The 144,179-nt window shown below is 45.6% G+C and overlaps 1 protein-coding gene across 1 annotated transcript; it reads right to left on the bottom strand.

Moving 5' to 3' along the window:
- Positions 1–91,038: 91,038 nt before the first annotated feature.
- LOC120849494 (beta-1,3-galactosyltransferase 2-like) lies at positions 91,039–92,088 on the bottom strand. Its single transcript, XM_040221727.1, has one exon. The coding sequence runs from the start codon at positions 92,086–92,088 to the stop codon at positions 91,039–91,041; it is 1,050 nt and encodes a 349-aa protein (XP_040077661.1).
- Between the last annotated feature and the right edge of the window lie 52,091 nt (positions 92,089–144,179).

Genomic DNA, 144,179 nt, shown 5'->3' with positions numbered 1-144,179 from the left:
GAGAGAAAGATGAGAAAAATAATTATAGCACTGTCAGCAAGTCAATGTCTTCGAGGAATTTAAAAAGGGCCTTTAAGGCTGCTCGATGTTTCTTAGCAGGCCAAGGTCCGAGAAGCTTTGGTAGATCAAAAGGTCTACAGTCCAGGTCATTCGTACAATTTTTGTAAACTTTGCGTTCATTTTCATATGCTTGACATGTGAGTAGAATGTGTCTGATGGTTTCCGGCGCACCGCATTTCTCACAGTCCGGAGTCGCGCGCTGTTTTATTTTAAAGCGATAGTTCTTCGTGTACGCACAGTTGAGGCGAAGTCTATGTATAAGAATTTCTAAATTTCGTGGTAGGTCGCTTGGTAGTCGTGTTGTTAATAAAGGGTCTAAGTCATAGAGAAATTTGTAGTTAGAATCCGGTGAGGACCAAAGCATCTCACGTGCACTTTTTGCAATTTGCCTTGACAGAGATTTACAATCGCCTTTCGTATAAGAAACCATTCGTATTGAGACGTGCTGGTGGGCTCTCTTGGCTGATTTGTCAGCGCATTCGTTACCCCCTATACCGGAATGTCCTGGTATCCATTGAAATGTAATTTGGTGACCGTATTCGAATGCTAGGTGGTGGTACTCAGCTATTTCTAGGGAAGAAATCGAATACATCGATTTCTTTCCAATAGGACTGAGCGACTGTAAAGCGCATTTTGAATCTGTAAATAAGGTCCATTGTTGTGGTGGTTGTTTACATATGTACTTGATTGCTTCCTTAATTTTGTGAAGCTCAGCGGCTGTTGATGATGTATGATGGTTTAGACGACAAGATCTTGCAAGAAATCTCGATGGAACGAAGAATGCTGACGATGAAGTCGTCGCCGTTGTTGAGCCATCGGTATATATGTGCGTTGTTCTAGTGTAAGTTTCATATATTTAACTCATTACAAGTATACTCTGTTGGTGTTTTGCAAAGATTCCGGGGATGTTTAGATTAATATCCAGTTTTCGAAGCGTCCATGGAGGTATTTTGGAGTATTCAGTAAAAGTTGCCTGCTTTGGAATATTGTCAATATTTCGACCTAAAGCATCCCCATAGCTGGAGTTTGGACGTTTTATGCCACACAATACTTGCGGACAACATTCTGGGGCTACGCAGTCAAAGCTATGGGACCACGCGCCCTTGGGCACCTTTAAGCACCCATTACAGCAATGCACGCGCACTCTTAAGATCTTCTGCAGTAGCTATCCGAGTGTATTGGCGACGTGCGCGATCGAAAGCGGCGCTGTGGTTGGCCTTCCACGATTGGCCGAATGCTGATTATGACGTCAGCAAAGGATTTCTCATCGACGGATATAAGAGGAATGTAAGAACAACAAGGTGCCGAAAAGCGAGTTCACCACTATAAAGGCAGGCTCAGCGCAGGCTCAGAACGAGCGTCCATTTATCTTCTGAGAAGAACTACAATTTTGGAGGTGTGCAATGCACGTTGAGGAGCGCTGTGGAAGCTAACCATAAGCTCGCGCTGAGCAGCAACGGACAAGACTATGGCTGCCAATGAATGCCACCTTCGGCATTACGGCGTGCTTGAGTGAGCAGGGAGTCTAATAATAGGGAGTTTTAGTAGATCGTATTCAAAGGCCCGCTACCGCTACGGGCGCGCGTTACAAATCATGCATCGAAGTGCCAGCGCGAGCTCCCGCTACAGATAGCGTGGCCTGAAAACACGATCTACTAAAACTCTCTATTAGAGAGTTTTCGTATATCGTACGTTTTCAAAGCCCCGGTACCTTATACGGGCGCGAGCTTCAGAGCACTCGTGGAAGTGGCAGCGCGCCCTCACGCTACAGATAGCGTGGCCTGAAAACACAATATACTAAAGCTCTCTATTCGCTCGCGATCGCTGAAGAGCACTTAAAAACTATCGGCTGCTAAAACAACATAACAACGTACGCTGGGACGGCTGAAAACCCAGCAGAAAAACACGGCGAAAGAAGTGACAGTATACGTACAAGGTAACCTCCTTGAGCATATGAACATGAAATCGGGGCTGGTGGAAGTATTTTTTAATATTGGTATTAGAGTGGATCGCGGTTCATTAGTGTAATATTTTGGCAGATCTTGTATTTAGTCTCTGTAAGTCGATATATGTTATATATATATTGTTGGACTTTTGACCCGATTTACACTTTAAAGATACTTCTCCGCTGCTAATTTTCTGTCTTTGGGAGTACTTCGTCGCACGCGTAGGCAAAGCCCGGCGAAAGGCAGCGAGCGTGCAGGAGGCGGAGCTTCTATATTTCATTCTCTTTAAGCCACGGTCACACTGCTAATACATGATTAAAAAAACAATCTGCAGACATGTTCATACATGCGTATGAAGCAAACATGCTTCAGGTATGTCTCCAGCGAACGGGTGGCGGAGAAAAGCTCACCGGACAAAAGCTCACCGCAAAACTGTTCGAAGCGGAGAAAACCTCACCGACCTTTTGATGGATGTGTAGAAAAGCGCACATACGAATTTTGGAATTGAGCGTTTACTAAACTGAAAACGTTCACTCATCTAAAGTATGTTTGGATTCCAGATGTGCATCGGTTATTCTGCACGTCGCTATTAGATATTTGCTTTAAGTCAAGTTCATACGCACCCTGCGCAATACGACGAAAGAAAAGTTTTTTTTTTTTTTTATAACGGTAATTAAAATATAGTAGTCGTAAAACATAACAGGTGTAATAGCTGTTGCATCTTGTGTAATTCCTGGATATATATCATACATGGGTAAATTACTTTCAAAATGTAATTTAATTACAATTACCTTGCTCCAAAAGTAGTTTAACTACAATTACAATTACTACTACGCGAAAGTAATTCATTGCAATTACAAATTACTTTTAAAAAGTAATGCAATTACTTCACAATTACTTATTTCTGACAGTAACCCACCTTGGGCCATATAACTTTAAACAAATTATATGGCCGCTGTATAAATGTCACGCATTGTACTTTTCTTTTATGAAATTTGTTAGATGAATTGTAGAAAGTAATAGTTTGGAGTGATGAACTCCTGCGTTCTATTCTCAATATATAAAAATAAATGGCGACAAAATTCGCAGGTGCGCGGTGATTCTGCTTAGTGCTTATGCAAATGGTATCCAAGTCAAATCAACAAAAAATACTAAACTTAAAAATAATACAAGGAAACAAATATGCGACAGTACTGGTATCATAAAACTCACGAAACAATGGCTGATAAGAGAAACTTGTAAGCGACGCCAATCATTTAAAGAATACGACAACTTAAGAAAACATTTCAGCCACGATGATTCGCTGCCTCTCTGTCTGTGGACTTGTAACATGCCAGATGTGGGCAACCGTAGTACGCGAACTGTGGTCGCTTCCATGAAACTAGTGTCACAATAGCAGCTACTCTTTTGCCAGGGATTCTGGGTTCATTCAGTGCACGGTAACACCCAAAAAGCTCCTGAAATAGATAATAAATTTAGGATCCTCATGTAGCTAATCGTTAGGATAGCAATGATTGTATCGATGTTATGCCTCTCATAAAGAAGACCGATTTGAATTTGGTATGGCAAGAACAACCTCGAAAAGTTCATGATTTACTGTAAACGACTTCATTTACGCGAATTGCCTACAATTCGCAAAAGAATAGGTCCCGCGAACTATTCTGGTAAAATATAAACACATTGGAACCTATATTGCGATACCACCGTGTCGCGAAAATGAGAACCCGCGAATTATTCCAAAACTCCGGCCTCTTGGACATCTCGATTTTAGGAATTACTTGAGCGTGTTTCAGCTGGAAGATATAGACGAGCCATTTTTTTATAACTCTAAGTATTATGGAAAGTGACATAAAAGTTGCCTACCTGAAAATGTTTCCGCAAATTGGAGGTTGCGTTTCTGTGTGTTGAATATATTTTCAGAGGCATTGCGGAGAGTTTGCACCTTACAATTATATTTTTTACATTGCTGCTAATCTGTTAAAAAAAAAAATTCCGTAACAAGGCCACGGCAGCCTTTCCTTTTCCATTGTAGATAAGACTGTTGCAGGTTCTCAATGCAAAGTGGCACTGCGCGCCTCGGGACGGTTCCACAGGCCATGACGAGAGGAAAACGTGTGGAGGGTCACGATAGAGGTGTAAAAACAAAGTGCAAGCCGAGCCCCCTATAAAAAAAAAAAGAAAAAAAAAAGCCTTCAACGAACACCAAATGTAAAAACAATCTCCCTACAGTCTAAAGCCGCGGTTTCTAAGTTTCGGAATCTCGTCCAATCAGTTTGACAAACGGTTGAAAGGGTTAGGGGTTAGAGCGAACACTAAATAATTAAAATTTATACAAAAAGGTAGACGAGGATTTGGAGAAGGAAGAGTGGTGCAGCAACAACGGTTGGAAGTAAGGCAGGGTGAGTCGTGTTAACGAGACCTACTGCTTCTTTGCTTCTACGCCTCGATGTTAAAGTAGCACGACTTACTGTTAGTGGTACCAAGATACGAAATAGTAGAGAAGGACGTGAAAAACTCTTCAAGAAAAGAGAATAATTTCATGGACAATAAAAATCCCCACCCTTGACTGAAATATGTAAGCGAATATGCTAGCGGCGAAGACGCGTAAGGAGAACCTCAAACCTCCCCGCATCGACCGGATGATGTGATCGGAGCCAACCAGCTCGACTTCGGCCCCCGATGCCCCCGTATGGGAATGAGAAATAAGAAAGACCCCTAGAAACAGGAGCAACAGGAAGCGAATGAGACGAAGAGTCAGATTCAACTACGACAGGAAGGAAAACGGACGCGAATGTAGCCCTCATTTATCAAATTATTTCTCAAATTCTTCATTAAATCGTTTTACAGTTTACAAAACCGTTCATTCCGATCTATCCCAACCTCTCTTTCCCATCCCTCCTTTCCCTCCTTTTGAGCAGGTTGGGAGACACTTTCTCCCCTGTCGCTTTGTCTGTACTGGCGTCTCCGTGGTCAGGGGGAAAAGCGCCGCCGTCGCAAAATATTGCAAAAGTAATTGTAATTGTGCCTGAAATTTAGCAATTACTGATGCTAGAAAGTAATTAAATTACAATTACAATTCCTTTTAGCCAAAAGTAATGAATTACAATTACAAATTACCAGGAAAAGTAATTAAATTACAGTAATTCAATTACTGTAATTGAATTACTACCCAAGTATGATATATATACATTGAATGAACTCTTATGTAGAAGCAGGCACTGCAGAAGCTATGCCCCAAACAGTAACATTTCCCCATTTCTCTAAGAGCTTATGCTCTCAGTCCTAAGTCATTGTAATTGACAAATACAGAAAGGTAATATTGTCTCCATTGCGGCAACGTCGGGATTAAATATCGCAACAGACGCTTGAAAACGGTTGTCATGAAAGCGGAACGTGGACTGCGGTAGAAAGCCCCACTGAACTTTGTACCGCCTGCGTGAGAGGTGCCTGTGAATTTGGTAGCACCAGTTATCTAAAATTATAACGACCAGATTGCATCAAAATTGAATTCAAAGTGAATTTTTTTTCCAGGTCTGTCAAAAGACGGGTAAACTTTTCTCTAGACCCGCCAAAGATTGGGCGCGCTTTTTTTCAATGAGCTTCTCTCCGAACTCGCATGGTGAGACCGAGTATTTTTGTATGATACACGAGGAGTGTGAACGCGGCATTAGTCGCCATGCAAATGATTCATGGACCGAAGATTCCGACGCGGCTCCATTTAAGACGCGTGGCATGTGCGTGAGTGTGACAGGTAACACATTACGGCTGTTGCGGCTTCGTTGCGTCACATCTCTTTTTCTCGCTTCCTTTCCGACACAAGCGGACATGACGCCACAAACGAAGACACGTCATCTCTTACTCGACAACCTATCTCGTGTGTCTTCCCTCCCTTCGCTGACGTCAGATTCTTTTTCCTCGTTTACGCGCTGTACACGTCACCACCATCCTTAATGACGTGCCCGGCCACGTGACCTACCCGCCCCCTTACGTTAATCTCATTACCTAAGATAGACAAAAGAGGAGGGGGGGGGGGGAGCTAATTGAGTCACGACGAAGTCAGGACCTCGCTAATGACTCGTTATGGTTCTGAAAGCTCGCGTGATCTTTTCCGACGGGTCTTGGGCAATCCGCAAGCTCACACTTGGAAGAAGGAGCGGTTCTAATTACTTCGCCGCGTGGGGTCCCCCCGCGTGAAGCGCCTGAATTCCCGTCGTCGCCCGTGGTTTTGTTTCTCTTAATGGACGCTTTTCAGAAGTGCGCGCCATCTAGTGACTGATGCGCCACTTATTCGAGCCCGCCATTGCTTGCGCACGTATTCTGAGCACGTATTGGACACGAGGGCTGCGTCAGCATTCGGAGTGAACTCGGAAACAGTCACACGCTTCGCGACCAAGGTATGGCAACCGCTAACGTTGCTCGATGATTTTCATTTTTTAAAATGGTCTACAGGAGAAAGAAAATCGTCAGTATTTTCTTTGACTGGCTTCTTAATTAGAAATGTTTTCGCGATGGACCAGTGGGTGATGTTCAATGGCGACTGTAGCTGAGTTCGCTGCTACCGAGCGCGTGCTGACGTGGGCTTCTATACAGCGCTTCCGCAAAGCGAGAGCTACCTGCGTACTCAGTGAGTGTCAATGCAGACGCTGATTTCTATGCTTCGTATAGTCTCCTCACACGTATCCGATACGCCGAGGAACGCTAACACCCCCCAAAAAAGAGTGGTTTTCTTTTTTTGCTAGATGATGTAATATGGTGTCAGAAGACTACCCAATCAATATTTTGCTACAGCGTAACGTGTATTTTAATAAAGTAAAAAAAGAAACGCAACTGCTCGCAACCGAAATTAAAACTGGACTGGGGAGGAAGAAGAGATGTAGGGAGAGATACCAAAAATCACGTAGCTGTGCAACTTTTTTTTTTTTTTTTTCAAACAACTTAAAGCTTTTTTTTGGAAGCCATAAAAAATTGGTATGCTTTTTCTATTTTCAATATTTAGTCTGTGCCTTGGATGACCCATGGCTTTGATTATCTTTGGTGGCTGTGTTTAAACCATAGAAAACGGCACGTGACCACGGAGAAGAGAGTGAGCGCGACTCAAACCGGCCAGTTCTCGATCGGCAGTTTTCGGGCGGAAAGAAAAGGAATTTCGAGCCGCCAATTGTTTTCTGGGTAGTTGGGCTCTCATATGTCATGTACAAATAAAAACGTTAGCGAGCATAAATACCCTGTCAGTGTCCCTTTAAAGGGGTACTCCGGCGATTGTTTTAGCTATCCCAGCTAACTGTATTTTCAGAATGAGTAGCCTTTACCCTTCCCGGCATGCTATTTAGCGTCGCGAAAATCAAAATAGTTCGTACGAAATTGGCGAGTGAGAATAATGCCAAACCCAACATTCAAATGTACCCGCGCTTTTCAGTGTCGTGACGTCAGGGGAAGTCAGGCCTGCAAGTCGAGCGGGCAATCTAAAAATGGACTATGCCGAGCACCTGCTTCGTGCTGCTGCACGGGTGCTGAAGAGAGCGTCCAAAGCACTCGTTCGACAGCATGAAGCTGCTTGTAATCAGTTGGGAACAAAGTCTACAGTCCAAAGAGTGAACCCCTGCCTTCCCCTGACGTCACTTTTCGATTGATGCCAGTAGAGACTTTCACTTTAAAAATTAGGGTGAAAACCAAAATCGTAAATTCAATAACTTCGCAAGAAAAACAAAATAATTTGACCCGCTAGTTGGGTTACTATTTCAGCGATGTTTGTTGGTCTGTTTAGCAAATTTTCAAGCAAATCGGGGACTGTGAATAAACATCAGAGTACCCTAAGGGACGTTCAGTGTGCATGGCGTTCTAGAGCGCTATTCGGGGCGTAAAGACATTTGCCGGGAATAAACAAACAGAAACAACCGACACCGACAAGCCTCAAGCGTGTGCAGCATGCGGGCGATGGTCCCCTTGGCAGGCTTGCAGGCCCTCGTGACTCGCAAAGTAAACACGAGTGATTGCGATACTGCCAAAGACCTTCACGTGCATGCTGAACGGGCTTGAGCCTTGTCGGTGCCGGTTGTTTCTTTTTGTCGTTCGAGTGGGACACGAGCATTAATGGAATGATGTTGTTTAATTAATGATTCTAAATGGCGATGCAAGGCCCAGTGTCAACAATGTTCCACGGAAACATGATTTATCGAAATTCTTCAACATTTCAACAAACCGAAAAAGAAAATAATTTAAGAAAATTGGCGAAAATATTTGGGCGTAGAATGAGCGTTCGTCATTACATACTTTTTTTTTATTTAAAAATTTTTTTGCCCCCCCCCCCCCCTAAACAAAAAGAAAACAGTTTTTATAACTAAAAAAAAGTATGTAATGACGAACGCTCATTCTACGCCTAATTATTTTCGCGAATTTTTAAAAATTATTTTCTTATTTGTACTTGAAAGGGTTGTAGTGTCCGATTTCTGACTCGATGTGATCAGACCGATCGGCTTCCCGGAACCACCGTCTGAGACGGCGTATACACTATACACGCAACGCGGAAACCTTTTCGCCCGGTGATATTAGATTGCCACAGCATCGCTGGCAGGATTGTTTCTTTCTTGGCGATATCGAAATCTGGATTCCTCAGAGTCAGGTTTTTCGTTCTCTTTTGGGTCCCGTCGGGTTTAGAAGGCACCGTCCTAACCCCCCCCCCCTCTCCCTCTCCCTCTCTCTCTCTTTCTCTCTTTCTTATCAAGCTTAGACCAACGTGTATTACTATTTCAGCGGTCTCGAGCCTCTTTGCGAATCCGCTGAAATAATTATATATATAAGAGCAGTAACTCGTTCTGGGACTCTTTGCACACAGCGCGCCTTTGATCTCGTCTTGGCGGTGTTCCTGAAATAGCTCGATCCATAACTTATCGAACGTCTTTAGAATCTCTACCCACACAGAAAAAGAAGTGGACGTCTCGCTCGTACAGTTTCGTTTGTCCTTCGCGTCTGTCTGTTGTTTATCGCCTCATCTCCGCCATGTTTTAAAGTCAAACCCAAATTGGGCGGTTCATATATTTTAGACTCCATGCATTTAATCGACCGTCGAATGAGGTGACCCGCTTCTCCGCTTTAGAGGGAAAATCTGGCCAGCTCAGTTTGAGCGCCGACCCGGGTTCTTTTAGAGCCGGGTTCACACTGCTCTGCAGAGTGGTTCACACTGCAGAGTTTTAGGGAACCGTTCTTGTTTATACGATACGGTACAATGGGTTCTCCGGTACGAACTGCGGATGTGCGAGTGTTCTGTGGTAGCTCATGCGCAGTTCATAACGGAGGGATTATCATACAAAACACATACAAAAACTGTTAGCGGGCATGTTCTAAGTATACACATGAATGAAGCAAAGCATATGCTTCGAACATGATTGAGACGAGTTCTCAAATAACTCCTCTGTCATCATGTTCGCAGCGAACACCGTATCTTTTGTATAATGTACGTATGACGGTGTCATACCAATCAAATATATGACTGGTGTACAAAAAAAAAGACAAAAGTCGCTAAACACGTGGAAAAAAAAACGTACGCGTGATTAAAACTTACAAGCATCAATCAACCATTGACGTTTTACTACACAGTGCAGGGGGTCACGTTATAACTAATGTTACTGAATACAAGTAGCTTGGTGTCACTATTACTTCAGATCTAAAATGGACAAAGCAAGTTGATAATACCATTGGCAAAGCCAACAAAAGATTGGGATGTATAGGACGAACATTCAGGCTTGCTTCGCAGGAAACCAAGCTGATTGCATACGAGACGTTAGTGCGGCCAAAACTGGAATACGCGCGCGAAGTCTGAAATCCGATATAAAAAAAAATAATAAAGAAAAAAAAACTGTAGTTGAAATTGGAAAGCATACAAAGACGCGTGCATTGCGTTTCGTATACTCTCGGTATCGAAGACAGGAATCGGTTTCACCCCTGTACAGAAGAGTCAATTTATCGATGCTCCGACTCCGCAGGAAACAGGAAAAGGTTCAATCTTTCTTTGCAGTCTTATTAACAACTTGGTTCTTGTTAACAAGCACCAACATATAAGCGAAGACATGTCGCGAATAACAAGGAATAAGCGCGGTAGTCATGTAAAAGAAAGAAGGCTTAGTAAGGAATGCTTCAGATATTCATTTTTCGTGCAGACAGCGAATGATTGGAACCAATTAGCAAGAAATGTTGTAAGTGTACTATCGGGGAAAAATGAAATGCGAACAGAGGAGCGCGTGGCTCACGGTACAGGCTGCGCCGCCTGGAAGTGAGCCTAGGGGCGAGGGTGCGTGGCCTACTTAGATATGGTCACGCCCCTCGATTGGCGCTCTCCCAGCTTCGGCAGTGCGCCTCTCAGTGCGCTGAAAGCTGTCACCGCTATCTTTGCCTGCTCGGCGAGTGCGGCGAGCTTCTTTGCACCGCACGCGCTGAGCCAGCAAAGATAGTGGTGATGGCTTTCAGCGCACGAAGAGGCGCACTGCTGAAGCTTGGAGAGCGCAGACGGAGAGGCGTGAACACGTCGGAGTAGGCCACGCACCCTCGCTCCTAGGCTCACTTCCAGGCGGCGCAGCCTGTACCGCGAGCCACGCGCTCCTCTGTTCGCATTTCATTTTTCCCCGGTAGTACGTAGGCGGGAGAAATTCGTATCTCACATTTCTTAACGTGTGATAGCGGCAAGGGCTGTGTATGTTGCGTTCGTTCATACTGTGGGCATTCACCTGCTTGATTTATGTATTGTGCTTGCTTCGCTGCAGGGCAGCGCGAACTATGATTGTTGGGCATGTTACACATTCCGTGTTAACCTTACTGATGTATCCTGCTCCTATATTGGTCTCGTAAGAGATCGATAGTATGTTCAAATAAAACAAAATACAATGTGACTGCGGCAACGAACATGCCACGGTTGTGATTACGTAAAACGAACAAGCGTTCGAAAAATTTCTGGCTTAAAATGGTGGCGTATTCGCAGCTCCAGAGAAGGCGACGCCACCCAGCGGACAAGACGTGAAGAAGCGGGGGAGCTACCACCTACCCAAGTCTGCAGCAGAAACTGGCTCGTCCTTGCGGCCGAAATGTGAAACCGGAGAAAGGGATCGATCTAGTGCTCGCCGTTGGAGTTGCTAATAGCAGAATGAATCATCAAATGAGACACCACGTTCTTCCCGCAAACTCGCGCTTCGTCATGCCAACAGGTTACTTGTAAGTTACAAAACACGCTGCAGACACTACCAAGGGACTGTATACACCTTTTCCGTCTAACCTCGACCCAGCGCGTAACGTGCGTAGCCTCGACTCGGCGACTCGGCGCACAGCGGGAATAGTTCTTCCGGTTCTAACACTTCCGGTATGCGGGAGCAGGCCTAGCCGGCTGGCAAGATGCTGAAGTGGTGCGCGTTAAATGGGTTTTGAAGCCCTTGACAGCAAAGTGAGTTGTAATAACGTGGGTTATACGTCGATGTATCATGTCCGCGCATATTTGGTCATCGGGCTGCCACTGCGCAGTCGTTGGCTGCAGCAGCAATTTCCGAAAACGGAAGATAGCGCGCGACGAATTGTGCACCGAACACAAGAAGCCGCAAAGCGAATGCGGCTGTAACGTATACATTTTGCATCGCTTCCCCGCTGATATCAGCGGGGAAGCTCTGCAATATCAGCACATAAACAAAAAGCAAATAGGCAGTATAGAAACGGACATCTACAAGTGCAGTAACAGGCCTCGATAAGACAAATGCAGAACGAATTTTGCAGCTTGTGGTGCAAATGTAAGACCCTGGGTGTAATGATTGTTATTGTCTACTCATGTTTTGCTTTTCATTCCGTTCATTCCTACGAGGATGTGCACTATAATTTTGTGTGTTGCTCGGTAGCGACGCCCGTTAAAGTACGTTAATGGAAACAATACAAAAAGAGGGCGCAAAATCGTCGTCGTCCTCCCCCCCCCCCCCCCCCCCCCTTTCACCCCCATCTCCTGAATAGTTCCGAAGCATCTGGGCGTCATACGAAGTAGAGATGTCCCGGTACTAGCGATCGTACCTCGACGGTGCACCATAACAATAAACCGTTCGGCCCGCGTCGCCAACTCCCATTGTGAGTATTTCTACGATTAAACGATGATACTTCTATGCCCAGGGTCGCCCTCGCTCGCGCATAGAAACCCTCCGTTAGTCATTCGCAGAAGGCAGTCATTCTTCACAAACAACAACACGCGAAGAGTAAACACTGGTAAACGTCCTCAGGAAAAGTGAACATGCCTCCGATTTCGATTACCGGCGACGCTGGCGACGAACCTCTCGGTGCTGCTGGCGCAACAACGGGCGCCATGAGGGCGAATAAACACGCCAGAACACAAGAGTAATTCACACTTTCAATAACAAACAAATTAAGAACTCACTAAAAGGAAAACAATGAAGATACGATGCACGGGGTCAATGGGGACAACGCGGGAGCTAGGAACAACGCTGCTCTCCGCATACAAAAATGGGCGCACAACAACCGTACGCCAGACGCCAGACGGCGCGGCTGTCGCTGCAACACGCAAGATGGCGACGACTACGCGGAAAAGGTGTATGGTATACATCTTTCCGCCGCTATCACCGGGGCGAAAAATGCTGAGTCACTCGGCCGTAGGCGCATGCGCGACGTCCAATAGTTCGCAGAAGAGGGCTACTGCTCACGCTCAAAACGGCTACCACGGTCCAGTAGACAAAGATGGCAGCCCGCAGAAGGCCATTTGTAAAATGGCTTATGTGAGCTCTTAAAAACAAAAAAAAACAAAACAAAAAAGCAACATGAAATGCTTTCTAAATTATAGCGGAAGCTTCTATACTTTCCGTCTGTTCGTCCATGCGCCCGCGCATACACCTCATGGCACGTGACAATGCGTCACGTGACGTGATCTGCCATCACGTAACGTGACCTGACGTCACGCGACTAAGTCGTGTGGTGCTAGGTCACGTGACACGTGACTTTTAATATCTTCTAAACAAAGTTAGGCTATCGCTGTTTTAAATATTGTATTCCATTCAATATAAGGATTTTGGAGACAAGCGATGTTGCCCTTTTTTTCCCCGCTCTTCACAGTGGGTGGTTGTTTGACATGCACGTTGCGTGCATCGCAACAGGTTTGTCATGCCCGCTGTCGGGCGAACAACCACAGTGGGTGGTTGTTTGCCCGACCGCCGTAATGATATATATGAGCTTAAAATCTACACGCGCTAACTATACCTTCGTTGTTGTTGTTGTTGTTGTTTTTAATTTATTTTTAAATAAATCATCGTTCGCTGATCAACAGCGACGGGCAGGTCCGGGTGCTGCTCGATTAAACGATCCGAGTCTCTTTAGACAGCCCCCGGAAGACAGCCAAGCCGAGACGAGCCGAGATCGGGGCCCACCCAGGAGCATCGCCGAAATGATATCTTGCCAGGAACCAATCTACGCGCAAGTCAGACTAATTATAGACCTCGATGAGCCCGCGTCTGATTGATCATGTTTTACTGCGGTTTTTAGCATGCGCCTGCGTCGTTCATTACGCAACGACGTCTGACACTTTTAATCGAAATAAATAAATAGATGAATAAATAAATAGATAAATAAATAAATAAATAATAAATACCAGTAGCTGCAGAGACGTCGGATTACGGCAAAACACGAGGGTTGTTCTTGTCGTACGACACTACACACGTACAAACGGCGAGCAACAAAAAAAAGCGCATCTGATAAAGAATATCTTTTATTGCGTTCTTATGTTCTTGTTAGCGACATAGGCCACTTCCTGCGTCTTTTACGCTCTCATAAGCTGACAGGGCGGAGGAAGCACCGTTTTCGCCGGACTAATCAAGTTTCCCGCCTTTCGTAGCTTGGCCTCACTCTGCGCGGTATGATGCGCACAAAGTGTGGTCAAGTGGTACGAGAGTCGCCGTTCAACTGATCCCTCTGCTTGGAGTATTAGACCAGAGATAAAGCTACGGGCCGCCAAGTCCAATCACCGGCGAATTTGAAATCGCGGGGGGGAGGGGGGGTACGTATAGCACGTTGTTTTTTAGAGCGTAGCTCTTAGGCGCCCGTTTCCGGCTTGAACGGCGCCGCCGTCACCGTCGGCGTAAACGCGCGTAACGTCATCGGCATTGTCACTGATGACGTCATCGGCATCGTCATCGTCCCTGATGACGCCATCAGTGACGTCACTGATGACGTCATCGGCATCCGCATCGTCATCGACACTGATGACGTCACTAGGGATAATAACATCATCAGTGACGTCACTGGTGACGTCACTAATGATGTCATCGACATCGACACGTGACCTTATATGGGTCACGTGACCCCCGTGAGGTCACGTGATCCTCGTGAGGCGACGGCGACGCCGCTCGGAGGGAGGAGTAGCAGACAGGATGAGGAGGTGAGGAGGAAGGATATACCTTTCCCTCAGTACCCTTCCCCTCCTCCTCCTCAAGAGCTGCGCTCTAATCCGGCGTTACAGGGAGTTGTAAACAGCTTTCATTTTCTTTTAACTTACTCGTGATTGGACCTTGCTGTCCGTCGTAGCATTGGCTGCAGTTATCGTATGGTGAGACGAAATGTTGTAGCCCCTACTCACGTGCTTCATACGATAAGAAGAAGGACTTACGCTTCTGCTTGTCCCGCAGAGAACGCGACTGTTTCGGCTGGAAAACGGAACTACTGGACAATGAGCGTGACGATGATGACTTGCCCGGTTGCCCCCATCTTATCCCTACGCAGATGACATCTTGGTGTGGGGCCGGTGTTCGCTTACGGAGGCCACTGTTGTGAAACCAACGTTGTCGGTTGCATTGCGTGGACTTCCTCCGACGTGGCTTCCACCCCCGTTTTTCTCCGCCTCCACCCCCCCCCCCCCTTTTTTTTTTTTTTCCCCCTGCGTGTTTTTATGGTTGCAACATAAACAAAGACGCGATGTCACGACGTAGTATTTGCTCTTGCTAAAATCAGTTAGCGGAAAGACACGCTTCAAAAGAAGCTTGACTGACGCCACTGGCCCGTTGACTGTGTGGATCTTCTCACATCCATTTCCGCGTAATGTGACTAATGATATGCACGTCTTGAGGTATCGGATCTTTACACAGATGGGTTGGAGGCCTCCAATCAACTAAAAACACAATTTGTGTTGTTGTTTTCAGATATAGGCACCGCTATACCTACTGATCTGTTTTTTTTTTTTAACGTTGTTTTATTTCTTATTTTGTCGCATATTCTCTGATGCGCTGCAAACTCCTTCGGTCCTAGACCTGACAAATGCTAGTTTAACTGCAAAATTGTGCAATTAGTTCATTGTAACTGCTTGTGGCAGAGGCAAGGCGATCGGAAATTTGGGCTACTGTGCCGCAGTGGGGTTCATTTGCACCGATAAAACGCCGCGCGTGAAGTCGTAAGCCGATCGAGAATAAAGGGCGGGGTAGCGGGACATCCATCGCTTCAATCGAGAAAAGAAAAGAAAGAAAGTCGTTAAACTTTAAGCTCGAGTCGTTTATTTTTTATGCGTATGTGCTAAATCGTTTAAAGGTAAAGCCGTACAAGTGTCTAGAAATTATGTTGCAATCGGTTTTCTTACAGTGGCATAAAAAATGAGTAGAAATGGCTCCGAGGAACATAGACATAAATAATTGAGTGGGTTACTTTTTTTTTTTTTAAATTTGTATCACAAATTATGGCTAACGACACTCACGGTCACTCTAAATATCACTACCTAAACTCCGCCAATATTTTTTTTTCTTTTTTTTACTTAGGGCTTTTAACGTTTTTATGTTGGTTGCGGTTTTCCGGACCTGTTTACGCGAGAAATGAGCACGTATTATTAATTATACTCGCGTAAAGCAAATTAAAAAAAAGGTTCAAGAACAACAAAAATTAAATTCTGATGCATGCACTTTTTTTTTTCTGCGCCACATGTTTTTTTTTTTCTTTTTTTTTTTGTGACTAAAATTGCAGCGGTTGCACTGTCGTGACTGGCTTTAAATCGAACCAAGAACTAGAAGGGAAAAAAAACACATTAAACACAAGGGGAAAAGAAATGCGTTTGAAGCAACTGCCACGCACTAACAAAAAAGTAATAAACAGAAGAAAAAAGACGGAATCTATAAACAAATAACAAACAAAACGCGAGCTAAAGGGAAAAAAGGGGAAGGCGACACTGTGAAGAAGAACAAGCGGAAACAACAACAACAACAAGAGGGGGAAAAAAAAGTCGCTTATAATTGGTTAATTTCGACCAAACACTCCGGCCAGCCGAAATCTCCGCAGCAGCAGCAGCAGTTTGAGCGTGACCCTTTTTCGGCGATCCGGGAGCCTCTTATCTTCCATTTTGTTCCATTTCTGCCAAGCTCTTCGGCACTGACCGCATTTATCTGTGTCAATACACTGCGGGCCGGTTGCTCGGACGAGGCCGAGCGCCCAGCATGCCAACTTCACAATACATATACAGATAGATTAAAGCTGCGTCGCCCACACAACACAAGCACATTGTGCAAACAAAGAAAAAAGTAGCCATTGTATAGTCCACATCGTTAAATCGGCCACTTTGTAGTACGAAATCAGTGTTACCATCATATACCCGCGCCATGCTGCGTGGACGAAGGAATGGATAGATCGACACGGTTCCAACTCTTCGAATCAGGCGGTGGCTTGCGCCACCTGGTCAGTGCTAAGAATTAACGTTGGTACGAACATAATAAGCACTAGCTAATATTCGTTACGATCGAGTTGGAATAAGCATTTCAAGCAGAAACAATAAAACAAAAAGAGGGTACGAGACGCAGAATGAGGCAATCTGCGTGTCGTCCTCTTTCTGGTTTATTCTTTCCGCTGAAAAAAAATAAAAAATAAAAAATAAAATAATAATAATGCCACGCCCTGTATTTCTTAAGCTGTCAGCTCATCCAGGGGTAGCTTCAACTCCACTATCAACGTATTCCCAAACGATATCGTAGCGCTTACACACAAAATAAACGAGATCGTAAAATTACCTCTTTATGGCTCTTTTGTACTCCATAATGAACACACAATGTTTTTACACTAAAAAAAAAACAAAAAAAAACACGCTTGTTAATTTTTTTTTTTTTTTTTTTTTGCAGAACACAAAGTAGGCGAATTATGGTGAAGAATTAAAGGATCCCGGCGAATGACAATGCTCAGAATACGGTTAGTTCTGAAAAATGTTTATGTCCAGGGACAATGGGCATGTGTGACATCATCATCTTTCTTCCTGTGCACATCTAAATTTTTTGGTCCAATTTTAGTTCAAACTTTCATCATTCAATGGAACCGTTGTATTCTTCATCGTGGTTGGCACCGTCTCAATGTTACGCAGTGAAGCGAACTCGCAGACGTCTTTTTCTAGAGGATAGTCACACGCCGTTGTACTAAACGCATACTTCGTAAACGGTTGTGCACAGAGCTTGCTGGTGTGTATGTGTGCGCTATACCTGCGCGTACAGGGGCGTGTGCAGAACGCGCGCGCGCGCATATCGCGCGTAAACGTCATGGAAATTACGTAACGCAACGAACGTACTTGGCAAAAGAGGCGTGTCCGAATTCCTGCTATACATGCGGGCGCACCCCAAAACGAATACGTACGCACACCGCGTAAACGCGTATTTCCTTTTTGGGACGGCAAACGTCTTTCAAACGTGCGCGCGTAAACATAAAACAAACAAAAAAAATCGCAGCGTCACATGGAAGCGAGTTTAAACTGAAACGCAGATGTAGAATACAAGCACGCAGGCGTAAACACAGCGCTAAAGCAAAGCGCGCTGCGTACGCCATTAACGAAAACGCGTAGCAAACACTACAAGCCCACGTCAGTGCGTGTACACGTCGGGCATGCACACACGACGACTTCACGAACGTTTCACGCGCAACACGAGCGTACACGCACGTACACACACGCGCCTAAGTTAACCAACCGTGACGGCCCTCAACACGAGCAAACAACAAGTTCTTGTATACACACGAAACAATCTACTAACTACACAAGAAACCGTAACGTATGTACACAAACAAAAAGCTTAAATGACGATGAAGAAGTCGGCAAGTAAGAACAGCTAAGAATTTTTTCCTCCTCTGCTATCTTCTTAGCGGGCGAGGCACCTACTGTGCACACTGGGGAAAAGGCCGACCATAAGAAGAAAACAAAAGAAGAATAAAATAGAGAAAAGCTAATTTATAGTGGCCTGGAGGACGGCACAGACTAAAGAGGTTGGAAGCCGGTGATGTATGGAGAATCAATTGGTTAAGGTTCTGCGCCGATGCCGGCACAGACCCCGTGGCATGCTTGTTTCGGTGAAACATTTTTCTTGCCTCTATCCCTGGGACGTTTAAAGCCGTTCGAATCGACACAGCGGGTGCCATTGAATATAAGCGTCTACTGTCGTGACCGCTTCTTAAGGGAGGGGAACCATACAAGAAGTGCCGTGTTAATGGTTAAAAGAAAAAAAAAGGGAAGTGATAAAATAAAAAGGAGGACGACCAGAAGCTGCCAACGTTCCACGCAAATGTAACTTCTTTTTTTTTCAATGTATTTTGAGTGTGTGTCATTCTTCAAAAAATAATATTAAAACGCCATTTTTTTATTATTTTTTTACAAGTATAACAGTGATGCAAGCGAGCTGGTGAACTTTCAAATGAAGACTTGAGACCGGGAGTAAATAAAATGGCACAAAAGGCGCAGTGCGGATGTCTTTATTTCAAAACGTTTCTGTCTTTTCTGTTTCCTTTTTTCTTTTAATGTTTATTTATGTGTTTACGGTGTTCCGCGGCCGTTTCTATCAGACCCCGAACTTTTATATGCACTTAAACAAAAGGATGCTCCTAATATTTCACATAAAGTATAGGTGTCAACTGTTTTAAAGGGGCGGTGCAACGATATTCAATTGTAATTTTTTTTTACTTTACACGAGCTTACTGGCACTAGTGGGACTCAAGGATACTCGCACGCAACACCACTGACCAAGAAATTCCTTTGTTGCGCTGTAATTTCGAGGACAAAACCGAGTGTTTTCATTCAATCTCTCCTTCGCAAAACCTGATGACGTAGCTGGGCGGTAACAGTACCGCCCTGTGACGATATTTGAATGCGGCTCATAGATTGGACCCGAGCATGGCGTAAACACTCGATTTGGGCTCGTGATAATCGACAACTCGAGAAGCATTCGGGTAGTGTCCTGGGTCTAATCGCTGCAACGACGACAACAGCCGAGCCATAACAATTTCTGGAACTCAGCGCGTGTCCTGCGCTTTGCCAACCCCAGCGCGTGGCTATGAACAACATTGGGCGGTATATAATCGGCTCCAGATCACGTGGCCGCTTGTTCTGGCTGCGAATTGAGGGGGTGAACTCGGCTCGTTTTTCTTTATTTTTTTCTGCGACTTCGATCGCGTGTGGTGAAGAACGAGCGGGTATTTTACAAGTCATTAATGTCAGGGATCCGTTCTAAGCAGTATTTGTGCAAAATACAAAAATCGTTACATCGCCCCTTTAAAGGAGCGATGCAACAATTTTTCTACTTTGCGCAAATACCGCTTAAAACGGATCCCTAACGTTATTGACCTATGAAACACGCGTTCGTTTTTCACCCCACGCAATAGAAGTCCCAGAAAAAAATTGAAGAAAAACGAGCAGCGTTCACCCCCTCAACTCGCAGCCAGAACAAGCGGCCACGTGATCTGGAGCCGATTATATGCCGCCAGTTTTGATCATAGTCACGCGCTGGGGTTGGCAAAGCGCAGGACGCGCGCTGAGTTCCAGAAATTGTTATGGCTCGGCTGTTGTCGTCGTTGCAGCGATTGGACACGGGTCACTACCCGAATGCTTCTCGAGCTAGCAATTATCACGAGCCCAAGTCGAGTGCCCACGCAATGCTCGAGTCCAATCTATGAACCGTATTCAAATATCGTCACTTGGGTGTACTGCGATCCCCTCGTTACGTCATCAAATTTTGCAAAGGAGAGATTGAATGAAAATGATCGCTTTTGTCCTTGAAATTACACCGCAACAAAGGAGTTTCTTGGCCAGTGGCGTTGCGTGTGAGTATCCGAGTCCCACTAGTGCCAGTAAGTTCGTGTCAAGTGAAAAACATTCAAATTGAATATCGTTGCACCGCTCCTTTAAGAATAACACTAAAGGCACATGGGTGGGTGAACCAAACCCGAGACTATAGTGTCATGTAGGCCACAACCCCTGCCCATTTCGATCTGGATGAGTGATCGTACCGGCGAGCGGTCATATATGGCCCCTGCGTGATGCACACAAGACAATTATACTTTGCTCGATCGTCATCATCGTAATCCCTAACGTTACAAGATTTTAATGACAACGATGTCACTCGCCTGGCACGTCACACACCGCCTACCCGTAGAAAGAAAAGAAAAAGAAAGATAGCACCGAGTTAGACGGCCTTTCCCGAATATTCGGCTAACCCGCAGTCAGTCCGATAGTGGATTACGTATTTACAAGTCATGTGGCGCCACAGGGGACAGGTTACCCCATAAGGCAGACAAGACGAGCCTGAAACAAGAAAAAAAAACGGTTACATCACTGCATAAAAAGGAACCCAACAGATCTGCACATACGTAAGCACGTACAGTACCAGGAAACGGAAAAAGCAAATCTGCTCGAATCATATAGCAGCAGTTTTCGAGGCCACGCCGCCACCGCTCAAGTCGTTCGCTTTGGGGGGAAAGGGGGGGGGGGGGGGGAGAGAGAGGAAGGGTAGACCAGGTAGACTCACAGCGAACTGTTTTGGTATGGAAATACGGGGAGAGAGGGAAGGGGGGGGGGGGGGGGGTTGCTCGTTTCTCGTAGTAGAAATGAGCCCCCAACTCATACCAACACGCACGCGAGCAGTCACGTCTAGCCGACTGCTACTCGACCAAGCTTTATTCGGAACGGCGTCAGTGACTCATTCGTAGGAGGCCGCGTCTAACCTACAATTTAGCCTTGGGAGGCGACCACGCTCCTGGCTGCTCTTCATTCGTGGCCTTTTTTTTCTGCTTCGTCTAGCTCGTTTCTTTTCGCTCATTTGTAACACCGCCGCGCTTTGTCCCCCTTTATTTTTTACGCTTTGTCCTTCTTCCCCTCACACATCTCTCTCTCTCTCTCCTTCTCTAGCCCCGATGTGTCACACCACAAGGCGGGCAAAGTTCCGCTCCCGAGCTGTACGAAGGATGACCGTGATAGACACCTTGGCTTGCCGTGGAGACAAAGACGGCCTCTGACGGGTTCTTGCAGCTGAAGACACCACCCGAGGAACTCTGTGACGTTCCTTCTCCTCTGCACCCGCTCTCTCAACCACCGCTTCCATCCCGCAGTGATTAAAGAAAATAAAACAACGCGAACGACTGAAAACATCACGCTTTGCCCTCCTGATCCACGGATAAATGACATTGACGGACCATTGAAAAGAGGGCCTTCGCCGACGTCCATAGGCTTTGTAGTACAGACTGCTTGCTACCTCTGCGGTGGGAGTATACCCTTTCGTGCCGGCGGCGGTCGTGCCACGAGATACTGCGCGTGGCTGCGTTTAGTAATATCGGGGACGCTTCTGTGCCTTGGGTACAGCGGCCGTTGATGTGGAATAACGCCTTCATCTAGTGTGCATAGCTGTGTACATATAAACATTCATAATCAGGCATGCAAACGTACATATATGAATTATGCATCTGTGCACATGTACGCGCATAAATTCGTGCGTACATACATGTATTCATGGATATAGACGCCTTGCGCGCAGCTGTGCATGGGCGCTGCCGTAACCGACCTTTAGTTTTTGTTTTCTTATTGCCTTCACTTCACTTCATCCTTGCCATATAGCAGGCCAGGTTATTGTCATTTTAGGTTCTACTCTGTCCTTCTCTCCAGCATTGGCCTTTGCGGGAGCTCGTCAACAACCGTTTCAGTGACTCGTGATCTCAGTAAGATAATGAGATAAGATACGGTCAGCAATGGCGGCTGTAATCTGGCACGTGTGCGAAGCGTTCATATAATTGTGTATAACTGTTATATAAAGTAAAATTTCGTACTTTATTAACAGGAAGTCCTTTTGGGATGTTATATTTGCGCAAAGATTAGTTCGTGGTTGAATAAACAGAACCATAGCCTCTAATATAATGTCAAAGCCTGGCAGATTGCCACGAGAAGCGGCCGCCGAAATGGAAAAGGTGGAGCGGCAGACAACGGATGAGAGGAGAGCCACGTGACTGGCGCCCCCCTGTGGCGAGCCGCCGAAACACACTTCTTCTTAGCGAACAAGTGTTTTAGGGGCGAAGCTCCCTAGGGTCTAGTCTTGTCCGACGTCCGTGTTCACATCAATTGCCATCCCATCTGTCTTCTTAAAAAAATAAAAAAAATGTTTGCGCAGTCGACAGGATTCGAACCTGTGCGGAGGGACCCCAATGGATTTCTAACCCATCGCCTTAATCACTCGGCCACGACTGCGGGACGAGTAGGGGGCTCTGAGATGTGGTAACTCAAGAGCTGGGGATGTCATGGATGAAACGTTGCATGTAGCCGCTCTACGTCTATACAGGAGAGGGCGCTGTGGTCAAATGCGTATATAATCGCAAAGTCAGTATCATCAGCACCCACCAGAGCTTCGCCCCAATCAACATCATTCACCACGTAGAGATTCGGTCATTTTTTTCGAGTCCACGCCGCTGCAAAAGCTGAGCACTGACGTCCAGGTTCCCCGAGAAATGGCTCTTTCATGCTCTGTGCTATCAGGTCCTCGCGTTCCAAATCTGCGACCGGGCACTCTATGGCTGCGTCGTCGAACAGCCGGGCTTTGTCAGTATAGAGGTGGCTATTACAGAACTTCCGTACATTTCTTGCGTCCCAGTTAACGCAAATAAAGAAAAAAAAAGTTAGATTATATTGGAAAACCTTTAACCTCAAATCTAAATACAAAACTTCCTGAAATCAAAGGGACCATGAAATTAATCTTGGGCAGGGATAAATTGCGATTTTACTAAACACATACTGTTTAGTGCGTCAAAATAAAACTAGTACACGAGGGTAGAAAGCCCTTACCTCCTTTCCTTCGAAAGCTCTTCGCCCTTTCACAGTGATTAGGGCTCAATCACGTCAGCCGAAGCCAGATCACGCACTCGAGCACTGCGTCACTCGCTATCAATCCGTCGACTAATATTTGGATTCGCGGTCGTGGCCGATGGGTGCCGTGACGGTACTTATCATCGCTTGTGAACAACGAGTTTCATGGTGTACATGTGGTTAAAAAGCACCGTGCAAGCTTGGAGTCATCGGATCCTGTGCCAAAGCACGTCACGACTAAGGCACCCTAGTCACGACCACGCGATTTCTTATTTCGCTTTTCAGTTGAGGGTTAAAGCGGAGAAGTTAAAAAATAAAATTTCATGGTCCCTTTAATTTCTTTTTTAACAGTGCCACTAAACATAAAGGAAAACGATAATTTTATTCACATTTGAATGCTTAGACCTTTCCGAAAAACGTCTCGTGGCCGGTTCCATATTTTGGTGTTCGTGTGTGTGGTGCGTGATTTGCTCGCTTTCCGGAGCAACGAACATGCGCGTGCTGGGCTGAGTTTCTGTTAATATTGAAAATATTAGAATAGTGTATTAGCGGCGAGATGTTCTTGTGGCGCCCTCCTATGGTTCCCTCTCGTGACGTCACTATCTCGCGAACAACAAGTTCAATGGTATTTCTAAAGTGCTTGGTGGAACGTTGAAATCATTGCGCTCTTAAACCAACATTGCCCACCCCGTCAAAATTGAAGCTCTTACATTACTTTTATTTCTGTCGACGAGAAAACCTTTGCTAACGTCATAGTCAGCATTCGGCAAACCGTGACAGGGCGACCACAGCGACGCTTTCGATCGCGCACGTCGCCAATAGGAAGTATTCACTGGCGGCCATAGCTGTGTGCGCGACTGCTGAGCGCGTGCTGATGGCTAGCTTCCAGGGTTCTTTTGCAACGTGCATTCCACGCCGTCAAAATGGCCGGTCTTAGCAGCCTATTAATGGGGGCTCGTTCAGAGCATGGGCTCTAGACAGCACCCACAAATATGGCGCCCAGTGAATACTCCTTATAGACGTTTGCAAACATTGCGTCCCGACTGGTGCCTCATGCGCGTGCATGCGGGTGCAGCATGCGCGTGAGGTCAGGCTCAGCAGGCTCGCAATTGCACGTGCTTGCTCAGACGAGGTATACGAGGAGTTGATGGTGGCCGCCAAATACCCTGTTTGCAATTGTCTGTATACACATGTTCATCTGTTTTTACCGAAATGGTACTCGGCCTATTCGTAGGCACGTAAAAAACAAAAATGCACGAAGGTCTAATATGAATTAAAAATACAGACCTCTTTTCAGCTAATAGCTCGATAATTACTCGATTCCGGACGAATCACCAGGAAGAGGTGTACTACCCTGGCGGCTCGAATCATCTCTACAAATGACGTCGCGATTGCCTAATTATGCGGGGACAGAACACCGGGTCTGCCGCACGTCCGTCGTGTTGGAATACACCAGGGAGGGTTGACATCGAGTAAATCATTGCATTTTATTCGGTAGGCGATGACACATCCATCGAGAAATTGAACGCGCCCCACTAACTTTTCTTTTTATTATTACCGTAATCCACTCCCACTACAGGTCATGGCTTCACATTGAGAAGGATCGAGGCCAGAGTTGGCGGAGCTGCAACTGCGCGGTACGTACGGGCAGGCGGGCTGACGGAGGGGCATAATGAAATGCAACCGGAATTCGCGCGCGCTGTTCCTCGCAACTTGGGAATTCAGGATGCAACATTCACGGCGGTGGACGAAGGGAGACCGAGAGGTGACCCGTCAAACGTTGAGCTCTCTAAACAAGTTTTTCTCGCGTTAAGGAAATGACTAAATGGCGACGAATGACCACCGAAAAACAAAAAAAGAAGAAAGAATGAATGAAATAAAATTAACGTGCGCTAGCTCGGTCAAGAGGTCAGCGGTGAGTGACCGTACAGACTGGAGTCTGACGATCTTTTTCTTTTATTTGTTTTCTTTTTAATCGTTTACTGCGTACTCTTACCGGAAATTTGTTCCCAGTTTAGCGTTTATCCCTTCGTGTGTAGGAGCGGTCGACGTCCTTGGCGGATAACTTTGCCGCGAGCGAAGTTTTGATATTACGATTCCGCTTGTTTGCGGTTCCTGAGCTCACATCCTGCCGGTTCCTTGAAAGATAACCGTTAAAGAGTTTTCTGGCACGGTCCGCTGATCCTAACGGTCAATACGGCGCACGCGCGATTTATAAGGCGCGCCTATATGGCGCCCCTGGCCTTGCGTTTTTTTATAGCGGGGGTCAACAACCTCTTTGAGCGACAGGCCGGTCGTGTGGTATGCACCTTTCCGGTGCTTATCGCCTAAGTAAAAAAGATGCCGAGACACCGGGTTATAAGCGCACGCGCGAGTAAATATTGATGGCGGTGGTCCTCTTTTCGCGAGGCACCGCGAACTCGCAATGACCTCGATGGTGTCGACATCCAGTAGATTGCTGATAGGGAGTAAACAATTTTATATACAGCAAGCTTTACGAATCAAGAAGAGAACTTTCTGGTCTCCCCGCCAACCCTGTCTGCGGCTATACTTGAGGTTAGGGCACCCATCTATAGCTCCAGACAAGAATACTGCCTCTGTAGAAAACATGACGCACAGGAAACCACTCTTGATGCTGACATCATTTTCCTCTAACGCTATTTTGTCAAATTTGAGATCACTTCGTCTTTGCCCATCTCATGGGTTGACTTTGACGTCAAGCCTGGAGTACTGCTTTCTTGCCACATAAATGTGCAGTGGTGCTGTGTGCAAACATACCCGCCCCGCCCCGCGCGCGCGCGCTCGTGCGACGGGCACACAAGGAAAAGCATCCTGACACACTTGAATCCAGCCGGTGCTGGCGTTTCGCACAGCGTTGCAAAGGTATTCCTGACATCCCAATGAAAGCAAACGAGAAGCGGTCGCCCCGAGCCTTACACGTAGCGTCTGAGTTTTCCGCGGAAGAGAGCTTTTGCGCATGCTCAGAAAGGACTCCACAAAGGAGTGGACAAACATGGCAGTGCACATAAGGCAAATATTGGAATACACAAGCTTAGGTTTATGACTGCACGCCAAAAAGGCGAAGGTTTTTTTTCTTTAATTTTATCTAAACACATTTTATGAATACCCAGGCTTTATGCCTCTCTCTGCATGCGATTTATTACCTCTAAATTTAAAATAACTATTGAGGAACCATAAAAAGTTTAGAAACCTGTGCTAGTTGGAGTAATCTAATCATAAATAAGAAAAAAAAAAAAAAAAACTAAGGCGACCTTTTTCAGCCCCAGAAATAGGAATATCATCCTAACAAGCGACATTTTCTTAGACTCCTGTCCAATCGAAATAGTAAACACATTTAAAATTTTGGGGGTAATTTTCTCAAAGCACATGTCCTGACCCAAAGCACATTTAATTTCTAAACTCGCCAGAATAACTGATATGTTACATAGACATCGTCATATTCTTCCTATTGGAGTTGAGCTAATTTTATATAAATCATTATTTTTATCTCACATGAACTACGGTCATTTAGTCTGGGGTACCACCACAAAAACTAATCTACGAAAACTATTTTTACTGCAGAAAAGAGTCCTAAGAATCATATGCAACGTGCCATATAATTTTCATACAAACAAAATTTTTGTTGGGCAGGGTGTTCTGAATGTATTTCAGTACTATGATTTTAGACTGTGTGTAAAATATAAACAGGAATATATAGATATAAACAGCTTTTTGAGAAGCTTAGCATCCCTCAGAAACAAAGCTATAACATATTGAACTCGTCATTCCGATTTCTGGGTAGTAGATGCATCTACTACTGACTATGGTTTACAGATGATTCCAAAAACACTGCCAACGTTTCTGAACAAAATGATCCGGTCTAATTTCGATATAGAATCCTGTTGCATGAGTGATATTAGGAGACATTTTCTATCAAAGTAATTATGTGATTGCACTGACTCCCGCTGTAGGTTTTTTTTGTTTGCTCTTTGCTTTTATTGTTTTTTGCTTTATATAATTTCTTGTGTATGCTTTTGCAACCGCTGTGTACCTGTGAGGGGGCTGAGGACCAGTCTAGCTGCTTAGACATCTTTTTTCCTCAGCTCCCACCATATTTATATGATAAATAAAGCTATTATTATTATTATTATTATTATTGTTATTATAGGATAGGGCAAATAGAAGTTACGCGAAAGCAAACATTGAAAGTTTCCCGCCAACTCCAGTGGGGTGACGTCACATGTTGCACAACTTGCAAACCAATCAAGCATACGAAGAAAAAAAAAATACTTCGCGCATTTTTTGTTTTGTTTTGTCTCAGTGGCGCGAGTGTAACCAGCATCCATTGCGCACCATCAAACCTTTTGTAGCCCATCGGAAAGAAGCTGTACTGCCCCAGATTACAACATCCCGAATTCACGTTTTCGGCGTTCCGAGCAGAACCTTTCACCATTCGGACCAAACTTAAAAGTTTAATAACTTCACGAAAAAAAAGAACAAAAAAAACATCATGACTTGTATCTTGGGTTACTAGCTGGGATGTGACTCTATTAGTTCCTTTAACCGATTTTGAGGCAAATTAGGGACCGTCAAAATTTTGAACGGGTTCCTGCGCGTGCGCAGTGATCACAGCTCTTGCGGGCAAACACGCTTGCCACAAACAATGCGTTGGTGTATGTATAACCTGACCGGAACGTCTATTGTTAAAAAAAGATGAAAAAACAAAACGAACTCTAAAGTTAAGAATGGTCCATTATCTTCCTTTACACCGGTTATTGTTGTTTTTGTTGTTGTTTTTGTAGTCGTTGTTGTTGTTGCTGTTGTTGTTGTTCTTCTTCTTCTTCTTCTTCTTTGTGTTTTGTGTCTATAGTGGGCTTTTACTCACAAATTGGGCGGACGTTTCACTGGCTTTGTCACTAAGTATTACGCGTAAAAGTAACGACACTTTAGCCAATTTTCCAGTTATCTCAAGTTTGAATTTAAATTACTGAAACGCTTTTCCGTCCCCTGGTAATGTTGAAAGAGCCCATGACTGGGAGAAAAACGATATTTCCCGAGCTTCCTGAGCCTAACACCGAACCTGCTCAGTGATAGACTACTTCCAAAAATCCCGGCATTCAACACTGGGCGCGTTGCATTATGGAACCTCTTTGGCCACGGAGCAGAGTGGCATGGTTTCGATTTCGATTGTCCCGTTTACGAAGCAGTGCGTCTGAGCACTGCATGAAAATAGGGTAAGCGCTCGCTTGCCATTCATCTTCGTGAGAGCCCCCCGTTCAAAACACGGTCCATCTGTGGGGCCGTAAGTGGCTGCTTAGGCTCAGCGAGGAGTAGGAGCACGGCCGGCCGCGTCCCGTACTTTCCATATGCGCACAAACTCTGGCACGTCAACCCCCCCCCCCCCTCCCCCACCCCCCGGTCCCCCGACACAAAAAATAATTTAGCAGTTTATTTGACGGTATTGCTAGGCAACACATACAGTAATAACCATTTTAGGGAAGTCACATATTTGAAAATTGAAGCACTGTTTTTAGTCTTGACTTCATTGACGGGATATTGTAAAGTGTGGTTGGCAAATCTAAACTAAAACAGTGGCCTAGGGGCTCCCAAGGTGCCTTGCACGGCACTACGCCGCTAGGATCGCTTCGTATTTTGCAAGAGATCTATTCACAATTTTGAATCGTTGCAATCGCCGATATTCTCTTGCTCTGCACTAAACACCAGAAAGGAGGTGCTAATAAAGCAATCATAGAGCGTGAGACTCATAGCGCGTCGTAGCAAAATTAAAGCGTAACTCTTTTAATAAATACTCTCATTACCGAGAAACGTTTTGAATTGGCCTCAGAATCGGAGAAACATAATATTCCCGATGATTATCAGAGTGTGAGCCCCATAAAACAAAAATGTCACTCTTTTCATGAATATTTTTGATTCCCCATGAACGCTCTATACTGTATTGGTCCCAGTGTTTGCTCCTATAAAGTTACCATTTCCGTGTGCATCGAAGCACCTGACAGCAAACAACCTTTACAAACGCTGGTTCCCATGGATCATGATCGTGTCACGTTTGTGGTCCTCCCTTTTCTCATCTCTTCGTTCCTCTTATATAACAGACATTTTTTTTTCTAATTTTCACTTTTAAGTGTAGAAGTAACTCCTGAAAACATATTATGAACTCTCTTTCTCTCTCTCCCTCACCCCTGGAACCTAAACGGTCTGGACGTCCCACGTGTCAATGGTTCATTTCTTAAGGCAATTAACACGACCGGGAATTGTATCGACCACTTATGAGGCCCTCAAATTTTCGATATTCATTGGAGCGTTAAAGACGTACTGTTATGCTCTGCAGATGTCCCGACTGCTCTTATGCGCATAGGCAGAAATCTGGATTTGATTTTTAAAGGATTATCTTTGTTGTAGCATATCTCGGATACGGTTTGAGCGTGACATGAATAGCCAGCTGTAATCTTTGAGGTGCTATATTAAACACTAGCAATACATAATTCAACGTTATAACTGAGCTATTATTTTAGCCGCTGACACCATATGCAACACCAACGAACCGGTGTTGCGAAATTAGCAGCCCCATTCCATTCCAACTCAATTCCGAGGAATCCGGTTTCCAATTCCCTTCAACCTTTCGGAATTAATACACTGAATCCATTTTCAATCCTCGAATAGCTGAACTTTTATAATGTGTTCCTCTACTTCCTAAACGTGAAGAATTGTTATTGACAGCTACATTGTGTTCGGCCAATAGCAGCATAAGCTGACGTTATTAAACGTGTTGACAACTGTAAAAATAAGCACGTCTTCAAAGCACTGATTCTACTAAGCCAAGCGGTGGCCGCATAAAGAGCTTGGTGGCACTCGGGGGCGCTGCAGACATCGATGTTTTAGGTGTGTATGAAGGCACCCTACGATGTAATAAAGCCCCTCTATCCTGGGAAAAGTGGCACCATTCATTGTTGTGGAAATGGTCGAGACACGTGCCGCGCGCCACTTGTGGGAAGTACATGGCGACTGAAATCTAGCTCAGTGCAGCACTGTTCCGCCATGATCTTCCCAAGGGCTGCGCGTTGCACGTGCCTCGTGCATCGACGCACTTTGCGCTACTTTTGAAACATGAAGGGGCTTTACGATGTATGTCATAGAAACGACTCCCTGCGCGCCTCTGGGTTGCGAAGGCCGGCGTCTGAAAAAAGCAGGCGGCATGGCTTTGTCCCTGCCTGATGGCCTTTAATTGGCCATCAGGCAGGGACAAATCTACAATCTTTATTCTACAACTTTTCAGTTTTAATTGCTTGACTGAGGGAGCCACTTTCATCCTCAAAGGAACGTGAGCCGGTCAGACTATGAAGCCATCATTCACCTCAATTGCAGGGATGCTGTTTCAGGAGCCAGCCTGACAGCGCACCAACACGCCGTGGACTCTAGCTGAACATGGACACAACAACCACTTTCGGGGCACACCACGGAGACACCAATATATTGTTCGAAAAGACATAGAACAATATTTAAAATAAACAAACCGAATCTCGTTGCGCCACAATGCACTTAAAAGCTGAAGCCAGCCCCCAAGCAGCTTGCCCGTGCTGGACCAAGCAACGTCACGCCTGTGACGTCAATTGGTCCAGCTCCCGTGATGCATCGCGCTTTTCGATAGCTGATCTTCGAGCGCTCGCTGGAATCGGTACTTTAGAACGAAAAACTGTAGCCGTCTGGTCGAAATACAAGCGTGGAACTGTCATTAGCAGGTTGAACTGATGATGTTTAACTTATTTCTGGACGTGAAAGGTATTTTTTAAGTTTCGATTCAGTATCCCTTTAATAACCGAGCCCATTGCATCCCCATTCCATTCAGGGCGAAAGGCATCTAATTCCATTCCCATTCTATTCCTCCCAGCCAGGGATGGGCAAAATACATGCAAATATGTATCGAAATACAAATACAAAATACTTCGTCAAGATAGTATTTAATTACAAATCTAATTACATTTCCAAAAAAGCATTTAAATACAAAATACAAATACAACCAAATGTATTTGGTCTCCTCCAAATACTTTTCCAAATACATTCCTCAAAATTTGCGTCAGCGACTTCAGGGCACCTGCAACGAGTTTCTGGGTATCTCATTTTAATTTTGCATTACACACTCGGGAGTTAGTGTGCGAGGCTCTAGTAACGTAATATAAATATAATCACAAAAAAATGTAATCAGCTTGGACATAATAGGCGAAAAAAGTACAGAGCTTTAAAGGGGCACTCAAGTGGTTTTTGAGTTCGTGTTTTGATGATGACAGCTAAATTTAGACGCCCTAAGTATCCCTAAAAACCAAAAAGTATAGTCATACTGTGATTCTTTCTTTAATAAAAATGTAATGGACCTTGTTCATTATTAGCGCCATCTCTCGGCGGCCACGGGTACTATCAGAGGTTCGGTGCCATCTTTGAGGCTTCGCCTCGCCGCCGCCCGCCGCAGTACGAACCCCTCTCCCCGCGTTGCGCTCGTGCATGGTGCTGCGTTTTATTTATTTATTTATTATTTTGTATATTGATGGTGTTAGTTGCTCGAGAATAACTTGCGAATATTAAGGTCAAGTTTGTTTTCAGAGGTTTCACTACGAATCTTTTATAAAAATGAGCTTCATTCCAGCACCAGAGCAGGCCGACTTACGCACTTGTTTTAGGATCGTGCGTTAAGTTGCCTGCTCAGGCGATTGTGCCTGTTCGCACAAAGACGATTTATATGATATATTTAGCAGAGCCGTCAGCTACTGAGTGACAGTTTGTTTTTATTTGGCATTTGCGGCTGCGTGTCTAAATAGTGCGAGAAGTTCTTCACCCAGTGCGCATTGACCCAGCGTGTGCAGACCCGAATTCCAGAGCTCTATGATTGCAACGTTGAACGTTAAATCTTCGTTCCCGTTGTCTTAACCTTAGGAATATTGAAGATATGATTCCACACACACACAAAAAAAGACATGAAAATAAATTTATTACATCGATTTTTATTTAGTTTCTTGGGGAGATCATCGAATTGTAGCTAAAAACATCAGTGCGTGTGATACAGCACGAATTTATGGTAGTGGTACTTTTTATTGAAGGTAAAAAAAATATACTACGCTAAAGATTTACACTAGCATGCTCACCCAAGCGTATGCGAGGCACAAAAGCCTAAAAGGAAATGACCGGCGTGTCGCCGCGGTGCAAATAACGTAACGTAACGGTGCAATAAAACGTATGAAAAAAAAAATATTCCAACAGAAAGTTGGAATATTTTCCCTCTATAATCATAATAATAATACTAACAAATAAATTCGGTACTTGCGCATATATACTCTTCGGCCCCTTTAGAGACAATGCATTAGCAAATGTTAGCGACCTTTTAATGTGCTCCTCCTGGTAGCGCGGTCACATTGAGTTAAATTTCATGCTTACTCGCATTAGAATATGATTAGTGCTCATAAAAGTGGCTGCTTGCAGAATTGGCTCCAAATAAATAAGCTTATCCCGCAGCGCGAGCCCGATCTGTTGGGAAGCGAGTAAGCGCAACTGTTAAACTCGCCAACAGGTCCAGGTTAGCAGTCACGAGTCCGCTTTTATGCTTTCAAATACATCTCGAAAATGTTTCTCGAAATGTGAGAGTCGCGTGATAATAATGATACAGTGTAAAGTAGGCGGGCGTTCACCTTTGCTTGTTAGCACCGTTGTCTTTATCATTCATGTGTTAAACGAAGCTGTTGCGTTGCCTAGCTCTTCTGCACTTTGCATCAGCCTTCAATCGAATGTAAAAGACTTACTTGAGCGAGAAAAAGAGAACAAAAGCAAAAAAAGAAATCTCAAACCAGTGTATCTGAGTGATGTTGACTGGACCTCGCCGTTCCTCTGCGCGAGAGAAGCTCCGATGCTAGCCAACATCGAGCTCCCAAAAAATCACATAAAATAATAGATGCTCGCTGTTATTACATGCAAATATCATGAGCCCTTCATGTCATTGTGGAAAGTGTCATATATTAAAAAAAGGTTTAGGAGCCTTGTAAAAGCTAGCACACAACATTAACGCGCGGGTGCTCTTTTTAGACGCATGAATTGTGCAGGAAAGCGCTACGGCTATTAAAACGTTGGCTATAATACCTTCAACTTGAAAATAAAACAATACGATTCGAATCTTTACATCGTTTGTTTTTCATTTTATTTCCTCGTTGATAGCGATAGCGGAACAGAGCAGTCGCGCGGTCGCTGCGCGTCGCTTTCACGCGCCGCAAACGGCCACAGCGCTTTGCCAGTCGCCTCAAAGATGGCGTCGGAAGGAAGGTTGGCGCCACGTCCGATAGATGGCGCGCTAATCTGAATAAGGTCTATTGAAGGCCGCCAAACCTCGGATCCATCCGAAAACGAAACCACTCTCATTGGTCCTCGCACGCTTATCAAAAAGATGTCGGGCCAATAGCGTTGGACGACGTTCCGTCGCGCAGTGATCCCGAGGTAGCCGCATCGGCCGAACCTCTTTGTCATTCGAACTTCGACCATGGCGGAGTTCTCTACGCTCAAGGACCTGACGCCGTTAGAGGTTGAAATTCTTCGGCAGACAGCCGACCTGGGGATGATTTCCTATGACGCCACTCCGACGTGCGATGTGGACGATAGCAGCGCTTCGGAGTCATGTTCGGGTTCCGAGGACGACGAAACGCAGACCTTCTCGGGCGTTCTTCGATTTGCGGTTAGGGCTAGTCGTAACCAAACCAACGTAAACGTCTGACACTGCAGCGCTACCTCTGGTACGTGATGTCAAACGATGGCGCCACGTTGACTTTCGCCTCGGGAGAACGGGGGAAGGCTGGTTCAGACATGTGCAACGAGCGCGTACCTACGACTGCGTCCGTTGCAACCGGAGCGACCAAAACGACCGTTCTGCGCCGCGCGTACACACACCCGCAAACACTACAAGCGCAGCGGGTCGTCAGCACGGCGACCGCTTCTATACGCCGCCGTCAGCTGTTTCAGCGGCCCCTCTAAAAAGGGGACGCACTGCTACTCAATTCCGTAGCAGAATATAGACAGACAGTTTTTTATAGCCTAAAGCTTTATTATTATTTTTTTTTCTTGATAGGCTTGCAGGGTACAGTGGACGAAAAAAAAGAAAATAAAAAGATGCAAAAGTACAAATACCGCCACACGCCTTTTCTACGATTATAAAAGACAATGTAATCTTAGCAGCGATATAGCAACGTAGAAATATGATTTCGTGATCAGATAGACGTTGCGAGCGTTCAGGATTGCTAACACTAATCACTTTTCTCCGGTGATGAAAACGCGTGAAAATTCGCATCCTTTATACGGTACGCGCCAGTAATACCTTGAACTTGAGCACACTCATGAAATGCGCCAAATAAGAAATCCGGGCGATGTTCGAGGACACAAATGCTTAGAAAACACCACTGTAGTCGAAGTAAACAAACACGACGGCACGGGCGTTTCTGCTGTCTTGAGAGTGCCGCCACGACATCGCCGCACGAGTAGGTGGATCTTCCCTTCTAGTACGTGCTGGGTTATCATAGCGACACACGACGAAAATTCACAGTCAAGGATAGCGCTTTTACGCGGAACGATGAGCTTTCACTACGCCGTCCACGCCGACGATCACCACCGACGCCAGGTTTGCGGACAGAAGTAGCCGGCCGGCCCGCGACCAGCACGACCGGCCTGCAACGCGCGGAGATACGTGCGCTTCCGCGCATCCCTGGGGAACGGGAAATTCACCTCCCGCGGAGGAAGGCAAGGAGAAAACGTAGTTCCTTGTTTGTGAAACGAAAATTGCAGTATCGCGTATTCTAAACTAGAAATATTTTACGGCTTCTGAAATTATCATGCTCAACATATTTAAATGAACTGAAAATTGTTTCTTTAGCGAAACTTTACAAGGACCTCCAAAATTTTCAAACATACGATAATTTCATTGGTCCTCGCAAGTACAGAAAAGAGTCCGCACGTATTTTTTCCTGCGTGATTAATAGACGGTTCTGCCTTCTCAAACTGAAGATACTCATTCACTGACACTTCCTTAAAGGGATACTGAACCGAAATTTAGAACTTACAAAACAAGGCTGGACAGATAGGCGGGACGATACAAAACCCAAAAACATCACTCACACAGCGATATCTCTAACGGATCGCCATATTTTTAGAAAAGAAGCGCCCGACTAAACCCGGCCGACGAGGCCGACATGGCAAGGCACGTCACGATTCTTATTCCCTCTCCTCCTCACTACGTCCCGTGTCGAGCTGGTGAACCGAAGCGAGGAGGAGAGAAGCGAAGCCGCTCCCCCTCATTCTCAAATTCTCCCGGAGGACAGTGATGTCAGAGGCCTCGGTTGATCGCGCCCTTCTTTTCGAAAAAGCGGCCATCCGTTTCAGATATCGATGTACGAGCAATGTTTCGGAGTTCGTAGAGTCCCGTTCAACGCTTCTAGAGCCTTATTTTGCGAAATTCAAATTTCGATTCAGTATCCCTTTAACGCCATCGCACCAAAAAGTAGCTTCTCCAAAAACCGCTTGAGTGCCCCTTTAAGCAACTTTTTTTGTCGATTACATTTTGGTATAGGCCAACAAAGAACCGAGACGACCAAGACGCGGAGCACTAGCAAGAGAATATTTTATTGTTGCAACTCGCACCAGTTACGAAAATCTGGACGACCCGCGCATTTAGTATGTTCCAGGCAAAAATATGGATGGAAATCAGGCTGGAAAGCATCACAAGTTGTCACAGGCACTTATTTAGCCAGTCTGCTTGTGAACGTCGATTTCGTCACTATTCTTGCCCTGGACTAGCACGGTCGTAATGACAAAGTCACTAAACGCTTGTGCTTGATTGAGAGACACTGCATTCGGTGCAAAACGTAGTTTTCTTGCTGCTCTGGATAGTGACAATAAATTTGATGGATGTATTTTAGCCCACAAAATTGTATTTAATTACAATTGTATTTGAAATACCCACGTTTTAGTATTTAAATACACACGTCAAATACATGACCCAATTTGTAATTAAATACACATGCAAAATACACAAAGTATTTGAAATACGTATTTCAAATACTTGTATTTGAAATACTGCCCATCAGTCCCAGCGCTGCCGCCATTCCACCCCCATTCCATTCCGGGGTCGCCGTAGTGGGGAATGATTCTGAAATCATTTCAACTCCAGAGTGGCAATTCCGCAACTCTGCAATAAACAGTTATCTACTTCGAAAGAAAACAAAAAAGATTTGTACCGTAAGTGTACCGCAAACAATGTTGTCGTGCTTCCCTTGCTTGCGATAAAACGGAAGGCCCTCCGTTTTATCCATTGCGAACTCCTCACTTGTTGCTTCTTTATTTCATGCCGTTGTTCTAGCCGTTCTAAGGCTTCCCTGTCCTACCGACACAACACACAATATTTACTCACAAAAAAAGAAAAAAAGAAAAAAGATATATTGTTCGCTTTTGTTGGTTCGTCAAACCAAAGCAGCACTGCCCTCATGAGTGTGCGCGCGGTCAACGAACCTGTGCAGCAGAAACACCAAAATCCATGAACCAAAAATAAAATAGAACGAAACAAAAATACGCCCACTGTACTTCGCAAGCAGTCACAGCAGCGAAAAAAAAACAAGATGGCGTCCGTCAGTCCGCCATCCTCAAGTGAGCGCGTGAAGCGTCGGCGCGTATTCTATCGTCTGCAAGTACGTCTGCTTCTTTTCATCGCTTCGCCTTCCTTCGCCGGGTGACGGTTGACCGAATTCTTCCGCCGTCGAAAAAAAAAAAAAAAAAAAAAATCAGCGTTCGCTCACTCACTGACTTCTCAAAAGTTGAGGCGCGGAAAAGTTCCCACTCTGCTTCGTTACCTTTTACTTCTTTTTTTTTTCTTCTTTCTTATCTCTTTGTTTTCCCAAGTATTCACTCTTTCCTCTTCCTCGCACTAAAAAACAGCAGCAAACGGCGATGGCCGAGGAAAAAAAAGAAAAATCTCCGCGTGGAAGGAAGAAGCGGTGAGGCGGTCGTCGCCATATTCGTGACCTTGACGCTTTAGCAGACGTACGATTACGGACCTCGACGGTCACTACGCGCGAAACGGCAAAAAGGCCCGACCGCCGCTGTTCCTTCCCCCCTTTGTCTCGCAAGCCACCGCGCGCGCGCCAGACGAAATAGATCCACACGCCTTTTGTTTTAACGCGGGCTTTTATTTCGAAACTTTTCTGCGCAAACCTGCGGCAGAGAGAACCACACTGGAAAGGGAAATACCGGATGTGTTGGCGGCGTCGCTACCTAGTACACGTCATGGGAGCGCTTGTTCGGTTGGTTGAGCTCGAGTCATTTCCTTTATTTCCTTTTATGTTGGCCATCTGCCTGCGCATTACTACGCCATAATGCGGGAATGTTTTCTGAGTGTACGTCTTCTCTGAATGCGTCACCTGCCTTCTCAACGGTCGCATGTCGCAACGGTCTGGCTGTGCGAGTGAAGGAGAGGAGGATAATCTGTCTATGTATCTCTCTGTTCGTGCTCGTGTCTGTTTGTTTCGGCGTTGTAGTTTTTGTTTCGACATATATGCGCACATAAAAGGGAAAGAGCATATCGTGTTTCTCAGTGGGAGAAAGAAAAAGTACCTTGTGTTTCTCGATAGAATTTTTTCTTTTTTTTGGCTCACAGGAAACCGTTAAATTCCTCCGGAACTTCCTGTCGTTAACCTTATCAAGAATGCAGACGTAACTGGAAAATGCTTGAGGGTATCCTTTTCTTTTTTTTTTTTTTTTTTTTGCTTGGGGAAAAACACCATAGCCAAAACCTGTTCGGAATTTTATTTTATTTTTAATTTTCTTTCTTTCTTTCTTTTTTATTATTTTATTTTATACATAGGTGCTGGCCCGTGGGCCGTGGCAGGGAGGAACAACATATAACAAAGGCGATAGAATTCATTCCTCCCATAAAAACTTTGAAAATTACCGTATTTACCCAATAGCACAAAAAAACAACAACAACAACAACGAAAACATATGTAGGTTAAAAAGAAAAAAAAGCGATAGTCATTTTAACAATAACAATATGCTTACCACAATAATCAACAATAATCGAAGGCACGTGCCGTGTACATTCGAACTGATAACAAAGAAGTCAATATAGAAAGACAACTTCAATCTTCAATACATTTAAAAAAATCACGCGATATATATATATATATATATATATATATATATATATATATATATATATATATATATATATAACTTCAAAGAAAGGGAAACAAGAGAACATAACACCGAGGCAATATGCTTACGTTTTAAGCACAGTAAAGAAGTCTAACAGCATCCTCAAACATTGAAATATCGTTGTGATCTACGATATGCTCGGGAAGTTTATTCTAATCGTTAATCGCATTTGCAAGAAATGAATACTTGAAAACATCAATTCTGGCCATACATGACTGCAATGTTTGGGAATGATTTAGTCTAGCTGATCTGTTGGTAATGTTCCTAAAATAAATGTCGCGGTTGATCTTTATTTGGCCATGATAAATCAGAAACAAAAGCTTAAACCCTGCAATTTTTCTCCTAACCACTAAGGGTTCCAAGTCCACAAACATTCAACATTTCTGTCACAGAGGAGGTTGATCTGTAATTTGAAGTTATAAAACGTGCTGCTTTCTTCTGTATTCTCTCGAGCCTGTTTATGTAGGTTTTAGTTGCGGGGTCCCAAACGACCGAAGCTTACTCCAGTAGACTTGGTAGTGAGCGCGTTGGTAATGTACTGTGTTGTGTTGTGTTGTCCCGTCCCCTGTCTTTACGTATATAACTTTTTCTAAACTTACGTACTCTAGAGTAGGTTTATGTCTTCATTGCTTTCCTTCAATCATTCTAGTATTTTGGATTTCGGTTGTTTTCTTCGCTACTGCGTAGCCACGGTGCAGTCGACGTGAATCCTGAAGACGCTGAAGGAACCAACAATGGATCATCTTGGCTTTCGAAAATTATTCGTCGCAATCAAAGCAACAACCACAAAATAAACACAGCCGTTTGGAGTAGGGTGCCTAAGATGAAGGGAAAACAAAGGCCAACTAATCACAAATGAGAAAATAAAAATTGCGGTACGTGGCACGAAATGCACGAAGCGTATACAGTTATCTCATCGGCGGTTGCAAAAGCGGCAGGAAATCGCAGCTACTCACGCAAACGGTGTAACGTGATATTTTTTTGTCCGCTATACGCGTTGAAGGGTTTACCTGTAGGATTGTCAATCTGGAGGGTGTTCAAAAAATTTCTTACAAAGGTGTGTGTGTGTGTGTGTGTGTGTGTGTGTGTGTGTGTGTGTGTGTGTGTGTGTGTGTGTGTGTGTGTGTGTGTGCCTGTATGTGTGTATTTGTTTGGGGGGGGGGCGGTGTACCATAGGCTTATGTATTTGATTTAGGAAATTTGGCGGGGGGAGGGGGGTCGAACTCAACCTGGGGATGGAATGTAAAAATCACTGTACCGTTGGGGAAAAAGAGAAATATCCAAACGTAAAAGCCGCAGAAAATAAACAGGACGATGTCTCCACAGTGGGGTAGACGTTCTTTCCAGTCTCGGATTGATTCGACATGGGTAAAACGCCCGTATCGTTTAGTGGTCTGGTGGCGCCATCCAGCGGCGAGCACGGAAAACATATAAACCGTACATGACTCACTCTAACGTCACATGAATGGTAATTGTGGCTTGCTGCTAAGTGTGCACGTACTATATCATTAATTTCGCAGCGCCGAATTTGTTCTCGGCGAGATCAAGTTGGAATGACCCCCAGCATGATGTGATGACGTCATGTGCAAGCCACGCATGTGTGGGACAGTTCCACGAGACACCTTTTTCCGTTCCGGTATGCCGCGTTCCGCCATGCTGATGAACAGCCTCCTCCACTTCTGTCATCTGTCTCTACACGCAGGCGCTTAGTTTGGGCATGGTTTTTGGTGTTGATGAAACGCGGAAGCCTGGCGAGTGGCTGCGTCCGTGGCACGACTCAGTGAGTATACGGTCGAGCAGGTATTTTGGGCCGTATAAGTCCAAGCTTATTCCGATTTGTTTCCTTTCGGAGTCTCCCGGGCGGCATCTGCTGGGTTGTTAATAACCGCCGACGAATCGACTTCTCGATCGCGGGCTCATCTCAAGTGCGAATAAATACCGGTATGTGTAAAAATTGAGTATCATATGATACCCCTTTGGTGTTGCCGGCTATCCCGCAAACGAAGCTGACCATTACACACACACACACACAGTGACACACGCACACACGCACACACACAAACACACACACACACAAAAGAAACCTGTACAAAGTTGGAAAACGCTGCCTCCGTGTATTGAAAGACATTTACGGGGAAACTTCAACATGGCGTCCGCCGAGATTTCGAGCAGGAAGTACGTTACGTGAAACCGCACTGTAGTCGATGACAGCAGGAGAACGGCAGGGAGGTATTTCACTTGTCCAGAGCGAGCTTTCTACTTTCCATGGCAAAAGTCCAGTGTGAGCTTCCATCTCTATACGTGAACGACATGTCACGCAATGACAAGTGTCGCCTGGTGCAGTTCGCGGACGACTCAGCGATTGCTACGGCGGTGTCACCCCGGTTCGATGCACTGCACCTGCAGAACTATCGGGAGAATATAGAGAAATGGGCATTGGAACAGCATCTTTGCCTGAACGCATCCAAGAGTAGCGTGATACGCTTCTCTAACGAAAAACAAACAAATACGATATCCCTATTTAGACCGTGGAAGGCACTCCGTTGATTGCCCAAGACCACCTATCCATACTGTGTGTCATATTTATGCATAACTTGGATGGCTCTTGCTCTGGCAGCAGTGGACCTAGTCTCACCCAAACTGTCGGCTGCGGCTCCAAAGGAGTTCGCAACAAACTCAGCGGCGGGTCGCGAAGCGCGAGCTATCTTCTTGCCTTATGATTAGTCCAAGTTAAGCTTAAACGTATAAGAATAGCACGTCAACACCGTCATTCAGCTGCAAACGGGATGTACTGAGCGGGCGGGCAGATGTCACCAAGAGAAGGTAACTAGGTACCATTACTCCTTAGTCACTAAAACTATCTTGCTCCTTACCGAGTTTCAAATAGTACGCGGCACCTTCTTTCAATAGCTCAGCGTTAGCATTCTCGTTTAAAATAAGAAGAGCCGGTGGCAGAAGCTAACAGCGACGAGCGTTCAAGAAGAAACTGTGGGCAGGTCAAAAGAACAAGCCTCGTCGATTTTGCTTTTCGAAGGTATCTGTACGGGCAATCATTATGGATGGTGGACGCGATCACAAAGAAGTGGCGCTGTACTATCCAACGTTGTGTACAACATTCGTTGGGAGGACAGGCTTCGTGTTGTCCACGTTCTTCGGAGTAAAGAACTCAATATCGTTTTAGGCAGCTCAAGTTTTGAGCAACAGAGAGATCTAAAGTTGTGAGCAAAAAGCATATATTTTAGGTCGCTTTTTTGTTGTGCGTCGAGTTGCGTCCTTTATGCTGGTCTGTTAGTGCTCGTGAACAGACGCTGAGGGACGCTGACAGGCGCTAGTTTACGCCATGGATCGTGCATGATGGGACGATATATGAATGCCGCTTCGTGTCAACATTAAATTATCGCAAAGCGCCTCTTTTGTGGTCCCATCTCGTGGACACTACAGCGCCCTCTGGCGGAGAGAAGAAGACACATTCAGTTCCTCGCTACAAATGAAACGAGGATCCCTCACTCGATCGTTTCCGCTCAAGGAGATGAAAAAAGTCTGTTTAATTAGCGAAAAGATGCATGTACCTTGGTCTCAAAATTAGCCTCGCAAAATCGTCGTACCTACAGTCACTGATACAGCTGCAAGTCTGATTCACTTGGTGCGATTCACAGTAACCACTTCGCTCCTGCGACAAAAAAAAAAAAACAAAAACTGATAAATGTTTTTGTGCCCGACGTCGCGGTTACGAATTCGCTAGCAAAATCGCACCATGTGACTCAATCCTAAGAATGACAAGACGTGGCAAGTTTCTAGCATCTTCTTATAGCTCCGTAGCTATGGAGATGACAATAACGCCGAAGAAATAATCACAAAGCAAAACGCTTGAACAGAATAAGTCACGCCTTGCGTTTCTTAAGCTTCCAGCGAATATACGACAAGAAACTGGGGGAGAGGGGGAGACGAGAGCGAGCGGGGGCGTCAGAGCGCCGAGCTCTCGCTGGATTGATTGGTGGGTAGACGCAAGGCTAGCTGGCTTTGTGTCTGCTCACCCTTCGCACGGTTTCGATTGCCAAGCGCCGGTGCCCAGCATTTCACGTTCGCGTTCGAATCCGTTCGAACACTCGGTAGAGGGGACAAAGGCAGCTATAGCTTTGCGTCTACCCTCTAATCATTCCAACCAGAGCTCGGTGTCCTGAAGTCCTCGCTCGCTCTCGTGTCCTTCTCGCCCTCGGTTTTCGTTGCATAGAATGCGTACGACGGCCAAGTGGTTTGCGCCACGATGGGTCGCGTAATCACGTGGTTTGTGCAGCTATGGGTTCCGTAGTCACGTGGTATGTGCCGCTATGGGTCACGTGGTCACATGGTTTGAGCTACTATGGGTCGCGTGGTTTGCACCGCGATGGGTTCCGTACATACAAAACTTGAAAGTATAAAACAGAGAGGACGAGGACAAGAACAGGACATCTTTCAAGTTTTGTATTTATTAACCAACACGCTCGTTTTCAATTGTGGGTTCCGTAGTCACGTAATTCGTGCCGCTATGGGTCACGTGGTCACGTGGTTTGCGCTAGTATGAGCCACGTGGTTTGCGCCACTATGGTTTTCGTAGTCACGTAATTTGTGCCGCTATGGGTCATGTGGTCGCGTAGTTTGTGCCGCTATGGCAGGGCTGTCAACCCGAGTGAAATTTCCCAGATTAAGGTAATATCCAGGTCTGTGTGGGAATAAGGGAAATCTTGCTAGTTTGAGGGGAATTTCGGGCACCGTACGTGTATACCTAGAATTTTATAGGTCAGTTATGATTTTTTTTTTTTCGGGATGACATCGAATTTTAGCGGCTTTGGCTACATTCAGGCTATTTCTTCCATCCGTTTGGCGGTTTGTGGTGCGACCATCTGGCAACACTGCGGACTTCTAGGCTAGGTGGCGCAAAAATAGCACCCGTTATAAAGGGTACAGCCGTTAGCAACCATCTAATCATGCAACTTTTTTTTTTTTTTTGGCAAAGTCAGTTTTTATTGCCCCCTGTATTTGGAGGAAAGTATACCAGCCAAGTCGAAGATCGCGAGTGCCGCTGTAATTTGTCAAACAAAAAAAAAAAAAAAAAATAGCTTGAGTACAAGAAGAAATTCTGCAACGTCTGGAGAGATATAGACTTACCACGACTAATAATATTTCGTGAAGTGCCGTCGTGTTCAGTGTGTTCGAGCTTGAGATTGAGAAGTCTTGCTCGCGTTAAACCTTTTGTTTTTGTCTTAATATTACAAAAAGCGCCCATGAAGTTATGAAAGCAGTATCATGTTCTGATGACATGCATAACATCTAAGCCGAAGATAGGGTTTCATTCGTCAGTTTGAATCTCCCGGTAACATTTTCCCCTCGCCCGATTCGCTTTGGCCACGGTTTCGGCCCGATAAACAAATTTATTGCGAAACGTGCGCGAGGCGTAAAGGCATAGAGCAAGTCGTCTGCGTCTTGCGCAGGGGTTGCGGTGACGTCAGAACGACGTCGAGTTTTGATTGGCTCTGGTCGAAAGGAAAGTGGGTAGACCTCAATGCTAGACGTCTTGAGGCCAACCCACCATTTTTTTTCAATCAGCCAATAAGAGCTCGGCGTTCTGACATCATTGCAACCCTTGTGCAACAAGCGGGCGAACTTGCGCTCCACATATTATATATTTCTCGTAGTAAAAATGGAAGTGATGCAGAAAACAACGAATATTTACTGTCGAGACCGGTTATAACGAAGTCGGTTATAACGAAATAGCGGCTACAGTGAAGCGATCACGATTTCTTATTACCTTTTGCACTTCGTTATAACCGAAGTCGGTTATAACGAAATAGCGAATATAGCGAAGTGATTTCCGATTCCCGTTGACTTCGTTATAACCGGTCTCAACGTAGTGGTATAGAATTATTGGAAAAGCAAGAACAATTTTGGCATAAATAGAGAAATTTCAGGCGTCCCCTAGGGAAATTTTGACGTTCCGTGTTGGCAGCTCTGCCGCCATGGCTTCCGTAGTCACGTAATTTGTACCGCTATGGGTCACGTGGTCACGTGGTTCGTGCCGCTATGGGTCACGCGGTCGCGTGGCTTGTACCACTGTGGGTCAGCCGTTCACGTGGTTTGTGCGGCTATGGGTTCTATAGCCACGTGGTTTGTGCCGCTTTGGATCAAGTCGTCACTTGGTTTGTGCCACAATGCGCCACGTAGTCACGTGGTTTATGCCAATATGGTTCTGCAGTCATGCGGTTTGTGTCGCTATGGGTCACATAGTCACGTGGTTCGTGCCGCTACGGCTCACGTGGTTTATGCCACTATGGGTCAAGTGGTCACGGGGTTTGTACCAGTATCGGTCACGCAGTCGCGTGATGTGTGCCGCTAAGTTTCCCTAGTCACGTGCTTGGTGCCACAGTGGGTCACAGTCACGGGGTTCGTGCCGCGATAGGTCATGTGGTCGCGTGGTTTGTCCAGCTACGGGTTTCAAAATCGCATGGTTCGTGGCGCTAAGGGTCAAGTGATCAAATGGTTTCTGCCACTATGGATCGTGGTTTATGGCAGTGTGGGTTCCGTAGTCACGTGGTGTGTGCCACTATGGGTCACATGGTCACGTGCCTCGTGCTGGTATAGGTCACGTGGTTTGTGTCACTAAGGGTCACGTATTCATGTGGTTTGTTCCGCTATGAGTCACGTAGGCACGCAGAACACTCTACGAGTTTTCGTAGAGTGTTTTCCACCTCCTTGGAACGAAGACGCCACTACTGCGCATGCGCGACCCTAGCCTTGCCTGCATAGTAGCGGATATCGTAGCGGGCTGCGGAGGTACGTTGCGGGACAGCCGAAACCATTTACGAAGACTCCCTATTATGGGTCAAGTAGTCACGTTGTTTGTGTAGCTATGGGTCAAGTGTTCACGTGGTTTGTGCTACTATGGGTGACCTAGTCACGTAGTTTGTGCCGCTAATGGTCATGTAGTCATGTGGTTCGTGCCACTATGGGTTAAGTGATCATGTGGTCTGTGCCGCTATGGGTAAGGGGTCGCGTGGTTTGTGTCGCAATGGGTCACGTGGTTAGTGCCGTTATGGGTCACCTGAAGTGACGTTGTGGTACGCCAGCTTTAGCAGGGGAAGGTACGTTTTGTCTTTATACTCTTGTGGGCAGCCCAAAATCGTATTCAACGTTAAACGTAACACGAGTAACGGCGTTACTTGTAACGCCTTATTTACATAAGCTAAGCTATTCTTCCCATCAGAAAAGCCAACACCCGTAAGGGGCAAGCAAGCCGCCGCTGCTCCACATAAGCGAGCCACCAGGTACGACCCCGCAGTCTCCAAACGAGATCGCATACAGTTCGGGTCGCTAACAATCATACAGCACGACCCTCCCCCACCTTCCCATCTTTAGAAGGAGGAAGACGACGAGAACGAAGAGGGGGTGAGGGGCGTCGAGGGAGTATTTCGGGCAGCAAGTCAGTGGTCCCCAGCGGTCGGCGGTCCGGCGAACTCTCCCACACACCTGTCTGCCTCTGCACCGGCCGCAGTTTGATGACACCGTTTCGGGGTGCAAGAGAGCCCTCCCCTCCTCTCCGCTAAATATAGTAATTCGCCGCTCCCGCCATTTGTCATCGAGGGGGGGAGTTGCACTGCCCGAAGCCGCCGTGTGACGACGCCTGTTCTCGCCTCTTCTCGAAGGCTGCAGCGCTAGTGCGCTGATCGACCTAGTTCTCTTTAGATGTGTGTACGAGTCGCACGCCCGCGTGAGCGCTCGGTGCGCTTTTTCCCGCCTTGTTGCGCTCAGAAAAAGAATAAAAATAAAGAACGCCTTAAGCGCCATATCTTCTGGACTGCGGCGAGCGTCTCCTTCTACAAGCGGTTCTCCGTTCATGGCGTGCCCTAACTCCGGTTTCCGTTGTTTTGTCTATTCGTTTGTATGTGTTTTTTGTTTGTTTTTGTTTGTATCCAGCGTCGTCATGCCCGTCACGTTCCACCCAAATTTGTCCGCCCGTGCGCGTCTTGTTTGTTTGTTTAAACGTTGCGGCGTTGTTAACTCTTGAGCTGTGGTTGGACCTACGCGGAGGACGGCCCTCCGAAATTCAATGCCGAGTCTAATGGTGCTCGCCTCGCGTAACGCAAACTTTGCCCTCCAGGCGTCGATGAAATGTCGAAGTCGGCCGGCCTTGTCGGATTTCCATAAAATTGCCAGCCAGCGATCGATGATACCAAGTTACAAAACGCGATGCACGCTGACTCTAAGCACCCTTTTTGTTTATTTTTGTTTTTTTCATAGGATCAAGGCTGCTGAACCCAGAGGGCTGACTGTTTGCTCATACCGGTCTTTGAAATGCGACCGACTCGGCAATTGACTCACAAGGAGAGCTCTGGTCGACGTCTGAAACGTGTTTTTGATGGCGGCCAGGAATAGTCTGTTGCGACATAAGATATGCTGGAGAAGCTCTGCCCCCAATTTATGGGAGAGAAATGCTCTACTCGATAAAAACACACAATTTTCCTGGAGTCACAAAAGGGGATATCGCGAAACAACCGCTTCCTAAATAACGCGTGTTTGCTTGGCAAATAGCATTACTTATTCAATGGAATTGCCAGACTGATGTTGTTCGACGTCTGACACTGTGTAATAGTTCACCAGAAGAGGGTCATAGACAGAGCAGCTCTAATTTGCGCGGGCCGAGTTTCGCGTTTTGTGAGTGGAGCACCACCTTTTGTGGGCGGAGATTCTGACGCACATATAATGTTTCAACCGATTATGGCCCCACGTAAAACATGCGTAAATGGCCCTTCTTCAAAAACATTTTTTTTTTGTACGATTTAGTTCATAACAAGCTTTGTGCCACGTCCACAACTGGGTTCTTTTCAGGGCGGAGAATAAAAACCTGGTTGATTTTAAATCGTGATTTTAAATGGGCCCGTTTTACTATGATGCTTTAGATCAAACCTTGCCCACAAAAATAATCGCGGAAATGTTCTTTTTTTTTATCGTTTGTCTATCATTTGATGCGTAATATGTCCATTTATTTCGTGATAAAACCAAAAAGAAATCATAGAAGAAAAACATCAGGCACCCGAGCAAAAAGCAGTGCCCTCCTGAGCAAATCCCATCGAGCTTCTTATTTTCCACTTCCTTCACCGAGTTACATCACATCCTATTTCAAGCAAATCAGAACGCGAAAGGAACGAAAAAAAAAGTAGTGTCTTTTGGCAAGCAAATAAAAAATGCGAAATAATTAAAGCAAATAAATCTTTTAAGCAAACTAAAAAAAAACCAAGCTGATTTTTGTCTTAGTGGAAGTTGCACCAATAAAAAAGTTCTTAATTAAACCATACTTTAAATTTACAGCCATTAGTTCTTCGGCATTGTTAGCAGTAATAAGACGAATGGATCAATCAATATCTGCCATGTTTCGGAATATATGTAGTGATAAAGAGTCACTGGTTTCTAGCTACCAGTGATTTAAATAAAATTAATCCGCTTTAAATCAAACACATCTGTATTACATATTAAATTTATTTTTGATTTTATTACTTATTTTTTTCTCGCTATGTATAGCACCGGCAGCCGTTTAAGTAGTATGTTCTCTACGTCACCGACAGTTTAGGTAAGGCAAGACCTGGTTTATTAAGTTCACGCATCTGGCTTCGTGATCTTCGGTGTTCTCTAATGCCGCATTCTCGTTGGTATCTTGGGCTGTCAGTAACGTATGGAAGGGGGGCCCTGACAGCCCGTAATGATTCCTCATTCGTCCTCACAATAACCTGACGTTCCACGGCGCTTAAAACATCTATGTTACCGAAGGAGTGTTTGAACCGAGTCCATGTTCCTCCGAGAGTATGTCAGTCGGTCCCAGGCGTGGAAAAGAAGCGGCCTCACTGTCGTCGATTTTTACGCGAGATTCGTGACGATCACTCGTTGTGACGGCGCGTTTTCGAGCGTCAAGCCTCCCGACAAGTATAGATACAAAAGGCACGGCTTCGACCGGTACGATAATCGGGCAAGTGCTCGTTGAGCGTAGAAAAGGCTGGATTGAAAGTAATTAATTAACTTATACTCTTACGAACCGCTCTACTCTGGTTTATGCGACGTCATCTAGCAAATGCGCACACTCTAAAAAAAAAAAAGGTTTGGAACGACCGCTTCTCTACAAAGGGAAGAGTCTCCTTAAATATACTTTTTTTTTTTTAATTTTCCCTGGCAAGACTGATTACTATCATCTTTTCATTGTACGGCATTTGTGCTAAGCTAATGCAGCCTTCTTGAGGCTGACGAAGAAAAGAATTTGAAGGCACCACCAAGCGGAATATGTATGCCGCCTGTACGTTCGAGACTTGAGTATAACACGACGCAAAAATGAGATACGGCGGTGCGTAATCGTTTATTTCGGAAAGTGGTTCAACCAATCCCTTGTTGGTGCAAATGGAAGGTCAACCAAACTTCATTTTTGGGCGGGCAGGGAAATTTGGTTTGACAGGTGGCGCCATCTTTAGGGGAATTTTTGCAACTCTGAGACGGCCCACGGCCGCAGACCCGATCTCGAGCTCGAATGTCCGAGCTCCTTTTCCAACTGTGACGCAGTGCTCGTGTCCAATCGCTCGGTGGCTAGGCCTTCCCGAAGTTGACCCTTTTGGACCACAAGCCACGCGGCTTGTGGTCCAAAAGTAGTATGTTCTCTACGTCACCGACAGTTTATGTGTAGTATGTTCTCTACGTCACCGACAGTTTTTTTTTTTCGAATATAAATTCGAAAAAAAAAAAAAAATCTCTGCTATTAAAATTACGAACACGAAGAGGTCAACCGGCATTCAGAGCTGATTCGCTACTTCGGCAAAAAGAAGGAAAACAAAGGAGCAATGTCGAGGACTAGAAGCAACAAGACAGAAAAGTTAATGTAAAACAAATAGTATAAAAAAGTACACACAATTTACACTACGGTTTAGCGTATTTTGAATAAACGAGATATAACAGTGAGATTATTAATCAGTGCTTTTGCGGCTTTATGCGCATCCTCGCAATCTGGCCAAGGCCAAAAAAGGTGCGCAGTCCAATCTCTTTATTCGTTTTCCGTTAACGGTCGTACCTAGCAAATAGTGCAGTTGCATAACACGTGGTTACTTTCTGGTGTGTAGAGCACAAAGAACACTTTGATGATTCTACTCAGCCATTTTGATAGAGGTATGTTTGTAGAGTACGTTACACTGCGGCGCAGTTAATAAATGGTTGCGTATTTAACTCTTAAAGGTCCTCGCGCGTTTGCAATTTAATCCAGTGCATATTGTGTGCTCGCGCGCATGAGCGAGTTGCCGCGTGGAGAGGAGGTGGAGGAGGACAGTGGACGGAGAGGCTGCTGATAAGTTGCAGAGACGTTTTCAGACGATCGACGATGTTTGTCGCTCCTCCTCACAGCTTGTATATTGCAAACGCGGCTCATAAACCACGTCATCCCGACCGATCTGTTGGAAACACTTTAAACTCTAGGCACACTAAAGCCTCGTTCACGCTGCTTATGCGGAGATCGGACTGCATTACGTGGGCTTCAATTTATTCTGATCGTACATGCACACGGAGTTACTGATCCAGTGTTACTGACGGTAGTTCTTGCCGTCTGTCTTAGTTTTCCAGACGTCCTTCGTTCGTTTGGCACCTACCCCCATGCTGAAAAGTTCAAATGTCGTCTTCGCGCTAACAGTGTCCTACACTCAACATAAATACATGTACGAAGCCGTTTTAGCACCGTTTATGATGCAATAAGTTGGAAAAAGAAACGCCGTAACTGACCGATTATTTCGTCTGCTTAACTGAGAAATGTCCCAAGCTACCTAGTACGTACGAATTAATCGGGTAACTTGATCTTATTATCGAGCCCAGAGAGAAAATGCACTCGCTTTTTCCCATAGAAATGCATAACCGGAAGTCAACTTTCGACTGGTTGCTCTCTGCTTCAATTTGCCACAGCACTCTAGCTCCATTTGAAACTCTAGCGCACATTATAATAACACTATGGCAACGTTACTAAAAGACTCAGTTGGGAAACTCGCCGTCGAAACCTGGGCCGCTGGCGTCCACTGAGACCGAGCTAAATGCGACAACAGCGCCACTCTTTATCGTTTGTCTGTACTGTGGTCACCTTGAGCTTTTTGAAAGCCTGTTTTTGCGTAAAAACAAACGGAAAAGGCTCTTTTTGTATGAAATTTATTGGAGTTTAGTGCAAAAAGAGGGGCGCGTTATGTTTTTAAAGTCTTTAGTTTGCAGGGTTTTGCGGCACAATCAATATTGTTTTTATACAACCATGCCTCAGCGGTCCTTTCAGGTAGCGCGTCCTGACCTAGGTGCATTTTAACTTGGGTAGTTAGACGCGGCGCGTCCGCCGGGGATATGGGGGTGGCACCCCTGTAACCTCTTCCGCTGTATCTGTTCTGAAAGCCGAAATAGCAGTAACGTGCAGTTCCTCGAGTGGCCGCTGCGGGAGAAATGGTGGTTTTAGTAACGTCGCACTATGGGTAGACCTCAAGGCATCCAGTATTGAGGTCTACCCACTATCCTTTCCTTCAAAGCCAATCAGAGCTCGGCGTCGTTCTGACGTCACCGGACGTCCTGCGCAAGAAGCAGACGACTTGCTCGCCGCATACATCGTACGAAAGGCGCGGCGATCGCAGCAGACATGATGACAGAATGGACCTTTTCCGAGAAGCGTTCTGCGCACGCGCGAGCGCCCGATGCCACGCGGCGGAAGTCGGAACGAAAGATCGAGGAAATTCGGAAGGAGGCTGTATATCAGCGAGTAGAACACGTAACTGCAGCATATATATAATTGTGTTACACAAAAAAAGAAAGTGGACGGAAAGAAAACCACGACGTTTGGGTGGACGCTACGGATTTCCCTCTTTAAAGTCGCGTTGGGCACGCGACGCAGCTCAGAGTGCGAAGCAACTGGTAGCGTAGCTCCCATTATTGATTGGTAGCGCAGGTAGGTCACTTCCTCGATTTTTAGTTCGTGCAGCCACCGCCTGATGCCGTCGGTATGTGAAAAAGGTCCATTATCCGCGGACACACCTCGGGCATACTCGAAGCATGTTTGCGAGTCGTCTGCTCCGAAACCAACCAACTTCGGATGAACCTCCACAGCAGCAGCATATCCGTCCGCTAGAATAGCGAGCACTTCGGGAACAGTCCATGAGAAAATCATACGCTCAATTTAGCTGCGAATCTGTGACGGGTGCAAAGGCCAGGGCACAGAGCAATGTTTTGAGCGGAAACGGCCGATTACACGACTGCGATCGCCGGCGATCACCAACTGCCACGGCGCCACAAGGAGAAAAAAAATCGGGAGCCCATACGAATGTTGCGTCAGTTTCTTTTTTTTTTTTTGCTTTATATGTAATTTAAACTACAAAATATGTGATCACTTATTCTTTGTTTTTCATATCTTATCGTTAGAGACGGGAACTACTTTTTGTCGCGGACGGCACTGTTGCTGTGGCGGTAGCGAGTCTTCCGTGGCCTCGACCATGGGGTGCTATCACTTGCCTTATTGCTCCGGCGCTCTTGTTGCGTTTTAGGGGGGGGGGGGGGGGGGGGGGGCGCAGCTTCCACAGTTCTGCAAGTTATCGTGAAACGGAGTATAGAAGCTTTCAGCGCCACCCTTCCCAGAACCGTATATACAGAGCGTTTGGTCATTAATTGGTATGAATAGGGCGAAAATAAGGGCATGCCATTGAGCGAAATTGTTTCAATGACCGTGGGCGCATTAATTGACAGCTCTTATCACCAACCTCTAGCCACGAATGTTCACCTAGCGGTGGAAACGAACTTAACCAATACCCTCCAAGCAAAATTTTTAGATAAGGATGCATTAAAGTATTTTATTTCTGCACGCTAGAGTTCAAGCTTACGACTTTTCGTAACTGAACGGGCAACGCACGTGACGTTGACGTCAAAGCGACATTCAGAATGCACTCTATCTTACTTTTGATTCCAGTCGCCACTGCGGCAACGACCGAGAGAACGGTTAAACCCATGTGCACGCGACTCCGTAGGGATTGTGACCCTGAGCCAGAACGCGAACCCGATGTTCGCAGTTTCGCCTCATGTTTCAGAAAACTTTTCTCGTCAATGTCACCTTCCCTGGCTCAGTAAACGCACTCAGCATCTTGAAACTCCCTATATCTACCAACCCATTCATGTAATCTCAGCCTCATGCAGGAACAAAGTGATATTCCGAGGACACCTAAGCACTTATTAGTTGTGAATGCGAAATCATGAATGTCGTTCTTCCGCTCAATTAGTTCGTTTGCGGCGTAGTGGCGTGGACGGCCACGTTTCGCTAATGCCGAGGTAGCGGCCGACGGCCGAGCGCGCTCTCGTGCTGAGCTCGGCCGTGTAGCCTCTCCAGAGTTTGCCCGTGCGAGGTTTGCGGCCAGGCCCGCACCTCTTACCAGCGGCCGGTCCGCTGCGAGCGCCGCGCCGCCATGGAGAGGGCTTCTCTGGTGGCGTTTCTTGGAACTGCGCCACGCGAGAGCCAATGGGAACCTCGCTCCTTGAAACTATGACGCGCGCCAGCCAATGGGAGCCTATCCATCAGATTTTTGCTCCAGACGACAAGCTTCGCTCCATTGGGACAGGAGAGGGTGCCATTTGGCGCGGCTTCGAAAGGTGACGACGTCTGTTCGCTCCATGGAACAGTTAATGCTTTCGTATTAAAATACCTGAGCTGCGGTGCACGGCTCCTTCAAGGTCATCTCGGCTTCATTTTACTTCGCAAGATCATCACGGGGGGGGGCAGATGCGGTGCGGGCTGTTGCGGCGCTTGCGCTGCTCCACTTCGGCTCTCGCCAGGCCCTCCCATTGACCAAACTCTTCCAATATACGGCTCTGCCCCTTCCCAGAGCTCTGCCGCTTCCTATCCCTTAATTTCCGAGTCAGTATGCCAACTGGCGTCGCCTGCTAAAGTTCTAGCGGCTTACGTTGTGAATTTGTTAGCCAGGCTTTTCAAAATCAATCCTCGTTCTTTTATTTTTGCCATGTCTCATTTAAAAAGAAAACGAGTGGTCGTAAAATCGAGATTTCTTATCTTTCTTTTTTTTTTCTTTAGTGTCAGGGGGGGGGGGGGAGGGGGGAGAAGGGGGGGGGGGGGGACGGCGGCGGAAATTTTTGTAATGCTTCAGACAGCTTACAGAGAAGATGCTCTGAAGAAATCGCAAATCTATGAGTGATTTTCTCGCTTCAATGCCGATGAATTATTGATCGACGAACAACTTCGTTCCGGGCGATCCTCACCGACCTCAAATGATGAAAACACAGAGCGAATTCGGGCAATCTTCACTCAGAGTTTGTTCCTTCTGGTAAAACAGTTAATCGGGTGTTCTACTTGGGAGTTTTTCGACGCTGGCGCAACTCGGTGAGGACGGAACGCCCCGATTTGTGGGAAAGTGGGGAGTAGCGGTTCCACCACGACAATTCCTCAGTACACACTGCCCCGTCAGTGTAATAATTTTTCACCAAAAATAGCATGACACCTCTTTTTAACCCTCCATCTCGCCAAACCTCTCTCCGTGTAACTTTTTTTTTTGGTCCTGCTCGTATATAAATAAGTTGGAAAGGGAAAAGAAATTGTGGATGTGGAAGGTCCTTCAAATCAGGCATTCCAAAAAACAAACAAACAAAAAACCGTAAGCCTTTTTTTGTTTTTTCGCCTGTATGAACGAACATTTTAGAATGAAAACGTTTTGTGAATAGGTACCCCAAATAAATAAACGAGGAATGATTTTAAAGGGCTCGGAGAAAAGATTTACAACATGCCGCTAGAATTTTCGCAGATGACGTCTGTCGGCAAACTGACTCGGAAGGGGCAGAGCTTGGACGTCTGTTGTCCTTGGTAACCTTTTGCTGCCTCTTGGCTCCTCCACAAAATTAACGTCGCGCCCAGAAACCCCCTAGCAACCGCTTAGCAACCATCTAGCAAGGAGAGACGCTGTGCGAACGACGCGCGCCTGTCCGCCATTACCGATCCCACACTCCACGCGCGCGCATGGAGGGCCACGTGTTGTTCCGTATACCGCGACCTCCGTTTTTCAGGTTATCCGGTCAGAAAATTATCGGATGTTATGCCGCTGAATCGACCAACCACAGCTATCAAGGTTTACGTTTTTGTGTGACCACGAAAGAAAGAAAGAAGTCAAAATATATAGTTGATGAAAGTCAAGTGGACGCCCACGGCAGACTCCCTACTTTGAGAGGTATGAGGCTTGTTTTGACTTGAAAATTTATTTATAGAAGAGAGCTGTCTGTGAAATTTTGAACATACGGCCAACAGGTTTCTAAATAATTGCCACTAGCTTCGATCTCGTGACACAAGCTTTTGAACTAGCTGCTTGCCCATGAAGTTATGATGCTGATTCTCTCATGGTCAAGACCATAATGCGACTATTTGTAGAGGAAGACAGAGACTCCCTATGCTGCACGCTCCACAATTTATTCTTCCTGCCTTCCTTCCCAAACCATGAAGTGAATCAACTAAAATTTAAATTGAGGACTTTCAACAAATGCAATTTTACGTATGAAAAAGCTAGTTTGTTGATTTTTGTGTCTCGTTAATTTTTATGTGATGACACGATGGGCGGATGCTGAGGTCTCAGCACTGTAGAAAGCGCCAATCAATTGAATTTAAGTCAATTATTGCAAAACGAACTAGCTTAGTATTCGCGGAGAGTTGTCTAACGCTGCGTTGCTCGAAGTTTATTTAGTAACCTTCCGGCGTCCTCGAGGGGTAGTGTAACGATTGTATTGTTAAAATAATTGACACTTTCTATTTTTTATATTGTTTATGCAAGAAAAAGTGACCAAAAACGCCTCACCTTGCCCCGAAAAACTGCTATTCCGCTACGTAATCACAAGGAAAAAAACTAATTATTTGCCGATCTGCAACCGCGTGTGGCGGTTGCGGGAACTACGATGGCAGCGTCTCTGGGGGATACGCGGAAGTCAACAAAACCTGTCCCCCTCCGTTTCTACACTCGTCGTCACCCTATGACGAACCGTCTTTTGTGTCGCTTGGCCTCCGCGCGACCTTCGATGATACTAATCCTTCAAAAGTCGACAATCACGGAGGAAGCGGCTAGAGTCTCTGAAGAAAGAAGCCAAGGGGAAACCACGTGATCCCCCAGAGTACGTCACTCTAAAGGCGACGTGGAGAGTTGAGAGGCACTTTGATTCTCGATTTGTTTCATAATTTTTTTAAATAAAAACTAGCGCTTGCAAGAAAATACGGTGTTCTGTTCTGCGTTCCGTAGGTGACACAGATTAATTTCCGCAGTTAATTGGCCAAAGTTCGAGAATCGTTGCACCGCCCCTTTAAGAAAACAAGATCGCTATCTTATTGATGAAAGATCTCGCTCGAGGCTCCCGGTAGTCATTCACGGCTTGATCCTCCCCTATCAGGATCCTCGCCTCGAGCAAGAAATCTCATTGAACACGTTGATGTATGATTGAGATGAAGTAACATTAAGAAGAAATAAAGTTCCGTAAAGTTAACATCTCGAGCGAATTGCTTTAGCTCATTTCAAGATTCTAACGGAGAATTTGTTTTTAGTAAACACGGCAGAAGATTTCTGGTGACGACGGCATCCTGCAATGCATTTTTACCACTGTCTACGCTCGCCGACCCGAAACTTCTACCGAAAGTTCGTCCGCTGCGAATTGAAGTTGTTGTCGTCGTGCCCCACTCAAGAACAAAAGAAAATAACCAAAAACGGAACAAATGTAGATTTGCGCGACGCTTCGAGTGCATGAACGGGCTGACGTTGACGCGTCCATAGAGGGAAAATTGATAAGGTAAGCGGGAACTAACTTACAATGGTTACTGGATAAGCACAAGACAGTATAAACCCTGCTAGCGTTTGAGTTAAAACGTAATGAAACAGTCGTAAGCTTGAGGAAACCGAAAGCCAAGCACGCAGTTATAGGTCCTTGACGTCGGCTGGACTCAAAGATGGCGAACTGGGGCTTGGCCATGGCGCTCGCGTGACGTGGCGGTGACGTTTTTGACGAGCTGTCAAGCAGGCCACGCCAGTTGGCCAAACTCTTCCCCTATCTATGGCTCATGGGAAGGAGGCGTCGCTAAGCGCTGCTAGCGGCTTAAGCTTCTACTACGAACGGTCCGGAATAAGCATGCCTGAGACAGCCGTCTGCTGACAGTCTTCAGTATAATGTATTACGTGCAGTGTGACCCCGGCTTAAAGCAGCACGGCGGCGATTGCGGCGGCATTCCACGTTCACGTGCCTGGTCGGCCGCGGCAGCGGGAGCGGGCCTTACGCGCAGCAACAACCTCGTTTCTCGAAGGCGGTTTGTCCGATGTGGGATCTCGGCTGACGTGTCTTGCGAGGCCGCCTTTGACGGCTCCGATCCGCGCTTGTTGTGTTTAGACACTCTTTGAAGCGAACAGCGGCACGCCACGTTTTCTTCTTTGTTTTCTTCTGTGTCGCTCGTTTTCAAACCGTTTTGTTTTCTTTATTCTTGCATCGGTACCTCGCCAAATTTGGTCCGTTTGGTGCGCTCGGTCAGAACGATCAACATTCTAGTCGGTCGCCGCTTTGCTCTTCTTTTTTTTTATATTCCGAGCCTCGCCTTTTGCGTGGTGTGCCCGCTTGTTTACACGGAAGAAATGTCTTTCCGTCGTCCGTCTTTTGTTTACTAACATACCTCGCGAAGTGCAGTCAACGCAGCTTTGGCATTTACCGAGTTTTACTTTGTCTGGACTGGAATTCCTCCGGGAGACCGCCCGTATTGGTCGGCCGTCCCACTCGAAGCCGTTTTCCCCAAGATCCCGCAATGGGTGCCGAGAGGTGTCGATGTGTCTTACCAATGCTCTGGCGATGGTACGGCCTCTTGACGGTTCACGGGATTTTCTGCGTGACGCTCTCGCTGGTTGGCGTCGAGCGAAGGAGACCCGCGGTATACCCGACAATTTAAAAATGGTTCCCCGCGTTGAACTGTTTGTTTTTGATGCTTTGCCCATTTCACTCCTTTCGAATGTGCTTGTGCACACTTTATTTGAGTTGGTGTTTGCAATGTACATTGCGCGACACTGTTAACACCAACGCGACATCGTTTTTGTTTTTACTCAGCTACACTATTTACGAGTATCGAGCTTTGTAGCTTAGGGTACTGTTCTAAATCAAAACTTTCCTCCACACAAGGAGCTTTCACGACAGCTCTCACGCATTAAGGTAAAAACAAAAAGAAAGGGCACCATGGGTTCGTGCTAAGAGTGTCAAGCTTTTTGTCTGTTTATACACTCTTGTGATCTTCATTTGAATTAGGGTTTTTTGTATAGAATACGATGTGATGTTCTTTTGACTTTCGTGTTTGCTGTAGACTGAGAGGCATCTCTTCAGTTTTAAATATGCCTTATCTGATTGGTTACCTGGACGGCGCCAGAATCCTGCCAGATGACCGCAGGGTGCCGCTGAGCCCGATGTATTAACCGATCTTTATTTGCAGAAAAGCTCGCTACTCCTTGCTACCGGCGGACCCTGCGCGCTTTCGGTTTTCCTCTTCTTTCCTTTGTTTTTCATCATCTTGTTATTTCTACCATTTTCTAAAAAGCGCGCAAGTTCTTGCAAACGTATCATTAATACTTCTGCGAGAGAAAAAAAAAATTCTTACCCGATCGCTGTGCGTTGGTCGAGAACAAATAAATACACTACCGGAAGTCTACTGGGGCAACGAATACTGTGGTGCCCTTGCGGTATTAAACTCCCGGCGAATGCGGTGAAAAAGCAACCCCTAAAACCGCGGTCACACTGATAATATAATACGTCGTACATAAGACAGCCTGAAGACATCTTCCTTGTCAAGCTAGTCACATAACAACTATCTTCAGACATGTTAGAACTTAGGCACGAATTAAGCGTGCTTCGGACGTGTTCCAGGCGCCCGGTCCGTAGATCAACCTGTCAATATGTCTGTGACGAACACGGCTTCTTTGGTACAATGTATGTACGAGCGGTGTGAATGCGGCTTTTTTAAAAGGTCCGCAATAGGACTTGGCCCTCGGCACCCGGACAGCAAGACCTGACCATCATCCCCGCCTCTGGAGGCAAAACCTGCACGTCCGAACCCCTTTCGGTTGTGGACGTCTTCCGCATGCAAGACTCCCGAATTTTCTTTGGACCTTGGCATTACGGCCGTTCACGGCATCCCTATAGAGTATATAGATAAAGGGATCGAATATTTACAAACACGAAGAGTTGAGCCTGCATTTTGAGCTGATTTGGTACATCGTGAGAAGAAGGGAAGGGAAGAGGAGGGTTAGAAAGTGCAATCACGTACAGCGTAAAAAAAAAAAAAAAAAAAAAATTTAAAGGATTTAAAGTGGACATATTTTTGTAATTATTTTTTCGTTTTTTTTTTTTTCTTTTTAACAATGTTTACGTTGTTGGACGCAATTCAGGTTGGGGGGGGGGGGGGGGGGGGGGGGGGAGTAGCCCTGCTCTAGGCCCCACCCGGTGCTCAAATCACTGAGCACCTTTTCTCGGCTCTCATTGGTTGGAGTGATGATTGACGTGTGAAATGTTCGTTGTGAAAATATTTTTCCGCGCCGGCAATATTACTTTTATCGACAATATTTGTTTTATACGTAAACATTTTCGACAGAGTAATACAACTTTGATTAGAGTCCGCAAAAACTAAGTCTATTTGTTTTATGTTTTAGAAACAAAATACCTGGACAGTCATTATCGTTTTCAAAAATATCCCGAGATTACCTTTCCGCTTTGGTTTCTAAAGATAACAAACATGGCGGCTGGCGTTTGCGGCGTGCTCAACGAGTGTTGGTCGAGCTCGTTTATTTTTGTCAGTGTGAGCCATTCTGCGTTCACCGAAGTGTTTAGAGGAAGCGCTCGTTAACTGACCTAGTTTGAAGCAAACAACTGTCGCGAGCCTTCGGGAGCGCTGTGCGGGTGCTTGGTTTCAAAGCGGGACTGGCCTAAGCCCAGCATCCCACGTCACCTGTGTTGCTTGGTCTGGCTTGATTTGCTTTTTGGCACGTGTTCATGCTGAATAAAGGTGTGTGTTATACCTACACAGGTAAGAATTTGCGAGCCATTTGGCTGGAAGCAATCGGGCGTCATTTCCTTGGAAGGGCAAGTAGCTCTCAAGTCTTGCAGTTCACCTAGCCTACCGAGGCGAATATTTTTACGTCGCGCTTTAATTGTGCGTCATTACGCTCACCCATCTTTTTCGTATCGGCTTGACCCTACAAATCCAAGAGATTATAAATAAAGTTGTGTCCTCCTACCCCTCCTCACGGGGGTTTGGTCATTTCAGCATGTCGGACAGGGTACCAGGCAGTCTACTCTTACCGCTCGGTATAGGCCACTACTTTTTCCATAATCTGCGACAGCTCTTCGGGCGTCATCATCTGTTTGTATAGTAGCAGCAAGGGCTGCTAGAGAGGTCACATGTAAGTCGTCGATGCGGTCTCGGCTCTGTGCGAAGGCAGGACAGAACTTCATGAGATGCCACAGATCTGCGCGACACTGTTGGAGACAATGGCTACATCTTGGTGATGCGGCTGATACAGGTGGCGGCTGCCACTTACTGACTATGTGCGGTGTAAAGGCCGCGTTTGCGATGACTTTGTTGATAAACACTTCTTGCGGCCTAAAAAGTCTTTTGATGAGAGGCGTCTGTCGTGTAGCCTCCAGGATACGCTGTTTGCTAGCGGTCTCGATGGAAGTACGAATAAAGTGCATGTAAGTTTTATGCCTGTTTTGGAGCGTTTCGTTCGGGTGCAGGTGGTGGGGGTCTGAAATGTTGGATCGTCGGGATGCGGGGTGTGTACGTGTGGTCCGTCCCGCTTGCCTGTGCGGCTGCTGCATGCGCCCCAGCATTACCCCCGTCGTGCACTTATGTCCTGGGGGCGGGTTCCAGAGTATGTTTACCTTGATTGCAAATTCTTGAAGCATCTGCAGTCTTTTTTCTAATTCGAATCGCAGTGGCGTCTTCCATGGTGGAGGAGGATAGGTCCTGCACTGTCGCGAAGGAGTGTGTTAAGAGCCGACATTGGTGTTGGAGGGTCGCGGCTTCGTCAGTGAAGGCTGTGTGCTGTACGTCCAGATCGAAGTGGCCAGGGGTGGTGGGGGTTGGTACCCAAGATCGCTGGGTTCTCCAATCGCGAGCTTTCGCTCCGCGTGCTCGAAGCTGCGCTAAATTAGCACACTCGGGCACCGATTTTTTTTTTCTTTCTTTAAATTCTCACATTTATTTTGACCAATTTTAAGACACAGAGTCGCTCATTTTCACACAATAGTTGGAGGTATTTCAATTTTATGCAAGACGCTGCACACAATTTGCAACTGCGGCAGAACATATGATGCCTTAAGGGCCACCCACACTAGCGAGAAAACGCGCCCGGCGCGCCGATAAATCGGTTAAGCGGCAAGATAAAGGGCGTGTCTCTGCACGCGCTCGTGGCGCTGACTGTGCTTCGGCGACATTTTGTTACTTGCCGCGATCGGCGTGCCACGCGCGTTTTCTCGCTAGTGTGGGCGGCCCTTAAGTCGATCGATTCTTGTATGGTTCGTCCGCTGCACTCAGTCCTTAGGAGAAAAGGGAGTTAAATGGGTGACGCCTCGCCGCAGCGCGGACCCAACTCCGCAGCCTCAGAAGCAACAAGCAGGCAAGCAAACGAGCAGACCAGCGGCCGGCGAAGAATTCCAGTTTCGCGTCAAACGGCACGCCGACTCGATTTTGCTCTTGGGCGCCGCTCAATCTCCACTCGGAGGGGCGCGCAGATTGATCGCCGAGTCGGCCGTGCACGCACTCACCCGCTCGCATGAGTCAGGTGGGCAGAGCGGGAGCGCCGTCTCCTTGCCGTCGGTCGACTAACTCCTGTCGGTCGGGACTACGCACTGACAGTGCGGTCGGAGCCAGGCGCTTGCCGGACAAATCAACCACTGCCCGTTCATCACCTGGCTCGCTGCAATCAACGTCTTGGCTGGGAGACCGCGTGAAAAAGAAAAAGCCGAAGCGAAGGCGCGAGCGAAGCGGCACGTGAAGTGCCCTGCAGGCTTGGCAGCTATTGCTTTCTTTCATACAGCCTAAGCCGAGGCGTCGATTCCAGCAAGCCGGCCCTCACTTTGCTCCGTGCGAGTGAGTATGGGAGCGAGCGTAATCACGTGGTAAAAGGTTGACGTGCGACTGGTCCGACGAGCACGCACACCTATCCACCGCACTGTCAGCTTAGGGGAGGTTGGAGCGTGCTGCCTGCCAGAGCGCTTGTTGTTGTGGCTTGGCGTTGTCAAACGAGTTGGAGCCGAGTGCACTGCGTGCGTGCGTATATCTCGGGATTGGTTCGCACGCACAGTACGGCAGATACACACCCGCCATTTGCTACCGGTGATATGAATGCGTGCCACGGCTTTGGACGACTCGATGAGAAAGAGAGAGAGCGAGAAAATAATAATGAAATAATAAGGATCGCGGGCTGCCCACCACACGTCAATGCTTGGTGGCTGATTCGCCCTCTTGTCAGAATGTGTTGGGAGGCTGGTGTAACACACTTAACGGTTGGGAGTCTGTTCGTTTTTGTTTTGTTTTTCTTCTTGCGATCGGAAATTTGTTGAACATGGTAGTGAGAATTGTGTTACAGTTTTCCATATATATATATATATTTCCATTCCATTTGTTGTCGAGACACATAGTTAATAGCGTATAGGTTTAACAATACGAAGTAAAACTATTACGGATGTCACCCTAAGGTATGGAGTCATATAGACTTTTTTCCCAACCTCCATTTCTCCAAATCTCCCCACTACCTTCATTTGTTTTTCTCTGTCTCTATTTTTCCAAGTTGAAAATGTGTTTTGGTTACGTCTTTTATAAAGTTAAGTGTTTAACGTTGATGTTCTCTGATTATACTGTGAACGTTTTGTCGTTTTTATGGTTTGAGTAGTGTTTCCATTTACCTTTTATTCCGGTTTGAAGTCACGACTTGCTACTTAGAAATATTCCAATGAGGACACAGCGCTCGCTACTGCCCTCTTAAAATACCAAATTCAAGTACGCAATATTTTACTTCCGTGTTCGAACCTTGAAAGAGAGGTAACAGCTGTTCCACAAGGTTACGTTTACCTTCTATTACTTAATCCCTCCTGCATCATAGTCTTCAAAGACGAGTGCGCGTGCGCACAAAATATTCACAGGGTGCTTTCTGACGACGCACATTTGGCGACGTTTGATTGGCTCACTCGGATCGTGGCGTCGGCTTGTTTTCGTACTTTTCATGTCGCCGACGTTTTCGCTGAATAACTTTGAAGGTAGACTGAACGATGAGACATATAAGGCCTTAATAAAACTGTTTAGAAAAACATTGAATAAAATAGTGTACTGCTAAATGAATGGAATAATCTACTTCTCGTGGCAGCTTTACGGCACTCTAACTTCACTCAGACAAAAATTATTTCTGCTTTGATTGAGCGCAGTTGTAGTAATGTTAACCGGGTGTGAACGCTTTTATTTTTGGCCCTATCCATAAACACAGACGTTTCTCACCTCTTCTGTCTTGTGGAACCTGTTGAACGTGCAGGGTGCGGTGCACGGGTTTGCATACAGATACTAAGAAGCAGGCGTAGTCATACTTCGTCTACCACATTGGCTAAGCAGGCGTATTGTACAAGATAATTCTCGTTTTTTTTTTTTTGGGGGGGGGGGGGTGTTGGGGGGGGGGGGGAGGGGGGGGAGCTCAGTGTGATTCCAGTACTGACGCGCCCTTTCTTTCTTTCTCTCTCTCTATTACCATATGTACTTTTGTATACACGTATATATAGCGCAGCCGGTGAAATGACCGTTGAATGCATTACACGAAGCGCGTTTTGTACGTGCGCGTGCGTTCTTTTAATCTCCGACTAGACGCTACCGCGTTTTCGGCAACGAATCGTCCGCTCGGCGAGGCTGTAGACGGAGATCGATCACGCGCGCTCGCTCGGAGATTTCGCGCTATGTTTTCCGGGTATACGCGGACGCGGGTAATAAATGGCGATTCGTTCTCTACGTGTACTCTCCGCCTATAGGACGTTGTTGTTGTCGCTTTTTTTTTTGTTTTCGTTTTGTTTGTGTTTGTGTTTTTTAGCCCGCAGAGAACCGTTCAACCGTTTCGGCCTTGTAAATGGTGTTATCAACCTCCGCGCGTGCTTCGCTCTGGATCCTTCGTTTACCGGTTTCGGGCTCTTCGCCGCGGGTCGTGATTAATGTCCCGTAACTATACTTTGTTTCGCCTTACGATGGAGCGCAGCCTAAGCTACGAGCCGTTCCCAGCCAGTCCGGTGCTGTGAGCGTACCAGGCGACGCCCGTACGTCACGTGACACTTACTTGGCATCGGATTGGCTGGGAATGGCTAGTAGCGTCCTCTGCGCATCGTGGTAGGGTGAAAGGCAGCGTAACTATTTGCGAAGACGGGGGAAACATGCGGCCCCGGTTCGACGATGCGCTCACGCTCCCGAGGCTGCGCTGCTTCTTCTTGAGAGGCGCCTTGCCTGGATGAGGCGACGTCTTCGCCGGCCCACGGGATTCTTCGCGTTGTCCCCCCAAAATGAGCGATGACGGGTAGTTTCTGAACGGACCGCCCAAGAATGAATTATACACCATTCCGAAGCTTTCCGTGTTAACAAAAAAAGGCTCCTTTATTTTTATTTTTACTTTTTGTTTTTCATCGCTCTTCTTTTTTTAATGAAGCGATTGTAAACGCATATACGCGTTTTAATGTTATACTTTGCGGTTAAAGGGAAGCTGTAGATGTTTTAGAATTCCGGTAGCTGCGGGAGTTTGGAAGGAAGCAGCTTATCATTCGTGGGTGTCCATTTTTTCTTCTGTTTCATTTGGAGGAGCGAGGCCATCGCCGATTAAAATGGCGCCATTGCTCCCGTCCCCGTGACTCGCCGGGGGAGGAGGAAGAGAACAAGAGGAGGTAAGTTACGTCATTGAAGGTATGAGATGAAACCTTCGCGCATATCTTGAAGCTACGCGCGACAAAAGCGACTGAAAAAGCGCGCGAAATTCGGACGATGAGGAAACAGAGTTCCGAACCATTTTCTCAGAAACTAACCTCTGGCGGCCTACAGAGCTTGCAACATATGCTATCAAGAAGCCGGAGTGATTTACGACATTATTAGGCTCGTTTCTCGAAAATAAAAAAAATAAAATGTTTGGATTTCACAAATTTCGTGACTTTATTTGTTTTATTTTTTTGTTTTTTTAACATGTGTTTTAGGCAGACTTGTACGTAACGAGTTGCAAGACACTGATTGCTCGTAATCAATTAAATCTTATTGCAACTTTCTAAAGCTTCAGTTCCTTTTTTTCTGCGGTAAAGTTCGCTGTAATTCAACAATTAATGACAAGTAATCAATGTTATATTTCCAAAAGAGCTAAAATTATTGAGTTGAGACTTTTTATGTAAAAAATCTATATGTCTGCCCTTGCGTCACTCGTCTCTGTTGCACCAACCTTGGCTACTTTTTTAATCTCTAAAGAACGAAACAAAGATACCAAGACACCAGAAGGATTCGAGCGTCAACGCGCTCAGCGACGTTTTGACTGTCGAGCTGTCGAGAGTCTCTCGTTTCCTGTGCACGGGTTGCTACGATCCGAGTTTGCAGCGACATAAACGACTGTGTTCTGCACTGACCTCGTCTAGCCACGACAAGAACAGAAGATTATCTTATCTACGGGAGGTTCTCCAGCGTCGCGGCGGATATCTTCACCAGGAAACGTGAGGAGATGACTGACGAGAACTTCGAACGACAACTGCTGCTTAACAGGGCTTGAATGACAAAAAGAAACAAAATGTAACCACTTTGACCATATGTATGCGTTTTTAATTTCGAATTACAAAGTTAAAAAAAGTAACGTGAAAAGTAATGAATAGATCGGTTTCACTAAGAGCTCGGCGCATGCGCGACGCCGCCGTAACTTTAGTTCACGGGAGGCAGACGGCCATGCATGCGAGGGCTCGGGCCGTCTCGTGCTCCGCAAGCGCAGAGCTCGAGCAAGATTAAGTTATTGCACGTGCAGTAAGACTAAAGTTCCCTCGATGCATTGCGGCAGCAGTGGCGTAATCAAACTGGCTGGTGAGATCAGTCTATTACTTTCTGGTAATGTTTCTATGACATTTTTTATGCAGTAACTCATTACGGTAATTATTAACATTTTTTTCAATAAAGGAATTGTGATTGTAATGGTGACTTTTTTCTTTCAGTAACGCGTACATGACAGGTTTCAGGCCTAACTTTCAAATATCCCCGTGCGGATACTTTCCCGCAGAGTACCCGGAGTGCCTGCCAATCACTGCGATCAACATAGGAACGTCCAATGACGAGGACGAACATATGCTTAGAATGCACGACGCCTCACACTCTAAAAAAAGTATGTGCGTCTACTTTCACGCACAACACTCGGAGAGCCAATCAGCGTAACTTACAGAGGCAGCTCAGCGAATGACGATGCCGAAACGTATGTTTAGACGAAAAAACGCAGCCTGAGTTGTGACATTAAGCAATGCAAAACGTCACGCTTGCATTGCTTAATGTCACAACTCAGACTGCGTTTTTTGGTCTAAACAGATGTTTCGGCATCGTCATTCGCTGAGATGCCTCCGTAAGTTGCGGTTATTGGCTCTCCGAGTGTTGTGCGTGAAACTAGACGCACAGAAATTTTTTAGAGTGCATATGCTCAGGTTATGCACAGCATCCCATCCAAGGCTTCTAAACTCGTCAAACGCAAAGTTGGAACCGAAGTTTATGGAGCGCACCGATTGGCCTATCACGACGATGACTTCGCGCTTTTTTCGACTATGTCCAATCGGCGCGTTCCGCGAACTTTCGGCTCCAACTTTCTGTTCGACGAGCTTAGGGCCCCAAGACTTCATTTTAAGTCTGTACATATTCTCTGACCCGTCGTTCAACAAATTCCATTAAAACAAAAAAATCTTGGTGATTATAGTTTTTTTAGTGTTCTGCGTGAAAGTAAACGCAGAAACCGCGTTTCAGCGGCAGCCAACGCCACGATCCTACGCAGCCAATCAAGCAGCGCCAAAAGTGGGTGGTCATGGAGCTCGTCGTCTTTGTGCGTTTTCTATCACCGGTTAAACTGATCACGAGAAGTAAATGTAGCGTGCCCCTGCTTTTTTTTTTCCTTTTGTGATTGTAGCGCTGGCTGTGGTCGGACTTAATGTGAAAAGTGTGTAATTTATCTTCGTCGGGGTAACATACCACATGGCGAGGGTCCCACGCAGCCTTGTACCGTGTGCGCGGTGGCCCGTTCAGGGCAATACACAGCGTCGGACGTGCAACATACAAAACATCTCATCCCTTTTCCTCTTTTTCATTAACTACACTAGGTTCATTTTGCGCAGTTCGGATGTATCTTCTGCATCGCTTCCGTCAGACGCATTTCCTTTGATCGACCCGACCGGCACAACTCAGCGACTCGTTCTTCTGACTAATGAACCTAAAAGAAAGGCACCGACAGAACGTATCGCTGCGTCGTGGATAGCCGGCTCCCAATGGCGACTTGGTGCGGGTAAGCTGCGGATGAAAGCGACGACTTTCGTTGGTCTGCAGTTCGTCGGTAGCTCGACGTGCGACGAACCTGACAGGATGCCTCCGCGATTCGTAACTGTGTTCGCCAAAGCTCGTGGCTTCGGCGTCGGTTCCTCTCGGCTATGGTGGCTATATCTCGGCGTGAAGTCACGGGTGTATAACGCGCTGTTTCTTCGTGATGAATGTGTGGTCTTCTCCGCCCATGCGGAGATACCTCGCTCGGCCTCTACTCTCACTCGTGACATCCCCGCCCCCCCCCCCCCCCCCCCCCTCTTAACATCGCGGTAGTATTGCGGATGAGACGTTTGTTTTTAGAGCGGACTTTGAGTTTCCTCAAGCGCAAAGAGTGGGCCGGCCGTCGAGTTCACAGACACGATGCAAGTCCTAAGCCGACAGTGCGTTGCAGACTGAATGACGGATCGATCAATCAGCTCTCTGCCCCTTAGACCGCGTGCCTAAGAGCGCGCTTTCTTCGTTTGCGCGTAGATTGTATGAGAAAGAGAGACAATAGCAGTTCTTCTGCTCAAGGCGCGGGCAACTGATTGGTCGAAAGAGCACATAGGTCCGCTGTATTGTCATCTTAGTTGTAAACTGCGCATGTAAAACAGTTCACCCCTAAGCTGATAGTGAAACGGAAGCTTCGCAGCCGGCCAAACAAACGAGACATTATGTTCCGCACCACGTGACTGACTTATCGTACGCCACGTTCTCGGGGAAAGCACTGTCACGTGGCGACACAAGGCCGATTGCTGATTGGTTCCGGACAACACGTGGCTTCCACCGCGCTGTCAGCTTTAGCGAGCGAGCGTAGGGAGGCGATTGTTCTCATCGCGGCCGGCGGCGCGCGATCTCTACCCGTCCAAAGAAGAGGAAGAAAGAAGACAAAGAGGCGGCGGACGAAGGAGGTGAGGGGTTGGCGGGCCAGACGGCAGAAATACCGCGGCGGTTGTTGGCTTCGGGAGTCCGGTTCTCGGGTTCGGCCGGCCGACGAAGCGAGGGCACGCTGACGGAGGGAAAAGGCCAGCACAGCCGGCGACCGACCGACCGACCGACCGATGGACAGGACCCGACGAGCAACGGGGGGACGGAAGCCGGCAATCCGTTCGCGTCAGTTTCGTTCGTGCAGAACATGTCATATATGCGAACGCCATTGGAACAACGCCAGACTGGCTTTGCGTCCCTGTGTAGCGCGCGGAAAAACAAAATCGCGAACATTGCGTGTACACAACGTTTCGATGACTATGGTCACCGAAAGAATGAGAACGGCAGGAACGAGTTTCATCTGTAAAGCCTGCAGTGACCACTCGTTACCTACGATAACGCCTCGGCGTCTCGAAAGCCTCGATCGTGCTTGTCGAGCGCGTTCGAACGCGAACGCCGGACGCCGGCCTCCCGCGTTCTAACGCGTTCGAACAATGAGCTGCCTTTGTTTCCACTGCACTCGTCGAACGTGTTAGAACGCAGAACGCTGACTTCTGGATTTTGGCGTTCGCGTTCGGACGCGTTCTACGAGTTATAATAATAATAATAATAATAATAATAATAATAATAATAATAATAATAATAATCTGTATTTGTTCGGTAGAGTCGCCGCACCGCAGAAAGGCAACAGCCCGTACCATGGAGGACCGCGGTGCTACGTCTAGTGCTGGTCATTATGTGATGATGTAATATACAATATGAAAGTGATGGTGATTATGATTGATTATGATATGATGTGTGGTCTTCGCAGTGGTGGTCTTCGTGTTGCTGCTGAATGGGATGCTGACTTCTTGCAGGCATGTCTCGAGGGCCTGAGAGGGCTCCCCGCGTGCCCGACTAGCAGACGAGCCGGCCGAATTACCGGTGATGCAGGGAGTCCAACACCCTCGTATTGGGGCTTCGGGGGTTGGCGCCGGTGTTGGCCGGGCGGAGGTCGTTACGAAGGTGGGCCTTGAAGTCTCCCAGCTTGCTGTGGAGGTTGTTACCGAGCAGCGCGAGCACCCTGTCGATTGAAGTCATGGTCTGTGCCACTAGTCCCCCTGGCTCTCTGATGAAGGAAAAATACACGATTTACGCCCAGTTGGCTCCTTCTTGCTGTGGAGACAAAGCTAGCTTTGCGTCCCACCCACTAATCGTTCCAACCGGGTCCCTAAACGTCGTTCGATGAACTGATTGCCACCGTTCTAACCAGAGCTTGATCCGACGTCTCAGCCCGCTCTCACCTACTCCTCTCGCTCAGTTTCTGCCCGCATAGGAGTTCGCATAAAAAAAGAAAATGCCTTTGCGTCAGCTTGCCTGCAGAAAACCGCTGTGGGTTAATTCTAATATTCGACTTCCTACGCTCTGCCATCTTTCTTTACTGGACTGTGGAACGCCTCCTGAGCATGCGCAGCGGCCTTCTTCTGCGAAGCATCAGACGCCACGCATGCGTCAACGGCTCAGTGACTCGGCATTTTTTGCTAAAGTGATAGGCGCTGGAAGGTCGGTGAGAGAATAAAAACCCAGTCGCATAGCCACCTCTATACTCACAAAGCCTGGCAGTTCGACGACGGAGCCATAGAGTGCCCGGTCGCAGATTTGGAGCGCGAGGATCTGGTAGCACGGAGCAACAAAGAGCCATTTCTCGGGTAACCTGGGCGTCAGCGCAGAGCTTTTGCAGTGCCGTGGACCCGAAGCACACTTGTTCGCTCGGGGGAAGTGTGTTTCGGCGTCTCGCCGCAGCGGGGCGCCAGTCACTTGGCTCTCCTCTCATATCCGTTGTCTGCCGCTCCACCTTTTCCATTTGGACGGCCGCTTTTCATGGCGTTCTGCAAGGCTTTGTCAGTACATAGGAGGCTATGATACTGCTATTCTTTCTGCTCATAAACACAGACGGGTGTTCTGCATTCAAAACAACACCCGCACGCTCGAAACTTTTGAAAATAGGGAGTCGCCAGAGAACAAGTGCCCCATAAAAGCTGCCCGACATAGGAAATAATAAAAAGACACACCTTTTATTACCAACGCAGTTTATGCTTTACGTTTTGAATGTTTTAATCGCTCGTAAAGGTTCATGACGGGATCATTTTCATATAGTGACAGGACGAGCGTATTAGCAACATATAGGCGCCACCGGAATGCCGATGAACCTTGAACACGCTTTACATTCCTTTCGGATGTTATTTTGCTTAGAATCGTCGCTCGGTTTTACACACCTGCTATGACACAGAGGTTTGTGCCTTAAATGTAGCGAAGTTTAACATCGGTCACTGCTGAAGAGAAAATACTGTAACTAAGTCAATTACACTCTGGGGATTGGCGACCATTTATTTGATGTGATGACAGTCCCTGTTGCACTTCGTTATAGCACAACACTCCCATCCTGGTCGTTATCGTCGCGCGCCATCATCTGCTGGATTGGAAGTTCGGCCGCTTGGCGACTGAGCAAGCTGCATCTGTTACACCCCTGGAACAAGAACGACACGTCTACGGGCAGCGACTGAGGCGACGCTACACCAGTATAAAGGGAGAAACGCCTTCAACCACGGCGGGATTTGCGACCGTCTATCTTAAGGTGCCTACATGTTTCCGCTCCGCGGAGCGGAAACATGTAGGCACCCTAGTCTATCCTAAGTGCTGACAGTCCCTGTTGCATTTGGTGGTAAGCTGTCAAATCCCTTAGAACTACGCGACTTTTGATTTTCTTGTATCTACGGTTGCAAATCCCAGTAGCGTTTTTCCTGTGCTGTAACTTGAAATGGGGTGTGACCTATCAACTTACCGGATTCGAATCGGCCGATTATTTTCTCATAAAAGAACTGACCACGGATAGTCCTCGTTTTCGCCGTTTAGGGCACTACGTTCAAACATGGTGCCCGAACGCCAAATTTCCGCTGATATGCATCTGTGTAGCACAGCCGTTGATATGTGCTGGTGAAATAGAAACAAGCCCCGGCCCTGATAAGCTCGATGAAATACTAGCAGCTGTGAAGGAATCCGTGGAATCAAACAAACAGTAACAAAAAGAAACAACGGACATACTAAGTGAAATAAATTCAGGCATCAGGAATATCAACAGCTGTGTGGCGGCAAAACTTGAAGAATCTATCAATGAGAAAAGATAAAAGAAGAGGTTGTTGGAGTGAATGAATGCAGCGATTCGCGAAGTGAAAACTGAAGTAACATCATATCTCGCAGACAACATGAGAGTGAGTTCTTGTCGGTTGAACCGAATAACTGAATGCGACGAAATAACATTTTAATTAGAAGAATCCCAGAAAATAAGCGTGACAAGTTGCCGGACTCTGAAAGCATCGTAAGAGCGTTTCTCTCTGTCCAACCTACAGGTGAATGTTGGAGAAATTGAGCGTGCGCAGCTACTTGGCATTCGGAAGACAGGTTCACAGACCAATTATTGTTAAATTCTTAACTTTTAAAAGTGAGGATGAAGTAATTAAAAATGCACATGAACTAAAGAGCTCTGCATATCCCGGTGTGTGAATTGAGGAGGACTTTCCGCCCAAGATGGAACTAACCAGGAAAAAAAAAAAACTATGCGGCTTCGCAAAACTAAGATTTGGCACCGGTAAGTTCAGGCTTTTCTACGACAAGCTGCTCATAAATATTACCTTACATCGGTACGATCCAGAATATGATAGAGCGGTAGAAAGCCCAAGGGCCGCGCTTTCCGAGAGCGTAAGGATTTGACCCACCGAAACTTGCGCCTAACTTGGTGATAGTAAGAGAGCTAGAGACGCAAGAAAAGGCCACTGGAACTGCTTTTCTTGATTTTGGCTAATTTTTGTAGTATACTTCCCGAACAGAATGATTTGCTTTGCAGTATAGATGCTTGCTCAGCCGATGTCGTGCTGGGTACTGAAACATGGGTTTCCCAGGATGTTTCAGACCGAGTATATCAAATTCATTTCCTGTTTATAGGAAAGACCGGAGCGAGTCACGAGGCGGAGGCGTTATTATTGCAGTCAAGAAGGAACTAGTGTGTTCCTTTGTGGATATTCATAGTTCACTAGAGATATTGTGGGTGACTGTGCGGTTAGACGTCCGGCCCTCTCTGATCGGCGTGTGTTATCGTCTGCCCGGCTCAACATCTCATTTTGTAGAAACTTTAAATGCTAACCTCGAACAACTACAGGCAAAATTTCCGAACTGCCCTGTCATTTTAGCCGGTGATTTTAATATTCCTGGAATTAACTAGTCTACACACGACCTCGGTTAATTTTAAGGGGAAAAACAAACACGAATGCACGAAGTTTGCTCGATACTACTGAGCGTCCCAGCTTGACCAGGTTGTGAAAGAGTCAACGCGTATTAATTCTGTTCTTGATCTGGTTTTAACAGCCTACCCAGACGCTATTGATGTCAATGTATTAGAATATACTAGAGACAAGAAGGTGGTGCTTTGCGTTTTCACTGCTCCGGATAAAAAATCTAAAGTTCTTTAAAAAAATATTTTTTTTTACTACGGAAATGTCGATTTTTTTACAATATCTGATTTGTTATCTGTATTTTTTTGCTATTTTCTACAAACTCTGAACAGCCGGTCTGTGAACGAAAACTGGGTGGCTTTTCGCAACAAAATGAAGGAGGTGACTGAACTTTGTATTCTAAACAATTACTATCTTGCCATGTTTCGATAATCTTCGGTTCACGACAAGTGTGAGACGTATTAATAAAAAGAAACAACTTTTCTCAAAACCCCAACGCACGGATACTCAGTGTGATTGGGAGGCTTATCGAGAGCACTCGATATAGTGTAAAAAAAATCAAGATAGTAAAAATAAATTCGTAATCAACACCTGTATAACATTTTTCAATGTAATCCTCAAAACAAAATTTGGAGCGTCGTGAACCCAAAACCAAGAAATATAGTACATTCTATTCAATCGGAAGATGGAACCGTTTTAAACACTTTGGAAGCGGGCAAGGCGTTCGATTAATTTTTTGGAAGCGTATTCACATATGAGATGCCTTTAGTTAATGTTAAGGAGGACACTACATGGGAATGTCAACTTTAGAACCGCTCACTCAATCGGCGTGATATTTGCCGGAGGTGTTTGTAGCCATATAGAAGAAGTGCATGCAAAGTTTCAACCCTGTGAACCAATTTCTATACCCCCATAACGAAGTAAAGCATAGCGTTGCATGGAATCTGCTCAATCAATTTATGGTTGAGAAATGATGTTGATAACCACATATTTTTCTGGTGGAATACTACATACTGGAATACCGGATGCCGGTTGCTATGAAAAGTAAATTCAGAAAAGATGCGTTTTCCAGGTACAAAATTTATTATTGTTTTTTCTTCACATTTACTCATTTTTGCAAATTACAATTTTTCATAATAAAAGAACATGAAAATGCAAAATCTAAGTTCATAGTAACCAGCTTCACAAAAGTTTGGCATATAAGCAGCATATATTAGGTCTCTTGATAGTTTCATACTGAAACGATCGTTTTATTAAGGTGGGATTTGCTGCCAAAAAGCTGAACTGAAAAGAAAAACGCTTTCAAAGCGCTTGAACCGCCACCTTTTCTTTAGCATCGCTGGACCGGAGACAATTTATAAAAAATAATTATGCTGTGTAAACAAGTGAAACTCTCTGTGAATACTCTCTCGATGTTTGTGGTTGTAAAAATGGCATTTTTGAAAATCAACCTTTTTTTTTTTGCAGATCTTGTTTTTTTTTTGGGGGTATGGACCACCCTTAACATGCTTATGATTATAGTGACCACTCATATGAATTCTTTCACCATTACCAGTGAGGTTGTTTCCAGTGCAATTGATCGTCTTTGAACAAATTCAAGCCCCGGTCCAGAGGGAATAAATCCGAAACTGCTAAATCTAACCAAAGATGTATCTAACATTTTCCTGGTAGCGCTTTACCAGGAATCACTTTCCAATGGTACGTTACCTGACGACTGGAAACTGGCCCATGTCGTTCCTATTTTTAAATCTGGCAATCGCAAATCCCTCATATATTGCAGGCCTATTTCCTTAACTTATGTGTCTTGTAAAGTCCTCAAACACATTATTTACTCACATACCATTAATCACCTGATGACTAACAGTATGCATTTTTCCTAACCAGCATGGTTTTCAACGAGGACGCTCCTGTGAACTTCAACTTTTTGAATCAGTTACTAACCTTCATCAAAGTATTCAGGCATTTGGACACTTTGATTTATTTTATCTCACAGAAACCTTAAGTCACCGTCTCGATTTATATTTCGTATTTTGCTGTGACAACTTTGGATCCAATAAACGTATTTGTGTACTGTCGTTTTCATTTTTCATTAGTGTGCTGTGGACAGTGTTGGATAAAGCACATCTAAAAGGTACTTCAAGTAAAGTACAGAGTAAATGAGATGTGATGTACTTCAAGTAAAGTAGTAAGTACACTGGGTGCAATGTACTTGAAGTAAAGTACTATAAATACAGTGTACTTTCAAAGTAAAGTACAAGTATTTTATCACAATCTTTCGTGATGCCCTTTCATTCCACTATACAGAGATTTTTTAACTGGTATGCATTGCCCAGGGGTAATCAGGGGTGCATGACCTATTTTCAAAAAAAGCGGCGAATATTTGACAAAGTCAGGTGGCCACAGAGAAATTATTTTTAGGAATGAAGCCGAATTCAGAAGTCCGTCTTCTGAATTTGGCGCCGCTTGCACTGGATTGTTGCACCCAGGAGGGTTAAATGTACTAAAAGGGAGCATGATATCCGCACCGTAGCTTCCCCAAGCAATCCCCTGATAGAGTAGTGTCCTCTCCTTAATGAAGAAACTGGTGAGTGTGTAAACGAGCTGGTGATAGTGAATCATAATGTGACACCTGAGATTGGGGTGCGACAAAATTAAGGAACTTTCAAGTGGAAAGAAAAGACTAAAGGGAATGTCTCGAAACATTGTGACGTTTTCCTCTGTTGTCTTTTTTTTTTTTTTTCGACTTGAAAGTTTAATTTTTCCGCACCACAGTCTCAGCTACACTATGATTAATTTCGCTCTCCTAATATTTGAAAACTCCTCGCTTACGCTGACTGACCGAGAAGTAGCGAGAGTTAAAAAAGCTGGGAAAGCCGCGCCCAGAACAAACGGAGCGATGCGATGTCTGCTCACGTTTCTGGTAAGGGTAGAATATCCCTCCTAGTATTTCTTCGGAGTTGACAAAGGATAATTTCGTGATACAAATTTAACAGAACCAAATTGGGGGAATGTACTTTGAAGTCGGGAATTGTACCTTCCTCGGAAAGTACCAGGAAAACATACTTTAAGTAAAGTACAAGTACGTACTCAAAGAATGTACTTCAAGTAAAGTGCAAGTTTTCTAAGTCTGCTTGAAGTAGTACTTTAAGTACAATGTACTTAAAGTACTTCCCAACACTGCCTGTGGCCACCCGCCTTTCTTTACCTGTTGTGTGTCGATGTGAATAAATTCCCCTCTATGTAATGCCCGAAACGGCCCTTAGGGTAAATAAATAAATAGATAAATAAATAAATAAATAAATAAATAAACAAATGTTAATAAATGTACTTTCTATTCCGTTCGACCAAAATCACCAAAGTGATTCTCGTTATTTTCCGGCGAAGAGACAAAATGCACGCTTGTTTTTAATAGGAATGCGCAGGAGCACACCAAAAGTAGACTGGTTTGCACCCCGGAAGTCGTATAGACACTAGCGCTAGCTGAGCCTCTAGCGTGCATTATATCAACTCTATGAATGGCTTGTGCATGATCGAACGCTGCAATGCCGCTTTATGCTGGATGCAAGCATTACATGGTCGCGTCTTGCGGACGCGCTCGTGCCCCTTGTGGAGAGACACGAACACATCCTCCAGCCAACTAAGAAGCTTGCCGCGTGCTAAGTTAAGGGCTCTCCACAGTGAAGTTTGAACACAAAATAGCTTTTTCGTGGACGACCAGAAAACGTGTTCAGTGTGCTGGACACCCTTTTACGTACCCTACACTTGCTGGCATTTGGAACAGCAATTTGGACGGCGTTTTGCATGAGCATTCATCATCGCCTTTAAGCTATTTACTTCGCACGTTTCACGCCAAAAAAAAAAAAAAAAAGGCCAGTGCGTTTAGGCAGCACTTGCAACTACATTTCCTGCTCTCTGGAGTAGGGGTAATTTTTCAAACTGGTTTATTCGCAGTAGGAAAATTAGCATGACGTTTCACTCGTTTCATTCGTTCGTGAAACGCTGTAGAGGAGAAGGAGGAGTAAACTTTTATTGATTGCCAAAGAGATTTGTGGTTTAGGTGGGGCCCGAAACATTCACCGGACGAGCTTCGACGCGCTCCGTATATCTCCGTGGTATGTTCTTTGCGTTTTGTGCGGGGAATTTGATGAATGGGCAATCTTTTTCTAGTACAGCTATAATTCCTACAGCGGTGCTATTAGAATTAGAAATTGCCGCAGAACGTTTACACAAAGGTACTAACGTAATGCGCTGAGACACTTGCATGGTTTCAGAACAAAAGCCTTATTTTGATCGAAACGATTTCTCGGTCGATCTCCCACACGTGCTCTCCAGAGAAACAAACAAAGCAGGTGTTTCTTAGTGCTAATTTTCAGAGTAAGGGTTGAATTTAAGGACGGTGTTTTTTAGAGCAAACTGACGACTTCTAGCTTGCAGAAAAAAAAAAAGAATCAATTTTATAGAAGTGTGACATAAATTCGAAGGCGAAATCAATATGCAATTTGACGTTTTCTCTGTGGCTATTTAGCTAATATAGATGCTGACGTTTTGTCCAGAAATACGATAACCTTTGTGTGCCTTGAAGAGACAAAAGAAAAAAAAAATTGTTATTCCACTAAATGCTACTACACGCCATGATATCCACAAAAGGCCAAGTGCGCACTGCTTTATATATATTTTCCCCAAACCAGCTTTTGCTGAAACAATCTTTTTTTTCTTTTTTTTTGCAGCTAGTTTTTCTATTTAATGCCGCCTATATTATGTTCGTCTAATTTGCTAAAACGCTAATATGTTTCACGGTATTTTTCCGACTCGTAAAATTATTCGTTGGCTTTCTAATGCTCGCTCTTTCTTTTTTGAGCCGAGTTCACTTTCAAAAACTTACTTCGTGTCTACTGTCGGTGACAGGTTAAAGGGACCATGGAATCATTTTCTAGCTTTTTCCAAACGAAGACCCCAATTCATCTTCAATGTCCAAAGAACCCGGAGCAGAAATCCGTTTTTGTTCTAACGATTCCAATTTTGCACAAAAAAAAAAAAATAAAGATGAAAAATTACATCTGATCTTTTCCTCGACTCGACCGGACTCGGCCACCAACATGTGAAACCACGTGGCCGTGACGTGAAGTATGCCTTTCTACCGGAAACGGAAGTTCGCCTATCCGAGCGAGGGTGCCGCGTTGGACACGAGCACTGCGTCACTCGGACGTATACGCTGGCCAACAATCGGTCCGTCGACGAATATTTGAATTCGCGTCCGTGGGCAATGAGTGCCGTGACGTCACGTATCATCACTTGCGAATGACAAGTTCCATGGTGTGCCTAAGAAGGACAGTAGAAGCTCGCAGTCATCGTAACGGTTTACAAGCACTTCAGGACCGCTCGATTTTTCGTTTCACTTTTGAGTTGAGGAGGAAAGCTAAGGAGGAAGAAGTTGAAAAATCGTTTCATGGTCCCTTGTGGCTTCGATGACACTTCGTCGCACGTGCATTCAAATCCCAGTGTAAGGCAACAAGCAGCTGCTGGAGTTGAGGAGTAGCATATCCTGAGTTCTCAAAGGGGCCATGAAGCGATTTTTCTACTTTCGCTAAATACTACTCAGGGTAACTCCTTACAGTGAAAACCGAATAAACTTGCCTTAGTTTTTTCTTTCTAAGCAATAGCAGTCGGTAAATAAGTTAGAGAAATATGAACATCGTTCATCACCTCACCTCGGGACCAGAAGAAGCGGCCTCGTGTCCTGGTGCCTATCCTATGCCCCCAACGTTAATCATAGCCACGCGCTGGAGTTGGCAAAGTAGAAAACCCATGTTGAGCCCATGGCATTGTTAGAGTTCGGCTATTCTCATCACCGCAGTGGCTGGACATTAGCCACTACCCGAGTGTCCGTCGAGGAATTGATTTTTACGAGGCGAAGTCGAGTGCTCACGCAGTTCTCGCATCCAATCTATAAGCCGCGCTCGACTGTCGTCAGGCGGTGGGTTACGATTGCACAATTATGTCATCGAGCTTTGCGACGGCAAGACTGTTAGAAATAGTCCCCTTTTATCTTCGCAATTTCACCACGACCAAGAAGCTTCTGAATCAGTGGCGGTCCGTACGAGTACACTTGTGCCAGACTAGGAGCAAGACTAGGACAAGTACGCCTCTGCGAAGTCATGAACATTCACACCGGATATCGTTTCATGACCATCATGCAAGAAGTTGAACATGTAGTTGTATCGAGAATTGCGGCAGTTTAATTCTCTATCAATTCCAGGACGGTTTCGCCTCTCTAAAATAGAGCGTCGGCACGTGGTCCGTGGCCGCGACTTTTGTGAAGGCAATTAATTACACATGTGCAAAAACGTATCTGAAAAACGCAAAAAAGAAATCTACACTTAAAAGAAAAAGTTCCATATCGTCTATAATGAAAACCTGAGAGTGGAGGTGGGAAAATATAAAATAACGGAAAAGTACACACATCTCACTTTAATGAAGATATTCACCAGCTGTAGTTTGTTTCACCTTAAGATGCACCGCAAAGATGGCTACAAGCCACCGCAGCCAGTCCATAGCGCGGAGGGTGTCACGTGTCCTTGCGGTTGGGCGGAGCGACGCGGGAAGTGCGAAGTCACGGGACAAGCTACGAGCTGTGAATTGGCTCGTGTAGCTCGTAGCGTGCATCGAGGTGCAGCGTATTTTCACTTTCTTCTATATAGTTTTTTTTTCTAGAACCGAGCTACAGGAGATTATTTGCGGTAAGGAGATAGCGATAATGAATTTGTCTAGACCCAATTTGTGGTTTGCGCGCAGTAAATACATTCAGTTATGTAAAATAGCGTGAAATGATTTTCGCATGTCCCGAATTTTGGGTCTCAAATCACGTTTCGGGAAAGCACGTTTCGTGGACAACTATTCAATGACATACGTCTCGTGGACAAGTTTTCAACGACACCCGTTTCATGAACACACGTTTCGTCGAAACTGTGATGCTACGTGGAAACACGTTTCGTGGGCGCACGCTCCTGCGACGTTTCGTCAACATCTTTATTGCTTTTTTTACTAAGTGAACTGGATTACTGGCTTCACTTCCTTCGCTGGAAGTATACCGGAACTATAATGCTAGGCTTCCAAACAGACTTCGCAAAGCGTGATGACCCAACGCTTCGCTCTGCTGGCAGAAAATGGTATATAATACAGAGTTTTAGTAGATCGTGTTTGCAGGCCATGCTATTTGTAGCGCGAGCACGCGCTGCACTTCAATGCATGTTCTGAAGTGCGCGCCCGTAGCGGTAGCGGGCCTTTTGAAAACGATCTACTCTCGCACATCAGCTTGCCCCAAGCCTCACCAAATCCTCCAAGAGTTCGACAAGCTTTTGATGCGAAATCATTAACTGTTCCACAGAGCAAGGCGACGTCATCAGCCGCGCCAAACGGCAGATAAATTCGTGAAGCGACGATCTGAGGCATCCCAGCTTTGAAGCCGTGGAAAAAGCCACGCAAAACGGCAAGTAAATGAAGCCGAAAGAGGACGCCTCGCGTCAGTTTCAATTAGCGCCACCCCATGGCGCTGCGTGCCCGCGCCGCCAGCGCGCCGGCAAAAAGAATCGATGAAAATTATCGTCATTCTTGTCCAGCTCGATTGCATCTTTGCATTTAATTGCATTATAATCAAAAAGAATCGGCTGGCACGCACGGGCGGTGGCACGGACGCCGGATCGCGCCAGCCTATTCGTGCAGCCGATTCCGATGCGAGCCCGTGCGCTAGCGGTCAAACTGGGAGAGCGCGCGAGGACCCGTAGCTATAATGACTAATTATATTGCCTCTTATACGCCGAAGGTCCCAAAGGTAGTGAACTTGGAAGGATAGTGAGATAGCCATATGGCCTAACTGGCCCACCACAGCATGCACGGCAGCGCGGGCCCTGCTCAACTGTGTTTACCAAGATCCTAGACAGGTGGTGCCATCTGTGGGGAATGCACGAGACCGCAACTCTCGTTGGTTTGGAGGCGGGACTTCCAAATGTGGTACGCTTCAAGATATGATCGATCTTTGATCTGAACGCCCTTTTCGACGAATAAAAGTTTTACAATCATTAAAATCATGATGTACGTGTTCAATCGCTCTTTGAGGAAAAAAAAGAAAAGAAACAGAAACACAATTCGCTTTTGGGGCTTTTAATATTAGGAACTTAAACCGTTACCGTACTACCGTTACCATGGGCTTGACTGCGCATGCGTGACTTGTACCGGCGTCACGTGCCATAACCGCTGTACCGTGGTCGCCTTACCGTGATGCCGCGGCCCTGTGTTCAACATGGCGGCATCCCCGTTCCGCTACTGCAAGCGTTGATGACACACTTACTGTTTCAGAATGTTGGAGGAACCATCTTGAAATAATCGTAATAGCAAACATTGCTGCAGGAGCCATATTTAGTGGTGTTAGCTGCCTGCTTTTATCAGCGGAACAGGGTTGCTTTCTTTTCTTTCATCAATATGAAGAAAGAAAAAAAAAGAATGTTTCCGATGGCATTGCGGATTCATCGGTGGCTCTGTTATGTTTATGTACTCCGTTTCACCTTATGTTGCAACGCAGCGAAGGCTAGAAGCGCCAGCTCATAGCGTTGGCAGCTGCCCTTGGTGTGCGAGAGCTCGTGCCGCCGGGATGTGCCCTAGAGCAAGGAGCTTATTGGCCTCGAGATCGACCTAGAGGTGGCACTACGGTCGCGCTATCATCATCATCAAAGCGGGGATAGGAAAACGGCCGCCCCATAGACTCTCCACGTTCGCGCGCGAGACGGCGTAGATTCTTGCGTTGAATTTGTCGCATACTATCGGTGGGAATACAATTCTAGCGGAAAAGGATGCGGTACTGTTCGGTGCTTCAGTGAAGATCAAATCGTGTTGCCAGCGTGCGGCCTAAATTTATATAATCGCTTCTGTGGGTGCGTCGTCTGCTCTAAACAGACGTTGGAAAGCATGGATCACCACGACTGATGCCTGTCTCCGGCTGAACTGGAATATTTATGTTAAATATTTCTTTCTTTTAAAATGGACGTATCGGTTCATCAACGAGGGAATTAAAAAAAAAATTCCAACCCAGATAACATAATACTGGTACTGTAGGCTGTAAAATCGCAGCTTCTATGCTTTTTTATTAACTTCTAGCTTTTGCAGTAATATAAATATTTAGAATGAAGATAAGTTAGCGCTGTATTGGAAATTACCGTGCTATTGAGTTCCTCTGCCCGTTTCCTGTGCCATAGTGTGGGTAAGTTTCTTGGAGTCTGAACAAATCCACTGCGTTGCGATGAGGAGAGTCTGTCTCTTCTAGTTAAAATCTGCAAACTGCACAGTTGGCAGGACAACTGAAACGAGTGAAACAGACTGTTCTAATATATCTGCCGTGACTGTAATAAACGAGTGTAACCGAGCAACGCAGCAATGTTCCTGTTATTAAATGCTTTTCTCTGTAGTGTGGGTTCACCCCAAGACACAACGCGCACCACGACAGACAGCATCGGCCGCAGTGACATTCTTTTACTGATAAGGGCCCGGCTAGCGACCTTCACGAGACTCCGATCACCCTCCGCCCTCGCCTAACGTATATCGGGACTGGGCAGTTCATCAATTCTTTCAGATTATTCAAGTAATGCTTTAATTGCAATTCTTTTTGCCGGTTAATCGGAGTCTTGTGCTGGAGAAAGTCAACAAGGAGTAAAAAAGGCCTGCTTTGATATTTTTGACGTCTTTATTTCTTTTGTGACACTGGCTTGCACGGTAAACTACTTCAGCGCGTCATCTCACCGAGGGTGATTATACTGTTTAAATCATAACTTAAAAAATACTTCATTTTAAAAGGCTTCCCGTGTTCATGTTTATGTGGGACTCACAACGTGAAGTTAAAAATGGGAATGCAATATGCCATTTATGACATAGTAAAACCAGTAAAAGAATGTGCAGTTTTAACGTCTTTCACGCAATATGACCGGCGAAAAATCAACATATGGATTTATTGATTGATTAGTCTATTAAAGGGCTAGCGATTACTCGGGTTAATTTTCTAATCAAACCACAGACCCACTCAACATTCAATGCTTTATGAAAGCCACGGTTTGTGCGAGATAACAAAAATACGTGGAGCCAGCGACTGTATACAAACCAACGCACTAATATTATGGAAGCTACCGACTTAATAATAATCACTTCGCTGAATTTCTACGCATGGGAAACGATGCAACAGAACCTTTAGTAAGAAGAAACGGCAACAAAAACATAAAACATTCAATAAGGAATGTCAAGCCCAGCCTTAAACGGGCTTGCGTCGTCGAGATCCATGCTTCTGAGCGTGCGCCCGTAGCAGACGACGCACGGCGGCATCCCCGCTTTCGCGCGTTTCCAATTTCGGCCGCACGGTGGCGACACGGTTCGATCTCGAGGCGAATAGCCTTTCCTGTGGTACAACACAAGGTGAAACAGAGTAAAACATTTTACAGTCAGTGCCTTCATTTCGCGCTTGTTGACATTTGCCGCGTTTTGGCTGCGTGTAGCTGCGTGGGCACTCATCTGCTTTCAAGACGAGCGTGGAGCGAAGGCCCGCGCTGCGGAGCCCAGGGATCCTGGGTTCTGCAGCGGGAGCTTTCCCGCCCCTGCCCGTTTCGATCTGGATGAGCATCGTACCGGCGTGCGGTCGTGCATCGCTACTGCGTGGCGCACGTCAAAAACCCCAGGCTACCAGTCGTATTGCACTGGCTACATTCCTCTAAATTTAGCGTGAATTTTCTTGCTAAATTTAGCGGGGAAATTTTCCACTAAATATAGCGGTAAAATTCTTCCGCAAAATTTGGCGGGGAAGTTTTTCCGCGGGAAATTTCTTCCGCTGAAGTTTGCGGGGAATTTGTCTGCTAAATTTCGCGGGGAAATTTACCCATAATGCAACGCGCTGTGACGTCATTCGGGCGTCATTATGGAAAACCTCCCATAACGCAACGCGCGGTTTCGCCGACGGCAACTCCGACACCGACGCCGCGCAAGCCGGAAACGGGCGCTTAAGGCCACGGTCCCACTGAATGTGACAGTTTAGGTACTTTTTGGCAGGTCATTACTCATCTCCTTTTAAATACTGTTTTGTGGGATTGATGTCATTCGAAAGGCAATGCAATCCTCTTTCATTTGATATTATGTATGTGTTGGTTTTTACTGTTCATGCGCATTTGTATCGCTGCGAATATGATGGCGCGGACCCTCACTTGCTCCGCTAGTTTATGTTTTATGAACGATCCATTAAAGATAACACGGTTCTAATATAGTAGTTTTGTTAAGATGATGTCGGAGCAGAATCTAACGATATACTTTTTTGGTATTTGCACTATGTTTTTTTCATCCCTCCAAATATTGCCGGAAAATTGACATTTTTCAGCACAAATATGTTTTTAATGACACGCGCTAGAGCAATGAAATTAGCTACAGATGTAGTGCTTATAATTGGTAATATGCAAAAAAAATTTAATGTTGTGTAACATTTTTTTTGTTTAGATATGTTATATCAAACGTAGCACTTTTTTGTGCTTCGAGTCATCGTACTTCAAATGCCGCTGAGGAAATAATTAAACTATGATAAAATCTTTTATAACATTTAGAGCTACAATGCTTGCCCAAGAGATGGACGATGGCTTTTTTTCATTTTCAAAGTCATAACGCTCCAGAGCCCTTCAAACTTACCTGTTTTTGACGCATATCTTTTTTGGACATCAAACAGATTTATTGGCATCTAATAGCATTTAATGGTTGGGATAGATATACATTGCGATGTATTACATTTTCACAATGATCTTGCTTTGGTTTCTTAATAGGTGTAGAGCTTAGCTAATTTTAAAAACAGTTAAAAACTTTTTGGGTGTTTTGTTGCGCTGCCTGGCGGATGGCAGACAAACTACTGATTTCTAATGTTCAAAAAATTTCCGAGGGCGGCGTTGGCGTCTGTATCATCATTAATCTCCGTGTCTTTTTACCTTCACATTTAAAAAAAATATATATATATTGAAAGATTTACTATCGATAAATGAATGGTTTAAATACTGAGTCAGCTTAATAAATCTAAGACAAATAATTACACAAGCGTAGCGTGATATAATGTGTTCATTATTCGATATGGTTGAAATCAATAAACAATAAAGACGAAGAGGAAAAGAATACACCCGAGTTCACTTCATGCCCAGAGTCAATAAATGAGCTTTAAAATATCCGCACTCCGTTCCCCAAAAATGTTTTGGGCGCCGCCATTTTGGGTCTTGTTAGAGCAAACGCAGCTGCCGATCGTCATGATCCAAAAGTACGACTTCCTCAGCGTTAGATGCGGTGCTAGGAAGCTGATGCACTATTGCAATGCTTTGTCGCGGGTTGTTTAAACATTTGTGGGGGACGGAAAAGCGTTTCCTGTGATTTTAGATAAAGCTTCAGATAACTGGCAACCATGATTTTAAGTCGCAACGTGGCCAAGTGTCGTTACTCTGAACTGTAGCTAATTTACTGGCACAAGCGGGAAAAATGAGGAAGAGGCAGGGTGTCAAAAGGTAGTCGCTAGTGGAATCCACGGGGCTTACCTCATGGCCCCCACAGGTATTACAAGCCTCTTGAACAAGAGCATGAATAGAGTCATTAAATAAGCTACGCTCCAGAGTAGCGACACTTGGCCATATTGTGGCTTAAAATCATGGTTGCCAGTTATTTGAAGCTTTATCTGAAATTACAAGAAACGCTTTTCCGTCCTCCACTTTAAACGGTTTGCGACAAAGCAAAGCAACATTACATGAGCTTCCTAACACCGAATCTAACGCTGAGGATGTTGCACTTTTGAATCATGACGATCGGCAGTTGCGCCCGCTCTGCACAAGCACCAGAATGGCGGCGTTCAGAACACTGTCGGGGAAGAGAGTGCCGATACTCTAAGCGCAGCTCATTTATTGGCTCTAGTTCCCGCGAAACTCCTTTTCCCTGACTGAAACTGAAAGTAAATATGAATAATATACCATTATTATAGCCTTATTTAGTTATAACCAACTACCCATAATGAGAGGAGGAAGCTACCAAATAGGAGAAACGCGGGTTTTATGTGCGACCGTTCTAACCGTCTCAAAAGAGAGAACGCGCGAGCTTGCGCTGGTTAAAAAAAAAGGCATCCAAAGAAAAGAGGCGGCACGCGGTGTTCATTGTTATTATGCGTCTAATTGCAAATTGTTGTGTGTATGTTTATACAGCCGGAAGTTAGTCTGCCTTAGTGGGCGTCTGGTGTCTCAGCTGTAGATGAGCAATTTAGCCAGTGCGGTACAACCGCAAACCTGGGGTATTTAACATGCACCACGCAGTAGTGATGCACGACCGCACGCCGGTACGATGCTCTTCCAGATCGAAACGGGCAGGGGCGGGGTGGGTTCTGCAGCGCGAGCTTTCGCTCCACGTGCTCCAATCTGGTGTGCGCTAGACGGCTAGACCATGCACTCGGCCACCGACCCCCCCCCCCCCCCCCCCCCTTGTGCGTCTAATTTATATACAGGTATAAGTATTTGAAGATCGACGATGGACGTCGATCTTCTCGAGGTAATATAACGTAATAACATTATATAAATAATAAACTTGTTGAAGGACTGAACGACTCAGTTTTTCAATTCTCGGATTGTATTATGGTGGTAGCCTACTTACTGTTGATGAAGAGCAATATGAGGTGACGAGGTAATGATTAAATGATGAGGCTCTATAAGGACGACGACATTAGTGGGTATCGAACCACAATGTACAGGGCCAGACTTGTTTCAAGTATCGTGTACCCAAAGACTTTCTTCACCCGCAATAGTATATGGTAGAATCAATGAGGATGCTGCCTTACAACTGTACGTGGAACAGGAAAACTGCACTGTGCAGAAGTGCGGCTTATTCGTTAATATGATTGACGGGTTTCTAGCAGCATTCCCTGATTGACTACTTGGAACAAATGGCCTCGTTGACGTAAAGTGTCCCCGTTCCAAAAGATTCTTGAAGCATACTTGAACCGCAAAGGAGTATGAGGCGAAAAATAAGAGCCTGGTGGGCCTGGTGTGAAAAAGGAGCCTGGTGTGAAAGGTCCAAATCACCACCATAGCTTCTACTATCGAATACAAGGGCAGTTACACAAAACACAAAGAGAGTTTTGTGATTTAGTTATATTTACACTCAAGGGCCTTGATATCTAATGTATTCAGAAGGATGACACCTTTTGGTCAACCAACATAGAGCCTTTTCTACTCAAGTTTTACATGGAAGGCCCGACTTCCGCTTAAATTCCTCACGTAGACGAGTTGTCCGACCGAATAAACTGCCATTACTCCCGATCTGGGAATCTCTCGATCTTCGTTCGCAGGCTATAGTATCATGAGATCGAGTGGTGTGGCTCTTCGTCCGCCGAATATTGCTTCGGCGGGTATTTTCACCGTGTAAGATGAGACCGTCGCGTGCTGCTGGAACAAGAACCTGGCGATTCTTCACTGAACTGCTCCTTCCGTAAGCTTCAAAAGGGCTTTTGTCGTTTCGTACACCATCTTTTCTGCTTGCCCGTTAGTTGCAGGATGCTATGGTACACTGATGTGATGCCTGATGCCGGTTTTTTTTCTTCAAAAACTTGCTTATTTTATTTGAAGCAAGATTTGGCGCGTTTTCAGAAGAATTATTTTTGGTAGGGCAAAAGTAGGTAAAAGAGACCGTAGAACGTCAATGACGTGCTTGGACGTCGTGGCAGGCATCGTGTAAACTTCCAGCCACTTAGAGTACGCATCGACCATGACCCCGCAGATGTGGATACGTTTCGCCACCCGCCGACTGAATAGTGGATCGTTTTCAGTTACTGTTCATGATGGCGTTGGACTCAAGGAAGACTTCGAGTCTTTCCAGAAGGTTGGCTTAGGTGCCAGGACTTTTGTCGAAAGCGGTAAGTGTTCGAAACGTTGACAACGTCGGTAGCCACGTGTTGTGCTTGACAGTGGACACTTACCATTCGCTGAGAAGAAACTTGCTTGTTCGTCTGCCACGAGTCGTCCGATATAAGGTCATCACCGCAACACCATCTCCCGACAAAACTGGTCTTCATTGTCCGCATGTCCTTAGTTAGAAATCACGTGAACTTATAAATTCCCGAACGCTCATAACTTGCCGTCGCTAAATGCCGTTAATTCATAACGTCTTCACTGCAAACAAACGTTTTCCCACTTCTTCTGATGGTTTTCCTAATATTCCTCCTAAGCTGTCCTTACAACATTATGTGTGTCGGTACTTCCGAAAATATTGCAACGGCGTTTGTTTTCTGGGTACCTAAAATGTAACAACCTTTACAACATCTTCCGGACCCCGTGAAACACATATTTCGTGACGTTATTTTAGTCGTCAATAAAATGGTGAGGTAAGTACCGTAAATCGCGAAGCAGTTTACTTGACGTCCGCTTCCACTGGTGTCTTAGAAGATTGAGTCTACTGAGCGTGCATTCCTGCAGAATAAATTTTCATTGATAGAATATTGAGACGTCAATCAACATTTGATTCCTTCTTGGTAATATTTATTGCGAAAGCCCGTTACAACCGCGGAACCGCATCTCCCTATACCAGAGAACAATTTATACCCAGCCTGACATTCTCGCATACCTGCGTTTGCTGGGCCACGCTACTTGAGCCAGCTGGGCACAGCTTGCAGCGGCGCGAGCAAGGCCACGAGGGGAACGTGATGGTGCTCGAGCCATCCCACTGTGAACCAATGCTTCGGCCACCCCACTAAAGCCCCTCGATATGTTTCTGTTTGTCTTGCAAGTACCGTCAAACGCGCGAGGGCACGTGGCCCGTGTCTCGAGCGGCCTTTGGAAGCAAATGGCGGCGCAGCACTGAAATGAGCGGCCCTGAAGCGAATGGCGGCGGAGCACCCGCTCGTGGCACGTGCCTCGCGCATTTCCACAACAATGGTTGGCGGTACTTGTAAAAAACGCCTTTATCAAGGGGCTTTACACCCCACTAAAGCCCCTTGATAAAAGCGTTTTTTTACAAGTACCGCCAACCATTGTTGTGGAAGCGCTCGAGACACGTGGCATGAGCGGGTGCTCCGCCGCCATTCGCTTCCAAGGCCCGCTCATTTCAGTGCTGCGCCGCCATTTGCTTCCAAGGGCCGCTCGAGACATGGGCCTCGTGCACTCGCGCATTTGACGCTACTTGCAAGACGAGCGCAAACACATCGAGGGGCTTTACACCCCACGGGTGCGTGTCGCCATCTATTGGTTGAACTAACGCCTTGTTCAAAATGGCGGCCGTGGGACCGCAGCAAATGACGCGGCTATTGTGTTGGTCTCCGTGAGCATGATACCGGTGCTCGCCACCTGAGGGTAGCTTTTTATGGCATATCGTAAGAAATAAATAGGGCACGCGCGTGGTAGTATTTGTCACGGTTCTACCGGAGACGTCGCGAGTGCGATAGAGACGAGGCCGAAAACGAATAATTTACAACCCATTATATTTACAAAAGGAATACGAAGATATAACGGGAAAGCAAAGCAGCATGCACACAGTAAAATGGGAAATAATCCAAGCACATCTACAGTTCCAAGAAGATAGGCTGTTCGGAGCTGGCCTTAAGCCTAGTTCACATGCAGCGGTTTTGGCCCTAGAGCGGCGCGATTTCTGCCGTCGCGGCGCTCTGGCCAGCACCAGCGGTTGAGCGGCACGAGCGCCGCGACGGCAGAAATCGCGCCGCGCCAAAATCGCTGCATGTGAAACCCGCCTTACAGTTTGAGTTAGTAGCGTTGACGAACCGAAGTGACTTGCCAAAGGCAGCGAAGGCCCTTGTCTCCTAGGCGTCTGAAGGGGAGTGTGGAACTCTCGTCGCGACAGCTTGAGCACAGCAAGGGTCGAGCGCGTCCTGGAGCGTAGCCATGGACCCCATCCGCCGCTTCGCCCCAGTCTAGTTTTCGATTATCCCTGCGCCACCATCCTGTATTTTTTTCCCTTCTTCTAACGTCGTTGTCTCACGTGGCATCATCGTCTTCCTACTTACCCCTTCAACTTCATTTTATGTCATTTCTTAGAATCATGACAGTGTTATACGATATGATTTATTTGACTCAGAACACTTTCCTCTATTTTGACAACAGGGGCCAAGATACTCCTTTGGGTAGAGTTGGGTCTAACAGCGGTTAGTGGCCTCAAACTACGGGGAGCTTAACAGAGGTTAAGGCTGCCCGTGTGACTAGGCCATTGCAATTGTGCAGAAAGCCAAGCTGATTTCATTTTTTATTTCATTTCAGTGACGAGCACGACACCGGTGCTCCCCACTGGGCGGCAGCTTTCCATGGCATATCAGAAGAAATAAAGAGGGCTCGCGCATAGATTTCATCGGTTCCCAGGGTGCGCGAGCTCAACTACTCACATAACTTTGACTGCATTGCCAAGAAACGCTGACCCTAGTGCACCGTGTCCTAGTGACTCTAAATAAGCTACACTTCAGAGTAGCGAAACTTTTCCGTCTTGTGGCTTAAGATCACGGTGGCCAGTTATCTGAAGCTTTATCTGAAATCACAAGAAACACACTTCTTCTTTCGTCCCCCACAAATGTTTCCACAGTTGGCGACAGAGCAAATCAAGATTATATGAGCTTCCTAACACCGAAATTTATGCTGAGGAAGTCGCACTTTTGAATTATGGCGATCGGCAGTTGCGTCTGCTCTGCACGAAGCACCAATATGGCGGCGCCTACAGCGATAGCGGGGTACAGAGTGCCGATACTCTACGCGCAGCTCATTTAGTGACTGTAGCTGTCCCCGAGTGTCAGGAACCGGTTTGTGCCTGTCTTTAGTTTTATTATGATTCCACTTTATTGCGCAGCAATTTTTATAAAGTAAGTATTGCCGTCAACTTTTGTCACCAGGGTATGCTCCATCCGGTGCCACGGCACGAGTCCCCGTTATGCTAAAACCAAATCTTGCAGGATTTGTATGGTACGCGGTCGCGCATGCGCAGTCGGGCTCATGGTAGTGGAAGTGCGGTAGCGGTTTTGCGAAAAGTCCCCATTATCTCCAATTCCGCCGAAACGTGGTCGTTGTGAGCTTGTGCTATTGCGATTTCCGTTTTTGCTACAAGGAACTCCAGAGTGTGCTTCTTGCAAAATGGAAAGGACAACGATGACCTTCGTTGTTCAAATGAAAGTGGAGTTGCGAAAATTCGATACCTCTAACAATAAGGTAGGCTTTTACTTTCCCGCTTTCTTCCTTTTTCGTTTTCCCTTTCTAAGAGTCATTTGCGATTACTCGTTTCTGATGTAGAAATTAATTTCCCGGCACAAAGGCGCTATTAGAGGGATTTTATTTTATTAATTCAATCGTTTTTATGTAATCACAACTTACTGCAAATGAATGAGTTCATTAAGAAAAAAAAATATGGCGACCTACTGTATGTATACTTCGAAACTACTCAAAGTCTTGAAGTGGTGAATTGTTTTAACAGGGATCATTTTATTTTGATAGCATATTAATTCAGTACCATGAATGGACCCTTCAGAATCAGTAAACACAAAAAAGGCGTATTTTAGGTTTCAGAACGAACAAAAATTAACCGCCCATCCAAGCGGGCACTAAATATATCCTGTGTAACTGGAGAGTCAAAGTAAAAGACAATGGCACGATATCTTATAACACAACAAGGCCGATATTGGTACGACAACTAAGGTAACATAAATAAAAAAATAAATAAAACAAAACTGTACAACGTTAACGCCGGTCTTCAGGGCACACACAAACCTGATTGGCTGGCTTGGCGCGACAAGTTGGATGTCCATGCATCGAGCTATAAATACTAAGCGCCACTCCAAGTATAAAAGTTCACTCGTACTTTCTTGAGGCCAAGAACCGTGGTTGGGTCGAAAGAACCCAACCATGAATCCGCATCTAGTTATGCACGCTGACGTCACGAGCGTTTCAGCGTCTGTATCATAGCCTCATCTACGCTCGGACGCTTCTTGATGGCCACCAGTGTCTTCCAGAGCTCTTCCCTAACGCGCATCTTGGACCGCCCCGTGAAGACCATGCCCAGAAACTCTCCCCGCAGCAGCGCCATCGTTTGGTCTTCCGTGGCGTTCAGGATGACCGTGAGGTCTTGGAACTTGACGTTCGCCAACTTGGCCAGGTCTCCGGTGACGTACGCATCGTCAATGGCGTGCATGGGCAAGCGGAAGGCGGCGGCGTACAGTTCCCACATGACCACGACCGGAAGGACGATGAACCATCCGTGGCAGTGCCGAGGGAACACCTTGGCCGGATAGACCGCAGGGCTCAGGTAGTGCCGGCTGTGCGGGTTCCGGATGACGGTGTTGCGTTGGTACACGGAACAGTGGATGTTCCGGTCTAGGGGACGCACCCTGAGGCGCAGGTAATCGTGGAGGAATTCTGGATGCACGAAGACGTCGTCGTCCAGTTTGACGACCCGCTGGACGGACGGGCAGCGCAGGAGCACCCATCGGATGCCGAGCACAAACTTGTACGTCAGGTTGCGGTAGCTGTCCAGGTACGGGAGTCGGACCATGTCTCCGTGGACGCGCGCTTCTGCGGACACGTTGACACCCGGTCGGAACCCCACGAAGAAGACCAGTGTCCATCGGAAGAGAGAGGAGAGTGCCGGATGACCGAGGGTCGAGCGGTAAAAGTTGCGCTCGCGCTCGTGCGTCGGATCCGTGTGCACGAAGATGAGGGTGTCGAACTTGCCCGTGCTGCAGAGACGGCGGACCCGACGGTCCTCGACGTTCCGGTCTCTCGGGGGCGAACGCTCAGTTGGGAATGGCGTTCTCTGCAGGAGCCAGTCGAGGTGATCCGCGATTGACATAGAGTATTTCCGGTAGCCTGCGTCTTGATTTTTGAGTTGTTGGTGCTGTTGTTGTCGCCGTCGTTGTTGTTGTGACGACTCGAACAGTAGTCCCGAATCCTTCGTTGTGGTGACGAGTCCAAGCGGACCACGACCCATGCCAGGAACGTTACGCGGAAGGGGCCTGTGCTTCATCGTCGTGGACAGTTCGGAGGTTCCCAGCAGGTACATGAGAGAGCTGAAAGCCGTCAGGATGACCAGGACAAAGAAATATTTCGATATGTGCTGCCGGGAGTTTAAGGACCGGTATCTGCGGAACATCGGTCGGCCCAAAGCTCCAGCAACGTCTGAGTTGTACTGAAACAAGCGAGTGAAAACAAGTGTCGGAAAACAGAACAAACAGCAACAACATGGTTCGAGATGTTAATTTAATCCCATCAGGGGCGAGTTGGACACTCGGCGAGAAAGTCGGCAAGATCGCCGACCAGCGTTGTTTGCCAGCGCCAAGGTCAAGCGCGGTGCTAGCCAATCGCGGCGGTCGACGATCTCGCCGACCTCCGCGAGAATCCAGAGAATCCACCGCGGACACCAGGCACGTTGCCAGCCAGGGAAGGGGAGGAAGGCCATGGGACCCGGCCCCCCCCCCCCCCCCGAAATCTTCCATTCTGCTGGGACCTCCTCTCCCCCCTCCCCCTCATACAGCATTTTGTCATGGGTGGGCCCCTCCCGAAACAAAATCCTGGTTACGTGCCTGGTGGACACCACACCCACACGTGCACCCTTCCCTCATGAGTGGGCATGCGGCTTTGAACCAATCCGTCGTCTTTCTAAACTTCCGGTTTTTTCTTTTTGCAACGCCGTTCGAAAACAGTTTTTGCTGGTCACGCGCTTGGACAAAAGTATAGTTTGGAGAAGTATCAAACTCTCGCCATGCCCGCACTTGCATCTGATCACCATTGTTTTCCACCTGTGAAGAATATTTTTCAATGAAGCTAGGACTCGTCAAACGCCGCTCGACCCATTACTTACAAAGCATGGAGATCCGCAGGGCGCGGCACGTATACGAGTACTAAAATATATAGAGGGTATCCACCAGGCACCATATTTAAGTGCGTGATTCACAACGCATCATCAGACCGAGATCCCACTTGTAGGTGATCGTAAAGGGAGAATGAACGCTGTAAAAGCACCGTGGAAGCTCGCCGTCAGCTCCACTCAGACCCCACCGGCACAGCTATGGCCACCAGTGTATGCCCCCTATTGTCACTGATAGCATAAGAAACGCCGTGAGTTACTCATTATGTTCACGCCTTTTGCCTCGTGATTTGTTCTCCGAAGTTCTTATCATACAGCGCTGCTGTATCACTGGCTGTAGAGCAATCAAAATATGCTCGGGACTTGTCACGCCCCGCGTTTCTTCAGCGGTCAGCGACTGCAGAAAAGAAATCTCCCCTCACCATTTTTCAGAACTGCGGACACACCTTTCCATTCTTCAGCGCCTGGCGGCGAGTTCCGGTGTGGCCCTGGAACGCCCTCGTCGCGGGAGCACTTTTCGAGGATCGAGTCGTCGGAGAGCTTGACGAGGTGTCGGAGTTTCTGGAGTCATGGACGCCGTCCACGGACAATCCGAGACGTTTGGGGCGGTCGTTCGTGGAGGCGAGAGACATGTACGGCCATCCGCGTGGTTCCAGCGGTTCTACGTAGACTTCGTTTTCTTCTTGTGTCATTTCGTTCCATTGAAAATTATGCTTCATCGACGAGTGTGTCAGGGGGGATCGGTGGCAGCGGCTCGGAGTGGCACGTGGAGTGAATGCTCGCGTTGCAGAACCCAGGGATTTTTAGTGCCATGAGTTCTATCCACCCCTGCCCGTTTCGATCTGGGGCTCTAATCTGAACACTCCGCGAAAAAGCCAGCGACGAATTCGAAGGCCTGATTGCCGGCGCCAAAGTCAAAAGCGGCGCTGGCCAACAACGGCCGCTGGAATCCCTGAGTCAATAGAGAGTTTTAGTAGACCGTTTTCATCTTCCGCTCCGCTCTGAGGGTGCCAAACTGCGCATGCGCGGCCCGCTTCGCCGGAATGGAAAGCGGAGGTCAAAAAACGCGTTTTAGTAGAGCGTTTTTCTTTAGCGTGTACGAGCGTTTTGAGCGGGTTCAAAAAATTTGCTTGCGTAGCCCCCCAAGTGGATGTTCATAGTACTAGTAAGACAAAAAAACCTAAGCGTTAACACCAAGAGAGTAAAAGGGAGCGTGATTGTAGAGGTAGTAAAAACGAAGGCGACAATAATAAACACAAAAGAGTAGGCACACACCCGAAAATATATTAAGCTATAAATTATAAATGCAATCGTTCCACCTTGTGTGCAAGTGAAGCCGAAGGTATAAGCATGAGCATGTTGCTCTAAACGGTACCTGCACTGCACGAGCGCGCGTGCTGGTCAAGGACGCTGAAAGGCCGGCAGTCGCTCATGTAGCTTCTGCTCCACTCGAATTAAAAATGAAACAGAGTTACTTATTCGAAGTAGAAAATGAAAGAAAAGGACGAAGTTTGCGCATTGCGAGTACATTCTTTTGCGAAGTACGAGTACAGCGTTGCTCAAGGCTAGCAAGGCATCAGAACGATGAATCCCCGCTGTTCTCAAGGAAGGAGACTTCTACTAACTAGATTAAGCTGGCGAGACATCGAATCTATGATTCCTATCCCTCGTGCCATCAAGCGCCGAAGCTTCCTTTCCGAACGCGGTTTGCTGGATCTTTCCAACATAGAAGAGAAACGCTTTAGGAGGCTATCCCGCTTAAAGAATGACCTGGCTGCTCTGCAAGCGGGCCTCCAAATACCAGCACCCGACAGCGACACGCTTTCCATGGTTCTTCCTCGACTGGCCTATCCCAACCGTCTGTTCGTACTTGGATGAGCGTTTGGACGGAACTTGTCGGCGTTCTGCATATTTGTGAACCTCATCGTCGGTCACATCAACGAGAGGTTCGGCCACCTGCTCGCTGACATAAACAAACATAGGTGGTTGACCTTGGCAAAACTGGAGCTGTGCTCACAGGTAAGACCCTGCATGGTTTGTGTAAATTTCGCATTTCCATTGTTTCTAGCACGGCTGCTCTGTCTGGTGAAAAGTTACTTTTTTCTATACACCAAAGGTGTACATGGGCAGTGTCAGGACAAGTCACGACGGGCGCGTTCGTAATCTGTGAGTATTAGTAGGCCACCTTTATGAGCCCTCTTTGCTCTACTTTACGCTCTGCGAGAAGCATCGTCCCCACCGCGCATGCGTGGCCCGCTCTGAGTTGGAGCGTATAGTTAGCGGAGTGAGCGTGCGCTCCGCTTCACAAGTTGTAGAGCGGACTGCGCTCAGCGTCCTTAGCGTGATCGCTTAGATCTCAAGATGGCTGCACTTTCTCAATACGCGTCGATGTTTTTCACCGTGACCCCAGCTTGAAATAGGTCGAATCAAGAAGTAAAGCGTACGCCCCGCGCGCGAAAAGTAAACCATTCGATTTGAGTTCTATGTAACACAAAACAGCATAATCTAACGAAGTGAACGAGTATCACTTTGCAACCAGCACGGCGTCGGTAAAGTCGTCGCGTTTTTGTGGACGTTCTATGGCTATGCAGTCAGATGTACGGGTGCGCGTGCTTGAACGCCTATTATACCTGTGCACGCGCCCTCCTGTCGAAAATGCCGCTGAAAGCTGACCACGAGTACAGCGCTCGCAAGCTGCACCAAAGAAACCATTCCCTCTCAGCTTTATTTATTCACACTCGCTCGCAACTTTTGAATTGTTTAACTTTCCTAAGGAAATGTTCGCCTTGGATTTTCTTGGTAGATTTAGAAAATAATAGAAACTTGAATGCAACCTTTTTAAAAGTGCAACCCATGGTGCCGCCTTATTTTGGCCAAGTGTCTAGGGAGCAAGAGAGTTATGTCATTGTTTCTCGCGGATGCGAGTCTAAATGTATTAGACACGAATGCTGCGTCAATACTGAATATGAAATCGGTTCTAGTCACAAGTCTCGCACTAAAAGCGATGCCCAAAATATGGCGGCCGAATGCTACCCGGTGGTGTATTGAAAAGAGTTACCAATAACGGTCGAAAGAATATTCCACGTCAATTTTTTGTCTGGTAAAAACCAGACAGGCATAAACAATGCAAAATTTAGCAAACACAACCCTGGACTTCTAAGCAATAGTGGTAAATTAGAACAGTTTTCAGAAGTTTCGTTTTGAATTCCGGCGTAGCGGGCCTCGCATGCACAGTTTGACGGCCTCAAAGCTTAGCAGAATTTAGGAACAACGATATATATATATATATTAATTTACGATACCAAGCTTTTTACAACCCTACAATGGAAATACGCTTTATCCTACAGGAGTAACAAGTCCCATATCACATGTTTTGGTAGTGTTTAAATACTGCCGTGTTGTAAAAGTGTTTTTCTTTGTCTTTTTTATTAGGCCGTCAAGGACAAGGGAACACCCCTGAACAACTGTTGGGGTTTTGTTGACCGCACAGCATGCCCATATGCCGTCCATCAAAAAAATCGGAAGAAGACCACAAGAGGGCGCTCGTCGTGAAGCACCAGGCAGTGATGTGCGCAGACGGCATAATTTGACGGCTGGACGAAACCTACAAAGACCATGGGCATTTTTTTGTTTGTTTAATATTAAAATGCATAAAATTATCACAGAAAATCATATTCAACCTTTTGTACTGAGCGAAATACCTGTCCAACTGGGCTGAAAGGCATCTAGAAATATTTTAATAAAAAACGTTTACTAGCGACTCCCATTTTACTTCTCAGATGTGCATGTGAATATTGCATCTAACCAAATTACAGTGTTACTGTTGAATTCAGCATTGTAAGAGTAGACTATGTTGCGTGGCCTTCTATTGCAAGAAAAGACCGTAGCACAAGTGAGGCAGAAACTAGGCAGGAGCTCAAGCTGAAAAACGCACTTTCATAAACACACAAAAGAAATAAAAAGAAGTGTATAGTCAAGCAAAATGGTTTCATGTTCCCCCAAGGCAGATACATACACTGCGCTCCACTGTTAATACGAACACGAAAAAAATCGCTTTTATTTGCAGTTTATTTCTTTGACAGCTATTGAAAAAGCTGGAAATTTGTCGCTCAGATTAGTGCCCCAAACGAGCGCTTTATTCCACACCAATAGGCAAATGTCAGCCCCTCGAATTTAAGGTAAAAAATGAAAACAGGATATTGAATGCTCCCGCTAACAGTGTCGCGCAGTGTACATAAACACCAAGGCACCATATCACAGACCGAAGCATACGAAGAAGAAAAGACTCATTTCATTGGGAAAAAAAAGTAGAGGTATAAATGGAGCACTCGCTTTCGCTAATTTTCACTGTCTGCTGCCTAAAGTAACCAAACAAAATATCTGTCCGTTTGCCGACTGCTTTAGTCTTTGGTCTTTAATCTTTAATTTTTGGCTCTGGAGAGCCGCGGCACCGCGGAAAGCAGCAGCCCGTACCACCGAGGCCCGCGGTGCCGCGTCTAGGGAACATGGTAATGTGATGAGTATATACGTGCAAGATGACGACGACATGGGTTGTTGGTATTGGGGAGGGTGGCAGTCCGATTCGCAGAAGTCCAGACTTCGTGGAGGCGGGTTGGGCGGGTGAGCAGCGAGCTATGAGGATCTTGCACGCCGTTCGATCAGTGCACGAAGGAGCACCAGGAACATAATGGCGCTATTGCTCACTGGGGTCCACTGGGGTCAAAGAATCATGCTCCAAGGAGGTAGTCCAGCCGAAGTAGAAGCTGCCGCCTCCGAGGAACCGAGGCCTAGGGCTCAGATTGAGACACCGCCGTCGCCCGGTGTGTCATCCTCTCAACGTCGTCGTCGTCATCTCGCATAGAAAAATCGAGCCCGCCGGCTTAGACAAGGCAGCACCTGTTCCCACCGTTCAGGGGCCGTGAAAGGATTGCGGCCAGCGATTTCTCGAAGCAGCCAGAGGTTCTTGACCACCGTGAAACGTTTTCTGGGGGACGCCTTTTCAAACAAAGTCTCCGCAGCTTCTTAGTGCAGCGAGGTTCATAACGATCAAGCGCGCTCCCAAGCATGATTCCAAATAGCGAGCACCCACCTTTCCAGAAAAGCAACATCTACTGAACCTTTACTGAGAGTGGAACGTGATTCTCAAAATGGCGACGATAGCGGAGCTGACGCTACACGCTCAAATCCCAGAGCGGGTCGCGCATGCGCGATGGCGACTCCGCTTTCCATAGAGCGGAGCGGGAAACCGAAAACGGTCTACTAAAACTCTCTAATGACAAACACGCTCAGAGCGCGAACAAGATTAACTCTCTCTCTCCCCCCCCCCCCCCCCCTGCTTCCTAACAACGCTAGCAATATTAAAAAAAACCTTGTGTTGGGCATAACACAGGGGAGGGGAAGAGAGAGGGTGTCGGTGTCTACGCTGTCTGGATGCTGGCACGAAAGAAGAGGGGAGATTTTATATGACGATCTCTAACTTGGTCACAGGGATGAAATCTAGGAGGCCGGTTAGGGGTCTCTTTGTTCGTCCTTGGATCCAGGAGGAAGAGTCCACCCATCCAGAGAGCCGATATCTGGGCGTCGGTGCTTGGCCCTGGCTTGTCTTGATTTAGATTACTCCCGCAAAATGCGGGGAATGTCGGCCCTTTGGCTCCTGTGCAGCACCTTGAGCGCATTCCAGACTTGATTCGTTTGCTCCGTGATCCGGTGCGGGCGATCGGAATTTCCGCTAAATTTAGAGGAGAAACAATTCCGCTAAGTTTAGCGGGGAGTTTTTCTCGCTAAATTTATTGGGAATCTTTTTCCGTTAAATTTAGCGGGAAAGTTTTTCCGCTAAACTTTGCAGGGATATTTTTTTCGATAAATTTAGCGGGGATTTTTTCCGCTAAATTTAGCGGCGAAAATTTTCCGCTAGATCTAGCGAGAAGTTTTTTCCACTAAATTTAGCGGAAAAAATTCCCTCCACCTCCTCTCTCGTGACCCTCGTGACGTCCCTCGTGACCCTCGTGACATCACGTGTGACGTCATTATGGGAAACGTCTCATAATGCAACGCGCAGTTACGCCAATGCTGACGGCGACGGCGACGCCGCTCAGGCCAGAAACGGGCGCCTAAGAGCTGCGCTCTAAAATGAACAAAGAACCGGTTACCATATGTCACACACTCTGCACTCAAGACGTTGCGGCATCTTATTGTGCAAAGCAGTTATTTTCCAGTTCGTCTCAACTAACACTTAAATTTTCTTCGTAAAAGAAAAAAAAGTGTTTAGTTATTATTTAAGCTAGATGTTTTGAATACAGCCTAAATGATTTCAGGCGAGCGACTCATGCTTTGTACAACTTTCCATTCATCATATCGTTCATAATTTTCGAGCATGCTTTGACCAACAAATATGACTATTTTTTTTTTAAAGTGTATTTAAGAAGGTTCGGCCGCACCACCATCCGTATGTACTTTTCGAGTTTTGCATAGGCTATATAAACCTAGCACGACGAGTGTGTCAAGAACTAAATCAACCTGGCTTCCAAAATGCAAGTAACCAAACATGCTATTTTCAACTTCAAAGGCTTTTTTCAGTTTCCTCTTGAAACCGTCCCAGAAAACTACAGCATCAACGCATAGCACAAAAGCATGAGTGAATGTCTCAGCGGTCTTGCATAGTCCACAGTCCGAGCTCCAAAAGACTTCAAAACCACGGTATTCACGCCATTCCTTCTCAGGTACCGTTCGAGAATGGAAGCGGAAAAAGAACGTCTTGCCCTTAGGGGGTATTGGCATTCGTTTAACTCGTTTTAGAGCATCTCGCTTGTATTTTTAAGGAGCCGCAAACGCATTTAAGCGATACAATGGTTCGGGAAACAAAAAGTTGATTAAAAATTTAACTAAGATTTTTTTAGCACGATTTTAAGTAGGTACTGGAGAACAGTGCATACAATAAATCAATGGTGTTAGCAACTTCTCTATAATGAGTATTCACTGGACGGCCATATTTGTGGGCACGGTCTAGAGCGCATGCTCAGAACGAGCCGAGATTAATAGGTTGCTAAGATCGGCAATCTTGATGGTGTGGAATGCACGTTGCAAAAGAACCGTGGAAGCTCGCCATGTGCACGCGCTCAGCAGTTGCGCACACGGCTATGGCCGCCAGTGAGTACTTCTTCATAGAAAGCACGTAAAGTGATTGTATCACCTGAGAACATTTGGTGTATTGTGGATTCGGTAAGCCCCGCCAAGAGAAACTCTTTCCAAGTTTCTATGAACGGATGCAGTAAGGTCCGAACAATTCTCCATCTCGTGATTAGTTGTCTCACAATGATATGGCCACGGCCGAGGCCGCCATCCTCAGTTTGTCGAAAGAGGTTAGATCTCCTAATTAGCTCATTCGACGAATTGAAAATAAATGTCACAAAAATTCTGTTGAATTCGTTATCTGTAACTCTGGGACAATGCAGTGGTCAGAGATGACCACTGACGATTTGACAAATGGGCAACCTGGGCCAACGTTCCCGCTGTTCCTGTTTGTTGGTAAGTGATAGAATCGTGGTGCGCTCGATTGCGTTGTTTTTGGCCTCTTGCTTTTAAATGTCATGTTTAGCAAATATGCACATCTTGGGGTCTTTGAGTAGATTTGACAGAACTGTGGGAATCTTTCTAAGAAAGGCTCGTCGCTTAGAAGTTTCAAATTTAACTTACATAAATCCCACTGTTGATAAGCACTACGTGGTGGTTCCGCGCGTGGCCTCGTTAGTTTAGTAATTTATTAATTTTTTTTTATCTAGCTTAGAGTTGCTATTGGTGTCATTTGAGATGCTAACAAATAGCGCCCGAGGCGCATCACATGCCCATGAAGCACTAGTTCCATGTGTTTTGACCAAAGGATATTGTAAAAAAAAAAAAAAAAGTTATGTTTAGCTGGATTGAGAAGTGAAAACCTAAGTGTGAAAAATATATAGAGACCACAAGAGCAGCACAGGTAAGTTCGACTTCTATCTCATTCATATGACACTTGGAGAATATAAGCGCTGCCGCTTGCCACAGTTGCGAGTAGGCGTCGGCACCCATACTCGGTGGCCGGAGGAACACTCTTATAGCTTCGTGTCTTGACGGCTAAGTGACCTCAGTGCCCCTCCACAGTCTCGATAAAACTCACTTCGATAAAACTAACTTCGCACATCAAGGGGCAAACAGTTTTGTGGTGCGTTTTTTATTATTAGTTTTTTTGACCGCGTGACATGTATAGACGCTTTGCACACGCGCCAGATTACAGCCGCGATTGCTGACCCTCTCTTGTCTTATCGATATACCAAGCCACTGAAGCGGGCGTTGCCGAGCCTCTCAAAGGTCAATGCTGAGGAGAAGGGCACAGTAGAGTTTAAAATGGCAATGACCTCTCCTGCTTTGGTAACGATGGAGCCAAGTGATCAAAATAAGAGGAAGCACAAACTGAAGGTCGTTTATGACGGCGCCCATACACAGCTGCTGCAAAGCGTCTCTATAGGTTCAGCTTTTAGGACTTCTGTTAACGAGCCTGGAATGTAGATTGAGCGTGTAGTTGCCGACCGCACGCTCGGCGTGCAATAGGCGGCTGCAGCTGGAGCGGCGGGGACTGAACGTAGTATGGCTCGTGGTTGCGGCCTTAGCGTACCACCAAGGCGGCACAACAGCGACAATTGTGGGTGCATCAAAGTGGAGAAGGAGAGTCGATGGACGCGGACGCAATACGACAGCGTCGGGTCCAGCATTGAGAGGAAGCCAGTTGTCATTACGCAGCAGCCGACCGGCAGTTCGAGCGGCATGTTATACAGACGATCTATTCGGTGCTGCGTTTAATGTCGTGCGACCATCCCTGGAAACCTCACTCAACCTCACGGTCGACAACGTCACTGCAGGAACGATGTCGCCACAACTGAGAACCTTCGCGAGAAAAACTATGCTTAGTTTCCCCGTAATTTTGGCAAATAGCAAAACGCAACGGCCCCTGGAGCCAATCACAGCGACGGAGGCAAAGCACGTGACATCCCTTAAAACGAAGGTAAAGGGGCGGGAGCGTGGCCCAAGCACCTGGAGAAGAGGGGAAAGAAGGAACTTCCCCTTAAATCCGGACCCTGCTTTGTGTGTCCCCAGATGTCGCTTTTCTCCCCATCATATTCCCAACTTTCTGGGACACCATCGCCTCGGCGCATGCACTAAAATGAGAATTCCAACGGAACAACAACAAACATATAAATGTTCTTTAGGAATATATTTTTGATGACAGTTATAAAATATTAATGAGCACTAAATCAAATTTTGGTCGCGTATATAATGAAAAAAAAACCAAAAAAAACAGTGAGGCGCAGGCGAGCTGGTGGAAGTTGATCATGATGTAGATTACCCGAGACTGCTGTAAAAGCTGGGAAACTTGGTCGAAGAAAAAATATAGGGAAAAGAGACGTTGAGACGTTCTTTTCTCTGTCTTTTTCTTCGACCAAGTTTCCAAGCTTTTACAGCAGTCTCGGGTAATCTACATCATGATCAACGCGTCTATAGTTTTTTTATTTCACCACTCTACACATGTTTTTGTATTGAATCCTATATAGGTCACATTCACAAAACTTTCAATTTTCGCTTTTCTGGACAAAAGATAGTAATGTTTCCTAGGCCTGCAATTGCCAGGATATCATAAAACGCGAATAAATTCGAATTCGCTTACATTTCCTTTAAAACTTTATATCCCACGGCATGTCCCAGAAAATTGGACATCGGAGGATTAGCACGCCGCTCAAAATTCGTACCAAAGCGGTTTTCCTCTCTTTCCCGCCTGTGGCTTCTACAGCACTGCATGTAATATAGTGAGATCAAACCGAGCATTGTCACGTGTCTATTTCCAACGCGCTGATTCGCTCACTGGGACCATAGCCTACGCCGCTTGCTAAGCGTCCACGCTCCAACTGTCATTGACGTCACCCCTCACGTGCCCGTCAGGCCAAGCGCAGGTACCCCCGGGGGGTCCGGGAAGGGAAAGCGCGTCTCCCCTTTTTCTAGGGATCGAGACCGTCCCTACCTTCCCTACCTTTCCTTCTCCTCGGATCGGTGCGGCGCACCTGTTCCTGTCAGCTTTATAATCGACTCTAACAACTGCCCGTCCTTTCAGCGTTTCTTCTTCTTTTTCGAAGACTCGGACGGCCCGAGGCGAGGTTTCTCTTTAAATGACCTCACCGCTGAACCCCCGTGCCGCAACGCGAACGCTTTGCTCGCAGTTGGGTTGCGTGAGTAGGAGCCTCTCGCTTGGCTCTGTGAGCAGCAGCGCGTCTGGCTCTCCGCGGGTTACAATTCTTTTTTTCTTTCTTACGGCATCCCGGTTTGAATATTAACTTTTTGTTTGTTTAAGAATGCTTACGCAAGCTAACAACTCTGCTATTGACTGGTATTTTCTCCCCGGGCAGAACGTCGCTAAAGCATTGTTCGTTGCTTTTTTTTTAAATTTTTTTATAGAATATCTTGCGTAGTTGGGTCCTTATGAAGTCGGATTAACTGCGGCTCAAAGCAGTTGAGTCTCGAAAAGATATACAATAGTCGTTATTACATAAAAAAGAAAAAGAAGAAGAAATGTTGCACATTCTTCATGGGCTGTGCAAAGCACTTTTTGCAAGGTCTGGTTTTCGAAGAGAGGAAGGAGGCATTTGGAATTTGAAACGTGTGTACGTCTTGATAAATTAACATAAAGCCAATTTAAAAAGAACCTACATATATATCTTAATTGGGCACGCGAAAGTGGAAATTCGTAATGCTCGGTAAAAAACCAGACCTTTTTATTTTTACTCTTCTTGAAGCGGAATAGGAGTATATATATCTATATCTATATATATATATATATATATATATATATATATATATATATATATATATATATATATATATATATATATATATATATATATATATATATATATATTGTACGTGCAGTGCGCTGAGAGTTGCTTATATAAAAAGCCGACATTATGTGGCCGACTGTATAGCTATCGCTTACCAAAGAGGACGTCAACATTCCCAAATTCGTTTCTTTTTTTTTTTGTCGTTGAGAGCGACGTGATGCTTACATAATCACTGGCAACCTAAGAAACGCGGGGGCCGTGGCGAGTCCCGAGAATCTAATTACCGTTCCGCAGCCAATGAGATTGCGGCGTTAGCCCATAACAACGCCGGAGAGCCAATCACAGAGCAATACGTGTGAACCTAATAGGGTATACGCCCTCCATTTCTTAAACTGTTCGTGGCCAAATTTTTTTGTTACGAATGTTTTAAGAAAAATGTCAAATACACGCGCGGTTTTCATTTGGCCTTGTTACGCCCAACTGTCAATTCGCGCGGTCAGATTAATTTCGTTCAGATGGTTTCTCCGTGACTGCAGTCTCCAAAGCCTTTCTCAATGTTGAATCTTTTAAATCTAATAAAAAATCTACTTCACGAAGAGCAAAATGTACTTAAGATTTCATCACAAGACCGATCTCACTAAGCGTTGGGTGCATGCGTGAAGCCGCCGTAACTTTAGTTCGCGGGAGGCGGGCGCCAGTGCCTGAGACGGCTCGTGCCGCCGCGGGCTCTGCACGCCGCGGGTTTTCGCTCATGCAGAACGAATTAAAGACCGACGACCAGTTCGCGCTTTCCACTTTTTCCGACGCTTCCTCCTCTCCCCCTTCTACCCTGTCCACCGTTGAATGTTTCCTCCTTCCCCATGGTGAAGAGGATCTTCTGCCTTGCAGAATCTTGAGTCTGGTCGTCGGCCTTCCTCGATGCATTGCGGCAGCGCTGGCGTAAACAAGCTGGCTGGTGCAATCGGTCTATTGGAAAGGCGAAATTGCAATGAAGATAAACTTTTTTTTATCAAAAAAGTCTTGAATTTCCCAGAAGTTGGGCTCTTTGATGAATGGTTGATAGTATACAATTAAAGATAAATAAATAAGTATACCGTTTCTTTTTTTTTTTTCACACTATGTTCTTCTTTTGGGGGGCTGATTCCAGAGGTGCTTTAAGGTTGGTCACAAAAGCTTTGTTTCATAAAAAAATTAAAAATCAGGCCAGAGAAGAATATATAAACGTGTTCCTTTTAATGGCAATGTAAGTGCGTTTCATTAACTGACACGATTGAGTGAAACTGTTAACATAAAGTAAGGGGCTGACACGAAAAGATTTAGCCGATAAACACGTAAACAATGTTATTTTTTTAAATGAAACGAAGGCTGCCGCGCATTGAGAAAGGTAACAAAAAAAAAAAAAAACATAGCCAGGAACTTTGATTTAGCTTCTTGCTGCTTGATAACTGTTTCCGCCTGCCCATGTTTGTTTGTTTTTGACCTTTTTTAATGCTGAAGATTTTTTTTCCTCTTTTTCAGAATTTTTGTTCAGCATTGGCGTTTTGTGACACGCTTTCGTCGAAGAGACTGCGGGTGTTTGAAAGAATCTGGAACTCCCTTCCGTCACGAGGTGTCACCATCACACCGTGTGACGCCTCTTCTGGCGTGCTATCTGCATGTACCCTTTTTTGTGCTTATGTCCTTACTACAAAGGTTACCAGTTGTCCGCTCTCTAAAGAACACGCAAGATATAGAAAAGAAAATGTATTACAATATTTGCCGAATGACTGGTGACAAAAAACGAAATGGACAAAATTCTACCGAGACAATTTCAGTCGGGCACAATATAAACTCGAGTCCGCGAGGCCCGCGGAGAAAAAAAAAAGCAGACTTCCACTCGCAGGCTACGAAAGCATACGGATGGAAGAGACGCAATCCTCTAAACAAAATAGAAAGTAAATAAGCGAAAGGCAGGCGTACGAACAAACTTAAAGTAGTAAATAAATGAAACAAACCGGCGAACGAGAAGGGTCTCCTTGGGACAGAACAAGAAGAACCGAGAGAAACGCTTCCCGCATACGAAACTGGTCTGAATGTAAATCACCGGAGCCCCCACCCCCCAAAAATTACCTCTGCGTCGGACCAAGTCCCAGTCTGCCCATATCTTTCTCTGCCCCCCTCCCCCTTCTTTCTTTCCTCCTATATCTTCATCCCTCTATCTTCTGTTCTTTCCATTCGTCGCTTCTTTCTCTCTCGGCTCATCGCTGCATCTCGCTTTTGTCCGTGTATACTGATATCCCCGTAGGAGATTTCTGCTTTTCGTTTATCTCCAGTTGCCTAACTTCTTTTTGTTTCTCTCGCTCGCAATATTTCTTTTGTATTTGCTTCGTATATGTTTACGCGCCTTTAAGCCTCGCCTTGTATGTTTCGCGACTGGTTCCTCTCTCTTTTTTTTATCTCTTCAGATAGTAGCCTATAAGTACCATCATGATAGGAACCAGAACTCTCGGGCCTTGTCTTTTGTTTCAGTTTTTTTTATGCGCACCTTTTCGGCGTTCGCCGCCTATGACAGAAAATGCAGAGTTACAAAGCTGTACACGCATGCGCAGAAGTGTTGTAAGTTGGGCGAGTTGGTATGATGACATGTTGAACAGAACAGCGCTTATGTGTCCTGCAAGTTCCTTTTCTCTGTCCTTGTCTTTGTGTGCGCTGTTCTGTTCATCACGCATGCGCGTCGTCTGATAGTCAATGCGCATGCCCAGAACGCGTTCGACAGCCCAATAAACCAAGATGGCGGCACGCACAAGTTGATGATTAGAACGATCTACAAAGCCTCTTTTTTACTCTGACAGCTTTATATTAAAAAAAAAAAATAGTTGTGAAAGCTACACTAATGCGGTCTGACACGCGATGAGAAAGTTGGCAAGATTTCTGACCGAGTGTCCGACTTAAAGCGCAGGTGAGTTATACGGCCAGGTGGACATACTATAGGAGACTAATTGTCACGGTAAGCCGAATAAGCGACTAAAAATTGTGAGTAAACTTTTCAATGAGCCAAAACTGCCATATCGATCCAGTTAAAAACCTGCTGAACGTTATCAAAAACCAATTAATGAGTTAATTTTAGAAGGGTTTGGAGAGTGTGGGAAGCGCAGTGGCGCGCTTAACTTACCACATGTGCTACGCAGGCGCATGACCAGCGGTGAGAAAACACGCATGATAAGAGACAGAAAAACCGCGGGGGCGCGTCGACGTTAGATGCATTTTGTGGGGACTTGGAGAGGTCATCCCGAGGTTATCCCGAAGGAACCCGAGGTCTTCCCGAGGTTCTCCCGGAGAAACCCGAAATCCTCCCAAGGAGTGAGAATACGTTTATTTCAGAAAGGGGACACCGGATACCTTGACGAAAGTAATCTTATCCGGTGGGTCCTCCCAAGGTTCTCCCAAAGAAACCCAAGGTCCTCCCGAAGGACCTCGTGTTCCTTCGGCAAAATTTACCCATAATGCACCGCGCGGTAACGCCGACGCCGACGCCGACGGCGACGCCACTCAAGCCGGAAACGGGCGCCTAAGAGCTGCGCTCTAAAACGAAGCCATCGGAGCAAATCTTTCTACCAATAACTAGTTTAGTGGGTTTTTTTCTTATGACGCTGAGCAAGTATTCACACGTGCGTTCAGCGCACAGACCCCATAATAGCGGCAGGTCCCCCGATTCACGGTGTCGCGTGGGAAAAGTTTAATCGTCCTCCTTAAAAAAAATTTACAACTCTTTTTTCTTTTTTTTGATAATGCAACTGACCCTTGGCTCGCACAGTCGATGCCCCCGATAATGGTGTGGTAGGCCTCTATTGCTTCCCGAGTTTGTTCTTGTGCCTATCCCTAACATTTCCCGGCACATCTGTATAGAGAATTGGAAGGTGTCCTCCACCCTAGGCTCTCAGAGACCAAGAGTGTTCCCCGTGCCCGTCGTTCAGGAACCGCCCTGTCAAGGTCAATGAACGTAGTAGCCGCCGCACGAGAGTGTGGAATCTTGCACACGACTCCAGAAGAACGATCTACAAACGGATTGACGCGCTTCCTGGTGCACTTGTCCCTAGATAAGCCCTCTGCCTTCACATTAACTCTGGCGCATATCTAACGAGCTTCTTAGATAACAAGTCTCCATGGATCTCGTTATCTGAGAGCTGTGTTATTTAAATGCGCATTAAGTATTCGACGAGTCTTTCTGATATCTTCGACATCACTTTCCGCTTTAGGCGAACAACGAACAAACACAATACTATGATCACTGGTAGCTTAAAGCTGCGTTCACACTCTTTACTCAAAATACAGTCTGCAGATATGTTCAAAGCATGTAATCATGTCTACAGCCAACACCGTGTCTTTCGTGTGATGTGTACGAGAAGTATGACTGTGGTTTTAGACGTAATATTCACGTATGTTATCATTCAATATATTTTTTTTTTCATTGTACGACAGAAATTTACAAATTATTTACGAGAAGCGTTTTGAAGCGTTATTGCCTATTAAAATCAGTTTTACACCTGCTGATGTCAGGAAAATGTAGACATCAATCACCAGATTAAAAGCGTCCTATCCAATCTTAGACGGTGTACAAACCCTGGAAAATAATAAGAGCCCAACCAGCGTAAAAAAAAGACAAAAAAGAAACTGTAGTACAAAGAAAAGAAAAGGGAACACTATACATCGCAAATAAACAAACACATTGAACACTGGCACCTCGGCTCGGGGGAGGGAAGCTAACACGCGAATGAATAATGAATCGCCCCCAATTAGTCAGCGTTTAGTCCACCCTCCACTCCCGCATAGAAGAGGAGGGGGGGGGGGGGGCAGAAGAAATAACACAGACAAGAAAATGAAGGAAGAAGGGGAAGAGACATGACGGTCGTACAACCGGCGCGGGAGACCGCAGCACCTCAGGGTGCTAAGGCTATGCCCTTTTTTTTGTCCTTAATTCTCCGAACGACTCCCCCAATACACACGAACAGGCATGCACTGGTAGGACCGCACAAACACGAATCGTGTACTATGTGTGCACACTTACGCGCAGACAGACCAACTGAGGCGCACGAACTCACGCGCTTGAGTTCACACTTGCGAACAAACAAAAAAAAAAAGAAAAACCGTAAAACAAGATCGTCAGGGGAACGGAGGGGTGCAAGAAAGGAGAGTCCCCAGCAAGCTCTCATCTCGTGAAAAATTCAAGTTGCGTTGACAGCTCTCTAGTCTTCGATTTTGTGTATTTCTTCTTGATTGTTTTTTTTTTATCTTCGTCGTGTATGGCGGTGGTGGCGTTGCTCACACGTGGACGTGAAAGACAAAAAAAAAAAAAAGACAACAATGTTAGAAAAGGTGGCATGGGTAGGGGGACCCTTGACAAGCTCATCAGGTTGCATGAAGGGCGTGGTGGCGGTGTTGACTGTTTGCCACCGCGGCGCTGTGATCGACTGATCAAAAAAGTGGGGTTGCGCTGAAAGAAAAAAAAAAAAAAAATGCCGCAAAGAGTGTAGTGTCTGGCTCGATCTAACAATTTAATCAAATTGGCTCGTGGGAAGTGCTAATCAATTCTTAGAGACGCCCCATTATCTTTCTTCATATCAAGCATGTACAAAACAAGATGCAGCAAATGCCGTCACGGCAAACAACTACAACACAAACAACTAGGACAGCGACAACGACAACGACAACGACAACAAAAACAACAGAAACAACAACAAACAACGTACGCATTCCCTAAAATGAAAACGTGAAAGTGTAAACACTCGCGTCCGTTTTCAATTTGGATATCAAGCACGGAAAGAGCATGCCTTTCCCCCCTGTCCTCCTCGCGGTCGTAGCTTCTCCTTTGTTTTCGGAATATTGGGGACCGACAACAACAGCGGAGGCCTTAACGACAGCCAGTACAGCGTGTGAAAAGCTGTACGAATCTCCAGTGTTGTTCACACGTTCCTCGTTGCTTCTCAATATTAGAACGAGTTTCCGTACAAGCTCCATTGTTCAAAAAGAACGCGTTCTCGTTACGTTTTCTAATATTAGAACGCGTGACGTCCCATTAACGTTGCATTTGCGCATTTTAATTAAATATCGTGCCGGATACTTCTTAGACAAAATAAAGCGAGCGAGTGAAAATATCCACATTGAACTAAGTTACAGGCCACCACGATCACATTAGTTCCAGTTCTTTTGTTTTCGACTATCTATCTGACACTTCCCCATCCCCCGAAGATGGAGGTTGAAATATTCTTTAATTAGAAGCCTAAATGCCTACCAATTTTGGGTAAAATAGCACAAAATAGACTGAAGAAAAGGAACGCCGTTTCTTTTGAAGCTTCATCGAAACCATGAGGTGTTCGCGTTCCAGATCCATCAATCCCAGATGAAATGGCGGCGTTATTTTGTTCCCCCTAAAGCCTGGGTCCCATTGCTCGTACAACACACAAAGAGACAGTCTGCAAACACTAATCACCGCAATATCCGTGGTTCGAATGCCGCGTGCAAAGTTTCTCCTTGAACTCATTGCCACGCGGCATTCGAAGCAAATATCTCGCGATGACTCGCGTTCGAATCTGTTTGCAGACTGTCTTTGTATGACGTATAAGCTGTGTGACCCCGGCTTAGAAGGAACGCGCTTCAGGAACGCCGTTCCTTTGTACTCCGTTCTGTATACAACACTGGTCCGCACTTTCGTGACGAGTATACGCGCTAAAAGGTGTCCAAAGAGGTCGCGTTTTCTGCAGTCACAGCCTTTGTTATACCGTAAGTGGAACTCTTCCTTCGGTTCCGGTACGCTTGGGCACGTTTTTTGTTTTGTTTTTCTGCCAAAAAATAGCTTCTTTTTTTTTTTTGCGTTCTTGCACAGAGACGTTTGGAGGGTGCTCATCACGTGAGTTCGGACAGTCACACACACGCTCCACTGGCCGTCGTCAAGGCCTCCGCTGTGGTCTCCGGTACCCTATCTCTCGGAAACGAACATGGAGAAGAGACGACAGCGACGAGGCAGGGAGGAAAGCCGTGCTGTTTGCATGCTTAATGGCTAAAGTAAAAACAGACGCGTGCGACGCACCTCCTTTTTTTTTTCAGAATATTTGCTACCACCTAGAAACGCGACTGGGTTCGAGACTAAAGGCGCGTTCACACCAGAAAGTCGCAGCTGCACCGCCCGTGACAACTTTTGTCGGAAAAGCGACAGTCGCAACTTGCAAGTCGCGAAAGCGAGAGGTTTGGACCAGTCGCTTACAGCCCGAATTTTCCGAATTGCCACGGAGTCGCCCGGTGGCTGAACCAATCAGTGCCACCACGGAAGTGACGCGAGTGCGCCCCACGTATTATTACATCCGGCACGCCGAACTTCTGTGGGAGAAGCAATCCAACATATCCGTTCAACGCCTCGATTCACGGTAGCGGCCGTGGATACAGAGCCACGGAGGTCTTTGCGGCGGCTCTGGTAGGCGCCATCAAAGAATACCCATTGCTTTATAAACGCACCACCCCGATTTGAACGAGCGCCTTAAAAAGAATTCGGCCTGGCAGCAAATCCGTGTCACTTCTTTGACAGGTTTGTACTGCGACACGGTAGCTCGAGCGAGTGTACGCCGATGTAGCGATTGTGCTTCTTTTGTACGGTTCTGAAGGACTCGGGCCAGCGTAACGTGTCTTTTTTATATGGCAAAGACGACGCGTGTGTAGCTGTGAGACAACGAAGATGAAAAAGCAGCGAAACGCGAACCCGAGCTGTGGCGTGGTGCACTGAATCGACGGCGGCTCTGCGAGAAGTGACTCGCCGATAGCCCGCAGTGCGAACGTCGATGGTCGCTTGTCGCATGTCGCTAGTCACCCTCGCGACTGTCGCTAGTCGCCAGTGTGAACGCGCCTGAAGTTTCCAGAAAACAACGCGCGCGCAAGGCCTCTCCCACCTGTTCGACACCCAATCCTTCAGCTACATTCCGTTTGCTCATTAAGCCGCTGTGTTGTTGTCGCGAGTTGCGGGGGTGAGTGCTGCTCGTTTTTCGCAAATTTTGTTTTGGGACTGCCAATGCTTGGAATATATAAAAAGAAATGTATTTCATAGGTTATGCGCGACAAGGAATAATTCTAAGGGGTATTTACAGAAAAAAAAGTATAAAAATTGTGACATCGTGCCTTTAAGGGTCACTTTGGCGGGCTTGCCAATGCACGCGCTTGTTCACACGAGGGAAGTTATACGACTGCAGCACGTTTCTTCTTACATTACCTTCGCCATCTTGAATGACAAAACTTCTAATATGGGCGAAAACAACGTTTTGCTCTCGCCCTGCCATTCCAAGACGTTGTGCCACTCGTTCTTGTTTCGTATTACCGTGTTTGTGTTTTACCTTCTCCAGGGTTGAAATATGTCTCACTCTTTTTTTTTGTCGTCCCATACCTCATACCGGAACCATTTGAAAAAAAAAGGTATATACGTAAATGCCATTACAGAGAAACTTTTTAAAAAGACGAACGTCGTTCTTTATCCCCGAAGCTGAACCTAAGCGCAAAACAGTCTCTAAATAAATGGAAAACAAAAATTTAACTTCTCGTTTGGACTTGCACTCGTGAAAAATCGAACGCCACAAGTATTCATCTTGCTCAGGGCGTGGCATTTCCGTTTTCTTTGAACGCTACATGATTGTCCGATGAGACTATCGCTCTACACGAGAGAGAAATAAGACAAAAAATCGACCGACATAATATGGGCGCTCGAAAGCTTTCTTCCGTTTTGTTTCAAACGGCTCCCTCGACAGAATTCTTTCTTACTCTTTCTTTTCTTGTTTATTCTTATCCTTTGCTCAGTGGTTTGTTAAAATTCTGAAGAACTGACCCCTTTTTCACTTTGCACCCCTATGATAAAAAAAGAATAATGTTTTATTCGGTTTAGAACGCGCACTGATGAATTACACCCACCCCTGTTGTTTTTGTATTTGGGAGACAAAAGGAAAGAGTGAGAGAGAGAAAGAAAAAGAGAGAGGCATAGATGAAGAGGAGAGGTGAAAAATAGTTAGAGATGTACAAGTATGAACAGAACGTCGGCACTTGTGCCCACTTTTCGTTGGAGGGGTTTTGACGGGCACAAAAGTTTACCACTTTTAGGTTAGTGCCCCAAGTGAGTAATTTCTACCACACGAATAGGTTTGACGAGAGCCTTTTGATTCTAAATAAAGCAAGTTCTAGCCGAACCGTTGCCGCAGCCTTCGTGTGACGGCGTTCCGTAACATGAGTGCGGAACCGAAAACGGTGAGGTGCCAGCCACATAACACATTCTGTGCCCCCCCCTCTCCCCCCCAAAAAAAGATAAATAAAAGAAAAATAAAGAAGAAACGTCAATCGCTTGTTTGCGCTAACAGTAACGCGCAATGTGCATGCCTGATAACTGGGCACTGGGCCCGTCTATTGAGCGCCTATCTTTAGGGTGCGTGACGCAGCACGTTCACGACTTCCCCGCTTTACTCAGTTTTCCTCCCACAGCTGACAGCGGCCAAGACTAAAGTTTGTGCCTGTGTGTATGTCTGCGTATCGTCTGCGTAACTTAACCTTTCACGCTTCGTCATTCCGGCACGCAGTAGCCATTGCAATGCTAAGCCTGCTTCAGCTTCTTTTTCGGCGGCGCAAGCACCGCTGTTCGAAGAAAAAAAAAAAGCAAGCTCCCATATTCCGAGCGTTCCCGGCTTTGTTCCCGACCGGGCACAAGGCTAGGACACATGTGTGCTAACAAACGACGTCGGCGTCAGGAGCACCGCCCACCCGCAGGCGCACCTGGGTACGTTCCCGCAGCGTCAGAGGATCAATACCTGGAGGGCGTCTTCGCCGCAGTCTCTTGCGCTCAGAGGAGAAGCTTACGCGAGCGAGCTAACGTTTGGCGGGGCGATCCAGGGTGCCAGATGAAAACGGGGCGCTGCGTAACGCATAGTTTCAATTTCGCAATCGTGTTTAGGTTGTTTTTTTCAGGGTCAAATTTCTGAGCGGGCAATTTGCTGTATGATAGTAAATAGAGCCTTTGCATAAAAAAGGCATAAAAATGACACACGCACGACCTAAATTAGTGCGAGGGACATATCAAGTTAAATGGTTGGTTCGTTCTCCATACGTACCTGAAAGCAATTGGGTTCATTGAAGTGCTGCTCTAATAGTATTTTATCTAAATACGAATGCTTGATTTCTTTTAAGCGTTTGCCCTCTGTTAATATTTGTGTCTGGCGAAGTCCGGTGTGAGTTTGTGTTGCGACCACTAGCCGATCCGGCAGTGCTACTGCGCAAGAAAGTTGTGTTCAATGTTTTTTATTAGGTTTTCCTTCAGTATTTTGTAAACACCCGTGTGAGCGCTAGTGTGTGTGCGTGTGTGTGTGTGCGCGCGCGCGCTCGCGTGTTCTTTGTGTGTGTGTTTGATATAACCAGATCATCGGTTCATTACCAAAATATATGCGCAGAGAGAGAAAGAAAGAGAGACAGGAAGACAGACACTAAGAAAGTAAATTATAGGGTAAGAAAAATAATATTCATTAAAACATGTAAGAACATAAAAAACAAAATATTTGTCACGTATTGTTATTGATTTAAATTTGGTGGAAACTTTTGAATAACCTACATAGACTATGATGTCATTATTTTTAGATTAAATTTTACAAGAAAAAATTTTAGATTTATAAATAATTAGAAAAAACAAGAAAACAAAAAAAAAGGTACAAGAACGAGGGACAGAAGGAGCAATAATGCTACGTATGAGTAGATGATGCCATATGCGCGCCTGCCAAAGCATATGGCTAGTTGCACGCGAATTTCGCAATTCGTCGAGAATAGACACTATCACAAATTTAGTCTTTCTACAACGCCTACACAACACACCATCTAGCGGCTGAAATATCAGTCTAAATTGTTGTGTGCTAATGGCGGATAAAATATTGTACCTATTCATCAATAAATCAATGAATCAAGCAAATCAATCATTTCTTTATTATCATCCACAAGAAAAAAAACGGTAGACATGTGAAGGTTACGGTGTTTTCGCTGAACGTATATTTCTGTATTTGTTTCAGTCTTGATGGTGTCAAAAAACTACCACCTTGTACGAGGCGCTTGCGGTTGAGTAAGCCGCACGATAAAATTAACATTTTATTCTCATGAGTTGTCTGGTGCGTGTCTAAGCCGAGCACTCCAAGGACTTACATGACAGCCTCAAATTTTTCGCGCGTAGAAGCTTACAAGTCTCTTCACGGTAACATCCATTTCCAATACAGGGAACTACCGACCGGATGATCGGTTTTCCACTTCAAAGTCTTCCTTCCCCAGCCATCAAAAGGCCGCCATTAGCATTTATAGATTACCTATGTGATGATAGCTATCGAAGTGGCTAGACTGAATTTCGGAAAGGACCAATTAAAAATAAACATTTAACTTGGCTCGTTGAATGTAGAAATTCGGCTGGGCACTCCTGGTACCCACTGAGTAGACTCAGAGAGAATATATATTTGACAGCTTGAACCAGGGGAAGAACCAGGGGATACCCAACAAGTATCTTGGTACCCGTTTGTGAGACCATCTGCAGAAACTTGAAGAGTGCAAAGTCGGGCAAAAAAGTAAACGAGGAAACCCGAAGGAAGATCGCTGTGCTACCATACGTTCACGGGATTACGCACAAATTGAAAAAGATCGCCGCGAGGAATGAGATCCAAGTAGTATGCTCCGCGCCTAACAAAGCGTACTCCATGTGCAGACGAGTTAACAACAGAACAGGCAAAGAAAAAACGTGCGACATTGCCCACAGAACACAATATGTACCATGCATGACAGGAGTGGTTTACAACATTCACCTTTCATGCGGGAAGTGCTACATCGGCCAGACGGGCCGATGCATTAACGACAGAGCCCGCGAGCACGCAGCATCCCTTAAAGGAACGTCGGCAGGGCATCTTGCAGCTCATTGCAGGACTTGCCACTGCAGTGCAGCGTTCAAGGACATAACCATCCTAGCCAGTAATAACAATACTCATGCGCGCGAGATGCTCGAGGCGCTTGCTATCGAAGAACAAGCGAGTGGGTGCGTCAGCACCCCGTCCATCACAATTCACAAAAAGGAGAGACAATATATCTACGGTGCGTCACGGTCCAGAAAATGGCAGTATGAGCTTGTGGCGGGTGAATTTAAAATATTAGGTTAGGTTTAGGTAATGTGAAAATTTTGTAAACATACACATGCCTTATTATATTAGTATAATAGGTTTTAATATGTAATAATTTTTGTTGGTGTCTGAAAACACGCAAGGAAAAAGAAGTTCCCACTAAATAATCGTTGGTAGTCAGCTGTCTATTCTCTCCTGTCTCATTTTCTCTATATCTTCCCCTGGTTCAAGCTGTCAAATATATATACAAGTATGTACCAACAAGCTCCACTTTCAACCGTTACTCAGAGAGAATATTAGAATGAACCGGCGTCCCAAATAAGAACCTTTGCTGGCCGCTCATTGCAATGGTTTCAAGCGTGGAATTTAAAATAATAAACATCAATCAAAGCTTTTTTTTTTATGTAACGAACAAACGTTACATAAAACGAGCTTGCATTGCCGAAGCCACAAGCGCGAGCTCCGGGCTTTCAGCATCCCCGCCAAGCACGCGCGCTCGCGCAGTGCAAGTACTGTTCAGGGCCAAATGCTCGCGCTTGTAGCATTGGCTGTGACTGGACTTAAGCTGAAATGAGGTATAGCGGTTTGAACCAGGGCCGACTTTCTAGATAGAAGGAGAGTCTCAGCTAAGACTGTGGGAAGGAAAGTACTGCCGAAGTCAGCGCACGAGCGGAGTGGCACACTCGTCGAGTCCCAAGCGCTCACGCGCACCAAACTTGGCAGGCTTTCCTTGACACAGTCTTAGCTGAGACGCCGTTTCTAGCAAGCCCGCCGAGACGCCACAGTTTCAGAACCTACCGTCATTTTTTCCAAACGTCGTAAGTGACCTTCAAACACCTATGCTGAGAAAATTGAGGCCCGTTCATAAGACGCCATTAGTCTTCACGTATTTGCGGGCTCTATTAACTGCCATTTCCTCATCTAAAATTTAAAAAAAATTGCATATAGCTTTTTATTTAAGTAATGGTAAGTTCTAAAACTTAGACAATAATTGGGCAAATGTAGAGCGTTTGTTAAAGTGTAACATAATTTTATAATAAAAACAAAATTAAGACATAACCCCGGGACTGCAGGAAAACAAAAATGACACCCAAACACAGTCTCTGGAGACTTTGCGGGTGTGTGTCGTTTTCCCTTTCTGCAGTCTCGGAGTTGAGTTATGTCTGATAATCTTCACCAGCACGTTTGAGCCATCACTTTCTGTTCATTTGTTTCTTTTTTCTTCTAAAACACACAGTATAACTATAGAATCTAAAGCAGTTTCATAATTACATGTTTTCATAATATGAAATCCTCGCCATGGAAACGAGCCTATTCTAATCTGCGGTCACGATACCACAGAAAAAATTGTTTTCTGCTCACGTATCCTGAGATACATCGAACTTCATTCCATTTAAGTGTCAACCATTCCTGGATCATTGACAAATATTATCAAAAAATGTAATCTAAGCATAGTCGACCACTCATGACTTTGGCTGTTGTAAAATTAATTGGGTGGTGTGTATGATGTTTAAACAACGTGAAATCAGACTGTTCAAGGGGCATGCCTCATGTCTCCAATGTAGATAGAACTTCTGCCAGTGCAGTATATGGCTAGTAGCTTGAGGATCGGCCGCAGTGCGTACTTTTTGTTTGAACCAGAACAACATAGCAGAGGCTCACGGAGAGGTATCTTCTGATTTTTTCTCCTTGTTTAATGTTCGTATGTTATCTTCAAAGCTTGAATGACCAGGATCAGGGACTGAACCCGGCGAATACCAGCTCACAGTAGGCAGTTTTGGCAAAGCGTCGCCGTACGAACCGACATTGCTATACGGGAGCTCGCACTGCACCTTCGATGCACGCTTTTCAGCGCGTGCAAGGAGCGTTGACGTGTCGACGGAAGCCCGCGGTAACGCTACGATAAAGCAGAAACAGGGTTGTTTAGCAAACCGTTACCGTGTTTCGCGTACCGCACTACTGAAGCCTTTGAAGCATGCTTTCAACCGCGCATCTGGGTGATATATCATGACCGCGGGGCGCGCCTTTAAAAGCATGCTTCAAAGGCTCCGGTAGTGCGGTACTCGGAACACGGTAACGGTTTGCTAAAAGTCTCCAATCTCCATGATACCGATAACGTGCGTGAACAGCATACTCCAGTTTTTGTAACACGATCACGGAAGATGAACTTCTATGGACGCTGCGCAATTTCTCTTTGCGCAATGTAAACCTAATCACCCCGTGTTCGTCTCTTTCGTCTGCCTTTTGTGTAATTCCGCTCAGTCCGCTCATAATCACACTTGTGCCGTTAAAAATACACCTCATACAAAGAAAGAAATAAAAACGAAAAAGAGAAGCCCGCCGTGGGGGCAACTCCAGGCTGCGGCGGCGTGGCAGGCGCCTCCCGCGTATTCATTCGATTCCAGCGAGGGCTCAGATGCGCAGGCACGGACCGCTTCCCCGCGAGCAAACGGTGCTTGCATGGTGTGCAGTGGGAATTCGAAATTTGCATAAGATAAAACGTGGCGAATAAATTGCGGCGCTTAGTACCGCGCGTTTAAATTCCCCCACTGTCCCTTCCCCCCTTCCTCCCCTATTTCTTCCCCAATCTCCCTAACCTTACTCTTTTCGCTTCTTCTTGTCTTGTTTTCATGATTCTTTTCGTATGTTTTTTTTTTATTTTGGCCTTTTGTATACCGTTGCACATACGACGAGGTTGAACATGGTCTTTGCGTATTGCTAAACACACACGCACGCACACGCACACACACGTGCACACGCACGCACAAACGCGCACACACGCACGCACAGATACATACGCGCACGCACTCGCATGCACACGCGCAGACACACACACACACAGACTCGAAAAGTCCCGAAAACGACCCGGTTCTGAGAATAGTGGGAGCGCGTTCAAGTGCAAAGACAAATGAATTGCGTCGTTAGCGTGTATGCGTGCGTATTACGGATGCAAACGATGCAGTTCGGTGTCGAGATCCGGTACTTCATCTCACGAACACCTTCAGTGCAGGCGATGGCACGAGTGCGAGCACGTGGCTTTGGAAACTGCCCACGCACGAGTTTTCGTACAAACAGAGAATTATGCTAAGCTAAGCACACGATCAAAATGTCTGCACTGCGGACATTTTGCTCGGATGCCCACGAAACGTCGAACTCTCACGTTATTGCTTCTTACGTGTCCTTGAGTGCATCTACACAGTATAGCTGAGCACGATCCTCTTACATGTCTTCTGTTTTTATACTTCCTTCTGTTTGTATAATTATTTAACCATGATTAGGAGGGAACAAAAGCGCATGGCGAAGTTTTGCAGATCTAGCGCATACCTTGTGCCAAAAATAAAGTTAACTCGTTGCAAGGAGCTAGGCCGCTTGGGATGGCGACATGAACGACGCAGATCGTTGGCAACCTGGTCGGGTTAAGGCACAAAACAATTCTGAGCCCAGAACCAGCAACAGACGAAGGATATATCTTGTCCGTAAGTCATCCAAGTGCAACTAAGCCGCCAGCGCGTTTCCTTCGGTGTATATACTCGAGCAAAGAGTTTGCATCGTATTTTATTGTATCTAATTCAATAGCACTGTATGGCATCGTATTGTGCTGAACCTTATTCTACTGCATTAAATTGTATAGCACCTTATTCTGTGTGTGCTGAATTGCATTGCATTGTATTGTATTGCAACTGCATTGAATTGTGGGCATCGTATTACGTTGCATCTTATTCAGGTGTATTTAGCTGTGATGCAAATGTATTAAATTGGATGCATCGTATTGCCTCTTATTCATCTGTATTCAGATGTATTGTGGTGCGCGTTATTTAATTGTATTTTATGGTGTTATGTTAAGAGTTAAAAAAATGACTTCCCACCAATGCCTAAACATTTTTAAACAATTATATTTGCCCCTAAGAAGACACCGTCTTGGTATAAAAACGTTGGGACCATTAAAGTTTAAGGCTTGGTTGGAAGCCTTTTTTAATTCTTATTTTCACCCAACCAGGCAGACTTTGCAGAATGTTTACGTTAAGATTGTATTGGATTGTACAGTATTGTTAAACAAAAATGTAAGTATGAAGCAAAGGGTATGTCTCTTCTTCCCATTTTGGGGTAAAAAGAGTCCTAATGACCGTTGTCTCTCGTGGAACACGAAAACAATTTGAGTGACAGAGGGTGGCAGACGGGGCCTCCCTACAGACGTGAAACAGACATACGCGTACATAAAAAGACACATAAACAAAACAAGAAAGAGGGTGATAAGCGAAGGAGGACGCAGTTTCGATTCCCCCAGTGTCAAAGCCGGGGCCCTAGACGCCGTTGTAGCCGGGTTCCTAGCCGTTGTTGGAGACCAAGTCGGATTAAAGGAGATCAAGCGGTCCGACACTTGATTGGCAGCTCGGGGGCAGACTGCTCCTCCCGGGGGGCAAATCCGTTCTCTCAAAGGCGACGCGTCCCGCTGACGCAACCGCCGCCGACGGTCGTGGAACGAAGCCCCGCGGCTACTCGTTTTACGAAAGGATGAGCAGCAAATTAGAGAGAACTTCAAATTAAGCGAAAGGGGAAAGGGGGGGGGGGGGGATAAAGAGACGCTTACGAAATCTCCAACATCCGGGAAAAGAAGGGGCGAAACGGAGCGCGGGGATTGTAACGAGGGCGCTGATATGGAGGACTACTGGCGCCCTCTCCCGCCCTCCCCTGGCCCTAATTATAAGCGCGTTCTCGGGAATGAGTTTGGGAGACCCAAGGACGTGTTCTAACAGCAGGTTATTTGTCGTTTGTGCGTATGAAGCGGCTCGACGATCGTTTACGAGGAGTTCACTCGAAAGTTTTGCGACCTGTGGCTTGTGCGAAGTTTATTGGGATACTGCAACAAAATTCTAGTGCCTATTTATTCTCTAAGCTTCAACCGACTTCTGGCCACACCACGAAGACAACAATATTTTGCTCAAAAACGACTACAAAACATAATTTAAAATCAATGAGCCAAATGTCCTTACGTTACTCTGACCTTGAGGTGCAACTCTACCGTGAATGCCGCTTTGGTTCTTTTTTGACGGTTTATAACTTTTTTCCTGTGTATTCTACAGTCATAACGTTAACGTCAACTTAAAGAATTATTCTTGAACTATACTTTAATGTCACGATATTACGTTTATTCTTAGTTAGCTTATTATTTACATTTTAATAGATCACAGTTTCTGATGTTGACCAATTTGTTCTCGACTTATAACGTCCTAATGACCACGATAATTTACGTGAACGGCCCGCTGGATATAGTAAATAAAAAAGTAAGCAATAAATTGTACAGAGAATATAAATTTTATAAATAAAAATAAAGTTTAATATAGTATTTCGTCATGCTATAAAAGCGGAATCACGTGAGCTTATAAAAAACGAGACATTAAATTACGAGGAATCTTCTGATATTATCTTTTCCAGAAACTGCATATCAATAGATTTCACATGAAGTTCAGTATTCAATCACAAACTTTTCCCATTCAGTTACGGGAAGTTGCAGTTTTCTACTATCAAATACAGATGGCAACACCTGTCCAAGAATAGCTTAATTTGCATTTAGCGTCATGTGCCGCTTGGAACGCCACGTGAGAGACAGAAATGGCACCAGCTATGTCGGTTTCAGATGCCTGAATGCCCGCAGCGAGCGAGCCCTATAGGTGGAAAAACAAACAAACGCGAGGCTGCGGGTGGAGCACAGCTGCTTTTGCGCGCGATTCACTGAGCATTGGTATATGTCAAAATGATATTGAGGCCGCGTTTACAAATTCATTTCTTATCAATTGCAGAAATTACTTTTGATACACAATATGGCTTGTTGGAATGGTGCGACTCTATTTCGCTACATAGCCATCTCCGGTGCTTTTAACTGTAAATATTCTATATAAAAAAAAAAAAAAAAAAACTATCGGTGTTTTTGGGGCAAAGCCAACGTTCGGCAACGCGCAGGCCTTCGGGTACCCATTCGGCGGGCTTTAATCCCGTCCGAGGTGCCTAGAATCTGACGGAGTCCTATTACAGAGAAGGTGCCCAGCAATCGAGATTTCGTTTGCACGAAAAAAAGATTTCCACATGGTCAAGAAATTAGCAGCTATATCCTTTTATTATTATTATTATTATTATTTTTTTTAGCTGGGGCGTGTTGGATGCTTTTTGTTGGTTTCAACTAGAACCTCTAAATGAGCTACGCTTAGATTATCGGCACTCTGTTCCCCGGTTTTGTTGTGGGCGCCTCCATCTTGGTACTTGTGCAGAGCAGATTCAACGGCCGATCGTCATGATTTAAAAGTACAACTTTCTGAGCATTAGGTTTGGTGTTAGGAAGCTCATGTAATAGAGTTTTAGTACAACGTTCCGATACCTTTAGTAACGATGCGATGCAGGCGCAAAGGCGGCGGCGCATTATCGGGTAGCGTTATCGGAGTCATCCGAACGATCTACTGAAACTCTTTAGGATTGCTTTGCTCTGTCACGTACTGTTTAAACATATGTGGACGACAGAAAAACGTTTCCTGTAGCTTAAGCTTCAAATAACTGGCAACCATGATTTTAAACCCTAAGATGTGTGAGTGTCGTAACTCTGAAGCGTACGTAGCTTATTTAGTGGCACTAGTTTCACCCTCAGATCTCAAATTTGACTTCGCTTTACCTTCGATTGGGGGCCGATGAAGCCAATCAAAACGCGTCAAGATTGCACACTCGTGCAACTCGTTCTCTTTTTTTTTTTTTTTGTGAAATCATCGGCTAAACCAAATATGAAAACGCCGTGACATTTAGAACTTAGTGTGTGTGTGTGTGCTCGTATTTTTTTCTTCTTCATATTTTCGATCGCGCTTTTACTTATGACGAAACAGGGCATGGTTGTTAAACTTGCGAGAAAATATTGTATAATTAAAGAAAAAAGTAACACTTTAACACAAACAGAACAAAAAACAAAACAACAACAACAACAGAGATTAGAGCCCCCCAGCTGTGACAATTATCTATTTATATTTCTGATAGTCAAATATCCCAATACTTGTCGCGACTCTAATTGCTCACGCTGAAATAGAAAGAAAACCCCGATCGTTCTGAAACGTTTTCTATTAATTTTTTTTAATGTTTTTATATCGATCTTTTCTTTTCATGTTGTCAGAAAACAAATTTATCATCTGCACTTTATATCCCAATTATGCGAGTTTAGTTTAGCTTCGAGACAAAGCACTGGCCTACAGATCCTCAGTTAGTTCTACGGATTCCCAAATGTTCAGTGATTATACATAATAAATAATTAAACGTATGGCCTCACCCCTCTGGCAGTTATAATCAAGACTGTTAGAAAATGTTAACATTCGTTTGCTCTACAGACGACTACCTTCTGGTTAGTTCAGTTGGTACAGCGCTTCGCGAGTCCTGGGAAGGCGAGAAGGGCGCTCTATTTTAGGTATATGTAAATTTGTTAATACGTAAATGTATTCTACATTGGAAATTTCACGGAATTTATTTTATGCACTTCATATCACCAGTTGTGTGCAGTGCTAACAAGGGTACGGACACGTTACGTGGTTGGGCTCAGTGTATAATTTCTCGCTGTAGTGAAGCACTTTCTGAAGTCGTGCACTCACTCCCGTACTTCACTGGAAGGGGGGAAAGATCTTAAAACAAAAATGCATATAAATCGAATTTATTTGATTTGAGTGGCAGCTTTCTTATCAAAATTGACGTTATGTGATTTCAATCATTTTACCTTAAAATATTGAGTTCTGCTTTTGAATCTGCGCACAGTCGTCTAGTTGCCCAACAACAATAGATTTTCAGTAAAGAGCGTAAGTGGTGGTATAGTCTTGAAAGCAAAGCATCAAGCTCGTGTGAGACACAAAACTTATACTGGCCCAATGCTAGATCTATCTTAGATTTATAACTCAGTCTGTATCTCTGTGGCTGTATATCTGTCCCTTTTTCTTTCTCTCTCTGCCGGCATGTGTGTTTTTATGCGAACGCATACTTCTTGTGGTTATTTCTTTCCTTCGCATTTTAATTTGCTTCCACAGCATGCCCGAGAACTTAGAGAATGAAGTGGAAGGTAGAGACAAAGCTCCTACCCGATTGGCCTACATTGCCGTATTTTTCTTATGTTCAGCCTGATATATAACTCCCTTGTTTCGTTAATATATTAATTAAATACAAAACAGATGCACACGCCCTCCCCAATCCAGCCCGTCGTTGCGTCGAGAATCACGTTACATCTCGTACCACGTGACAGCCATGTTCTTGGCGGCCCGAGGCCAATGTTGCCGGACGGAGTCGAAGTTTCTGTTTCGATTTCTGCTCGAGTTTAAAATTATATTTAAAAATATATATCTCATTTTTCACAAAGCAACCGACGTAGTGTCTTTTATTAGGGCTTTTTCATGCGAAATCACTCCTTATCCCGAAATATTCAGACTCGAGCGGAGTTGACCTTTAAAAAACGTCCCCCATACGAAAAAAAAAAAAGAAAAAGAAAAAGAAAACAAGTACTCGACTCTTCACGCCACTTTATTGGGAAAGCAGAGACTACTGGGCAGAAAACCTGCAAAATGAAAACAATTTCAACCAATCAAGCTGATCCTTGCGAGTCGTGCTCAGCCACTAAGAGTAATAAAATCCTGCACACTTCCTCCCCTCCTTCGTAAAACGTCATTACACTGCAGTGACTTCATTCGGCGTCGGTGTCTTGATTCAACACGAGCTAAACCTGAGCACTGACGCAGCGTGCATTTCTGTTCGATCTGTTCCCACACTTTGTCGTAGCTCATGACGTTAAAGTTCACTGTGTCAAAGGTGGTGTTGGCTCACCTCAAGCGCTTGGGGCCCACAGTCGGGCCGACCCGATTCTCAAAGTTAAGAGACGGACACCCGCCTGTCGTGACGTCAGGTAAGAACAGAGGAGGCAGCCATTTGGCCTTGCCGTCTATTCGCGACTCCAGCGAACTATAGGAGGCGCGCTGGTCAGGCCAAATGGCGGGCGAAAGGAGGTCGTTTTCGTCGTTCAGCACGCGAACCACCATAAATATCTTGCACTGCAGAGTAAAACCGGTGTTACATATGAAAGCAAAGCGATTTTTCGACGATAGAAACCTTCTTCTAGTCAGTGCTTAGGAACGACACGGCGGAATCATAAAAAATAATTACTGGAAACGATGTTTGTCTCTATGCTGTCTACGAGAACCAAGCAGCGATAGCAGACGACAGAGTCGAAACGACCTCCTCTCCTGAGCTTCTCGGCGTTGCCAATATGCGGCGTCGATATCGCTGGAGTCGCCAATAGGTTGTGTTGGCAGTCAGCACGCCACCTGGCGGCGGGGGCTTACGGACTCCTCACAGGGGTCGGTCCTCTTTTACACAAAATTTTATCGATGAGTCGCAAGAACCATTTTTGGAGACACGGCCGTTTCAGTTTTAGATTTTAACGACAATTGACGTATCGACCTTCAAGGATTTTTGAAACGGAGCTTCGCGCGTCGATTCTAATCTCGCCTTTTTTTCCCGTCCCTCCACTCACCGTCCTGCTACTGTCAACACCTCCTAGACTATAGTAGGGCAGAAAGGAGGGCAGGGCAGGAGGAAGCAGACGGAATGCTGAAGAGATGAGGAAATACCTCCTCTTTTCAGCGTTCCGTCTACTTCCTCCCCTTCAGCCAGGCAACTTTTCTTAACCTGAAGGTCTTAGCACTCTTACCGTGTAGCCGAAAGGGAAGGCCATTGGGGGCTGCGCTAGAGCACGGAAGAGAAGGCAACACTCTTGGATTTATCATTTACCGTCATAGCAACGAGTTATTATGCATGCAAGTGCGTTGATTTTCTTAAATGCCAACTGTGCACAACATTTGGGTTGAGAAGCCGATTTTCTTAGACTGAAAAATTATTGTTGAATACAATAATTGATGTAAAATTCAAGAACAAAAAAGGTGTATATTGAGGTTACAAGATATATGGGGTTTACTTCTAAGCACGAAATTGTGAATGATGCAATTATCCCCGCGAGATGGATTATGTATAAAGAATACTTGCCAAAAATTACTTGATAAAAAGGATTGAAAACGGAATTACACATCACAGTTCCAACCCAGATGATATAATAAACGCATGTAACAACCGCATTATAGCCTGAAACTGTATATAAAAGCATAAAGTGTATATAAAAGCAGAAACTAGTGGTCCGATTTTCCTTTTGGCCTAGAGTTGGTGTTTGTATGAGAAAATATATAAAAACTTTAATTTATCCTGAAGGGAATTTACCACATTTTGTAGCTAGAATCACTGGAAATCTTGTCATATGTTTTTTTCAATTCAAGGTTCGGAGATTTATCTACCAATAAAAATGTTCGAGCTTACACCGCAACATTAACAAGATAGAACTGGTGCATCATTCGTCCCATGCCTGCAACAAAGTAGTAATCCCTGATTAGCCCCTAATGCTGTCATAAAAACTGGGTTGTACATGCACTGCTGTGGCAAATTTATTCCCTTTATTTGCTTGTACATCACGTCACGTCACATCAACGTAACTATATCTGGCAGCAATCAGTTCGACGAAGACTCTAAACATTTTTCCATGGTACAAAACATAGTTATCTTCAATGGCACCTGTCTTCGTGTTTAAGTCTGTTCAACAACGCAACCACGGAAATAAATTTTATGTATGAATGCAAGCAGTTCAGAAAGCTCTTGTCAAGAGCTACTTGCACCGGCTCAGTTGAGGAACGACGACGATACTGCTTTTGGCGTGCACGCGAAACGTCAGGCAATTAAGGAAATGGCTGAAAATGACAAACCAACATCCAGAATCACCACTAATGATGTGCCGTCACTAAATGCTCAAGACTACCCTCCTCTTAAAAACCTAGATCACACAAGGGGAAATCCTGAAGCCGTATCGTCCACTACAACAGTCGCACTGAAAGATGCTCGGAAACCATCTTTTGGGGAAAAACAAAACAACAAAGGCATCACTTCACGCGTGCCTTCTGATTCGCGTACCTTGGCACCAAACCAGGCTGTGGAAACAGATACCACATCTTTATTCAAAATTATAGACCCACTGGTATTCATCGCTCTTCGTCAAATATTGAAAACAATCTCACTGGCGTCAACGTTTCATCACGCGATTGAAGCGATCTTTTCGTTAGATTCCTTGATTGTACGGTTACTCTGAAGTTTTCCCACGTTCGCCTCACTCGAAGAAATGACCACTGCTCATGTTTTGCTTCAATCGCTAAAAAACAGACCTCAGGGAACTTTCGGCTACAAGGAAATGTACACATCTTTCGTGAGATTTCCTTTTAAATTTTGTCATCGTACCCTTGAATCACGAACTAACACTCTGGATTTCAAGGAGACATTTTTTCTCCGAGGTCACTACCGATTCTCCCCATAAATTTATTACCACACCCTATTCAAATTTTTGTTAAGCTGCAAAAACTTTTTTACAAGGTATGAAAGGCGCGGAGTTTCAAGGTATCGTGCTTACAATTTTAGTTGTAGTTGACCATATGCTCTTTTTAAACCCTCCCACCTAGCCTACATATGTTATCTGTATAGCAGACTTGGTCACAAGCAACAATTTTCCAATGAAATGCCAGGGGTCTTCGTAGCCGGTTATCTGACTTTCTACAGTTTTGCTATAAGTACCAATTTCCTCTCATAGCCTTGTCGGAATCGAACATTGCTAGTGATCTGCGTCCATCGGGTTATGATGTTTTTCACTCGATTCGAAGTACAGCTCCAAGCCGGGTACTTGTCGCGGTTCGGAAAGACCTTGCCTATATTTCTCATACACTTTCACCTGTCACCAAGGAGTAGGTAGCGTTGACTGTCAAAAACGATCGCCGTACATTCACCATAATAGAGGCGTATACTCCGCCAAATGCTCAGTTTAACTCCCTGCGTATTAACTCTATTGTTTAAAGCACTCCTTCTCCGCAAATCTTACCGGGGGACTTTAATGCCCATCACCCCTTATGGGGAAGCGTGAAGCTAACTATCCGGGGCACCTCACTTTCGACACTTACCCATCAGTATGGCCTCTTTTCGCTGAACGGTGGAAGTTATATTTTTTGGGGGAACTACGGTGAGTAGCTGCTTCGATTTTACATTTGCTAGCGTAGGACTCTCGAATTATGCTGCGTGGTTCATAGACATCGAATGCCATGGCAATGATCATATTCCAACGTACACTCTTCTCAATGAGGTTGAGCTGAATAATAAATCCTCCCCATGGAGACGTACCGATTGGTATTTCTTTAAAATTAACTTTGAAAATCTGTGTGACTCGTTTGACAGCAACCAAGAGCTTTTCCATGGCATCGAAGAAGTTGAGAAGCAATCCACGAAAATATATAACTTGCCTCATCAACGCAGAATACGAACGACTTCGCGCGCTTCGATGGAGATACGAGCGAAAGGCTAGAAAAGCACACGACCCTAGAGATGTGCGCAAAGCGAGACGCCAACAAAAACGTATAAAACGTCACCTAGACAAACTGGCTAGGCGCCATTAGATGACTCACTGTGTAAAATTAGATCCTCGCAAGCCTCTATCTCAGATATACAGCCTAGCTCAGAGCTCACGGACACCATCCCAACAGCGTCACTCTCTCCGTGCACTAGCACTCAAAACAAGATGTTTTTGAACTAGTTTTAGCTAAAGCCTACTGTAAAAAAGAAAAACAAAACTTACGAAAAATGTTGCAAATCCGGTTTTAGCACTTGTAAAAACTCATAGTAAGTTCAGAGCGTGTAACTACATAGACGCATTATTCAATGCTCGGGAACTGGAAGGTGCACTTTCTGGATTGAACCACTCGTCTTCTCCCGGACCGGATGGTATACCTTACTCAGCATTAGCTTACCTGGGTACCAAGGGTAGAGAGAGGCCCTTGAAACTCTAGGAAACCTGCCGCGTACCCCCAGAGTGGAATACATCGGGCATCATACCTATCATTAAGCAATGGAAATCGCCTCTGGACCTAGCATCGTTCCATTCAATCGCATTGTCTTCTTGTGCCGGCGAAGTGATGAAAAAATAATAATTCACACATGACTGGAGTGGTATCTTGAACAATCTGAGATAAACTTGAATCTAGGCCAGGGTTTAGGAAAGGAAGGAATGCCCTTGGCAACGTCGTTGATCTCACAACTAGCATCCAAGAACAAAGGCAACGTCGACGAATCACTACCGTTGTATTTCTATACATTAAAGGCCCGTTTGACCCGGTTAGTAACAAAACTATCCGTGGCGCCCCAAGCTATGCTGGAACAAAAGGACGTCTCTACGCATGGATATCAAGCTACTTAGATAATCGGTAGGAGCTACTTAGATAGCACTTAGATACATGCTGACAGCATGCGGGAAGACAGCTGAGCATACAGCGTCTCGAGGCGTGCCGCAAGGCGGAGTTCTTAGTCCTACACTTTTCAGTATTACTGTCCTGGCACTCGTAAACAAAATTCTTCAAAACGTCGGCATTACTATTAACGTTAACGACATCTGCATATGAAAGGCATCAATTACGTAGTGATTTAATCGGACCCGCTTACGAAAATCACTTGAAATCATGTCAAGCTACTTACAATGCCGTGAGCTATCTCTATCCCGTTCATAGTCAGCTGCTATAGCATTTACCAGAAAGAGTACTCTTAGGTACTGTCTGACAGGTGATGGACATCCCATATCATATGTGAAAATTCACAGATACCTCGAAATAATTCTGGACTAATCTTTGAAATGGACACCGCCCATAAAGCAACTGAAAAGAAAGCTTCTCGGCATTATTCAGCTCATCCGATCCATAAGTGGCACTAAGTGGGGCACATCTGTAACAACTGATCTCTATTATATATATGGCTCGATGACGCATATATCCGCTCTCCGATCTGCTAGGGCGTAAGTGAAGCCACCCGAAGTTTGATGCTCGTCCCGGAAGTCGGGCGTCTGCTAGGCTTCCTGGTGCATTCAGTCGATGTTTTGGTCCGTACTTCCCGGTGTCTTTGAGTGGGCTTTAATAATCATGCTCCGAATTAAATCCCTAAAATGAGGCATTTGAACATGGGGAATATGCAAACTTGATCGACTAGGATCTCAAAATGTTTACATTGAATAGCTTGCCATGATACTTCTCGGACCTGCATGCGCTCTTACTTCGCAACAAGCAGGTTTTCTTGAAGTGACAAGCGAAAATCCAGCTCCCTCGGCGTTTTTTGAACTAGCACTGGGAAGGGTTACAAAGTTTGCCGAGCGCTCCCTTCCGGGACAAGCCGCTTACTTCCGGTGGCTTCATACCTTTTTGCTTAATGCTCCATCCAGCCTCCTATAATAGAGATCTGTGTCTCTAGTTACCCTTCTTCAGCTATATAACGCCCATTTCGTCGGCTTCCTTTGGTACACCGTATCGAATGTACAGTGGAGTGAAAGTGCATGTTGGGTATGCTATAGCGGCACTAAAGATTATTTTTTCTTAAAACTATTAAATTGGACGGTAACAGCGCCACCTGGAGTAGTTTGCTTAAAGAGCTAGATAATATGTGTATATTCAGCGCTTTTAGAATTGGGTTTTTGTATTTTTCGACTGAGGGTCTACAGTGCATCAGCTGGTAGTATACTTCTTTTGGTGAGTTGCAGAGTAACCTTGGGCGCACCGTATCGATTGTGTGCGATTACGTATTGCCCCTTGAGCTCCGTATTAGTTGTTTATGATTTGCAACGGAGGAATTGCTATATGAGACGAGCACGGGTAAGTGACGCAAAATTTACTGAATAATCTGGCTCGATGCGTTTCGGCCCCATATTTGTGTTTTTCATTTACGACACGAAATTGGGTTCGGGGCGCGGCTTTCCTTACCTTCTTGGGTGGTGCCAGATGAACACTAATAAACGCAGAAAATTTACAACCACTGTACTATCAACTATAATAAAGCCTTCTCCTCCCTTCACTACTCTCAGTGTTTACAACCTTGATTGAAGCCCTCTTCTTCCTTAATAACAACCTAGATTTATTTCCTCCAACCCAACTCCAACCAGTAGTACAATTTATTTCCTCACCCGCACGGGCAGCCGGATTTACCAATAAATGTAGGACGTTCTTTGGTGCTCATCGTACCCTGGAACCGTCGGCTGGGTTTGGGTGAGCTTGGGCGCTGGTCAGCGCGGTGCTTTTCTGTCGAGTGTTGCCGAGGCAGCAGTGGCAGATCGCCAGTGAGCGGTAGGCATTTGCCTGTCCGGTGACTATCGGAACTTTTTGTGTTTCGGTGGAATTGGTGGAACGTCAATGGAATGCCGGAAAGACCTACAATAAGCAGATAAATAAAAGCGACAAGAACGACTGGGACAAAGAAGATCAGAAACAAGACAAGGCGCCCTTTGTGCGCCTTGTGTTGTTTCTACTCTTTGTCCCTCCTGTCAAGCGTCTAGTGTAGCAAAGTGGAGTGCGCACAAGGCGCACTCCACTTTACTACAATAGACGGTCACTTGGGGGCCGCCATTTCGAAATGCGTCTCCGAATCGACGGAGGAGGAACTTTCCTTTCTTGTTGAAGGGGGCAAGATTACGGCATTTCTGACGGAACATCTGTGCCAGACTCGCTTTTCCATTTAAAGAGGAATATGTTGGCTCTTTTTTCAAAAAGAGTGCTCCAGCTATTCTAATTCAGGAAACTTGTTTATTCTGTAGCCAAATGAAGGTTTTCGGCTACTGAACATGGTAAAAATGCGTGTAATGGCGAAGGAGGACTGGTAAAATACCAGGCTACTCTCGCAACTTATGACAACCAGCAAGCGTGGCAATAAAGAATGCTCAAGACATGTCAAGGGTAGTAGCTTGACATCTGAAAGTAGTCAAGATGATCTACTTGGACGAAAGTTAACTGTTGGAGTTAGGTAACAAGAAGAAAGGAAAGAAGGAGGAAGGTACGCCCCGTCGCCGGGGTTCAGAGGTAGCTTGTGTGGCGAAGTTGTACAACGGAGCCGAATGTAGAAGTGACTGCAGAAAACGCAATAGAAAGCATCTCGGCAATAACCACTGCTGGTCCGCGTTGAGCGCCGGTCATACCGTGAAGACCTCCAGCAGGTGATGACTACCAATTCCTCTCTCGGCTATTTTTATGCCAAATGATGCTTTCAGCGGCAGGTCAACCAACGCCAACAATGACACCGATGCCTCCTTCGTCATTGAGACTGGAAAGATAAACACGATGCCCTGATCAGTATGAACTACAGCAAAGCCAACTAAAAGAAAGGCAAAGTTTCAACTCTTGCTTCGCCCCGAAGTGTTGTGCTCGTTTCGTGCATCCGGAGCGCAAACTGTGGCTCAGTTTGCACTTCCGAAGCACCGACTTATGAAAGAAAAACGAAAAGCAAACTTGTCACGTGACGCAGTCTCGCAATAGGACACACAAGCAGCTGTTGCTTCGAGCTGCTGGCACACTTCATCGAGGCATTTGTAGATGCAGAAATAACATTGCGACATGCTCGGAGCTAAAAAAAGAAAAGCATAAATAAAAGTACTTCAAAAATACGTGGAAGGCAATATACCATCTCTTGAGTGATCTTGGGCAAAAACGTCGACATGGAAGACACTTTGCAGCGCTGTAACTTTGGTAGAAACAAAATGATGCAACATGTTTTTTTATGAATAAAAACAAGAGTACGATGGGGAGAACCCTCATTATAAATTTAGGACAATCAAAGCTTTTTTTTTTTTTAATTGCTTATTGAAGTGTCTCAACTTTGCGCTTAAAGACAAGTTTGGGGCGCCATAAAAAAAAATTAAGATAGAGCAATTATCTATATATTATTTGAAAGAACGACATTATACAAATATTTGACATAAAGATCAATGTTGTGGCTATTCAATTCCTTTGGATAACTGCTCAGAAATTTAGCGACAAAAGGTCAAAGAAGCCAGGTTTACGCATTATTTACGCAGGATATGTAACCTCCACAATACTGTAAATATTTAGATCAATAGTTCCTATGATCTGTCGTAAGTGAAAAATATTTGAGATTCTGATATTTGTATTTTGTGCAGTAGGTGTCACCAAACATGACAAAACGAAAACTTTAAAAATAATAAAAACCACATTTACGCACTGAAATTTTTTTTTCTGTTCAAATATTGTTTCGTAAAATATTTTTTTTACAGCGGAGCTGTTAAGGGCTAGTTTTCCCAGGATAGTGACCGCCAGCAAACAAATAATGAAACAAAGCTCTGGACAGCTACCGCCATCTGTGAGCGACGGAGGCAACCAGACAACCGGCTTGTCGGTTGTCTTGTTGCCGCCGTCGTTTCGAAATAACGGTAACCTTTTCAGCCTTTCCACTGTGGCTTGCCGACTTGCGGCCGGCCGTTACTCCATAGCACAACTTCGCTGGTCTTCCTTCTTCACCAGAATGGGAAGGCTGAAAGTTTTTATTACATTTTCTACACATGTTGAGTAATATCATGTAAAATATAAACAAAAACAAAAAATACGTCCGGACACGCGTTATGGATCTTACCGCGACAGAGCCATCTACACCAGAAATCAAGCTAAAATTATGGATACGTATATCTCACCTATGAATGCTTCGAATTAAATCGCCCTGTGTATCCATACAGAACATCCCCGACACGTAGAGACACCACGTGCACGGCACGTGCTGTGTGTCTTGGCGTTGAAGCACGAACAGTTTGAAGACGGCACAAACGTTTCGACTGAAATGTACTATATATCCCGGCACGTGCACACTCGCGTGTTCGTCTTCACAAATGTCGAGAAGTGGATGTTAACGAATAGATCCACCCTAAGAACCCCCATCGGCGAACGGAATTGGCCGATGGGGGCACCGGTGGAGCCAGAGTTGCGCGTCTGTTTTCCACGTGCCGCCGCGCCGCTATTTCCCGAGATCCGATCACGTGAGGAGCCGGATCAAACGCCGTGCAGGAAAGTAGACGTTGCACGCGCCCTGGCGTACGTTCCCCTGCTTTTCAGCGCGCCGCGCGCCTCGAACGCGCGGCGCCACTATTCGCCGAATTGAGTCACGTGAGGAGCAGGATCAACATGCCGTGCAGGAAAGATGGCGCTACGGGGATGAACGCGTAACGTACCGCCACCGGCCTCCGGGGCCACACTCTTCCCTCTCCGCCGTCCTTGCATCTCGACTCGCAAGTGCTGAGGCTTTCCAGACTTTTCCAGTCGATGCTACGGTCCGCCGGTGCCCTCTCTTCTTGACGGAGGTCTGCTTCTGCGGCCGCGTGCTGCGTCATGTGCGACAAGCGTTGAAGCGACAAAGAAAAGGAAAAAAAAAGAAAAACGCTAAAGCGCGAAACACATGTACGACGAAACCGTCCGATCCGACGTGCGGACTGCTGGAATGATCTTGGGGGGAGAGTGTTTTCGTAGCATCGGAGAGCGTTGAAAACCCTCGCCTCCGACCGTCGTATTGCGCGGTCGGACGTCGGATCGGACGGTTTCGTCGTACATGTGTTTCGCGCTTAATCGCGGACAGTAGGCGCTAAAACATCGTGGAACAACGCAGAAAGTTCAAAGAAAACGCGAAAAAGATCCAAATTTCAGTGAGAAAGCAGATTCATTCCGTGTTTGTGTGTATGTTTCAGCCTGAAAACAGTCTGCCTCAACTGGCGACTTGTTTCTCAGCGTTTGTAATTGAGCAATTTAGCCAGTGCAGTACGACCGCTAGCCTGGGGTCTTTAGCATGTACCACGCAGTAGTGATACACGACTGCACGCCAGTACGATGCTTATCCAGATCGAAACGGGCAGGGGTGGAGGTTGAACCATGACCTCCTGAGCCCACGTCCTGCGGGATAGCGGACGTCCGAACCCCTTGCCGTTGCGACCCGCGCCACGGCCCCCGGGTTGTGACAATTTTAAATCATTCAAGTTGTTAAACAGAGCTGCTTATGGTGTGTCTGTCGAGTTTCCAACATATGAAACGACCTCAGTATAGTAATAAAACAAAGGCACAATTGACACACTTTGAGCAATTTTAGTAACGAACTTTTATTATCTGCGTTCAGACATATGAGTTAACAAGAAGCTGCAATCAAATTACTGCATTTTATATTGAAATGTGGCCTGGGCACGGGACATTGTGACCTTTAGTGTGATATTATAATTCACGACACGCACCTTCCACTGCGTTACCGGCAGGCTTCTGACATATACCTGACGGGGCTGTCTGCTCGTCAGGTATATCTATGCCTTTTGTGACGGTCCCGCAGAAAACTTTTTTCTCATGTTGTCTGAATAAAAACATTGATATTGAGACCAGTATGGCAGATGTCCTGTGCAAAATGCCATATATAGATTTGTGGCTTCCATGTATCTATCGTGCATCGGTTTATGTTGTCAAATTTTCCAACGCGAACCAGAAAAAGGACTCATATTTTAACGCTTTCTTCCTGTTTGTTTTTGTTTTAAGTCTAGTGCATGCTGAGTCTTTTTTAATAATGGCTAGACACCAAGTTATTTTTTAAGTGATAAGACAATAGAATGTCATCATAGAAAGCATGAATCATGCCTCGAGTCCTTCGTTTTCGAGTAAAACCCGATATTTCCGATTTTTGCACCCGGAACGAGTTTTATCAATACCGGGTAAAACCCGATTTCTCCTCGAAAGCCCACTTTACTTAGAGGCGAAAACCAGCTTAAATTTCTGGAAACGAGGAGGCATTCATGGTTGCCCGGTTGGGCTATAAAATACTTCACGGGGGTACATATTTTCGTAGTTGGCGGAAAAACCTGGCGGTTAACTATTTGGCTATTATTGGGCTATCTCATACCCGACGTTCAACCAATTTCAAGGCACTCGGTTTCAAATCCTTCAACCTTGAATTCTTGAGCCAGGTAGAAAACAATGATCAACTCAAGGGATTAGGAAGGAAAATAATCCGAATCACAAGCGTAAAAATCCAATAAGTGGGCCGCGAAGGCGCGATCATTTTTTTTATTGTTTTTATTTTTTATTTTTTGAAGTAGTTCGTTGGATGTTTATGGCGCTATCTAATACCAAAGTCAGCCTGAGCGGATGCAGGTGTTTAAAAGAGGGGCTGTCAGCGTATCACATGCACTGGTTCTGAAAACTAGTAATATGTCAATTTCTTTTTGCCTTCTTTTGTAAATAGAGGTCTTATGTGATGCATTATGTCATCAGAGTTCCAAAGAGATGTTTTAAATACCCCGTATGAATATTTATGTTTTGGGCTATTTAAGCTATTTTTACAGCCCGACATTTTGCTATTTTTGTGCTATATCTCACAAAAAGTTCGTCGTGTTAATCTGCGAGTATCTAGCAACCCTGGAGACATTCTAGGATCGCTTTTACATCTGTCCCCAAAGTCGTTATTTCGAAGATCACAAATATTTTCTAATTTGCGTGACCGCCGACACATATTCGCTTCCTAACGAGCTTAAATGGTACCTGAAAGTAACTACATAAAAGCTAAGTGCTGACCCAATGGTATGTCGGCATGACGCTCTTGCGCGACACCCTAGCTAATAAATATCGCGCAAACAATGTTTTAAAATATAAAAGAACCGGCGCTACCTAAAAAAAATTTTTTAACGTATTTTAGTTGCTCTACCGACATCTTGACGTCAGGTTATTTGTGAGGGAAATGAGGAATGGGGTTGAAATGCTTAGAAGTAGTGCCAAAGCCTCACCTTCAGACATCCATATAGTCATCATGTATAAGTAAAAACAAAAATGTGAAAAACAAGAAATATCATGTGATATCGAACTCTTTCGGCGTATTGTCTGTACATTGTTTATTTTTCATAGTAAAAATAAAAAAATAAAAAAATCATGCATGATAACCGACGCGCTATAGTGAATCCCATTTGAAATAACTTATCTCTTCTGATTATTACCTGTCAAGACCCGAATTCCGGAATGACTCCTTGAAAAGACCGATTTCTCCCGGACTGTCAGGTATACAAATAAGGCCCGATTTTTACTCCCCGATTTTTCAAAAATATAAAAAGCGAAAGCGAAAGCCCTTTACAAACCCTATTGAAATTGCGACAAGTAAATTCGTAGTAGAAAAACCCAGAGACAAGGAGCTAAAAAGGGCAGGAACAACGCCGTCTCAGAACCAACACAACAATGATTTATTTTGACACGGTCTTCCTTCTTCTCTTCACATATCACGAGCACAACCCCAGGTAAATTCGTACATTCGTACTGCTTTGTGAGAGTGGAAAATAAACGAGAAAAAAAATGCATGCAAAATATGTAGACAAAAGTTATAAATCAGCACTGACACGGAAAGCCTATTTAATACGATAAGTGGTTTTAATCTGAGGGAGCAAAATATATGTATAAAACAAACAAAAAACTTTCAGCCTTTCCACTTTGGTGAAGAAGGAAGATCAGCAAAGCTGTACTATGGTGGGACGACCTCAAGGACGACGCCTAGAGGCCGATGTCTAGGACGTCGTCAAGAACGACCTCAAGGGCGATGTCTAGGAGTACCTCAAGGACAACTTCTATGACTATATCGAGGACGACGCCTAAAGGCCCGTTCACACTCTTGCAACCGAGTACGACCGAGAGAGACCAAACCGCTTTTTAAGCCTCTTGCGATCTCTTAGGACCAGCTCCGCTCAGCGCATCCGGTCTCAAGAAGTCTTTCTCGGACGTACTCGGTTCCAAGAGTGTGAACGCGCCTTAAGACGACCTAAGGAACGACGTCGAGGACCACGCCTATGACGACGTCTAGGACGACCTCAAGGATCACTTCTTGGACGACCTCGAGGACAACCTCTTGGACGACCTCGAGGACGACTTCCAGGACGACCTAGAGGGCGACTTCTAGGACGATGCCTAGAGAAATTCAGCCTTTCCACTCTGGTGAAAACCAGATGGTGATGATGATAAAATACGTTTATTTGTTTAATGATTAAGGCTCAGGTGCTTGCTCTACGGCATGGCCTAAGATGAAATTCGAAAAGTTTTACTAAGGCCCGTTTTCTTTAGGTAGGAAATGACGGATCTGAGCAGCTGAAGTCTTCTTCCGGAATCCCCTGCCGGTTTTATCCATTCGTTAAGATTTTCGGGTTTATCTTTGGGATCTATCGTTGCAGGTCAGTGGTTGTCAGTAGTGACAATTGTCAGTAGTGAGACCGCTATACAAAAAGGGTAGTAAGAAAGAATTAGGAAACTATAGGCCGATATCGATATTACCAACAATTGCTCACATTCTCGAAAAATGGGTACAAATATGTATGAATGACGTCTGTGAGAGATTTTCGTTATTGAACGACGGGCAATACGGTTTCAGGCAACAAAGGAGCACTATTTCATTACTTGAAGTTTTCTCGGACTGTGTTAATGAAACGCTTGAAAATAATAAAGTAGCCCTTGCCTTGTTTTTGGACTTATCCAAGGCATTTGATATGTGGCGATAGCCACTGAGAAAAGAAGAAGAAGATCGCGTGAAAATAAAAACGACGAAATCAGTTCGATTTTGGAATGCGTCAGACGTAGTCGCTTTCCGTCTGTTCGGTGACGTGCGCGCTACACCGACGCGGACACGCCAGAGCAAGCCTCCTTTCTTCCATCGCGACCTGCACAACAGTGGCTACGTGTTTTTGCGCGTCGACAGCGTCCGCCGTTCGCTCCAGCAACCTTACACTGGTCCCCACCTCGTCGTGGCACGTGGCGAAAAAACATTTACGCTGCGAGTTAATGGCCGCGACACGGTCGTGTCCGTTGACCGCCTCAAGCCAGCATTTGTTGAGAGCGATACGATCGCTCAGCCGACTGATCTTCCCAGCGTGCAAGCCACCTCGAGCTCAACAGTAGCACCCGCGACCCGCATCAAACACTCCAGGACAGTTCACTGGGACGACTCCGACTCCAAAGGGGGGCTATGTGGCGATAGCCACTGAGAAAAGAAGAAGAAGATCGCGTGAAAATAAAAACGACGAAATCAGTTCGATTTTGGAATGCGTCAGACGTAGTCGCTTTTCGTCTGTCTTTCTCTACAGATACAATTGATCACGCAATCCTCCTATCGAAACTCAATAAGCATGGTTTCAGGGGCCCGTTTCAGAAATTCTTCACTGACTACTTTACAAACAGGTTTCAGATGGTTAAAATTGGAAGCAGCACTAGTACAATACTCAGAGTCGATTGCGGCGTGCCACAGGGTAGCACACAAAGTCCGTTATTGTTTAATATATATGTGAATGATCTAGGGTTATTACTACTACGATCTAGAATGTTTCAGTACGCGGATGATACCGTTCTATTCCTACCTCATGACAACTATAACCAGGCGGTTTTGCTGCTTCAAAGCGATATAGATGTATTAGTTAACTGGTTCTCAAGTAATCTCATTTCTGTGAACGTCAATAAAACTAAATTAGTTTGTTTTCGTAATCCCCATAAACAAATTACTCTAGTACCAAACATATATCTTCACCTTCATGATCATGCTCAACACATTTGTACGTGTAGACCATTACCTTATGACTCCTCGGTTAAATATTTGGGGTTAATATTTGACCAACATCTCCTTTGGAACCAACAAATCGAATATATTATTAAGACAATGCGGGTGGTATCGGCGTACCTTTACAAGCTAAAAAGTGTATGTTCTGTAAACTTGCGGAGAACTATTTTCAGATCGCTAGGAGAATCTGTTATACGGTATGGAATTACGATATATGGGAATTGTTCAGAGTACAAAAAACACGGAATTGATAGAATCATAAAATATAGTGTAAACAATATTTCTTACGGGTCAGTGTTCGATAAACTAGACATTGAAGAAAAAATGCGCGCGTTAGAAGTATTGTCATTTAATCAGTTTCATAAATATGTGATAATAAAAAGTAATTATTATAGTAGAACATTTAAACAAGAGGTAAAAAAAAGAAACTTGCGGCGTACAGATAGGTTCAAGGTCCCTAAGATACAAACAAACTATGGAAAAAAGTTAAAACGACACTATGTCCCTTCGATGTTCAACTGTTTGCCAGAATCTTTGCTGAACTTGTCATCCTTTCGTGCGGTAAAACGAAATGTAAGAGAATGGTGCCTCACGCTCGCGCAATAATAATTAAATAATTACTTAGTGCGTATTCGTTGCCCAAATGCCTACATTGCTGTTGTTTGTTTGTTTTGTTTCTCCAGTGTTCAATGTGTCACGGTATTTTGTTGCCTGCCTGGTCCCACATACAAGCATCTTTGCTTTCGTGGGCCAGCACGCTTACACCTGTATTTTTTCAAAGCTAATGAAGATATTATTATTATTATTATTAGGTGCATCCTCCCGTTCTCTTCTGAAGTGTTTGCACAGGAGGTGATCGACATTTGGTGGGGTTTTTTCTCTACAGAAGTTACACTCTGGTGGTTTCGGTATGAATTCCGGGTCTTGTGTCAACTTTTCTTGCGTCTCCAATTTCTTGAGGAGGTGCGGGGTTATAGCACTTCCTGTCCTTACCTTTCTCAAGAGAACTGTTTGGTATCTTTTGAGTCCAGAAGGGATGGGGCCCTGTTCTTCGGGATGCCTGTTTCGTAGTTGCTGCTGTAGTTGTTTCTTTGCCTTATTTATGGTAGCTATAGGATCGTATTCTTTACTCAAACTTTTTAATACAGTAGAGTGCGGGTGATCTCGTTGAGATTGGCCTGGTCTGTCGGAAAAGAGGGAACGACTATACTCTTTCGCGACTTTGTTGGCAATCTCATTTCCAACGTAGGAGTATCGTTGAATTCTTCTTGTTCAGTGTTGTTATTGCCACCTTTAGGATTTTTCGTATTGTGGCCTTACCGCATGGTGTACCTTATATACTATAATGACATCTTGTGAATCGGTAAAAACGGTTATTCTTTTCTTTTATACTGCATTCCTGCTTGCGCGTTCTACTGCAGCCAAGACTGCTTGCGCTTCGACTTCTTCCTGGGTGTCTGCGGCTGTTGGGTATGTCCATGTTTCTATCTGTAGGAGGTGAAAAGCTATCGTTGCGTTATTGTTGCTGACCGCCGCGCCCGTATAATATATCGCTACATCGGGGTTATTGCGGATGAGCTCAATTTCGTCGTTGTGTTTTTTTGGGCTATTTTCTTCTTCTTTCCTGGTGATCAGGACCCATGCTCTTGGGAATGGGCGTGCCTGGAACTACCATTATCCGTTCCCACGGTGGTATCTGTTCCGGAAAGTCATCCAGTTCGCTCGAGTCTTGATTTAAAAGATTCATGATACGTCGCCCTTCTTTTGTATTGAGCATCTTAATTTTTGGCATTTCTTCCTATGTCGCTCGTAATTCCTCAAAACTTGGGAAAAGGACCCATTTGTGTCATTCTTAACAGCTTAACCGCTTAACAAAATAAGAGGACTCCACTGTACGGTATATGCGGACGACATAACAATGTGGACAAACAGAGGCCACTCGAAACGCCAGCAAGAAATCCGGCAAGAGGGATTAAACACGATCGATGTGTATCTCAAATCGATTGGACTTAAACCTTCGCTAGAAAAGACCCAGCATATGATTTTCGGCTATAAGGCACCTGCAAACGTGGAACTAAAATTTAACGGCAAAGCCATCGAAAAGATAGATGATCACAAAATACTGGGAATAACAGCCAATGTTAGGAACGACCCAACTAAATGGATGCAAAGAATGACCAAAACGTGTAAACAAGGAACATCGCTAATCAGAAGAATCGCAAACAGACTTGGAGGGGCGGGAGAAAAAGTGGCCCGAACACTGACTCAAACAGTGCTCATCTCCAAAATTATGTATGGGCTAAGATTTTACAAGATCGACAAAAAGAACATGGAGAAACTATAAAGTTTACTAAACGATGCGAGACGGTGCATTGCAGGATTACCGCGAAACGTCAAGATAGAAGAATTACACAAAATGTGAAAATTAGAGTGGAAAAGCTGGGAAGGTTGCCGCCGTCGGTCATAGATGGCGGTAGCTGTCCAGAGTTTTGTGTCGAGATTTATTTGTCTACGGACATGAAACTGGGGAAACTAGCCCTTAACAGCTCCGCTGTAAAAAGGCACGAAGAATGAAACCAATAAATGATGATTTGTCCACGCCTTGATGGTCCACAATAGCGAGGCGATGCACACAATACAGTATGAACTTCTGTGGGATCGAAACCGGGACAACGGAATGCAAGCCTGGCGCGATAACCGCAGCACCACACCGCAGAGAGCTTGAAGACCGTAAAAACCTTGCTTAAGACTCTGAGTATGGTCGCTCGGTGCGGCACATGGAGGTAAGTCATGCAAAATGCGCTCAGGAACTTTTCTGGAAGGTACTGCCATTTTTCTAACTTGCTAAAGGAATCGCGTATAGTCCTGGCTCCCTTTTTAATGAGCCTCAAATAATTTAATATCGCGAAGTGCGTCCCTCTTGCGAGATTTTCCATGCAAACTGAGCATAAAATTCAATCGCGCTGGGAACCACCTTCCACTATTTTCTCGGCTTTCTTTTTGTGTTGAGGCGATGTAAATGCCCTCAAGGACTCATATCTCGAGGCGCTTTGAAAACTGTGCCGTAATTTTTATTTTGTGGCTGGAAAACGAATTTTCTCATTGAAAGTTTTAGATGGTACCGGCGTCTGGAGATGGGTGGCGCCAGTGGTCGATGTCCTTGAAAACTGGGAATCCAGAAGAGGTGCAGGCCGAGATTCGCGTTTCCGGATGCTGCGGGCTATTTGTGCCGCCGATGACACTTATTTGCCGTATAGGTCGCAGGGGTCGACTGTCTATCTGTGTTTTACGAAAGAGAAAGAGGAAGAGAGAGAGAGAGATCACAGATGTTGCATTTAGAGAAAGATAGACTGCCGATCTGATTGCACTACGAAATTATTCTTATTAAAAACATCATGAAATGAACTTTCGGCTGGGATAAATTAGAGCCTTATTAACCGCATATCCTTTAGCGCGCCAAAACAAAACTAGTACACGAGCGTAAAAAGCCTAAAGTAGAGTGAACTAGAAGGAAAGAGTGGGACGAACTACAGGCTCCGCTCATGCTTTCAGTTGTACTTCAAAATGTGGAAAGCGATCAGGTGGAACCAAGCCACTTCGATCCTTCGCTGCGATCGAGCAACGACACAGGTCAAGGTCATATGGTCAATATAGCCCCTTAGGGGCTATATTGTATTTTTTATCAGTTTTACGTCTGAGGTAACGTCAAAGCACCCCGACACGACGATGTTACGACGTCATCGCCGACGACGTTACGCGACTCCAAGATAGTGTCGTAAGGCCGTCGTGACATCGCGTTGCGTCGAGGACGACGCCGTTTGGCGACATCAAGTCGCCCTTGTAACGCGGTCGTGACGTCGCGTTGAGGACGACGCCGTTACGCGACATCAATTCGCCGGTGTGACGTGATTATGACGTCGCGCGCCACATCGAGGACAATGTGGACGTGGTCGCCGATGCCGACGTCGACGTCGACGCCCCACGCAACGTCAGACATCGCTATGACATCACGTTAACGTCGTCCTGACGTCACCGTGAGCGTCAACGTCACGACGAAGCCTTGACGGCGTGTAACGTCGTCGCCTTAGCCAGCATCAATGTCGACGCGCAGTCACGACGAAGTCTTGACGTCGTTTAATGTCGTCGACGATGACGTCAACGTCGTGAAGCTGCCGGGACATCTACGTGACGTTGAGTGGCGTCATGTCGACAACGACGTCAACGAATTGGCACCAAGCGTCCTTATGACGTTGGATTGACAAGGACGCCGTCATCTTGACGTCCCGTCACGTTGTCGTCGCCGTCATCAACGTCAACGTTGACACCGTCGTTGTTGTCAACAAACTATGACGTCAGAACGCAGTCTTGATGTCGTGTAACGCACGTTGTCAACGTCCATGACAATGTTGACGTCAAGGCGTGGTCCTGATGTCGCATGGCGTTGTGACGACAAGTCAGGTCGCGGTGACTTTATGTACGTGACATCTGATGTCTAGGTTGTATAAAAAATATAGTCCGGCGTTCGTTTCTATGACCTTGACCAGTGTGCCGGTCGAGCTTGGCGTTGGAACGAAACGCGTTTTTCATAAAGAACGGCTAATCCGAACCACTTCGCTCCTAGCGCCCGAGAGTGTACTACGAGCGAAGTGGGTTTTTTTTTTTTTTTTTTTTTTCATATGGTGGCCCCACTCGTTCTTTCTAGTACACTCTACCTAAAGCCTGCTTTTCGGTACGAATATTTGAAAATATA

Source organism: Ixodes scapularis, unplaced genomic scaffold (genome assembly GCF_016920785.2).
Source record: "Ixodes scapularis isolate PalLabHiFi unplaced genomic scaffold, ASM1692078v2 PGA_scaffold3__209_contigs__length_174095766, whole genome shotgun sequence".
Taxonomy (NCBI): domain Eukaryota; kingdom Metazoa; phylum Arthropoda; class Arachnida; order Ixodida; family Ixodidae; genus Ixodes; species Ixodes scapularis.
This window is presented reverse-complemented; position numbering and strand designations above follow the sequence as displayed.

Bases quoted from the DNA above. Each gene is read 5' to 3' on its own strand.
- LOC120849494 (XM_040221727.1), bottom strand. From the start codon at position 92,088: ATGGGTCGTGGTCCGCTTGGACTCGTCACCACAACGAAGGATTCGGGA.